A 144,179-nucleotide genomic window follows, 5' to 3' on the forward strand; every position below is an offset into this window, starting at 1 on the left:
TGATCTAGTACCCACTTATTTGTCTTTTGGCTGTCCACGGTATTTGCAAAACTCTCCTCCAGCACCACATTTCAAATGAAACAAGTTTCTTCCTGTCAGCTTTCTTCATCGTCCAACTTGCACATCCGTGTATAGTAACGGGGAATACCACAGTTGGGATTATTTTGATCTTGGTTCCCAGAGAGACATCTTTATCTTTAAGGATCTTTTCTATTTCCCTCAAAGCTGCTCTCCCAAGTCTCAATCTTCTTCTGAGATATGCATAGAGGTGAGAAATAATGAAAATTAGCATCTGTAATGGGATAAGAATCCTGTGTCCTTATATCAAATAGGCTAAATCATACACAAAAGAATAAATAGACATAAAATACAAAGCTCTTCACAGCCTTGGCCTGGCATACCTATGGGACCACCTCCTTCCCTATGTTCCTCCATGGCAGCTTTGCTCATCTGAACAGGGTCACTTGCAGGTGCCAGGCTGCACATGGGCGAAATCAACAGCAGCCTGTACATGGGCTTTCTCTGTGGTGGCCCCTTCCCTGTGGAAGCCTGCCTGAGGAGGTCAGGAGAGCCCCCACTCTCCTAGCTTTCCGCAAATGATGCAATAGTGAATTATTCAAAAAGGTAGAGAGGGGCTCTCAGATGCTTCTCTAATGAGTTAAGGACCATAGACTTCACCACTATGTTGCCTTACATACTACCTGCGACCTTAAATATGTGCTCCTATCAGCTACTTGTGCCTCATGTGGTCTAATATCAGCCCTAGAATTGCTTATGTTCTATTTCAGCATTTCTTCAGCTCTGCACTGGAGTCCTGCTAATGCTACATCTTTGTAAAATTGTGTTTATTTCCCCTATGGCATTGTTTATGAAATGTCCTTGAAGTTGACTGTACTAATCTCACACTGTGTGATCCGCCTTGAGTCTTAGTGAGAAAGGTAGACTATAAGTGACATAAATAAATAAAATAAACCTGACATTAAAAAATCACAGTACTGAGAACCCAGTGGGAGAACACTGTAATCCTCTGGGACATTCCAGGAAAAAAGGCAGTTCTCCTACAGAGAAGGAGACAGTTTTCTTACAGAGAAGCTTCAAAGGAAGGTTACAATGTGAGATTGTGGGACTAGAATTCATTAACAAAGGCAGGAGCCAGTTTGGTGCAATGGTTAAGAGCAGCGGGACTCTAATCTGGAGAACTGGGTTTGATTCCCCACTCCACCGCTTGAAGCCAGCTGGGTGACCTTGGGTCAGTCACAGCTTCTTTGAGCTCTCTCAGCCCCACCCACCTCACAGGGTGTTTGCTGTTGTGGGGATAATAATCTACTCCATACATAAATATTCAGACCGAATGCTCAATAGTCCAATATAACAGTTCCAATTCCTAAACGATGATAGGCAACAAGACATTAATGTCTGTATTGTAGGTGTTAAATGATGGCTTGATAAAGCGTAACAATGTGAAACGGGCTGTTACAATTGCTGGTGCTCCCGTTGACAACTTCCCAGGAGACCTATATTCTATCCTGTCTCCCGTGCAGATTTCTTTGTCATCCTCCATTGACGGCCTTTGCCTACAGAAGAAACTAGAGATTTCATATTGGACATTGCATCATATGAATTCAGTACTCTTGTTGCCTATCATCATTTAGGAATTGGAACTGTTATATTGGACTATTGAGCATTGGGTCTGAATATCTATGCATGGAGTAGATTATTAGTTATTGAAAAAAAATTCACTTTGCACTAGCACTTTGAACAATACAATTCTATATTGTTAGTGTGGTCTTCTGGGACCTGCAGTCCCCTTGTATTTTCAGATTGTTGAGACCAGTCCTTTTGATTGTTTTGTGGGGATAATAATGACATACTTTGTAAAGTGCTCTGAGTGGGTGTTAAGTCGTCCTGAAGGGCGGTATATAAATTGAATATTATTATTATTAAATGTGGCATGCTAAATATTCAAGTGGAATTGTTTCAAATAGAAGGATAACTCCTACCTGGAAATGGACAATTGGAAGTAAGGGAACAAAAGGGGTTAAGAAACAACCTAAAAGTGTGTGTATAATACTAAAAAGTATTTATTATAGATTCCCCCCCCCTTTTTTACTTCCTTGCATTTGGGAGTAAGGACACGTTTTTCTTTCCATATAGGAGCTTTCCTTCTGTTTAAAACCACTCCACTTGAATGTTTAGTATGTCAGACTTCTCCTTCTGCCCACTGATGTATATGGAAGGGAGGGGCGATGGAAGTTTCATGGAAATTTCCCTATCTGGGCAAATAACGGCTCTCCACTCTTTGAGGTCATGAAACCAGCATTGACCGGGAGCTCCCAGTACACATCTTCCCGACAGAACCTGAAATCAACTGGGGGAAGAACATATTGCACAGTTAGATCTTTAGCCATTATGGTGAAACAAGACACAGGTCACTTTGTTTTCCTGAAGCAGCAGATTTGAATCAGGCACGTCAGGCTATGGATGGCAGGATATGGTAGAGAGGTCTCTGGACCATTGCAACAAGAAATCCAAGCTCTTGGTTAAATGGTTTTATTCAGAAATCCAATCATTTCCATATATATGTGTCCACAGAATTACTCAGAGGCAAAAAAGCATCTCAGCAGTACGCGCTTCCTTGATAGGAATAGAAACTTGAGGAAAGTACAACTCTGAATACCCACTCATTTCCCCCCTCCCAGCTAGACCACAGATCCGAGCTAGGAAATGGTCTGGGAATGCATGAGAGTAGGCTATAACATTTCAGACAGTGCAAGGTCACTTCTGCGAGCTTCAAAGAAAGAGAAAGATAAGACAGCTGTGTTCCCAGGCTGCTGGAGAAACTAAAGCGATGGTTAGAGAATTTGCAAAATGAAATCAAGGCACAGCACTAGCAATGGTTCAACACAGAGATCAATGGAATGGATGTAGAGGTACAGACATGACAAGTATGTGGATTTCTAGTGCTTGCGTTCTGAACTGTTCAACTTCCTATAGCAATCTCTACGTGAAGCCCACCCTAATTTTGAACTTGAGACTCATCACAAAGAGTTCTGCTTATGAGAAGAAATCTCACGCTCACTGTTTGTTGTATTATCTTACAGGGGGGTGACTATGGGGATGGGGTGGGAGCGGGGAGAGAAGAGCGTTGCTTATTGAACTGTTCAGTTTCGAAACGTACCACTCCATCACAGCATGGCACCAGCAGGTTGGCTTTTTGGAGGAAGACTAAAGTTTTTACATTAGTGATACTGGAGTCAACTGTGTCCAAAGCCTTGAATAGGGCTCCTGAAATTGGCTGTGAATCGCTTCTGGTGTCTTGTGATTTTTATGTTTGTTCTGATTAATGGGATAATGCTTCTATTTTATCTTTGCTTCATATGGTATGATAACAGTTCATTGTGTCTCTTACTTTTCTACCAGTAATGGTGTTGTACGCACGCTAGTGCAAATTCTGCCTTTGAAGCACAGAGACTGTTCTATTTATATTTTGCACGAGTCAGAGGTCTTTGTGTTTCACGGCTGGGATGAGAGGCCATTTTTTTTAAACTTGCTTTTTCTAACCCTAACTATTTCACTTCACTTTATAAGCAACATGGGTGATGACTGTGAGATGGAAGGTATGATAGTCAAGGTGAATCCATTCGTGATGCAAAAGTGAAAGGTAAGGACAGCTTCTTCCAGTCAATATTTGAACGGCTCTTACGATGTCAGCTTTTAATACTGTTTGAATTGAAGCCTGAGATTTGAGATGATGAGGAATCTCTCAAGAAGGGGAGCCTACATTTCACTGAAATTTCTATCAGTACATGATCTTATGTTAAGGAAGGCAAGCTTGTCAGATGCACCTCCAGCATATCTGTCATGTGTTATGGATTCCTTGCTGCAATGTGTAGCGGACCTCTGAGAACATGCAGAGGGAAATCTGTTTTCCGGAATGGTTGCTAGCTGCTTATCTTGCAGGTGTTTTGGTTACAATTTCCTGGCAAGCCTGAGAACGCGGCCTTGAAGTTACAGCAAAGACTGCACCAAACTCCTAAGAGACTGAGCAGAGCTCATCCTTTCCCTCCTCCCCTCTTCCCAGGCTCAGCGAGCCAAAATCCTAACGGACTTTCTTTCCCACTGGGGGCGGGGGGGCGGGCAGGGACTTTGACCTATCATTAACCTTGCTTTGCTACCTTGAGCCACTTCAGCCAATGCTCGTCACAGCATCTTGATACTGGTATTCTTCTTTAATGAAACCAACTCTAACTCATTCACTCCCGTGATGCAGTGAAGTGTTTTGGGAAGTACCTGGCAAGATCTGTCAAAGCTTTTGAAAGCATTTATGGAAGAGAGAAGGTCCCTTACCAAAGATTCCTAAGGGAGCTTAGCAATCATAGGCTAAATGACAAGCTCCTCTGATGGATTAAAAATTGGTTAATTGACAAAAAGCAGAGTGTAGGAATAAATGGGCGGGGGGGGGGAAGAGCAATGAAGTCTCACAAGTACTGGTATTGGGACTGGTACTATTTAACAGCAGCAGCAGCAACCACAGCCACAACAACATTCCATTTATATACTGCCCTTCAGAATACCAACACCTACTCAGAGCTGTTAACTAAGTGTTATTACTATCCTCACAACAGTCACCCTGAGGTGGGCAGGGCTGAGAGAGCTCTGAGAGAGCTGTGACTGACTCAAGATCACCCAGCTGGCTTCAAGTGAAGGAGTGGGGAATCAAACCCAGTTCTCCAGATTAGAGTCCTGCTGCTTTTAACCACTACACCAAATTGGCACTCTTAATTTGATCCAGAGTACTGTAGTGGTTAGAATATCAGACTAGGCTCTGGGAGACCCAGGTTTAAATACTCACTCTGCCATGGAAGCTTGTTCCATGACACTTTCCGCCCAACCTACCTCACTTGATAGTTGTGAAGATAAAAAATGACCTGGTAAGGGGATTCTTACTTTCTCTATTCTTTCCTCACACCATTTCCTCTTTCTCTTCTCCTGGCAACTCCCATATACCTCTCTCTCATTCCCACCCACCAATCAACCTACCTGTTATCTGCCCCTCCATCTTCAGCTATATTATTTACTTAATTTATATCCTCCTTTCTCCACAACAGAGACCTAATTCACTTCTTATCATTCCTCCGTCCTCCATTTTATCCTCATAGGAATCCTGTGAGTTAATCAGCTCAAGGTTACCCTGTAAGCTTCCATAGCACGGTGGAGATTTGAACCGGGATTTCCCACATCCTAGTCTTGACACTAACCACTGCACACTACTTTTATGTAGTGGCTGCAGCAAACTATGGGATAGCAAATAACTGGATGGATAATAATAATTGTGCGTATATACTGCTCTTCTAGACAGATGAGTGCCCCATTCAGAACAGAGAACAAGGTCAGTGTTATTATTAGCCTCACAATACAGTTGGGAAACTGAGGCTGAGAGGAGTGACTTACCTAAGGCCACTTGCTGAGCTCATCATGGCACTAGTGGGATTCGAACCAGCCAAGTGTTCATTTGTATCCTAACCCCTTAACCACTATGTTACAGCAGCAGTATCATGCCTGGTCCCATTAAGTCCTCCCATAAAGGTCTCCCTTAAAACAGCCCTGCCCCTTTTACTGACAGAAACCAAGGATGAAAGATGGTAGTTGCCTTGTGATCGCCACGGAGAGTATTTATTTCTTAAAGCTACAGGTGCTGCCTCTATTATTGTGGGGTTTTTAACTCTCCACTCCATATATCTAAGATTTCAGATTTTCCTGCAAACCTGGGGTGTTTTTCAGGTTTGTAGAAAATTGCATCTTGTCTGTTCATGGCTAATTCTCTTGCATTTAAGTATCTAGACATGCAGCTGTGTGAAGAATTAGCTATACTGATATGTGTCTTAGTTTGGGTTTAAAATTGTTTTATGATGTGTTTTTATATTGCTGTTTTTCATTGTTAGTTGCCTTCACAGACCTGATTGGTCTGAACGGTGGGATGCAAATCTTGTAAATAAATAACATGCTTCTCTGTGAGCTGCTTTGGGTCCTTTTGGGGAGGAAAGCAGCATACAAATGCATGAAATAAATAACTCCCTCCATCTGAGGCTCAGTGATAACGTATGTTTGCTGGAGGTAGGAAAAGGGTGAGTAAACATAACTAATAGGGTGGAAGAACAAACTGAGCTGAGAAAAGTATACAGCCCATGGCTCTTTGCATCAAACCACATTATCTGATAGAGGGTCCTTGCTCTTGTATGCTTAAAGGAAATTTTGGAATTTAGGGAATAGGGGCGGGGGGGGGCAGCCATAACAATTTTTTTAAAAAACTTCCATGGGATGCCGGGCCAGTCACAAAAACGAGGACAGCTCCAAGCCAAATGTCTTTTTGCGATGGAGGCCGCTGCTTCTAAATGGGCACTCCCTGAAGTACTGGTCTCCAGTACACAGCACATCTCCCTATCAAAGGAGTTGTTTACATCCCCCCCTCTCCTCCTCCCTCCCCTCTCCTCCATATTTGACCAGTTTCCTTCTGCCCTCCATGCATCTGACGAAGAGAACGTGATTCTTGAAAGCTTTTGCTACAATAAAATTGGTTAGTCTTAAAGGTGCTACTGGACTCTTTTTTATTTTGCTACTACAGACTAACGCGGCTAACTCCTCTGGTCTCTTCTGAAACTCTTCCAGATCCACTTATGTGGAAACATGACAAAGAGAAGCACATGAGACGGCAGGAAACCTCGTTGGTAGGCACCAGGATTCCCCTTAGCATCATGTTGGGTGTATCACTGTAATGCTGCAGGGCATTTAGTTTTTAATCTTCACACACACACGCATGCACACCCCCCCCCCCGTTTGTTTAGCATCTTTATGGAGAAAGGTGTTGAGATGGCCTTATTTCAGTACTAGGAAGATAATGGCATAAAATGACCCTCTCTCGTAGGGTCATTCAAGCATTGCTACTAAGGCAATGAGTACTGTTGCGGGAAACACGACATACAATGTTTTCTTTTGGGAAGGAAAGTGGGAGAAGCAGAAATGTCTATGTGCTGGACAAATAGGTACAGGGGAAGAGAAGAAGAAAAACAGCAAGCTGTGGCAAGATTGCTTGGCACAGTCTACAATTTAGGAAAACTTCTTGGGTAAGAAATCACACCCAGGTATCTGTTTGGCCCTTTAATCAAATCACAATATCCATTAAACTGTGATCTTAAATTGCGCCTTGAATTAGTGTTAAATATCTGGCATTTGCTGAGTCCATCAGAATCTTAACAATATGTCGGCAAATATGGACAACAAAACAATGGCCCACAGACTGGGAACGCTCAGTCTACATTCCAATTCTGAAAAAAGGGGATGCCAAAGAGTGCATCAGGTTAATTTCCCACGCAAGCAATGTGATGCTCAAAATTCTACAGCAAAGACTCTTACCGTATATGGAATGAGAAATGCCAGATGTTCAAGCTGGATTCAGGAAAGGAAGAGGCACTAGAGATCACATTGCAAATTTACAAGGGCTAATGGAGCATACAAGGGAATTTCAGATGAAAACCAGCCTGTGTTTTATAGATTACAGCAAAGCTCCTGAATGTATGAATAATGAAAAACTATGGGTGGTGTTAAAAGAAATGGGTGTGCCACATCTGATTGTTTTGATGTGCAACCTGTACTCTGGACAAGAGGCTATTGTTAGGACAGAATATGGAGAAACAGAATGGTTTCCAATTGGCAAGGGTGTCAGACAAAGATGCGTATTATCTCCCCATCTGTTTGATCTATAAGTAGAACATATCATAAGAAAAGCTGGACTAGATTTAGAAGGTGGGGTAAAAACTGATGGATGGAACATTAACAGTTTGAAATATGCATCTGACACCATGTTACTGGCAGAAAATAGTGAAGACTTGAAACGACTACTGATGAAGGTTAAAGGAGAAAGTGCCAAAGCAAGATGACAGCTGCTACACATTTAATAACCTACGAAGGAAATCACTGTTACTAGAATAACTGTGTGATATTGTGGGACATAAACGTATGGCTGATCTTTACCTCATCTTCCTATTCTCTGGGAGGAAAGCGGCAGGCTAAGCTATGATTATGTCTAACCTTTCCACCCATCTATGCATGTTTGATCTTCTGTAAGGAGAGGATGTGGTGCTGCGTTGGACAATCCCTGTGCCTAGACTATATAACAGAGGTGGCCAAACTGTGGCTCCGGAGCCACATGCGGCTCTTCTAGATATATTGTGCGGCTCCCAGAGGTCTCAGAGTACATTTTAGTTTATTTCCCTCCCTTCTTTTCATGTCTTTCCCTCCCGTTTCCTTTTTCCTTCTTTCTTTCCATGACTTTCATATTTTCAATAAATGTTGGGGTTGCCAGGTCTGACTCAGAAAATACCTGGGGACTTTGGGGGTGAAGCCTAGCAAGGATGTGGCATCACTTTTGTGATGTCACTTCCAAGTCAAAGGTCAGGTGATGGCTCTTCCCAAGCTCCACCCCTTCCAATGATGTCCCATCCAGCACACTGCACCAAAACTCTACCCTTTCCTGTGACGTCACTTTCAGGACACTCATATATAGCCCCACTCCCATAATATCCAACAGGCCCCACCCAGGGTGGGGCTGGGTTTTCAGTCTTAATGGAGCGCAGTGGGATGAAAGCACAGGAAAAAAGTTCCCATTCTGCTGCTGAAATGCATAAAAGGCATCAAGTCATTAATGCAGATGAAAATTCCTACAACATTCATAATTATACACTAGAAGGGAAGGACAAAATCCCTTTATTCATGCCGATTGCTGTGGTTAGAATGGGTAGAAAGCACATGGATGGACGGGGAGAGGTCCAAAAGTTTGGGAGCATCCATATTTCCAGTATGCTGCTATTTCTATGCTATGATCCACAGCATTCATGCCCATATTGCTAGTCATTCTCAGCATAGGTGTTCTCACTCATTTTCATACACTGGCTTTTTTTTTTACCTTTCAGTAATCAGGAGTACATGAAAGTCTATGACTAAAAGGAGAGATCAAAAATTTGAGCCCATTCAACTTTAATTTACAATTATTTTATGTATTAGCATACGGCTTCCAGGCAGTTTACATACCACCACCACCTAATATAGTTGCTCACGTTGGCACATGAAAAATTCATGAAGCAAAACTGACTTAGAACAGTGGACAGAAGAAAAAACAGTCGCATTGCTAGCGGAGATCCCCACCTTAAAACAGTGAGCTTCCTGAGGGGAGGAGCACCCGAATCCTTCCAAACCTTTGGGGACCCAACGAAAAATGCCTTTCCCTTACACAGAGTTCTAAAAAGAGGACAGAACCGGGCCCTTCCTTCCCGTGTGAGACACATTCTTAGAGAATGGTGCACTATAAGATACGGGCTAAGAGCTGCGTAAGTGCACCTTCAAAATCAAAACACTACTGGAAAACTGGATCCATCTCGCCGACCCCCCAGCAGCTTCACAGGATGAGCAGCAGCCACGCTACGTGCAGGGCAGTGGAAGATCACAGCACTGCTTAGCAGAGCTCCGACTATTGCACCATGGGCCTTCACAGGGACGTTAACGTCCACCAAAGCACCAACAATTGCTAGGGTAAGAAGTTGGAGTCAAAAACCAGCAAGAGTTGTTGATGGGTCTGGCAGGATCAGAGGAACTTTCCCACCACCGCTTCTCACTGAATTCCAGATTAAGATCATCCACGAGAGAAACCCCTTCCACCGATCCCAAAAAACTAAATGATAGTCTTTCCAACCTTGCAACCTTTTAAAAACGGTAACCTTATGTGTTACGTGCCATCAAGTTGCCTCTGACTTATGGCAACCCTATGAATTAATGACCTCCAAAAGATCCTCTCTCTAACCACTTTGCTCAGGTCTTGCAACTGAAGGCCATGGCTTTCTTTATTGAGTCAAGCCATCTCATTTTGGGCTTTCCTCTTTTCCTAATGCCTTCGACTTTTCCTAGCACTATTGCCTTTTCCAGTGAATCCTGCCTTCTCATGATGTGACCAAAGTACGATAACCTTATAATAAAATGTTCTGAGCTACAACTGAGTCTGTAACTAAGAATACAACTCAGTTGCAACTAGAACTAAACCAAGAACTGGGTTTTAAAAAAAAACAGATCCTGAAGTTTAGGATCTAATGGCAGTTAGCCTACAAGAAACTGTATCTACAGGAAGAAATTTAAGTTAAATCTTGGTGGAAGTTACAGATGTAATTCCAACTGAGAAAACAGAGTTGCGCTTACCGTAACTACTGTTCATTGACGTCTTCTGTGCAGACACACATGGGACTGCGCCTGCGCAGGCCTGCCGACCGGATTTTTCTTTTCTAGCTAACGTCCACTAGGGGGCGCCCATACGCACCAATGCGCCTGCGCGGCTTTTCCTGCCCGAGCGACACTGGGCGACGTCGCCCCCTTCACCCTCAGTTTCTCCTTTGCCACCTAATGCCTTCTCATTATCGGGAAGAACACAGCGGGGTAGGAGGGAGGGTTTGTGTGTCTGCACAGAAGACGTCAATGAACAGTAGTTATGGTAAGCGCAACTCTGTTTTCACTGTCCGTCTTCTGTGCAGCCCCACATGGGAGACTCACAAGCCACTTACCCAGGAGGCGGGCATGTGTTCTCATTGAAAAAGAGACTGAAGCACTGCTTGACCAACAGCAGCCTCTTTCCTTTCCCACAAATCTAAAGCATAATGCTTAGCGAACGTGTCGAAAGACGACCACGTAGCAGCCCTGCAGATGTCTTGCAAGGGCACGCCCCTAAGGAAGGCCGCAGAGGCAGCTTGCGCTCTGGTGGAATGAGCTTTCACTTCCAAAGGACATGGTAATGTAGCATGTAAGTAGCAAGCCTTAACAGTCTGAGTAACCCAGCGAGAAACTGACTGAGCTGTAGCAGCTTTTCCCTTCCTGGGCCCATAGTAGCAAACGAATAGTTGTTTGGCACCTCTAAACTGCGAGGTACGTTGGAGGTAAAATAAAATAGCCCTTCTCACATCCAACGAATGTAAGGCCCTTTCAGAATTATTAGCAGGGTCAGGAAAAAAGATAGGCAGGTCAATGTCTTGCGAGGTATGAAACTGAGTAGAGACTTTGGGTCTAAAGCAAAGGTCAGGCAGAACTACCTTATTTTGATGGACCTTCAAAAAGGGAGGATCCGATCTTAAAGCTGCCAACTCGCTAACTCTGCGGGCAGATGTAATGGCGATCAAGAAAAACACTTTACAGAACAACCATTTTAATTCACAAGTAGCCAGAGGCTCAAAGGGTGATTTCATAAGCCCTGCCAACACTACCTGCAAAGACCATTGAGGAACAATTTCCTTGACTTGTGGGAACACGTTATACAACCCCTTTAAAAAGGATTTCGAAAGGCTGTGGGAGAAAACTGTCTTCCCATCTATCTTAGGGTGGAAGGCCGAAATGGCCGCTAGATAAACTTTAACAGAAGAATTAGAGAGTCCCCCATCTTTCAGAGACAGAAGGAACTCAAACACAGATGACAATTGGCAAACCCAAACATCCACTCCTTTGTCAGTAGCCCAGGCCTCAAAACGCTTCCATTTAGCAGAGTAAGACCTGCGAGTAGTGTCCCTACGTGCATTAAGCAAAATCTCAGCTACTCTGTCAGACATCCCTACCGACCCAGAATATGCCAAGCAGTGAGGCTCAGTTTGGGTGGGTCGTGATACCAAATCCCTTTGTCGGACAGAAGGTCCGGGTTCAGAGCGAACCGATAACACGACCCCTGTGAAAGCTGCATGACATGTTGGAACCAAGCTTGTCTGGGCCAAAAGGGCGCCATTAGAATTATGTGAGGCCCATCCCCCTGAATTTTGCTGACAATTCAAGACAACAGTGGGAACGGATGGAAGGCGTAAAATAGGTGCCCTGTCCAGCGCATTTGAAACGCGTCCCCTAGGGAATGGCGACCTAGGCGTCCCCTGGAGCAAAACTGTGGAGCCTTCTTGTTGTCCTCTGACGCAAAAAGGTCTATCTCTGGGAACCCCCAGTCCAAAAAGATGGCGTTCAGGTAGTTGTCTGCTATGGTCCATTCATAATCGTCGAACCACATACGACTCAGTTTGTCTGCAATCACATTTGTGGTGCCAGGAATGTGGACCGCATGAATAAACACGTTTCTGTCCATGGCCCATTCCCAAATCCGAATGGCCTCGTCGCAGAGCGCCTTGGGTGTAGTGCCCCCTTGCTTGTTCAGGTAGAACATCATGGTGCAATTGTCTGTGAGCACCTGAACGGATTTCTGCCGCAGCGTGTCTGCGAACGCGATAAGAGCATAACGGACCACTCTCAATTCTAACAGGTTAATGTGATCTTCCCTTTCCTGCTCCGACCAAACCCCATGTGCCCTAAGGGCCCCACATTGGGCTCCCCATCCTATAGTGGAGGCATCAGTCGAGATAGTGATCTCGGTTTGGACGGACCCAAATGAAATACCCTCAAGGAGATTAGCTTCACTAAGCCACCATCGTAAGGAACAAAGAATCCCTCTAGGGATGGAATATCTCTTGTTCTGAGATTCATGTTCAAAATCATGAACCGAGAGGAACCACAGCTGGAGAGGTCGCATATGAAACTGGGCCATAGGGGTAACTGCTGTAGAAGAGGCCATAAGGCCAAGCAGTCTCTGGATAGCAGTTACCGACTGAAATCTGCATCTTGAAAAGAGATTCACCATCCTGCCAATTTTTAATGCACGTTTCCGGGGCAGGAAACCTCTGTTCACCACACCATCCAGTTCCATACCGATGAACAGTATTCTCCTGGATGGGGTAAGATTAGACTTTTTGAGGTTAACCAACAGTCCTAACCGGGAGCAGGTAAGCATCACCGTATTAATTTGGACCAGAAGTGCATCAGCAGAGGGTGCTGCCAAAAGCCAATCATCAAGATAGGGATAGATTGTACAACCCTGTTCTCTCAACCATGCAACTACAACAGCCATACATTTAGAAAAAACTCAGGGGGCTGTTGACAGTCCAAAAGGGAGGACCTGATAATGGTAGGCCTTACTGTTACAAAGGAACCTAAGGTATTTCCTATGGTCAGGATGGATGGCAACATGGAAGTACGCGTCCTTGAGATCCAGGACGGCGAACCACGTGTCCTCGGGCATTAGCTGGAGGACCGTATTCAAGGTAAGCATTCTGAACCGCTTAACGAGAACAAACTTATTCAATTCCCTCAGTTCTAAAATGGGCCATACACCGCCATCCTTTTTGTCTACAAGGAACATCTTAGAGTAAAAACCCCAGGAGGGGTCTTGAGGGAGAACCTCCTGTACCGCTCCCTTCTGCAGAAGCGCTATAACCTCTGTCTGTAACTTATCAGAAGAGGATTGCACTGCATAATCAGGAAGAGACAACACCGGGTAAACATCAAACTGAATTTTATAACCAACTGTAACAATGTTGAGCACCCAACTATCACGGGTAATCTCTGCCCATGCAGAGGCAAACTGAGCCAATCTGTTTCCAAAAACGACAGATTGTTCAAATTCTAGTCAGAACTGTTTAGGTTGAGTTGCTGACTCTTTGGCATCAGGGCCTTGTTGATTGCGACGGGGGCGGTAACTAGGTCTCCTGCGCTGGAAGGAATTCGCAGGAGGCTGGAATTGCCTGTAGGAACCATAACGTGGATACGGTTGATATCTCTGCTGCCGACCACGATAGCTCTGAGACGAACGATATTGATACCGATTGTCGGTGAACTGCCTGGATGGGAGAATCCCGTAGGAGCGAGCCGTCAGTCGATCTTTACACTTTTGCGAGAGGTACTCATCCGTTCTGGTTGAGAATAGAGATTGATCCTCAAAGGGTAGATTCTCCACCTTGTTTCGTGTCTCGACAGGCAATGCAGTTGTGCGGAGCCACGAGTGTCTGCGAAGCACGATAGAAGATGCTAATGCCCTCGCAGAGGTGTCAACTGTGTCGCGACCCGCATTAATCTGTTGCCGTGAGAGTCGTAAGGCCTCATCGAGTATTACTTTAGCCAACACTTCCTGGTCAGCAGGAAGCTTCTCCATGAAGACCGCCATACGATTCCACAAAAAAATTTGATAGGCTCCCATGATAGCCGAGTAGTTGGATATTTTGAGCGTCAGGGCAGCAGATGAATATAACTTTTTGCCCAGCGAATCCAACTTCCTGCTTTCTTTGTCGATGGGTATGGCATGGGACCCTTGGCGTTGACGAGCCTGCATCTCTTCTGTAATGAGGGAAGAAGGCGGCAGATGTGCCTTCTTCTAGATGTGACAGATGTCATCTCTAGTTTTATATAGAGCTTCCAGTTTACGAGATGTCGGGTAAACTGATGCTGGCTTCTCACAGATCGTGGTAATGATTTCCACTAATCCCTCTGATCGGGAATGCAATGGTTGGAGGATTCCCAGATTGGACATACTGCAGAATTTTATCTTTCGGTTTCGGATCCACAGCCGAAATCTCAATGTCCAGGGAACGGGCCATTCAGACCATCTGCTCTGTGTAGAGCCGATAGTCCTCCGATGGAGAAACACGACCAGTCCCAATAATGGTGTCCTCAGGTGACGGGTCAGACGGAGGGCTAGGGCTTGGATCTTGGTAAGGCCCAGGCTGCTGGTAAGGAGAACCCCGTCCGGGAGAGCCATAGCGGGAGAACTCACTCCGAATGTCACCCCAATACCCTCTGCCCAGAGACGGGGAATAGGAGCGGTGAGACCTTGCATAAAGGGACCCCTCTCGTTCATAACGTCTCCTTGGAGAGCGATAAGGTAGATTGTCTCTACCAGCATAATCACCAGCAGACCATGCACGGGCCACAAGAGGTGGAGCGTCAGGCAGGTCACCGTCATCACCAGAGGAATGGCACGATGGAGAAGACAGGTGCGGAGAGGGAGTCTTGGGCTTCTCCCAGACACCTCGTCAGTTTGGACGGAAGTCAACTGTCCATGCTTCGACTTCTTTCTAGCCTTCTTCTCACCCTTGGAGGTTAAGGCACGGTCGGTGCTTCGGCTCTGGTCCACCGGATCCGGAGTTGCTAAGTCAGGCAACGGATCCGAAGCTATAGGTTCAGACCTGACACTAGTCTTCGAGCCAAGGGTATGGTGAGTCGCCTCCATAGGCTTCTGAACCGACGGCGTCGGGTCTGGTGTCAGATCCGAAGACTTCGGAACCGATCCGGTCGGGATGCTTGGATCCGACGAGGTCCTCTGCACCTTTGGAGCCAGTGTGGAGGGCGGTTCCGACCTTGTCAGACACTTGGAGCGGTATCGTCGCTTCCGAGTCGGATCCGACTTTGGAGGCTTTGTGCGATCTGAAGTGGAGCCCGAGGCGTCTTTCAGATCCGAAGTCAGAGTTTGTCGGAGCCGATCCGGGGAGCGGGACCGAGAGGTAGAAACGGAGCTACGAACAGACTTCTCAACCACTGAGGGAGGTTCAACTGTCCCACTAACTGGTGGCGGTCCCTGAGGGGCATACATGGCTCCTGAAGCCCGCATAGCCCTTCTCCAAAGTAGGGCATTCAATCTATTCGCCCTCTCAGCCCTGGCCTTAGGCGTGAAGCGTTGACAATGCTCACACTTTTCGACGATGTGTGTCCTTCACCCAAGCACTCGAGACAGACGGAATGGCCATCCGTTCTTGTCATCTTCGTCGAACAAGTCGAACAGCGCTTAAATAAAGCTTTCTCAGCCATCTCTGAAAAGACGAACCATCTCCTCACAAAATGGCGTTTTTTCTTCACAGCGGACAGCTAGATCTTCACCGGTCGGCGGCAAAGAAGAAACTGAGGGTGAAGGGGGCGATGTCGCCCAATGTCGCTCGGGCGGGAAAAGCCACACAGGCGCATTGGTGCCTACGGGCGCCCCCTAGTGGACGTTAGCTAGAAGAGAAAAATCCGGTCGGCAGGCCTGCGCAGGCGCAGTCCCATGTGGGGCTGCACAGAAGACGGACAGTGAACTAATGTTAGCAATTTAACTTTAACCTTTAGGTCTAACTAAGCAGTTAGACCTAACTAAGCTAAAACCAGGCTATGTAGTTAATTTTAATTTATTAGATTTCTTGCCTGCCCTCCCTGCTAGCAGGCTCAGGGCTGGTTACAACATTAAAAGTCAACTGGCAATCTGGCTCTATAAGACAAGTATCCTAACCTCTTCCCCTAGCACCATTTGTTGGTTGCTGAAAAGATGGCTTATTCCAACAACCACTTGGCAACTATATACTGTACACTTTTTAGCAGTGAAGTAGGTATGGACAAAATGTTTGGAGTGATGCTAGCAAGCACTTCCTAGTCCATCTTTCACAGGAATCTGCAGGTTTCAGGAAGAAATGTTATTGTGGGTCCTCACTTTGCTGAACACAGAAGCAATTCAGGCTCATTCTCCTTCCTGTTCTCCATTAGGGGAGGATTCTATGGCAAAATCCAGAACGGGTAGAGAAACCTGCACTACCCATTGCTTCGACACAACTGGCTTACTTTTTAGCATTAAGCCCCTTCCCCATTCCAGTTATTCTAGAGCATATCTGCTACAGACAACTATGTTCCAGACAGATTACTACCCTCATTAGCAATGCCACAAAAGAAGCAAGTTCTAGTGAAGACAAGCACCAGATCATGGTCAAAAAACATAAATGGACAATGCCCCTTGGTACCCTGAAGAGGTAGAGGTCCTGCAGCTCAAGGTAAACTTCACATTTTCTATCACTGGCTGTGTTGCGCCCGCCAGAGAAAGGCAGCAGGACTCGTCTCTCTCGCTCAGCTTCTTCCCCAAGAAAGGAAGATTTCACAGCTGGTTTCTGACCCCACCATCCCCGGCCCCTGCTGGTCAGAGGAGCACCCTCTTTCATATTGGGTCCATGTGAGAATAGAAAAGCACTCTGGCCTCCTTCCCCTGCAACTCCTTTCCTCTTCAGAACTCCCCATGGCCTGGAGGAAAACACTCAGTCTCTTCTCAGGGCTAGGTACAGAAGGAGGCAGAGATGTAAACTACGATCCAGGGGAAGAGGCCTGGAGTTGGGGCGGTCCTCTCATCAAAATTCAGGGCAAGACTCACTTCTTTAAATCTGATTTAAATATCCAGTTCCTCTTACCCAAAGAGCTAGCTGGGAAAAGAGAAGAAAGTGCTATGAAGTCACAGCTGACTTAGGGCAACCCTGCAAGGTATTCCAGGCTAGAGACATTCAGAGGTGGTTTGCCATTGGCTTTCTCCATGTCTCCCAACCAAGACCGACTGTGGCTAACCCTGCTTATCCCTCAAGCCCTGATGAATTCAGGCTAAGCTGGGCTATTCAAGCAGCTGCTGGGAAAAGAAGCTGTTACAAAACATCGCTGTGAGAACCAGAGGAGTTAACCGTGTTAGTCTGTATTTGCAAAATAGTAGAGAGTCCAGTAGCACCTTTAAGACTAACCAACTTTATTGTAGCACAAGGTTTCGAGAACCGCAGCTCTCTTCTACATCTGATGAAGAGAGCTGTGGTTCTCGAAAGCTTAGGCTACAATAAAGTTGGTTAGCTACTGGACTCTACTATTTTGTGAGAACTTGGAAATCCTGCAGTGGAAGTGCTGCAGTGGTAGATGATAGCAGCTGCCTTAGGGACCCTATTTGGGTGGAAAGGTGGCATAAAAATGTTAAAAACAGATGAGTGAAATAAACAGGATCCCCCTCAACAAATGAGCAATGCCTGCATCTAGACAGTGCTATAAATTGTTCGTCTAGAGAAATTCAATTTCCCATGTGGGCTTAAAAATGGATGGCTCTTTCAGCTTCTATCACATGCTCCAGCTGACACATATGGTTCTCTCCCTCTTTCATTCTGTCCTCCACAACACCCCTGTGAGGTAGGTTAGGCTGAGAAAAAGTAACTGACCCAAAGTCACCCAGAGAGCTTTAGGGCAGTGTGGGGACTTTTATTTATTTTTATTTAACTTGATTTCCTTTCTCCCCAATGGAAACCCAAAATGTCTTACATCATTCTCCATTTTATCCTCACAACTATCCTGTGAGGTGGGCGAAGCTCAGAGCACGTAAGTGGCCCAAGGTTACCCAGTGAGCTTCCACGGCACAGCAGGGAATTGAACCTGGGTCTCCCAGATTCCCGTCCATCACTCTAGCCACTACACCACGCTGCTGGGGATTTGAAGCCGATCTTCCAAGTCCTAGTCTGATACTCTAATACTGCTTTTCCTACTCACTTGGAAGCTGGAGAAAGGACATGTACCGCCAGGGGTCCATCGCCCCTTCCAAAACATCAGCTCTAAATAAATGCACTTAGGCATGATTATACTGGCAAGAGCATCATTTACTCAGTGACCCTGGAAACCAGCAACAATAAAGTCAAGAGGCTTCCCAATGAACCAGAGTTGCTGGAAGATACCAAAACCACCATGTTCAGCTCTCCAAATTAACATGATTTGCTGTGGATGCTTTAGGATTGACTTCTCCCATGCTTGCTCTCCTAGGCTGACAGCAGCAACCTGCGGCCAACAAATGGAAGCCACGTGAGCCAAAAGGTACCCCCGTCCATCCTTCTGAGCTCGCCAGCAGACAGGCAGCCTTCTGAAAGGAGTCTCAACAACAGCTCTCTGCAACTGGGTCCTCACCATTCCAAGAGAAGGAAGAGAGGCTGGGACTGGGGCAAAAGCCACAGGAATGCTTTGTGGAGGGAGGAGGTCTTGTACCTCACACATGCCCTTATTGTGAACCCTTATTGGGCCCTTGCTCTGCGGAGCCCACTGTACACACACATGGTTCCCATGTACATCGTTTTTAGCGGGAGGCACCTAGACATTTCCTGGGGAAGTAAGAATGCATTTAGAAAGGCTACAGCAAAACAAACATTTGGTCATTACGGTCTAGAGATTTCCTCACCAAGATCACTTCGGAGTCCGGTAGAACAATAAAATGCGTCCAAGGGGCTCAGCATCCAAACACACAAGAGAGAGATGGGCGGGCACAATTGTAACTGGGCAGCCACAGAAGGGAAGGGCACGACAAGGCCCACATCTATCTTCACTTCCAGCCAATCCAACAGAGTAGGAAGGAAAAGAAGAAATGATTGTCCCTCGGGATGAAGGGGTGGACCCTGCAGCGCATCTGAACTGATCACAAAGAGGGAATTTTGCCCTGAGGCCCCATTTCCAACACTCGCACAGCTACTCAGCCTCTGGACCTTTCAACTAATTGGTCCCAGGCACCAGGAGTTCTCTCATACACGTTTTGCTTCCTGAAAACAGCGATCAGTGCAAATGTAACTCAGCACTGAAAACCTTGCTTGTGAAGCACCAGGAGCAACCACTTGCCTCCTCGCTAAAGCACCCATGAGTACCGGAACATGCAGAGCATATACAGGCTAACCGTCAAGCTTTCTGGTAAACTGAGCCACAGAAATCATAAAGCCCAAACGGTAAGCCCACAGCTATTATTTAGGCATCCCAAATCCCAATCACTGCAAGATTTCTTTTTATAAACAAGGAAGGTCCACTTTGTTTCTTATTGCTGCATTCCGAGGTAGACAGCACTGTTGATGTAAAACAGTGTACAGAAGATAACTAAGTGCAATAGTGTGTGTTCATTAAATATGACGAATGTAATACAAAAAGCATTTGTCAGTTTAAAAGAGGAATCAAGAGGGACGGACTGTGCAACCCAAAAACATTATCAGGAAAATTCTGGTTTCAGTTTCCAGAGTCCTTCCCCACCAGAGCTCCTATGAAAAGTGCAAAGGTTTCTCAGGAGCTCTCGGAAGACACAAGACTGTTCCACAGACAGCCTGGATTCGAACTCTTGCAGTAGCTCCTGAGTGCTCGCCTGACCATCCACTTGGGCTTGGAAAGCTATGAAGTTTCGGATGTCTACAAGCAGCTCATCGTGTTCTGTTTCTGTGCGGGGCACAGCCCCCGATGCCTGCTGGAGACCCTCCTCTGCCTGACCGTCTCTTCTCTGGGGTACAACCAGATGGTTCCTTGCCCTCATTTTAGCCAGCAGCAACGAGGAGTCCAGGGCAGCCGGCAAGGATTCTGCTTCCATCTGGCCGTCAAAGTGAACGCTGGACACGGTTTTGTTTCTGTTCTCCTTCCTCAATCTTTCAGCGTCCTGCAGACAGAAAGGGGGGGGAATGTTGGAAGGAGTCCTCACAATCACAGAAGTCAGCCCTTTATGAAAGACGCCACACTTTACAGCTTGAATAGAAATAATCCGACTAGCTTAAGGGACTAGTGCGGAAATTGAGTGCTGTACTTCCCCAGGTTAAATCACATCTCAGCCTCAAACACAACTAGGCGCGCCACTAGAGTCAATCCTACTGTTTTCTACAAGGGCACAACAGGGATGAGGAATAGCCTTACTGACTGTCTGCTTCACTGCAACCCTAGTCTAGGCCCCCTTCTCTCTTTCACTCCCAACATACCTGGCATAGCCTTGGTGAGGGTTGAAAGGGCCCCTCCCCTCCTCCAAGCTGGTAGGATCCAACTCATCTTCTCCCAGGCACATTCCCCATTTGCAGTAAGGGGCTGTAATGCTGGAGTGCCTTTGCCGTAAGGATTACTGAGACTGAGCATGGGAAGCACATCGAATGCTTGAGAAACGCCGCTATAAAAGTCAGGCATTCATAATGACACATATTTAGGGCACGCTGGCTCTAGACTGTCAAACAGCTAAGAAACAAAGGATGCTCCTCTTTGCTGAGGGCACTCAATTTAGAGCAATGCTTCACACCTCTTATATTAAGCCATAACATGCTTATGTTTTCACCTTGCAAACATTTCCTGGAGATGGAGAAGACGATGACGGCCTCACCAAGGCGGGGTTCTTCTTCTGGCCAAACCTGATAGTGAAACATACCATAAAAACTAGAGAATAGCTCCTCCCATGCTCCTATTGCAACACAAGACAGATGCGTGACAAGGGTCAGTCAGGCTTCCAATAGCCCGACTGGAAGGACCACCTGAAGGTTTTATCTGCAGTACCTACTGAAGAACCTGAAGCATCCTCCTCCTCATTTACTCCCTGGCTTTCTCCCTAATGGGAGAAACCATAGCCTATGTCCCAATTGGGACCCAAAGCGACTTTCATCATTCTCCTCTCTTTCATTCTATCCTCACAACAACCACGCTGTGAAGGAGGTTAGGAGGGGAGTATTGACGGGCCCAAGGTCACCCAGCAAGCATTCAGGGCAGAGTTGGAATTCAAACCTGGTCTTCCCAGATCCTAGACCAGCAGTAACCACTACATCACAGGGTACACCAGAAGCACAGAAGTGCCCAAATACTTCGGAGCTGGGAGTCCTAGGCATCAAGCAAGCCAGTCTTCATCAACCCTGGCATAACGTTTATGAAACGTGAACTGTGATCACTTCTCCCGAGAATGTACAAAATGTTACCTGGCCTGAGTTCTGAAGTGGTTATACAATCAGAAATAACTACATAGCCAAGGGCACTAGAGCTTTGGTTCATTATCTCCTCCTGCAGCAGAGAACAGATTCGGCACACCTTGCAGATTTTCTATTTACATTTTGGCCTCGCTTAAGGATGTTCAGTGGGAGATTGTCAAGCTGAGGTGGGGAAACTGAAGGCAAAAACTTCTTGGACCTCTCTGAAGAGGTGCAAAATGCTACGGCGAGGAGCTTTTTTATCTTCCCAACAAGTTGCTATAACTGTTTTGGCTGCTTTACAGAACAGTGGCTCTCAGTGATAGAATTCCTAACAGATAAAGATTTATTGCACATATACACTTCAACTCAGGAATACTATGAGGCTGTGTTTTATTTATAAAAAATTTGACTCTTCTTCTCTACTTGTATTAGTCTGTATATAACTTGCACTTGTGCCTAGAGTATCTTTTGTTCTACGCCACTTTTGTGGCTAATCGTTCTTAATTGATGTTGTTGGGTTACTGTTCATTTTTAACCTTTGTTAAATTTCTAATGCAACCAAAGTTAAATAAAGTTCTTAAAAACTGAGCGGCGCAGAGGGCAATCTAAACTCCCCTCTGTCTGGAGATCAGGGGGCGGGGCCACCGGCCATGTGACCATTTTCAAGAGGTTCCGGAACTCCGTTCCACCGCGTTCCAGCTGAAAAAAAGCCCTGACAAGCGCACGCATGATGCTGCCTTAACACTGAATCAAACTATCAGTCCGTCAAGGTCTGTATTTTCTACTCAGACTGGCACCAGCTCTCCAGGGTCTAAAGTGTTGGTATTTCACATCACCCACTACTGATCCTTTTGGCTAGAGATTGAATCCGAGACCTTCTGCATGCAAAGTAGAAGTTCTACCACTGAGATGCAGCCCCCCCCCCCAATATATGAACCAACAAACTAATGAATACGGAAGAGGCACAATGGGCCTTACTTTACTCTTGCTGGCAAGCTAGACAGGCCATTGGTACCGGACCAAGTGGGCACACCAGAAGCAGCTGTCCGGCACCGCTGCCGAGAGATTTTCAGAGTTCTGAGAGCATCCTGGGCCACACGATTGGCTTCTGCTTCTATCAGCACATAATCTGGACTGGAAGCTTCCATGATGACATCATGTTTCATGACGCTATGTATGCCTGGAAGAAAAAAAGGAATATGTTTCACTTCAAGCACCTCAATTAAATTTTACAGGATTAAATGAAATTCTTAGTACTTTTTACAGCTAATCTCTAAGATTCCACAATGAACCCAATGTAGGAGATTACTTCACCTTCTCTGAGCAAGAAATAAGATCTTGGAGTTTTCTTGGATCTTCCTCCTCCCCCTCCCCTTTCTCTCTTCGACTCCCATCAAAAGCAGAGTTACCTGATTTTTTGAAAAGTTTCTCCAAAACATAATCATCATTTTTCATTGAATCTCTCTCTTCATTTTTGTCTTCCCTTTGGAACTTCCTCTTCTTCACTAGGTGAGGAATTCGCTTGCCCTCAAACTTGGCATCACGAGAGCTTTTGACCTTTCTAGGTTGGTCTTTATGGCCTTCATGGTCTGAATTACGATGTTTTAATTTTGAAGTGCGCTTGTTGTGACCGTTATCTGACCGCTCATTTCTGGAGCCTCCATCTTGTTCCTCACATTGACTGTTGCTCTCTACAAAATTATGTTGCCTCTCTTCATCTACACTCGATTCACCAACAGACAAGGAGCTTAAGTGTCCCATATTCTCAGACACCCCATTCTTTCCTAGCTGTACTCCGGACTGTGATCCTTCAGGTGTTTTGAAAGTTTTCTCTTCCACTATAGTGAAGGAATCTGTATTATTGGTAGTTATCTGGGCATCATCCTCTGGGAAATCGGCAGTCCACAGGAACTTTTCTGTGTTTTCCTTGATGTTTTTAACAGATTCCACAGTAGCAGTAGGTGAATGCTCACATTGCCTTGCTGAGAAGGAACTAGACTGTTTAATGTGTTTGGATGAACTGAGCTCAGAAAAAGGAGAATATTTTTTAGAAGCATCTGCGGGGGTCATACATTTGCGCTTTAATGCCCTCTTTGGTGTTGGAATGTCTGAACCAGTGCCTGAAATGCATCACAGAGGAAGTAATTAGTAGTGTTTGCCACCCTTTCTGCTATGCCAGTGCAACAGTCTCTCCTTTGACATACCTGCAAAAATAGCACTGGTTTCTGTCCCCTGAGTCCCATCTGGGTTGGTCAGCGTAAAGAGTTCGTAGAGATCGTTGGATTTGAAAAAGCGCTTTTGTTTGGGGTCTTTCAACACTCTGTTTGTTAAAAACTGCTTGAAGATTTGTCTGGAAGACATGGTATAGTGTGTTAAGACATGCGCAACTCTTGGTTGAAAGCAGCAAATGCAAGAAAAACTTTGTGATGTGAATTTTACTCGAGAGGACGATTGCGCTGAGTAACGAGTTCCCTGTTTCACATAGATATTCTGATTTATTTCAGTAACTTTTAAGCAATTCACCGACAGCTAACCATATGAGTTTACTGCATTTAACAATCCCAGAGTGCGCAAAGGAAATATCCTATCAGATGTCATTTGTCCCCAGTAGAAAATATTTCGTGACAACTCAAAGCAGCGCATTTTGTTTTACAACAAAAGGAGAAATCCCCATAAAGGAGGGATGGAAAGCATATCACATTACACAAGCCAAGATACTGTCATAGGCATCCAAAACAAAAAGCCATAATGAAATTCAGATCTGGGTCCAACAAGAAGAGACAAAAAGACAGACTCTCTGATGGAGTGAGAGGGTGTGCATCCCCCCCCCAAAAGGGGATGGGGAAATATAGATCCAAGGTTCAGGGATCCCTCCAAAATCTGGGATTCTTAAAATCTGAGACAGATTCTCTATGGTTAAAAAGATCAAAGAATCCCAGATCAATTCAGCCAGATATCTATGGGGAAAAACTATCTGGGAGACTGAGGGTGGCATTTTTCAAGCAAACTCCACAAATTTTCTGGGGATCTACTCCTATCCTCTTAAGACCCTCCCCCCCAACAAGTTTCAAGATTGGACCCTGGGATCCAATTCTATGGGACCCTGAAGAAGGTGCCCCCAACCACTCTTCATTGTTTCCTATGGGAGAAAATTCCAAGCCAGCTCTCAGGCAGAAACACACAGGGGCAAGACTGCCAGTGGCCAAAAGCACACTCCCAATTGCAATCTCAACCCAGAAAAAGTGGAATAGAACCAAACTGAAGTCCCCCCAAACCCAAGCACCCCCTGGACAGAATGCCCAGCCACTCCCCATTGTTTCCTATGGGGGAAACATTTCCAAGCAGGCTCTCCGGTTGAAGCACACAGGGGCAAGACTGCCGGTGAGCAAAGGCACACTCCCAAATGCAAGAGGAAGCCCAACAGAACCAAAGGGAATCAAGGGGACCAACCTCAAACCAGAGAATTCCACCCAAACCAAGCTGAAGCAAGGGACACTTGTTGCAACTTAGCCCAACTGAACCAGTGTCACTCTCAGAGGTCAGGCAGACAAGGAGAGCTCCTGAATGGACTGGCCACTCACTCCCATCTCCTTTCTCTCCCCTCTTGGAAAGAAGCAGAAGCCCAGGTAAGAGACAGTCAGTGGCTGAAGCCATGGTTCCCGGATTTACTCAGGGGTCTGGATCCAGGTTCCCAGTTCGGATCCCGGATTCTCCAATTTGATTAGGGAAAGCTGGATTTAGTCAGATTGACAGAAATAAAGCTGTTTCCCAGAATCCTGGATCTGGATTACACACCCCTAAGGACAGGTGAAGGTGAACAGCATAAATTCCATTTAGTCTAACAGTTAGAATCAGCTTCTCTGACTGGGGTTTCCAGACAAGCAGTTAACACTTTCTTGGTACAACTATATAACAAAAGAGCTGAGCGAACCCCAAGTTACGGAGGACAAACAAGTAGGAAATCTCACCAGCTCAGAGAATATCTGTATCATCAACGGGGAAGTATTATTGCTTCATTTCTATTCAATGAAAAACAATTTACCATTGCTTCGTTCAACGCTGCACTTGCCTGGCTAGTAGTTTAAATGCAGAACAATTATGCTGTAAGGACAGACTCAGAACTAGCAGACGGCAGAAGAGGGGAAGATTTAGGATGCCCGAAAAAGACAAACTAACAGGGAGCCCAGCTCACACAGACTGCCTTTCTCTAACCTTAACCTCCGCACCAAGCAAAGGAATAGCACGTCTCTCAAGTGACATCTCCAGTACGTGGCAAGGAAGCAGCGTGCATGCTTCATGTGCAAAAACACCCGCTTTAACCTCACAACAATACTGTGAAGATGGGTGAGACAGAGAGAGGGGGTGGCTTTGTTTCTCCAGGAGTTTCATGACTTTCATCTGGTCTCTGATGTCAAATACACAAGCTGCTGTCCTGGATGTCATCATGGCAGGACTTGCGCATAAACGCCAACTCCCTCTTCTATTTCCCAGTTCACAATAATCATAACATTTGCCATGATGTCTTAATCGAGTCACCAGAAACTATCATCTGCCGCCAGACTAAAAGCGAGCCATGGATTGAAGTAAGGCTTCTGATTTTGAATTTGGGAAGCACAAACTTGCGACCGCGTTTACAAGGATGACTGTGGCATCTGAACAAGGGCACTTCCCACCCCGAAAATAATCTTCTGCCTCATCAGAAAGGAAGCATCACAGAGAACAGGGAACAGAAGACGCTGGATCTGGGGTGGGGGGGTGGGTGGTCTGGGGTGGGGGGAGGTCAGTTAATGTGTACATCAGTACCCAGCAAGTAGGTTTAGGGCACCTTTGTCTTCAAAAATGATTTTTGACTGACCACCACTGAAACTAAGGAAGCTTACTTTAAAATGTACTTCTGTGACAGTGATCTAAATATTTTGAGATTCACAAGGATTTTAAAACTCTCCCTCAAGCAGCAGGGGGGGAAAAAAAACTCCTCGGCCACCTTCTGTCTTCAACCTGTCTTTATTCCAGATTGGATCTAGTGACTATGAGCCTGTTTGCAAACTTATTTTATGCTTTTAGCCACTCCCTTGTCACATTGCATCTGCTGCGTGTTCCTTCAAAACTGCGGGACTACAAGCAGGGGCCTGAGTTCTCGCAGAGAGCATTTCGATCTGCCATTCTGACCTTTCCGAACAAAAACAAAAACTCACAAGCACGAGAGATAAAAGCAGCATATAGGCTTTTTGCTTCTAGAACAGGGGAATAACTCCAACTTCTAAAAATACAGAAAAAAAATTTGCATTAAAGAGAACAAAGCAGATCCCACTGACATTGGAAGTAATTTCATTTCTATTTACAATATCTTGAATCTCGGGATTTACAGTTCTTGGGCCAAGCTAACAGAGTATCACCCGGGGGTACACAGCTGCCTGAGAGTACACAGTCTTAAGTTCTGTGAAAGAAAGGACGGATATAGCCCTTAAAAAAGAAACGCTGTTGCGTAGAAGGGGGCTACTGGCGCAAATCCATGCCCCGACAGTGTCCCACTGACCTGTGGTAAATCTTTTCTTCAATGGTCCCCGCAGTAAGGAGCCTGTAAATGGTCACCTCTTTTGTTTGACCTATTCGCCAGGCACGCTCTCGAGCCTAGAACACAAAGGTAAGTTTGGCAACAGGCATCTTCAGACACAATAGGGGGGAGAAGATGTCCTTGACATATAACACAACTGTAAGCTCTTCTTATATAGGACTAAAGCAATGTGAAGGTTAACCTTGAACCTCATAAGCCTCTGAATGTTTTCTCCTCCCTCTCTGTGCTTTGAGAAAAAGCTGGATATACATCAGCAAGATACGCTTTATAGTTAAAATACCTTAATTTGGGGTACATGCCTGGATTTCATTACTCATCAAGTCTATCCCAAACTAAAGCTTCTTTTTCCGAGGACCTACCTGGGTATCCGTGCTGGGATTCCAGTCAGGGTCGTAGATAATCACTCTGTCTGCACCTGTCAGGTTGACACCGAGCCCACCAACTCGGGTAGTAAGAAGGAATACAAATATGGATGCATCCTGCAAAAACGTTCAGCACAAAGAACACTCAGGAAAGCTTCAAATGGCCTGCATAGGATCTGCCAACTTTTTACTTGTACAGTGCCATCAGTGCGCCTGGCACAGAGTACGGGACAGCACCTAACAACTGACAGTGTTTCCTCCTCGGGCAGGGGAGTTTTAGGCTTGATAAGGATAGGGAAGACAGACTATGCAATCTTATGCAGAGTTATTCTCGACTAAGCCCACTGACTTTAATGGGCTTAGACGGGAGTAACTGTGCATAGGATTCAAGTGTAAGAGGCTGGGCCAAAAGTCTTCATGGAAAACATGGATTTGAAGGATCTGAGAGAGGTGTCGGAGAACAAACTAAACAAGCAAACATATTCTTGCTTCCTAAGGTTTCGATCCTAAGCATTTTTATACATGGGATCAAGTTACACTGAAGGTCACCCTGATTAGATAAATTTAAGACTGGAGTATGAGAAAAATGAGTGCTGTAACCGCACAGTGACGCCTAGCATGTGCTGTTTAAGTGCTGGGTTTCACAATTTTTCTTTGGAGCTGTAGTTTTAAAAGAGCGCTGGATCGCATTGCTGTGGAGAGAGAAGGATCCACTCTTTTTGTAAAACAAAGAGTTGGGAGGGAGGGGTGGAAAAGAAATGAAGCTTTTGGCTAGCTCCCTTAACTCCTTAGTTGCTCAACTGCACAATCTCCCCCGCCCCCTGCAGATTCCACGGGTGCGGGGAGGGGGGGGGACTGCGTAGTTCAGCAAGCCTTCTGGGTGGAATCTGTCAGATCTTAAAATAAAGAGGGTGGGGGAGACTGTGTAATTCAGCAACTAAGGGCACTAGCCAAAAGCTTCTTTTCTTTTTCACCCCTCCAACTCTGTTTTACAAAGAGTGCATCTTCTTTATCCAACACGGGAAACAGTGCAAGGGAGCAAAAGAGCAAGTGCAAGGGAGCAAGGGGAGCGCGCTTCCTCTTGCTGCTGCCAGTGGGCTCCCCTAAATGCACTCGGGAGCCGAGTGCGCTGGCAGCAGATAGAGGGAGCCGAGCAGACAAGATGAGACGCCTAGAGAAAGAATCTCTGCCAGGGAAACGGGGGATTCTCCCTCTTCTCCCCGACAGACATTCTTTCTCACTACATTTCCCATTGAACCTTGCAGGAAACTGACGAGTGTCCTCCATGCATCAGGAGTCTTGTCTGTTTTGGCTGTGAGAACAAGCCAAAGTAGCAAATGTAATACAAGTGTCCAGTGGCGTGCTTTAGAAGGGACCCCTGGCCAGTGTCATGAACATTTTAGTGTTGCATATATCAACACTGCAAAAACAGTTGCTCAGACTTGAAAGCCGTGGGGGATTAAGTTTTACTGAGCACTCAAAAGGATGATAGTTTTGCAGCATGGATATTTGGAACTAGATACACTAACAGTAAAGGTAAAGGTAAAGGCAGTCCCCTGTGCAAGCACCGAGTCATTACTGACCCATGGGGGGACGTTTTCTTGGCAGACTTTTTACGGGGTGGTTTGCCATTGCCTCCCCCAGTCATCTACACTTTACCCCCAGGAAACTGGGGACTCACTTTACCGACCTCGGAAGGATGGAAGGCTGAGTCAAACTTGAGCCGGCTGCATGAACCCAGCTTCCTCCAGGATTGAAATCAGGTCGTGAGCAGAGCTTGGGCTGCAGTACTGCAGTTTACCACTCTGTGCCAAGGGGCTCTTACACTAACTAACATTGTAATCCTGAAATGAGGTACTCCAGTCTAAATCCACTGATATCAACGGGCTTAGACTGGAGTAACTCTCCTTAGGATTGTGCTGTAAATTTGGGGGAAACAGGGAAGTGTAAAGGTTGTGGAGAAAAAGCATTTTGCACATTTTTGCTAGTATGCCTTCACTGCACTCACTGTTAGAGGTCATCAGCTCCCCTCCCTTCCAGCTTCCCACACTGGAGGGATAGCGAATCTGTTCATCATCTAAGGAAGGGGCTCCTTCTAAGGACCAGGGTGGCAGCAACCTTGCTGATGCTAAGCAGACCTGGATGAGAAATCACCTGGGAACCCCCTGGACGCAGCACCAAGTGCCATGTTAGGAAGGCAGGACTTAAACTGCTTAATCAGTTAACGTTCTTCCAAAAATTACCCAAACCAAAGCTACACTTCCAAACAGCTGTCTAAAGGAAGTCAGTCTTGCTACTCAATCCTGGGATTTTGTTCAACAAAATGTCAAGGCAAAGGCAAAGGCAACCCCACCAAACACTGGAGCAAACAAAAATGCCTGATCGTAGTGACAAAGAATACACATTCTGGACACATTTCTGATTTCAGTGATTCCTCTGAGGAAGGTCATCGGAATGGGGGAGGAGGGGAGAACCATCTATGACACTCTGAGGCCCACGGAGAAGAGGTCGGATAAAAACCGTGTGCAGTCACAGAAGTCTGCTGCCATTCCGCATAACAGCTGCAAATCCTGACCAGAACAAATCCACACCCTGCGAGTGGCGAACAGGCAGCAGCCTGGCCAGGCATTTCTCACCTCATTGTATCTTGCTATAAGTGGCTGCCTGGATCCAACTGCGGTGGTGCCGTCCATTTTCAAGTACGAATAGCTTCTCTGCCTCAGAAACGCTTCCAAGATGTGCAGCATCTGCAGCATTGAGGGGAATGTGTTTTGATGAGCACCAACCATGAGCCCCTACCCTTCTATTCCAGGACCCCCTGGCACAGGCGCCATTTAGGAGCCATTTTACATGCTACTCTTAGCAAATGCCCCTCTGCATACCATGCTTTGCCCTACGTGCATTTCTCCCCTGGGGAAAGTGAGCCACCCCTCCGCACATTCCGAATATGCAAAATGGCCCGGAAGAACAGCAGCCTCAGAAGACTTCCCATTGTTCCTTCGCTGCTTAGCAATAAACATCAAAACAAGAGAAGCTACCATGGACTAAGCACCAGAACAAAAGGGAACCCCCCCCCCCAGTATATAGTCAACACCAGTATCAAGTTTGAAAAACTTATTTCTTGAAGTGCAAAAGTGCAGAAGTGCTACAGGTATAGTCAGGGATCATGTCGTAGAAAAAGAGCTGGAGGAACTCATTAGCATAACTCATTAGCATATGCCATGCCCCTTGACAGCACAAGAAGTATCACTGGCATAACTGATTTGCATATGCCACACTCCCTGACATCACCTATCCTGGCTGTTTTGAACCTAATCTTGGCCTTTCAGGGCCGAAATTGGGCCCAAAATGGCAAAAAGAGGCTGAGAAAATGGCTGAAAAGGGGTCCAAAATGGTCAGGATCGGGTTGCTGCTGAGCGGGGGAGTGACCCACCACCCATCAGAGGCCCGATCCAGGCCGTTTTGGCCCCAGTCAAGGCCGAAATGGGCCCAAAATGGCTGAGTCAGGTGGGCGGGGCCACCTGTCATGTGACCTCTTTGTGGAACTGCCAGAACGGCATTCCTGCACGTTCCCCCTCAAAATGAGCCCTGGGTATAGTCAATAAATATCATTATCAAAAATATCATATGAACATAATAATAATTAGGTAACAAGAGTAAATGATGACCAAGATACAAAGTATAACAATAAAGAGGTTCCAGCTACAATCTCTGCTGGTTAGGTAGTGATCATACAGTGTAGCTGTTTCCTCTTACTTCAGTAAGAGCAATAAACTAGCAATAAACAACACACTCAAATTCACATTTATATAAAAAAAAGCAAAGGTGGTATTTGCAAACTGCACCTAAGAGTAAGGGAGCGCTCTTACTGGTGTAAAACGGCATTTTATGCATTCCAAGGCATTTATTTATTGGCTTTATTTATACCCACCTTTCTCCCCAACGGGGACCCAAAGCGGCTTACATCATTCTCCTCTCCGCTGCTGATCAGAACCAACCAGCAAGGAAGAGCCGAGATTCCATTTGCAGAGCTTTAAAGCATCGCGTTCCTTGGAGGATTCACTGAATGACTTTCTAGTCGGCAGCAACTGAGCTGTGCTGTTTGCTTCAGCCCAAGCAGCAACCAAGTCCGCGTGAGGATCGCCTACCTGCCGTGACTGAGTGAAGAACAGCACTCGGTGGCCTTGCTTGTGCCATATTTTCAGCAGAGACTCGACGACTATCATCTTCCCAGAACGTTTCCAGTAACCAAAATGATCCTCTTCGTTTAATTCTTCATTGGGAACACCCTTCAAAATCTTAGGGCCTCCAGAGAAGAGATCTGGGTGGTTGCAGATCTTTCTCAAGGCTACCAGTCCAGAGAAGATCTACACAGAACACAAAGCCCAAGGTTTTCAGTTCTCAGAATGTCCCTATCCTTCCATGCATTCTTTTTTAAGGTATCACCCAAACAGAACTGAATGAAAGCAAATAGCTATTTATTTCTTTTAAGTTTTTCAACGGCAGATCCTTCTTTCTATTGTAGTATAAATAGCAGTGTCGACAGAATAGTCAAGGTCTAGGAGCTGCTGTAGCACAGTGGTCAAGTGGTTCAGCTGTGAATCAGCACTCTACTGGTTCAAATCCCACTACTGCCATGAGCTCAGTAGATGGCCTTGGGGAAGCCACTCCTTTCACCCCCGGCTGCATTGTGGGGATAATAATAACACTACCTTGTTCACTGCTCTGGGTGGGGCACTAATCTGTCTAGAAGAGCGGTATGTAAGCATTATTATTATTTTTATTGTGACCTTAAAGTAGGGAGATCCCGGCTCAAACGCTCCTCAGCAACAAAGCCCACCAGATGACCTTAGTTCAGTCACTGACTCTGAGCGTAACCTACTGGTTGTGAGGATAAACAGGGATTACACGGCCCTGAATTCTTTGGGATAAAAGATATAGTAAAAACACAAGCAAACAAGGCCAAGTAAATGCTGCATCAAAGGATAGGCAGGCAATTCACTGAGCTTCTTTGCTCAAGCTTCACTGAAATGAATGGGAGGAGCAGAATACTCCCCAATTTTATATTAAATCCGCAATTTTTAATTTTTTTATACAGCATCTGAACTTGAAAGGCTCAAAGTAGCTTCACACACAGGTAGCATCTGACAGATGCCAATGGAATCATAAATTAGATCACAAATTATTGTGTTAAGACATATTATTCATGCCATTCTGAAGCTCTATGTCTGCTCTAACGTGCACATGGTGGCATCTCCCTCCAAAGTCAACATCGGAGGCAACCAGCCGCCCAGAAAACTTTCCTGTCTATCAAAGGCAACAAGGAAAACCCTGCTTACACAAGGGCTCCATGTATGTACTGAAGCTCTGACATGAGCCACGAGCCCCCGTGTTTGATCGAGCTAAACGCATTTAAAAGCTGGCACAGCACAGGATGAATCAGGAAGCAGACTGAGCCTTGCATCTTTCATGAACGCACATGGTGGCCTCAGGAAAGCCACCGCCTCTCAGTTGCAGGAGGAGGTCAAAAAGCCTTACAAAAGTTTTTTTATTCTAGGGAAGGCAAGATAAGATATGTTAAGAGCTTCCCGTACCCAAAAGTTCTACCCAAATGCTGTATTGAAATAGGTTATAAATGTCTTAATCACTGAACTGATTAAATTTCCCCCCAATCACAGATTTTTCCCACGGTCATCTCTTCCCTCCAGAATGTGTTACTGCCCTGGGGTCCTGGTTTCAATAAAAAGGTGACGCACAACATGTCCTATTTAAAGAAAGGGGAAATCTTGTTCAAATCTTCTCCCGCACAAAAGCTTCCTAAAAGTACGGAGGAGACGAATGAACTGGAAACTGCATTTCGTTATCTACACCTCCTGCTCCCGGCAGGCAAACCCAAGGCCCATCTTGTCCAGCATCCACACAGTGGCCAAATAGCTACTCTGGAGGGCCAACAACGGGGCACAGAGGACAAGGGCTCCCCCTGATGTTGCCACCTGGCATGTCGAAGTCCAAAACGGATCTTGGATTTACTTCCTACACTGGAGCAAATAAGCCAGAGATATGACATTTCTTCACCATTAAGTGCTTTTAAAAGTAATCAAAATGGTCAAATAAAGCATGAAGAGGAACATGTGATACAACAGTTTTAGTTGAGCCACTCTCCCTTCCTCTTCAAATGCTGGGATCAGCACGAGGAGGCGTGCTGTGACAACACAAAGCTGTTGTATGACTGAGTGTGACTCTCCAGGAACTTAGGTAGCCCAAGATCCTTTGACCGGAGACATGCTTTCCTGAGACAGATGGTTTTCCATATAAGGTATCTACGGCACAGGCTTGGAACCAAGCTACAAGTGACGCCTTACACCGGTTGGACACTTGTCAGCTTCCCTCAAGTTTTGATGGGAAATGTAGGCATCCTGGTCTTGCAGCTGTAATGGAGAGCCAAGCTGTAAAACCAGGACGCCTACATTTCCCATCAGAACTTGAGGGAAGCTGACAAGCGTCCAACAGGTGTAAGGCGTCACTTGTAGCTTGGCTCTTGGAAAGAAGGCTGGCCGCCCCTAATCATTTTCTCTTCCTACAGCTCTTGATCTCACAATGTCTTCTGCAGAACATACAAATCTAGCCCTCCAGATAGGAGAAAACGATTTAAAGGACTTGGATGCATACAAGCTAATTTTCATTCTATGTTGTCATTTCACCCGAGCAAGCGGCAGCGAGATTTGCAAACTAGTTTGGTGGTAAGTGGAGAAGACGGACATTTGTTTACTCTCAAACAACTTGGTGCTTCATTTCTTTGCACATTATTGTTAAGAGTTGCTAACAGGTCTGCAGAAAAGCGTCTTGTCCTTTTAGCAGAAGCTTAAATGTGTGGAAGTGAGTTGCTGAAGCTTTTTAGATAACATCACCTGAAAAATAAACTGCTACTAAAAGAAAAGGACAGTTTTTCTTCCACGTAGTTTGCAGCCCTAGCTACCGTGCAATTTTAGCTCCACTAACCTGCATATCTCCATTGAGAATCTGATACACTTCTTTGGAATCAATGAAGTTTTTGTAAACTTGATGCTGCTCTTCTGTTAAACGGCAAAATAGAACCTACACAAAAACAATGCAGAAAATCATATTTATGCATTGTTATCAGGGTAAAAGAGAGGCATAAAAAACAAATATATTCCCCTTCCCACAAGGAGCTTACAAACTAACAACTGGGCAGTTCGCCCGCCTTCTCCCTGCTCAGCTGAGCTCACTGCCCCGCCTTGCCTGTAGATCAGCTGGGCAGGGAGAAGGTGGGTTTGCCCACCTTCTCCCTGCTCAGCTGAGCAGCAGGTGGGCTCTGCAGCCCCCCTTGCCCTCAGATCAACTGGGCAGGGCAGGCATAGGTATGCTCGGCAGTCCCACCCTTTTCCAGCTGACTGGTTGGGGACAGCACGACTGCGCCTGCACCAAATTGGAGTTGTTGGGAACACAGTTACCCTTTTATACAGTAGGATTTAGGTATCTGTACAACGTGATCAAAATCACTGCACAACTTCAGTCCCCAAACAACACAACAATGGAAACAAGTTTGGACGCAATACAAATAATGTACGTTCTGGGGAGTAGTTCTGTCTCACAGTGGCGCGGCATGTAACAAATGCGGGGGAAAGCAGGCACCTGTCCAATTTACACTGCAATCTGGAAAGCCACCCTCTGACACAGCAGAAACGCAGTTCACAACTCTTTATATGCAGCACTCTGCTGTTATATTAAAACATCTCAATCTGCATACAATGTAAGTAAGATTCTTTCATGGTCCAAAACTAAAGCAGTAACCTACAACCCTGAGATCAAGGGACTGAATACTTTGTGCAGAATTTCTGCCAATGTTCTTGACCTGGTGGCACATACATATTTTGCACTCAATAAATTGCTTAAAAGAAGTCTCTGTCCATACCCTTTTCAGCTTTAAGCTGTATCTCTGGTTTCTGGACCAAAAGGGCCCGCACTAATTATTATTATTAATTTCATTTATAGTCCAATGAAATTTCTTCTATCCAATGCAGCTTCATAAGTTAAGAGAAAGCAAGAAGAGAGCAGGCACACATGAGCTGTATTGCTCCTTTTTGTGTTTCTAGGGTGCTATATAAAGGGGGGTGATGCCTACCTTGCCCCTCACTGCATTTCCTTCAAAGTAAGCAGAGCCACTCTGAGAAACATATCAAGTCTGATAAATTATACAATTGAACCATACCTGTTCATTTTTATCTGGCAGAGAGAGGGTCATTTTAACATCTGACTTCATTCTCCGCAGCAGGTAAGGATTAATGGTATCCCTTAAAACACAAGCACACTTGTAGGCAGTTTTCACCTTTGGAAGAAGAAAATAGTAAAGTTTTTATCCCACGCTTCCTATTAAAAGCTGTGTGGGTGAAAGTTACCCCATTTTACCCTCACAACAATCCTGTGATGCAGATGAGGGTGACATAGAAACGGCTTTGGGTCACTCAGCGAACTTCATGGCTGAACAAAGATTTGGACTCAAATTTCCGAAAGTCTGACATGTCAACCACAGTACATCAACATTGTAACGTACCTAAAAATTATGCCATTAAGCTAGAATATTCTGCAAACTTTACAAATGGACAGGTGCCCATACTGATATTTTCTAGAGGTACTTGCTTTTTTATCTTACAATGAAAATCAAATTTGCAAGAAAACTCGTATTATATTAAAAAGCGACGGTGTCTAAAGACACTATTTAAATAATCAGTATCTCTCAGAACAGATACTGTCCATTTGTTCTGTAATTTGGTGGCATTTGTTTCATTTATAGGATTCTCCCTATTTACATGCAAACAAATAATCAAATGGAATTATAGAAGGCATGTCTTGAGTACTTGCCAATTAACATGGGTATCAGTGCTCAAACATACAGATAAATCCCACACAACATTGTGGACAGGAACTGAAGACTGCAGACCTCCAGATGTTACTAGGCAATGAAGCAGGTGGGCCACCTGTGAAACTGCCATACAGGAATTCCTTCTGAGACTGCAAACTAATGGTCACTCTGGCCAAAAATGGATTTCACAGTTAAGTAACGATCTGGAGAGGCAATGCTAATGTATACAAAACATGTATTTTTCTTCAGGCAAAACACAATTACTGGTCTATACTGACCTACCTAAAATGGTAAAAATTGCCACAGGATGTTAAAGAAAGAACGTTCCAAAGTGAACACAGACTGACAGTTTCTGTTGAATTTCATGAATGTCTATAAGTTGTGTGCCCTGGCCTGGATAGCCGAAGTGAGCCTGATCTCATCAGATCTCAGAAGCTAAGCAGGGTCGGCCTTGGTTAGTAACTAGATGGGAGACTGCCAAGGAAAAACAGGGTTGAAGAGGCAGGCAATGGGCAAACCACCTCTGTTAGTCTCTTGCCATGAAAACCCCACCAGGGTCACCATAAGTCAGCTATGACTTGACAGCACTTTCTACCAGCACTATAGTTGTGTATTTCTCCACTCTCTGGCAACACAGGCAGGGGACGGTCAACAGTTACCAAAGTATCTGAGTTTGAGATGGCTGACACGTACTACGCTTTGACCACTGAATAACACATCATGTTACACATGCAAGAGAAAGTACCAGGTGTTTAAAAAAACCCATTTCTTTTAACAGACCCAACAAACTGCTTTTGGAAAGTTCTTTGGTTTCAAGAGAGGCTTGCCTTGTGATGGGGGGGAGGCTGCTCTTCAAGGACATAAATCCAAAGCACCCTGCAGTTACAGATATCACGGAGCTTAAGGCACACAGGGATGGCTTCGACCATTTCTATAAACCTAGGTGCGATCATCTGTCATGACCACTGCATTTCTCAGGATACTAAGTGCTTCACTGGTATTTACATCACATGACCTTTAGCCATCCTGCAGTTAATTAAGACTCCCAGATCCCTTTCTGCCTAAGTCTTTCCTGGCTAAGGAGTTGCTATGCAGGATAATGTACTAGAACGTGCACATTCAACCTACGATTGAGCTTTCAATCGTACCTGCATAAGATACACTGGCTGTAGAATGCACTATATTAATTTTACCTGAACTGGAGATGCGTTTGCATATCCCCCCATGGTTATTGGAACGGAAAATTGCTCCATGAAGACGGGAAGCGTTCCAAGTTTCCCAGGAAATACAAAGTCAATGAGAGACCAGAGCTCCTTTAGGTTGTTTTGCATTGGACAGCCAGACAAGATGATTCGATGTGGAGTGCAGAACTACAGGAGGAGTTAATAATGCATTTTACAAGTACAGAAAAATATGCCAATTGTCAATGAATTGTTGTATTTTACCTGTACACAGCATACATTTCTCTGAAATAAAGCCCTTTCTTGTTGGAAAAAAAATAATAGTAAGAGGGAATACAGAAAGAAAAAAAAAGGATGGTATAACAGGTGCGGGCAGCAGTGAGGAGGGGGAAAGGGAAAGATGGTACTGCCTCCTTTGCTGTCAGCAGAGCTTCCATTGGGGCAAAAAGCTTCACTTGGGAGCTGGGGAGGAAACAAAGATTTCGCCCAATTCTCCATCCTTGCTGCAGCCCTCTGTGCTGCACGGCTTTTTGTCCATTGGGGAGTTTGACTCCCATCACTGAGATAATGGGGAACTGCTGGGAGAAGGGGAGACGCAGGGAAGAGCCACTGCACCAAGTGCCTTGCACTTGTGGTTTGTAATATCCAACCCACAATAATTAAATAGGGTATCTGCACCATGGCTTCTCCAAGCTATATGCTGTCTTCACACCGAAACGGAGTGTGAAATCCCCGATACTTACATTTCACATAATCGTGGTTACCTCTTATAATTATATGTAAGGTCCAAAATACATGCAATAAACACCTTTATTATTAAGCTTATTTTATACTAAAAAATGCAGGGAAGCTGAATAAAGTCGGCATGTTATATACTATGAAATTAGGTCAGTCTCAAGGATGGGATCTGGAGCAAATGACCCACCGAACCTGACTGTGCCTTATTACTGTGCAAGAGAGTTCACTTAAAACCTCCAAAATGCTTACTGTCTGACTTCCAGGCCTGTACCTGTTTGCAAGCAACTGTAACCGCAGCATTCGGGTTCCGAATTTTATGCCCCTCGTCTAGAATCACATAGTGCCAGTCGTAACCGTGGATGTTATCTTGCAGCAAGCGAATATACGAGTAGGAGGTGATCAGAATACCATTACAAGCCGCAATTTCTCGAATCAATTTCACCTACAAAGAGAAAGATACGTTGCCAGTTATTATCAGAGCGAGAAGTTGAACACATGAAGCTGCTTCATACTGACTCGGACTCTTGGTCCATCAGGGTCAGTATTTTCTACGCAAAAAGAGGACACCACTTTACAGAGTATTTCCAGACTGGGTTGTAAGAACACCTTATCCTTGAACCGTATCAGAAGAGGTGGGTCTGCCTTGAGTGCTCACTGAGCATCGAGGCGGCAGCCAGAAAGAAGGTTGTCTTGACCAGGAGAAGCTTCAGGGGACATATTATAAGAAGGTCTAGACAGGATAAGAGGCCAGCTCCATTGTGGGACTGGGTGTGTAGGCAGGGTGTGTGAGCACACACGTGCATGCCACAGACCCCTCTAAGAAAGGGTGTAGATTCTTTTTGTGCAAAACTGAATTGACCTCTAACAGGGTTGTGAGAAGCTGTTACAGCCCCAAGATGGACCGTCAGAGGAGACTGTGACAATTCACAGATGCAAGGATCACTATTCTTTCCTGCATTCCCCTCCCCTGACCAAAGTCAGGCAGGAAGGATAAACTTGCCCCCTTCTCTCTGCACAATGCACCCCTCACCCCCAATCTATGTGTCTGTTAATCTACATAAAGAGTATAACCATCGGCATTAATTTTCCTACAGTCTGAAAGGACTGTTGGAGGGAGAACACCACATGAAATACATGCAACCACCAGGCCCTTCAATCAGAAGACGGCAAGACATTAACAGGAAGTACAACACAGGAGCTCCTACACTGACCCACAGTTTGGGGTGCAAGTGCCATACGTCATGCTTCCTTTGACTAGTTCACGCCTCCTCTGTACAATACTGTTCTTAGGTAGCAATCATAACTGTAGTTCGAGAATTTCCAATACATTGATAGTTTTGTTTAAAAATTTGAAGCTTTGTTCTTTAATAGGTTTTCACATAATTCTGTAGGAGAGTCACTTAATGCTACTAAATTCCATATGATTTTGATTTTCTAAGACTGGGAGGTATTTCTCGACGAGAGATACCAAACTATTTTTTTTTTAAGTATTAATTAAAGGAGAAAATCTTATTGTGAATGTAATTGATATAGACTGGTGCTTAACAATAATCATAATTCTCTAATTTTCAAAACTGGCTGTAAAAATCTGAGCTCTCTTGCTCCCATAAGCAAAACCTGTAATTTTAGAAAGCCAGCCTGCATGAAAGAAGTGATAATCATTCCGGGAGAGCGAGGCACATATTTTCTGAATACAGATTTATTGTCCTTATTTCCGAGCAATGTCTATTGAAAAATAATATAGGCATCTCTACTCAAACACTTAAGACAAATCATCTCAGGCGATTTCAAATTAAAAGCTTGTAAAATATGTAACCTCTCCTAGATTTTGCAATTAATAGGGTACGTCTGCAATTAGCCTGACTTACAGAAGGCGGCTACAATGTTGTCATTAAAAGATGTTTTGTGAAAGTGCTGCTGTTATTATGGAGGCTCAGGAGACCAATCCCTCCTAGAGGGCAAACAGTGTAGTGGTGGAAAACAACAGTCATAAATCACAATGTCAGCCAGCGGAGAGAAGAGTAGTACAAACGCAGGCACACGAAGGCCATTCTCTGTACACACAACACAGCAGAGCTCTACTCAGGATTTACTGAACCTGTAATTAATTAAAATTTCCTTCAAGCCAAATCTTTATTAAACAAGGATTTGTGCTGACAATGAAGGAACACAGATGCAACAGAGGTTTTTTTTTTAAAAAAAAACATGCATTCATCACCAACCATTTCTCTGGTCCAGAGTAAGGTAAGGTTTGCTACAGGTATCCAATTCAGTTAAGGGAAGGAGATTTGCAAGAGCTCCCCCCCCCGCCCCCCAGTGCTAACCACTATTTTGTAAGCATATCCATTCCCTGTCCAGGAACTAATTCTTGAACCTACCCCACCCTCACTTCTCCCTCCCAGAATTGCAGGCCAGAGTTTCTAACTTCTTCTTTTACTGAAAGTTTGGATTTCTGATAACTGTACCCTGCTTAGCATGTAGGGGAAGAAAGCACAAGTTGATGAGAGGACTGTGAAGAAGCTAGGGTCTGGGGCAGAAGACTGTTAGCAGAGGAAAACTGGAAATATCACTAGATACAGCGGCAAAAAAAATCAAAAAGGGAAAAACGGTTCCAAGAGATAAAAGGGTAGTGGTGGAAAGGGAAGGATGACAACAAAGAAAATGCTAGATTTTAATGCAGATCAATTCTGCAACAGCTTAAACTCTGGGGGAAGAGCAGGAAGGGGACCGAGTTGCAGATGACTGGATTTTTCAGGATGATGATAACCAGGATGATGATAAGTGATTGGCAAAAAGCTCTGAAAGGACCTCTGGGTAACAACACAGTAAGTATAAAGCAATTAGGGCCAAAAAAGCCACACTTCATTTATACATTCATGGAGCCTAAAAGGGCAAGGACTGACTAGGAAAGAGCTCTTGGGGTCATGGTGGATACCCTCCATGAAATGCCAAGTTGGTACATGTTTTGATGAAAGAGCAAATCGGATGCTATGGATTATAAGGCAAGGGAACGAAAACAAGATGGCAAACCTGGGTAGATCTAGGAATGCAGGCTTGCCCTTGAACTGCGCCAACCTAGTACGTTAACCCTCACCACTCCATCTGCTCTCTTTGTCTTTGCCCAAAGAGGAAAGCGTATCATCTGTTCCCCCATAATGTATTCAGCAAAGACTAAGAGAATTCAGAACAATTTCTTAGCCCCTTAACTATCATAGCGGCATTTACAGCTTTCCCTCCATCTAACCAGAACTGTGGCCCCCTCATAGCCTTCTCTCTTCCATTTTAACAGACTTCTGGGTCCTTTGCGGGGAAAAAGTGGAGGGGGGCTGTCCCTTAATGGTAGAACATCTGCTTGGCTTTCAGAAGGCCCCAAGTTCAATCCCCAGCTTCTCCAGTTAAAAGGATCAGGTGGTTGGTGATGTAAAAGTCCTCTCTCCAGAGGACTCCAAAGAGCCACTGCTGGTCTGAGAAGGCAGTACTGACTGGACAGACCAGTGGTTTGATTCATTATAAAGGCAGCTTCGTGTGTTCCAAAGATGTGCTGCACAAAAAACAAGGAATATGGTTACTTAGTAATAAATTCATCCTTTTCCTAATGGAAGTCTGGCATGTTGCTTCCTCCAGGTAGCAGGAAAACAACAATCCCCCATCCAGGAGGAGGGGATGTCTATTTACCAGAAAGTGCTAGATCACTTCCATAAGTAGAACCCCCTCCCTCATATAGAAGCGTAACTATACCTAAGAAAGGTTACACAGAAATTGTACAGAAGAGAGGAGGATCCCCGAGAGACTCTGTTTCAATCAGTCTGTGTATATAACATCAAAGCTATTAAGGGGTGGATAAGACAGCCTTGCTTTCATGTATAAGAAGAAGCGACACCCCCCATCTCCCCTGTTCAGTGCAAGTAGAGCAATCTGTCAACCGGGGTAAACAACAGCAGTACGGTCCCTACGGGACCGGGCTAGCCCCCTCTCCGTTCATCAACACAGTGATGACAAGCAAAGGTTCGGGCAGAAGACCAGGCAGTGGTCCTTCAAATTTTCCTTAGCTCAGAATGAGGACAATAAAGATGCTGAACCCCACATGGGATGTGCAGCAACAGCCAAAGGACTCTCTCTGTGCAACCCCAGTGCGATGTTCATTGTATTACTGGCAATCATTAATCATACAACAAGCGAGGCCTGATTCAGACAAACCTGCAGTCTGAAGTGTCCATGGCGGATGTTTATTCCCCTCTGTGCTTTACACAAAAATATAAACCATCGTATCTCTCACTACAGAATAATCTAGCTCATAAAGTTAATTTCATCAATAAAAAATAATTTTACATACATGCACAAAAATAAGAACAAAAGGAGTTGAAATTGAAAATGAGGTACAAACAGGAGAGAAATCACTTGCATCCTACAATGGAAACGATGACTGGTGTTCGAAGGGAAAACACTGCTACGCTGACTTGGCTCGTTCTCCCCCCGTCTTGTTTTTCTCCCCCTTTTCAGAGAGAGGATTTTTTAAAAAAAACCATTTTATCCCCTCAGCAGTCTCTACCCTTAGAACGAGGAGTCTGCTGGAACGGGGCCTTCACAATGAGGCCTTGAGAAAACTGAACGTCACGGACAAAGACTCCCATTGTTGGGTGGTTAGAGTCCTTCCCAACTGAAAATTGAGGAACCTCCTAACAATTATGAGCCCCTCTTCCCCACGCTGGCTAAAAGACAAAACGGTAGATCAGCTTCTTCTCCCATGGAAAAGAGAATATAACGCTTGGAATATAAGCAAGACCAGGAGGAAGGACCACCTCGTCTTTGGCAAAGACTAAAGTTCTTATCAACTGGAAGAGCTCTAGATCTGAAAATGCAGTGAGCATGGGTAATTAATCACTACTAGATGACTAGAATTGGGCTCATCACCAACTGCAATTTTTAATTTAGGGTACAACTACAGAACCCTCAGAAGTGTGCATACTGGCAGGTATTTATAAAGGCCCTGTGGCTTCTCTCTACACAGTGCAAGGCATGCTGTGGAGCCCAGAGGTTTCTTACTCAAACCCTGAGAATCCCCCGTTTCCATACTTCAGTTGCTTTCCAGCCAAAATACAAAAATGCACCGCTTGAAGCTTTGGTAATTTTTACTTCGCATAAATAGCTATTTTACCATGGATGATGACTAGCATCACTTCCATGCACTTACCTAAGTTTTGGATAAGTCGTAAGAGATCAAAAATAAGCAAAAAAGAGTGTCACATTAACATGTGGTTGACTGAGTAAGGTGCATAAGCAAATTAAAAAGTCTTATGTTCGTTTGTAACTTCCAGAAACACACTTCAGTGGATGGTCTGCAATTTAACTTACTGCAGTACTTCTGAACAAGTTCCTGGCAGGTGGGGACTCCAACTTAACTGAACTCCAGGAAAAGACTAATATGATTCCCCCTACTGCTTCAATCACATATAATAACCCATCATAAGACACAATGGAGCGTGGCGATTAAAGTGATGAACTAGGGCTGGGTCTCCCCCACAAAAGGTCACTACTTGGTCCAGTCACAGTTGCTCAACCCAACCTCAAAGGGCTACTGAGGTCATAAAATGGGTAGAAGCAAACTCTATGCATGTCTCCCTGAGTTTCTTGGTAGAAGAGTGAGCATTAAAATAAACATCTGATTTTCAGCATTTAAAAGCCAATTTTTAAAAATGCACCTCATCATAACATTGACTATTCGTAATATGTTTAATCCAGTGCAATTGTGCTTCACGCCAGTTGAATATTATAATAAACTAAATATTTAAAGGGATATTTTACTGTATTGTGAAAAGTCATTTAGCCCTGGTAAGAGCTAAACAGCTCTCATCTTGTTCTCAAAATTATCTCAGTGGAATGTTCATATAATTTTACATTTCACAGGTTGATGAAATCAGTTATAACAAAGCAACAATTTCAGAAGAACTCAGTGACTTGGGGGGGAGACTAATTTTAATGGCATTTTACTGGCAGAGCTCTTCCTTAGGTAAATTCTTTTCAAACTGGACACAATGGTTTGAATCATATGTCCAGCCCAGGTGTTAAGATTCTCTTCACAAGTTCTGCTCTCTCTTGCTCTTGCCTGCAGAAGAAAGCCAAGTGGCAGAGATAGAACTTTCAAAGATGGCACCTTTCCTTTGGACAACCTTGAGGCTCACCCAACACCTATCTTACTGCTCTTACAGTTGCTATGCCAAAACATTTTACCCAACATTTTAATTGATGGGTTCTTTTTTTTTTAATCAGCTGTTTTTATGGTCTGGTTCTAGTCTGAGGACTGTTTTATGGGTATCATTTTTGCTGCTTAATGTTGTTTTATCCTGTTTATGTCCCCTGGTGGGTCTCAGTACTGATTATACTTACATTATTGTTTTAATGATTTAATTGTACTGTTTTTTACTTTGTGATATGCCTGAAGCAGGTCTCTGGGAAGGTGGAGATTTAATTCTCTAAACAAAAATAAAGATGGTGCATGCACAAAAAGGACCCTTGGAACCCATCTCTTTCCTGCCCTCCCATTCCAACCCTAGCCTCCAAGACCTCCAAAGGGCTGATGCTGGAAACTGCAGAATAGTAAAGAGTCCAGTAGCACCTTTAAGACTAACCAACTTTATTGTAGCATAACCTTTCGCGAACCACAACTCTCTTCATCAGATGCATCTGCTTCTACTATGGGGATGCATCTGATGAAGACAGCTGTGGTTCTTGAAAGCTTGTGCTACAATAAAGTTGGTTAGTCTTAAAGGTGCTACTGGAATCTTTACTATTTTGCAACTACAGACTAACACGGCTAACTCCTCTGGAAGCTGCAGGTCTCTTATGGACAAAAATCCATCAGCGGGGGTGGAGGCTGCCCTGTTCCTGTACCAGTGGAAGGGAAGGGCAGTATTCTAATGGTGGAAAGGAAGGACAGTATTGTCTCTCCCCCCCCTCACTTCAACCCCCCTCACCCCTACCCCTTTAGAGAAGGGGTAGGGGTGAAAGAACGACAGATTAATGCAACCACTACACAGGATTCATACCCAGGACTCTTACAGTTAGGGAGGAAGAAATGATTGTATAACCCCTTGCTTATCTGGAATCATATGGCCCATTAGAACAGAAAGTCAGGACTCTTTTCTAACCAGAAGGCACATGAGAGGGCAGTTCAGAATGCAAAGAAAAGCAGGCTGTTTGACTGGAAATAAATATGTTTAACACTGCAAGCTGTGTTTGTCTTTAACTTCTCAGGGGGAGAAGATCAAAACCACAGAGTCTGCTAGCTAGATTTTAGTGGTGCTGAGTATCTCCAACTCACTACAATATTGTTTAATGCCAAAAAAAGCAAATACTGCAAAGATAAAGAGGAGACAGGCTATCACCTAATCAGAAGGCAGTGGTTTGAGAGAGAAAACAATGCTATGACACCAGCTAACAACAAAGTAATTTTTATTTAATATTCGTTATGAGGCTCTCAATAGCTATGCTTAATAAAGCATTCATATAGTAAAGCACAAAGCTTGAAGTTTCTAATGTATAACGCTTGGAATGAACAGGTACCTTTTTGTTTGTGTAAGAGCCTGTCTCATGCAGAATTGCCACCCGAAATGGAGGCCACCAAGTATGGAACTCTTTCACCCACTGATGCATCACAGTGGTTGGACACACAATCACGGTTGGACCCAGACCTCTGAACCTGCAATAAGTAGATCGCCAGATAAAAACACCATGAAAGCACCAGCGTTATGTGAAGAAACTGTCAATTGCACAAGGAGCGAAGTGGACCCCTGCTTTGTCAAAACGTCTTCTCTACAAGGTGCTTAAGGCAGCTTACGTGGTCTCTGCACTTTATCCTCCCCACTCTGCACTTTATCCTCAGCATCCTGTGAGACCGGAGAGGGTGAACATCTGGCCCAAGGCTACTCCGTGATCTGCTCAGCAAAGTTAGCATTTGAACCTTTGACCTAGTCCAACCTCTACATTACAGAGGACAACATTTCAGGAAAGAAAACTACTTGGGACAAGGAGCTCAAGAAAATGGACACATGGTTAACCTACTTTGTTTTCACAAAAACCCCAAGAGGTAGATTAGGCTGGGAGTTTGTGATTTCCTAAGCTTTGCAAGGATCCAACCCAAATGCCCTTAGTACAAGGTCAGCGTGCTATCCACTATTCAGATGTTCTCCTAGGCACGAATGCATTAATCTTCACCTGGTAAGGACTCACAATCAGAGCATATATTGTCTAACAGTCACATTAGTGGCAACAGTGTCATGCTTTTATTTAGGAGTTTTTGGTAACAAGAATGAGGGGGGGAGAAAGGGAGTATGATGAATGAATTTATTTACATAATGTATATAGGCTGCGGAATAAAGGCGCAGTCTTGGAGGGAGAAGGGAGCACAGACCAGTACGTAGTGTGAAGAGGAGGTTATCCTCATAATATCAATCCAAAGTGAAAGAAAGAAGTTTGCCATCTTTTCCCCAGACGGAACTGAACGTCTCTGATGCAACATGGTAAAGCAAACCACCTAGCACTCAAATAGTAATTGTCAAATACAAGCAGATACACTCCAGCGGCCATAGATGTGTTTTTTGTTCGTACCATCTCAAGAGCACATGAAGCTGCCCTCTACTGAACCAGACCATCCGTCCATCAAGGTCGGCATTGTCCACCCCGACGGGCAGCAGCTTTCCAGGCTCTTTGGATGAAGTCTTTCACACCACCTACTACCCGATTCTTTTAACTGGAGTTGCTGGGGAACCTTCCACAAGCTATATCACTGAGCCACCTTCTATTACAGACAGACAGACAGATCCATAGGCCATAACATCCCCACGTATACCTTTTATTATGGATGTTCACATAACACCGCCCTCCCTTCATGTACTACTCTCTCAGGAGGACTATTCACACCTTTCAGCATCCCTAAGAAAGCGTCCTCTCTCTCGACTGAATATTCGTAAACATTCCAGAACACCTTTGAAACCAAGCCAATAACCAAGGTCTCATTTCAGAGTTCTGAAACGAGAACTTGGGAGCTTCAGTCTTCAAAAAATGCAACCCATTTGCACTCCTCACCCCTTCTGCAATCTTTTTTAGCACCAATATTGGCAAGCCCATTATTTTTCTACCAACTGGTATGTTATGTTACTTAATATTATACTGCATCAATCTCTCTGTTGCCACAGTTAAGTACTCCAACAGTTTCCACATGAAACTGACCAGGTGACTAAGGCTTTCCCACCTAAGGACAAGAAAGACTCAAAATGGGGGGGGGGGGGGAGAAACAATCGATCCAAGCTGTTGGACCACAGCAAGGAAAGGACCCTCCCTTGTCTGCACTTTGCCCTAGGGATTAGGCAGGATGTTCCCTGGGGGCGCTCTCATTCGTAAGTGATTTAGTTCTTAGGTTAATATATCCGGTACTTTTTTTAACTGAAGCATTACCTTCACAATACTATATTAATAATAAGATCTGGGCTGTAATCCAAAGCATGATGGTTAATTGACCTACCCTACTGGTTTCTATATCAGTAGCAGTTGTGATGGGGGGGGGGGGGAAGCGATGCTACCAAGGAAGAAAAGATGCAGTTTGCGCCTAAATCAAAGATGTGTTGCCTTAGTCTTAAAGCAAGTCAATCAAAAAAGAGAAAGGAGGAAGGTGTGTGATTTTTTAAAAAAATCCAGCTATGCTGTAATGTGTCCATTATTGCAATAATTACATTTTATGTGCTATGGCCCGCAGTTGTCAGGTGCTCAGTTATCAAAAGCTGTGTACGTTTTCAAATCGGGAGTACTGCCGTTTCATTCTACACCAGCATTCATGACTGGAATCACGGTCTTAAGGTTGGAATTCTGAAACAATTCACCTTCTTTCTCACCTGGCTGACCAGGTTCCAACTCAAAAGACACAGCCGCTCCTATTTGTCTGAGAGAGAAAATATGATGCAAAATGTGACCCACACGTCTCTTCATGCTTAAGCCTCAAGTTGTTCCCATTCATCAAATGTGGCATCAAGGCTGTGTGCGTGTTTTAATTCAAAGGAGCAGCGTTTCCCACAATACCTATAGCCACGGCTGCCTTAGCAAGTCTTGGGATCAAACCCCTTGAGCTACCTAAAAATAAAATAAAAGTGTGATATCACAGTAAGCTACTTTAGAGGGGGGAGATGGGAGGCTACAAAAGCAATGGAACCAATCACTTCACTTGCTGTCTGCTCTGTTACTTGTTCGACAAGCGCCCATACCAACATTCAAAAAGAAAGCCGTTGCATTTTGGGGCAGCTCTCCAAAATTTATGCTAGTAACTATTCCTCATGGTGAGGATGCAGGAACCCACCCTGTCACAATGCTTCAGAAGGAACACAAATCCAGATTGTGGGTTAAATTCAGGGAACCAAGCTGTTTGCAGCTTTAAATGAAGCTTAAAACCTGCAAGATTTAAAAAACAAACAAAACTGGAGCAGGATGTAGCAAATAAAATTACTAACAATACATATCGACACAAAGAGGCGTGGATCCAGTGTACAGTGCATGCAGCTTGCATGCATATTTCATTTTTCATTCACTTTATTTTATTTATACCCCACTTGTCTCCCTAAGGGGGACTCAAGATAGCTTACATAATTCTCCTCTCCTTCAATTTTATCTTTATAATAACCCTGTGATGTAGGCTAGGCTGAGAGGGTGTGATTGGCACAAGGTCACCCAGAGATCTTCCACTGCAAAGTGGGGATTTGAACCTGGATCTCCCAGATACTAGTCTGACACTCTAACCACTATATATCACTCTCTCTCTAATAGAGAGAGAATGGAGGGATCTCCAACAGTGTCAAATGTGCCCTCACTGTCTCAGGGAGTTGAGTAACATACGTGAGCTCATGTCCCTTAATCAGGAGAACGGGTGGATTCCTCCTTCCTGTTTCTTGCAAAGGAATGGGTACAGTGCCTACAGCAAGCAGCCCCTGAACACAGGCACCATATCCTGGATAGGGGAAAGGAAAGGGAAGGTCTGAGTTCAAATCCCTCCCTCCACCAGGACCAGCAGTATACCACTGGAAGAGTCATAACTTCTCAGTCTAATTTCACACAGTTGCTGTGAGGATAAGATGTGGGGCGGGCGGGGGGGGGGGAGAGGGTGAACCATGTTCCCTTGGAAGGAGAACATAAACTTCAATAAATAATAATGAACTGGATCTAGTCTCCTGTAGCATTCTAAAGCCAAAACATCCACAGACAAATGCATCAGTATCACTTTGGTTATGTGTGTCACAGGAAAGCTAAAGGGTGCCTCGAGCACAGATAAAAGTCCTCTGAATGAAGAGGAACTTTGCCTGCCTATTTCCCTTGAAATTAATAGCAGCTGTGTCACAGCACGGATGTACTTTTTAACAAATCTCATAAAGTACAGGGGATTCATGTGAGAAAATCTTACAGTCACCTATGTCTGTAATCTATAGATACTTAGAAGAAATATATAGAAAAGGAGGGGAAATGATGACTGGTGGAGGTAAGTAAGATTTTGGAAGAGATTGTAATACGCAGAATTATGCTAAGCAATGTCTTCTTAGGAACTGAATTATGCTAAAGAACAGAACAGGTCTCCAGGAAAACACGTCACGTTCTATACGAAAGATCATTAATTGTATTTGAAGCATACGGCTCTGTCAACAGCATCTATGCTGTACTGTTAACGTAATAAATGACTATAATCCCTTAATCTGAGCATCAGAGGTGAAGGTCCTGGCTTGGAAATTGCAAGCTTTGTGATCATTCCTACATTTAATATAAAGTTGGAATACTAAATCTGAAAGCATGCATGCGTTCAATCAAAGAGCTCCAGTCTCAAATATGACATGCTTGGGCCTCTTCAGGCAGAAGAGCACAATTACACAACTATTATTCACTGGGTTTTCTAGGAGTTTCAAGACGTTTTACTGACTCCTCTGGACTGAGAGCCACCAATAACTTCATACTTGAGGTTATAGGGAGGGGTGAGGGAAGGGGAGGAGGAATAAGGAGCAAACACGAAGGAAGTTGACTCTCACGTTCACAACCACACAGGATTCTCATGTTCGTAACATGTGACTTCCTGAAAAGTAGTCAGCTTCTATCTTGCCACGGCAAATATTGTACCGTAAAACATAACATGTTCGCCTAAAGCTTTTGCATCTAATTGAAAATTCTATACTGTGTAAACTATTGATATTAACATAATTGAATTTGTAAGCAATCCATTTGCGCTAGCTAACCTTAGACACAATATTGACCCAAAATATCTGGTGAGGCTCATCTGCAAAATGAACTATCAATGCCTGGAATTCATTAAGAGTGTTACATGTTTAATTTTTCCTGCCCTCCAGCTCCATTGTCTCGTAAAATTTTTCCTTTGATGTCCCCCACTAAAAGAATTAAAGGAATACTGTAATTGAAATGTCGTTAATAATTCACAGGGCCCTCCTCCACAGCAATACATCCAATGAAATATTAATTGAGCTCCACAGACTGATCGTCTGCAGAAGAGCACTTGCCTGTAATTTGAACCACGAGTCCTGATCTTGCTGTAGCTCAGACCTGCCAAGAAGGCAATTATCTGGATGGTCTTGCCCAATCCCATCTCGTCTCCCAGAATTCCTCCCGCCTGCTGGCAGTGCAATTCCCAGAGCCACCTAACACCTGTCTGCTGGTACCTACAAATAAGAAAGCAAAATAAGATGGCAAATAGCAGTCGTAACAGAAAGTACTCATGAATTAGTCATTCAACAAGGTTCAAAAGCTAGTTACCGTAACATGCTGCATGTGTGTTTTACATGAGCTCTGTATTTACAACATCATGCATTTTTTATGTTGTCAGATATTAGATGCGATCAACTCATCCTTCATGCAACGTTCAACTATTTCTAATTAAGCCAAGACACGATAATTAGAGGGCATTTTACTTTGTGTATGTTTGTAAGTGGGACTAGAGCAGCCTCCGATATTTCTTTCCACACCAAAATACAACAGTTTTGCCAGTCCATTATAAAGGAAGGTTGTTAAAATGTAATGAAGCATGACAGAGGGGAGGCTCGGTTACCAAACAGCTGGTGCTGAAAGACACACATCGTAAGCGATGAAAAAAGAGGAGTTTTTTTAGGTGCGGCACTGTCTAAATGTGTGATTTAGCAGGAGTAAGAAATCAAAAGTTCTAATCTTTGTACCCTGTAATTTGGAGAAGGGGCAAGGGTCATATACTAGGCACAGTTCAGTTCATGAGCAGATTCTGTTTGTGTGCAAAGCAGGAACAGTTATCTGTCCAGGTTAAGCCATAGTTAATCAAGAGAAGGGGAGGACTTCAACATAAATAAGGAGCTAGCATAAAAAGAAGAAAACAAAAATAAGCCCAATAAGTTGTTTAGACTGGAGGATAGTGTGTGGTTTCCAACAAGCAGGGATGTAAAATGCTAGCAGACTTTTCCTAGGAAGAAAGAATTTCATTAGCTTCAAGGAATAACTGGATACACCTAACAAAGGACATTTTGCAAAGCCATAACCTCAGACTGCAATTGGCAGCAAAGACATTTTCTACTAGGGTAGATTGTCCAGGAACCTCTAAGACTTTCCTGCCTTCTTCCTTAGTTTGTAGATTGGCTCGATGCCATTCACACTTAATAACAATATTTATTTAGGTGGAGGTATCACTATTTCTAGGGCACTGAACTGGTTACATGGTTTTGACCCAGAGGCCCTTTAAATGAGAATGACCCACCATCAACCCTTAACAAGTGGCTCATGCGCCCGCTACTTGCGAAGTGGTTCACATGCTGCAACACCCCCTTCCTCTTTCTGCCATTTGCTACCCCCAAGCCTGCCTTTGTGATCTACAACAGCACAAGGCTTAGGGAGCAGGAAAGCTCGTTTTGCAGCACTGGCTTCTCTAGCGGAGGCTGCAGGAGACACGTGAAAGTTTTCCTTCCCTATCCCGACCCACACACCACCCAACGACTCGCAGTTTTCATTTGTTCCCACGCCCGTATCAATTAGAGAGTACTTGCTGGAAGCACAGAGTCCGTCCTTATTACTCTGAAATCACACAAAGCAGGTTATGACAACACTCTCCAAAGGGGCTGAGACATGAAATTCTACAAAGCCAATTCGGTAAATTGGAAGAGTCTGATTTTAAATGTTATGAGTTCTATGTAAATTTTATCTAAGAGTTTTGATGTTTTATTGGTTTATGAAACTGCAGGAGTATCAACCCATTTAGCTGTAGATGTTGCCGGGTTGCCTGGACAATGTATGCGTACGAGCTTTTGTGTAATGCTATCTTTACCGCTAACGTGATAATTTTGTATATAGTACTTACAAAAATGCAAACAATGACTTTAAAATCAATGGTAAAATAATAATGAAAATATGCTAAGTACAGGTGAAACAAACATTATTAAAGGCATGACTTCCGAAGGGAGTCGTACTCCTCCATTTTTATGGATTCTAGACTGAAGCAGACAGCAGTTTTTTAGGTCAAGGATAATACAGGTGGTTACCTAAACTGACCTGCTGTCCCTGGAAATTTCAACATTCCTCCTTCTAAACAAACATGCTCATCTTCTGATCAGATAAGATCAATTCTGATGAAGCTATATATGTGGTTTATCAACCTAGTTTTAAAAAACATATATACTTGAAATGAAGAAATATTTCTCATTATGGGAACACTAGTTTCTAGAACACAACAATTATGAAACCAGAATGCACACGTCTATAGAACTCAGAAGCTAAATGGGAACAAAGAGCGAAGTGTTCAATGGCTGCAGAGAAAAGCATGAAAATGGATTGACAAAAATGTCCAGAATCCATGGGTTCTTGTGCCTCTTCTGTTCTCCTCAGTATTATTCCACTCCTCTTCAACCTAACTGCTGCCTTTGAGACAGTAGACCATGCCATCTTGCTGAGGTGCTTGGAGGAAGAAGTGGGTATCAAAGGACCTGCATTAAGACTGGTTTAAATCCTTTTTCTTGGAATGGACTAAAAGGGTAGCTGTTGGGGACCAACTATCTACAGAATAAACATTATCTTGCAGAGTTCCACAGGGCGCAATCCCATGTTGTTCAACCTTTATGTAAAGTCTTTAGGAGAATTCATTCGCAGCTACGGAATTAGATGCCATCAATATGCAGAAAACACCCAGCTCTATATTTCAGTTGCCAAATCATCACAGGACGCAGCAGAGATAGATCGTTGTTTGACGGTTGTGGTCAAATGGCTGAAAGAAACTGAAACTGAACCCAGGCAAGATGGAAGTGATGCTGGTCAGGAAGGCAGGGAACCTAGGGGTTATACTGGATCCAGCACTACTGCTAGAAAAGCATATTAAGGGGGCTGCAAAAAATGCTTTCCACAAACTCAGTCTAGCCTGGAAGATGGCCCCCTACCTAGACACAGCCAATCTAGCCAAATGGATCCATGTCATGGTAACATTGAGACTTGACTACTGCTATGCACTTTACATTAGTCTCTCCTCTCAGTTAACTCAGAGACTCCAGTTGGAGCAGAATGCTGCAACTTGGCTATTATCAGGAGCTAGGAGAACCATGAATATTATACCCATTCTACAGTCACTCCATTGGCTTCCTACTGAGCCCAATTCAAGTTATTAGCTATTACAAAACTCTCCACAGCCTTGGTCCACCGTATCTATGGGACCGTATCTATGGGACCGCCTCTCCCCCTATACTCCACCATGGCAACTTCACTCATCTGAACAGGGCCTTCTGCAGGTATCAACCTTCACATGGGCAAAATCATTAACTGTCCAAACACGGGCATTCTCTGTGGTGGCACCACTTTACAGAATGGCCTACCTGAGGAGGTTAGGAAAGCTCCCACTCTCCTGGCCTTCTGTAAACAAAGCAAAACTGAACTATGGTTGTTGGGGGTTTTCCGGGCTGTATTGCCGTGGTCTTGGCATTGTAGTTCCTGACGTTTCGCCAGCAGCTGTGGCTGGCATCAAAACATACATACATCAATACATCAAAACTGAACTGTTCAAGGGGGCTTTTTGCTCAGATGGGAGGGCTGTTCTATAAGGAAATGGTCTCAACAGATCCATCAGTAAAGGGATAGTGAACCCATCAGTAAAGAGATAAGGAAGGAACACAAACTTAACTACTATTACTGTAAATGGTGATGGACCACAGACTTCACTACTATTGCTATAAGTATGATACTACTGGATCCTATGTTGTTTAATATATATCAGTCGTTGAATTTGCCTACGCAACATTGCTAAATTTTCAAACCTTTCTTTTCATTCTTTTCTCTCTTTCTCTTTAAATCTAGCAAATTGCATGCATATACCCATTATATGCATATTGAAATGTCTTGATATTGATTGGACTGGACCACACTATGTAATCCGCCTTGAGTCTCAGTGAGAAAGGCGAACTATTAATGACGTAAACAAAGCAAGCAGCCTTAAGGGGGATGTTCACTGCATGCAACTAGCTTAATTTTAATACATATTTTCAGGTACACAGAGGACAGGAAACTGTTGGCGGTGGATCTATTTATTGTACTTGCTCTGGCTATTTATGGACTGGAACCCCAGAGAGCTAAAAAAGATAATGAATGGGAATCTTTATCGCTAAAGTTTTCTCAGGGATCAGGAAATGCAAAAACAGGCCTTTTGAAACATAAAGGCAGAGTCTTTTTTCAACCAGGACTACACGCCTGCCCTTATTCAACAATGGAAATACAAAATCCAAGGCAAGAATCTGGGCTTGAACGTTGGCATGAAAAAAATAAAAACACGGGGGAAACCTGTTGCCGATGACAGCCAGCTGCCTCAGGACACTCCTGCCATTTTCATACTCCAGTGTGGTCAGGGCAAGCTCTTAATGCCTACTGACTGCATGCTTTCTTTTCTGCTGCAGAGATCTCCGCTGTTAAACTGCTTTGCAAGTCAGACAAATCATTCAGCTCCATTGATCTTTTCAACCACTCAGGAAGTTTTGCCAGCTGACGTGTGTGTGTGTACGGGGATACCCTTCATCAGAGAAGCTCATCTTGCCAAGATTCACGTTTAGTTGCCTCTCTCGGCTGAATTCCCTTTGGAGTACCTCGACAATAGAACCGGTTTTTGAATGATGGCTCCAATACACTACCAAGTCCTTGCCGCAGTTGCAGAGGATCCGGTCAACCAAGCTGAGTTCCAGTGATGCACCAAACTCTGCTGAAAATGCTACGATCAACCGATGATGCCATCAAGCCATAGGAAATGTGATAAGTAGGCAACTTACCAACTTTCCTGTTTGAACTGCTTACTCAAACTGACTGAATGGGCTAAAACGGTCCCTCTGTGCTTCATGATGATGGCCGTGTGGGATGAGAAAAACTCCGACTAGCCAGTTGAAAAGCAGAGAGCAAAAGGCTAGTTTTTCAATCAGCTGCAGAATGTCAGCACAGACTTTGTGCTTACTTTTTTTCTTTTCTCACTTATAGTAGCAAAACTTCCTAAAAATTCTTTCCCAGTTGCTGCCAAATGTGATACATACTTGAAAAGCTTCTTGAAGAGAAAACCTGGCACTCGGAAGCCCTCGTCAAATTCAGCATCACTTTCGTCCGACTCTTCCCCTGCCATCAGTCGTTCCTGGCGGTCTTTCAGCCGTTGTTTACGCCACCTCCTGCAATTACAGTAAGATTCACCACTAGCCTTGTTCATGTTAGCAGACAACACACACTACGCAGTTTAAGCAACTAGCAGAGAGCAGCAGCTAAATCAGAACTAAAAGAACCACTGTTGACCAGAAGAGAGTAGGTTGGAGTTTGACACAAGAAGTTGGGCTCAGAAATCGGGGTAAGCCACTTAATCTCTGGTAAGCCACATTAAAATGGATAACAGGAGGGCTCTACTTCACAGGGCTGCTATGAAGACAAGTGTTGGAAGATAGGGAGATGTGCCAGAGATCAGGAGTCAAGCAAACCAGAACCCCCCCCCTTCCACACCACACACATTTATGATCTCTGGTGCTACCATGACATTCATTTCCCAAAAACACTAAACCCCACAAAGTTGTCTTGAAGTAAACCTTGATGTGGAACTTTTCACCAGCCTTCTTCTGTGCATTCTACTCCACAGTCTTATTCCTGTAAAATAAGCCACTCTATGGTTTTTCACAAAAGGGTAATTTAATGTGACCTGACAGAAGTTTCTAGACAGACAATATACACATCCAATCAGATGTAGAATAGATATACAAACTGGGGGTGGGGGGGGCACTGATTTCAATTGGAAGAGATCACTTAACAGAAACTCCCATCTCAATTAAGCTGGAAACAGAGAAGAGATTAGGAAATTAACTTTTTAAAGTATAAAAGTGAGGTTTTGTTTCTCATGGGTGTATGTATACACACACACACTTCTTCAATCTCATTTTCACTTCTGGCCAACCTGGTCAAAAACCACAGTGCCATTTTACCCAGACAAGAGCAAGAAAGGTGTCCACATCATGAGCAGCAGGCCCTCTTTTCAAAAAAAAATCCCAGCTCTGAAAAAAGTAACTGCTGTATGCCCCCCGTCGCCAAAACTTACGATGAGCTTGCTAAAGCAGACTGAAACAGCAGCACCATTTTTAAATGCTTGGCAGATGTTCCAGCACGTGCCAGAAGAGACCAAGTTCAGAGCACGTCGAATTATTTAATCGCTAGCCAGTTAAATAGGTCTAAGAAAATATTCCAAGGAATAAACTAGTTTTGTTCAAATATTCACACAGTTGCCCCAAAGTGTTCTGCCAAAGGAGAACAGATGATCCGTCCTGGTGACTGAAATTAATCTGACATAAATGAATAGGTTTGTGTGACAGCAGGTTGAATTTCTAATTTTATTAGTAACATAAGAATGACATCTCTTGAATAAGTTTCTTTCTTTTAGAGAAGGAGGAAACAGGGCGCCCTCTGGTGCACAAGAAGAAAATTCCTCTAGTTCGACAGATTCAGCATTGCGCATAGAAAATTTTCACAGCGCCTGTTAAAACACGGATGCAGAGAAGAAGCACGACCGTCTCAACACAAATGATGTCATGCGTCAGGCATTCCAGCACACAACTCTCTGTTATTTAACAATTCCTCCCAGATTGTTTGCGCATTATTTGTAGATGTGATTACCAATTCACTTAACGCATCGTTCCTGCAGCCAGGGCCCACTTAGCACCCCAAAAAGTTCAGCGCAATGCCATAAATCTAGACCAACTCTCGGTCAACCATCAGAATAAAAAAACAGAGGTGGTGAAGCTTCATCTTGCGGACAGTAGCCAAATGCTATGTAGATATTATAGCAATAGGACATTACAAACCGGAGGGGCCCTGCGTGCCCTACGGCGTCAGCACAAACACCACCACCACCACCCCAGAGTGGGATGAGAAAAAGGATTAGGACTGGGTCCTTTTCAGTGAGTTAGTCAAGTTGAATAAAGTGGCAGAGGAGCAGGGCGCAATCTTAGGTGGTTGAGTCAAGCAGAGCTCAGTGCTCCAAAATCTGGCTAAGCGAGGTTGAGAGAGACGCAAGGAGCAGGGCCAGCGTTGCCAAACAGCCAAGGACCTGCCCCCCAACGAAAGGCAACAGAAGGGCGGGCAGGAGAAGGAATGGGAGTCTGTGAGCTTCCCAGGTCCTTCTTACTACAACTTCTACCACTCACCCTGAAGAGCTACTTGGGTCCAAGGAGGCCTGAAGAGAGGCAAATGGTTCTGGGAACATGCCTCCCGCCCTGCTTCCATTAGCCCGGGAGACGAGTCGACACATGGCTCACTCCTCCATTCTAGCAAAGTATCTCTCTACCTGATGCATAACCAGACTTGCTGATTTCAAAGAAAAAAATGTTCTGCTCTTAAGCTAACCGATTGAACAATCTTGAGGCTACTTTACCAGGCAGGCTTCTTCGTCCTTCTGAAGCCAGCATAGCACAGCGGATGGAGAGAGCGCTGGCCTTTCACCAGGGCAGACCATTTCAAACCCCTGCTCTGCTAGGAAGCTGACTTGTGGGCAGTCACTGTCTTCTAGCTGAGCATTTCACAGGGTGGGGATGCGAAGGCAGTATACAAATAATGAAAAGATCTGCCACGGGCAGCACTTTCCGTCGACAGGTAACAGGATACACCTGCGCAGTAAACTCTTTCACAATCACAGATTTAAAGAGGGGAAAATTCAAATTACACAGCTGTAATAAGAAGAAACCTCTAAGGGTTCACATGAAATTCTATGCAATCAGACTGGTAACGTTTTACAAACTTATCCGCTTGTAGGTGACTGGAGGGGGGGGGGGGTCCTATCTTGTAACAAGAAAAACACTATCATAGAATTTGAACACAAACTTGGTAACTTTTTTAATATATTTGGAAAAAAACAATGGATCACATACTGATGCCAACAGAAAGCCTACTTCATTGATATTATTCAACTTGGTATAGGTTAAAGGTTAGAAGTAAGAATAATTCTCAATAAGGCAGTATACAAATAATTTCATTACTTTGGGGTCACTCTTTGCACTGACTATATCAGAAGATCCAGAGGAGTTAGCCATGTTGGTCTGGAGTTGCAAGATAGCAGAGTCCAGTAGCACCTTTAAGGCTACCCAACTTTATTGTAGCATAAGCTTTCGAGAACCACAGCTCTCTTTGTCAGATGCCTCTGACGAGAGCAGTGGTACTCAAAAGCTTATGCTACAATAACGCTGAGTAGTCTTAAAGGTACTACTGGACTCTTTACTATATCAGAAGAAAATCCCTCGCCTACTCTTAAGACCTTTCTTCTTAAGATCAGGGCTCCTGTGTCCCCGGCTCCCTCAAAACAATGTGGTGCAGAAAAAGGAGAAGTCAGCACTAGCGCACAGAGTTGCCCTTCTTTGCCAGTCCCACTCCCCCCCCGCCACCACCATCACAACTTTTAATTGGTCTCCTGCTTCAGATGTTCAGAGGAGAATCACAGCTGGCTCACTGTCAAGCTTTAACGGCACAATATTTCCACCTTGATACAGTACCATTTCCCCAGTAACAATCTTGAAAGCTTCATTGTGAAAAAAGAAAACTAATTTTCTCTCTTTTGAAGTAACTGGGACTCCCCGCACAGCAAAGCGCACAACAGAGCAATCCGACAGGACTGCCTTTTCTCACTTGGGGATGAGACTTACCATACTCCCATCCAGTTGTTTTCATCAACAACTAAAAATCTGACAATGAATGAGATGGAAATGGGAGCAAATGACATTTATATAGCAAATTCACTCCATTTTATCTCCTAGCAGCATTTCCCACGGTACAGATTACCTGGGGAGTGTTAGTATAAAAACGTCAATGTGGACAGCTGCAGTTTAACAGCCACAATAACTGGAGCTATGAAATTTTAGGAGATGTAATGTTTTGGTGGCAATTACAGTTATTGATATTTCTGAAATTCATTTAGGCTTTTATTGTAACTTTAGCAACTAAAGGAAATGTATGACTTGAGGAAGGATAAATTGTTACAATCTTAATGTTATTAAAAAAAACTTGTCTGAAAGGATTTAAACTGTGAATCATATTAAAACTTTCAATCAAAATAAATTACTCTTGATGAAAACACTGAATTAAAAATGATTTAATATTGAGCTAAATCAATGGAAAAAGTACAGCTTCATTCAATAAAAAAGGAAATATTTTACAGATTAATACCTTTATTAATTATTTAGTATATCCCTCAGAAAGGCTTTATTTCTTTAGCCAGAGGTATCATTCAGGTTCATTTCCACAGGGGACCCTTTAGGAAAAATCTTGTGAGTTTTTTTATGGGGGAATCATTTACCATATTTCAAATAAATTTCATAGATAACATAATCCTGCCTAGCAACAGCATAACATTAGAATGCTACAGGACAATTACAAACAAACACTGCTAGTACCTGTTCGATCACAAAACACACCTCCAGGATACATAAACAATGTTTTTTTAAATAAGTCTTTTAAAATTTAGAGCTCATCTGTATTAAACGTGGCTTTAAAAAGACTGTTTTAAATAAGATGTAAACAGGATAGCCTTCTCTGATATTCAACAAAACCAACTTCCTCTCATTCCCTCTGAGCTCTGCTCCCATCTTCACCCATCAGAACTACAGCTTTTCCTTTTCAGGCAGAACCCGTAATATCAGGGGATGGAATTATTTATACTTCTTATGTGCTGTACCGTTGATGTAATTTACAGGTATCTAAAAACAGATATAAAGCAGTTAGGTGCAAAAATGATGGAAACCTCTGGGACAGCTGACAGTATCTCCTCTTTAGACGACAGCCTAAGACAAGAAGATGATCAAGGTAACACGAGTTATGCATTCACAGTTCGTGTATCTCAAAGCCTGAATAAACCAGTTTGTACCACAACTGCTAAACCCTGTACCATCACCACCTCCCCAGAACAAGAACTTTACAAGATAAGCTACTGGCTTTTAGAAGGCCTGCCGGAAGGCAAAATATCCACATTACAAGGATGATGAGAAAGAAAAAGACCTGGGGTGATGCATAGGCTTTCTAAAAAGGAGCCATTATCACTATCTGAAGACTACAAACTATGCCTTGGAAACACCACAGATATCCAAGAGGATCTCTCCCCCACCCTAATAATCCACTGCAAGTTTTCATTGTTAGATTCCTCTGATAGACCGAAGATGACATTATGACTAGAGAGCTGAGTCAAGATCAAAACACTGGACTTGTCACGAGAGTTTCTTCTCATCAGTAGAATGGAAGAGATCCTGAAATGGGTTACGCTTCCTACTTGCTCTGCATAGTAGGACTATGCAAAATTATCTTTGCAGTGCTTCCACTTCCAGATAGGAGGCAAGCCCCAGTCCATGTGTGCCGAGCTTCAAGTCAAGACAAATCCCCTGGTATTTATGAGGAAACCACCGTCCCTTGAAAAGTCTGTAGTTCATCTCTCAGAATTCTTGCTTCCCTGCAAGAGGGAAGAGAGACCTTATATTCCAGTGAGGAGAAGAAATCCTCGCAGTAAGTCTCATGTTTTGTTCCCCATCAGTGGAGGAAGGCATGCTGAAAGGGGATGCTGAAAAGCTGTCATCCCACCAGGTGGGTAGCTTACTGAATGCAAATGAATTACTGGGGGGGCCACCCACTGAATCTCCGGCTGAAGCCCTGCAGGTCTTCAGTTTATAGTGCTGGACAAAAACTGAGGCTGAAGTCCAGGTTGCTGCCCAGATTTTTGTAATAGAAGCACTGATGAAAATGGCCACTGAGGTGGCATCTGCCCTGGTGGAGTGCGTTGAGACACCCGTGGGAAAAGGTAAGTGCTGGACCCTTGTAGGCCAAGATGATACAGGCATCCACCATGCAATAGTGGACTTGGATACCTTAGTCTCCACGGAAGGTGAGTTGACAGAGAAACTCTGTGTGTTTTACGTCAGTCCTTAGTGCCCTTCTTACATCTAGTTCGTGCTATTCCTTTTCCTTGGGTAGTCCCAGCTGGGGACAGATGGATGGTAGGTGGAAGGATGGTAGGTAGGTGGAAGGATGGTAGGTAGATCTCCTGGTCCTTTGATATGAAAGTATGATCTGTCCAGAAGATCACCAAGTCCTTTTGTAAGGAACAAAACTCATGCCTTACAGAGAGCGCAGAAAGTTATGAGACTTACCTTGCTGATGTGATGGCCGCCAGGAAGACTACCTTGACTGATAGTATATGGAGAGGTACTGATTTGAGAGGTTCAAACGGGACACGGTACGATTCTCAAAGGGCTTTGTGTCAGTCCCAAGAGGAAAAAAAGCGTCACGGGAAGAGGGAGGAGAGCCACCTCTCGTAGAAATCATTTGATATAACAGTATGATGAAAGAGGCCAAAGTCCCCGAGACAGGCATTTGTGGAGGAATCGGAGCAGCTCCCTGATTCTAGCTGATGAGGAGCTGACTTGCTTCCTGCCTGCTGAACGCTTTCTATGCTGCTTCATAGATCCTGTTGCCTAAAGGTTTCCTGGATGACAGCTATAGCTGCAGAAGGGTATTCATGCTGTCTCAGGGCTTGCCTTTTTATCTGCAGGTGGAGAGATGGAGCCAGATTGAAAAGGGCCCTGCAGTAGAATGTTGTGAGCTGGAGGGATGATCCAGAGAGATCTGGTTTCCATCATGACAAGCTCTGAGAACCACAGTTGTCTTGGCCAGCATGCAGCCATGAAAATTACTTTCTTCCCTTCACAGCTACTGGGACATCCACTAAGAGAACCTATGAAATCTTGACTGTTGAAGTAGGGGGGAGTAAAGGCTCTTTACCACCAAGTGCAGGCTCTTGCCTCGTCTGGGCACTGCCCCTCGCTCTTCAGGGTTTCTTCAAATGAGTCTGGAAAGGGCAAAATCGATGGAGTCTGAGTAGGAGGACAAAATACCCTGGAATCTCCCTCATTTGAGGCCGTCTGTGAGGTTTGGGGTGGCATCTCAAGATAATTTTAGCCCTGCTGTGACCTTACCTAGGACTTAAGAGAAATTGTTTTGTTGGCAGAGGCTGGCGCCGTATCACAGACTTCTTTGCCCAACCATTCCCCTTCCTATCAGACTACACAGAATTTGACTATGAGTGATGAGAATCCAAATGGCCAGAGGGGGAAGTGTGGAGCTACCCATGAACCATGAAGGAGGAGGTTGGATTTCACACTTTTTGGAAGAGCTTCTAGAGTCTATGCCCCTGGAAGTGTGTCAAGGGTCAGGAGAATAGGAGTCTGTCTCATCAGAGGAATGCCTACGATGGGCCCTAGAGCTTCTTCTGAATCTTTTGAAGCAGGGAAAGGAGGGAGATGAAGATGGTGAGAGGCCAAAGCCCCTATATCTGGACTTTAGTTTTTCCCTTGTGATTTTTAAAGCCCCTCTTGCATGCCCTTAATGAACTTGTTGCTGATTCAAGATGAAATATCAGGGTGCAGGGACACCCCATCGGAGACCCTCAGTGGGGAGGATAAAAGGGAGCCCGATTCCTGGGAACACTGATTGTCCCTGTGGTCTCTTAGCTGGTTACTCACGGCAAGAGAAGACGTGTTGCCTCCAGTGATTATGATCTCTGAAGCCCAAGTTTCTCTAGCCTGCTTGAGTTGTTCTGACATATCATTCTTTACTTCTTCCTTTGCCTGTACAAATCTGAGAGGTGTGGAAGCTCAAGGCAGGGCACAAACTGGAGCTGGCCCCCGAGCCAGATGCGGAAGCACTGCAGATTTGCGAAGCCCTGCCCATGGAGACAGTAGGGGGCATAACCCATTTCAGGATACCCTCCTTCACTAAGGGAGAACAATTGCTTTAGGATCTTCAAACTAGTAAGATACGAACAGCCTCATGAGCTAACAGGTGCTTTCTTCATTTCTCAGCCTTTTCCTGCTTACAAACTTAAAATGAACTGGAATGCTTCCTCAATGGCAATAAATGTTTAAAGACAAAGTGCTATCTTCTATTAAGTGGCAGAATGGCAGGTTTGGAAAAACTTGTACGGATCCCTGACACCTTCATACAAGGTGTCTCTGTTCCCACTGCATTTACTGTATTGACACCCTGATAGAGAGAGGGTAAAGTTTTGTACCTAGGTAGTAACTGAGATCCCTGACATGAATAGACCAAGTGAGCCTGACCTCATCAGATCTCAGAAGTTAAGCAGGATCAGCCTTGGTTAGTAATTGGATGGGAGACCTCCTATGAAGGCCAGGGTTGCAGAGGCAGACAATGGTAAACCACCTCTGTTGGTGTTTTGCCGTGAAAACCCAATCAGGGCTCGCCATAAGACAACTGTGACTTGAGGGCAGGATTTCATTTTTTTCCAGGAAATACACATTTGGGCCAGCTGCTTATTTAATTTCAGCCAAGCCCGCTATAATTTGGATTTGGAGACCTTATCTGAAGACTACTAACTCTTCCATATCATTAGTTCATGAACGAGGAAGAAACAAATTTAAAACGGCTTGTTGATTGTGAATCAGAATCCACAAAGTCAGTAACTATACTAAAAGAGTATGCATTCGATCAAGTGTTGTTCCATCGTTCGGCACTATAAGCATCCCTCACCCTCCCTGTCATGCAAACCTAGCCATGGTGCATCTGCCTTCAAAGGAGCAGGCGGTTTACAAAAGTAGTCAAGCTTTATGAGCGCTTAAAAAAATCAAACCCATTTTTGAATGATATAACTGAACTACATCTACCTGTGCAGCCACTGGGATTCTCTCCCATTCATTCTGTTCTCACTTCCCCTGTGCAGTATCCTCCTTGCCTTTTTTCATGTTTTCTTTTATATGCATCAATGAGATCTACTGTACTGTTACAAGAACATAAGAGAAGCCATGCTGGACCAGGCCAATGGCCCATCCAGTCCAACATTCTGTGTCACACAGTGGCCAAAAACCAGGTGTCCTCAGATCTGCCAGTGGGGAAGGGACACTAGAGGCCCTCCCACTGATTGCCCCCCCCAACCCCAAGAATACCGAGCATCACTGGCCTAGACAGAGAGTCCCATCTATACCTTGTGGCTAATAGCCACTGATGGACCTCTGCTCCATATGTTTATCCAATCCCCTCTTGAAGCTGTCTATGCTTGAAGCTGCCACCACCTCCTGTGGCAGTGAATTCCATGTGTGTGAAGAAGTACTTCCTTTTATCCATTCTAACCCAACTGCTCAGCAATTTCATTGAGTGCCCACGAGTTCTTGTATTGTGAGAAAGGGAGAAAAATACTTCTCTCTCTACCTTCTCTATCCCATGCATAATCTTGTAAACCTCTATTCATGTCACCCCTCAGTTGTAGTTCCAAACTAAAGAGCCCCAAGCGCTTTAACCTTTCTTCATAGGGGAAGAGTTCCATCCATTTAATTATTCCAGTTGCCCTTTTCTACACTTTTTCCAGTGCTATAATATCTTTTTTGAGGTGTGGTGACCAGAATTGTACACAGTATTCCAAATGAGGCTGTACCATTGATTTATACAGGGGCATATTGTATGATGTTTTATCTGTTTTTATTTATGTAAATTGAAATGTTGTACTCCTCCCTGAGCCCGCCTGGCGGGGAGTGTGGACTAAAAATCTAATTAAATAAATAAATAATTAAGTTGTGATACCAGCTGATTTGTTTTCAATTCCCTTCCTAATAATCCCCAGCATAGCGTTGGCCCTTTTTATTGCCGTCGTACACTGTATCAACATTTTCAGTGAGTTATCCACCACGACTCCAAGGCTTATATTAAAAAGATAGCTAAAGAGAAATTACTTGGACATTTAAACGTTTGCTAGACATGGGATAGGTAATTTTGTAACAAGCAGAAGGGAAGTTGTTAACGAAACACTGCAATTCTAGGCACTTCATTAACATACTGCCACAATAGAAAGACTCGCTTTATTTTCATTTCACTTAAAACATGTCTATGCCACTTTTCCACCCAAATAGGGCCCCCCCGGAGACACTCACCTCAGCCTCTGTTTATAATAATCTTCATCGCCATCATCTCGGCATCTCTTTATTCTGCGTTTTCCAACCATATCTTCTTCATCATCGGAGCTTGGGAAAAAGTCATCCTCCTCAGCTTCTTCCTGAAACTCTTTCATCAAGGAATCCTTCCTTCTCCGTGGCAGAGGTTTTATTTGATAATCCTCAATACCATCACTGTCATGAGACAACTCATCCTCTGGAGTGGAAACTTCTTCATCCAGGACGCAGTCAGACTCTTTGCCATCCTCTAGCGGATCGCCTCCCTGTACCTGCTGGGACTTCAGAATTCTACCCTTTGACTGAACGTGGTTCTGAAGCTTTCTCATGTGCTTCTCCAGACAACGGTCTGTTTTTGACATCCCCTTACCCTTGCCCTCTTTGCCACGGCATATTGGAGGTTTGGCCGGGCTGATCTCCGAAAATGTTTCCCGCCTGGCTCCCTTATGAACGGACAGCCTCTTCCTTTCAAACGAGAGCTGTGCCTGATCTGCCAAATACTTTTCAAAATCAGATGATTCATTGAGCATTACCCGGCGGGGTTTCTTCTCCTCCTTCGGGAGTATTTTTGTTCCAAAAGGAGTCATCTGACCGGTGCGGATGAGCGTCTCCCATTCAGTTTCCTGCGCTGGTATAAGCATACTGCCAAGGGATGAGGGACCAGGTTCTGGCAAAAAAAAAGAGAGAGAGAGAGAGAGAGAGGGAGAGAAAGAGAGAGAACAGATTTAGCCTTCATCACAAAGGATTTAAAGATAGAGAAAATCAATTAAGAAAAGGCACGGACACTATTATTTTATTTTCATGTAGGAAAAGTGTTGTATATGACATTTTGAAGCTTCCTGCAGTACCAATAAACAGCTTTAAAAAAACTTTATTGTGCAAATGTTTAAAAGTGTGCATAAAATGGTAGGGAACTGATGCAAGAGGAAAACAGGATAGAGTAACAGAAAATGAAGAGAAAAGCAAAGTGTGAGAAAGAGAAAGGCAAGGGGGTAGGGACTACAGCAGCAAGACCAAAACTGGCAACGACTGAGTTAACATGGTAAAACCAAGAGGTGAAAAGCAATGCCTCCAGAATAAGGAGGCGTGGGTTTTAAGAGCTGCCCCCATCATCTACTACTACTCTTTCGCCTGAAACTGTAAGCAAACACAAGCTTATGACTACACACATAAAAGAGAAAAATGGTGTTCAGGGAAGAAGGTAGCAGCAAATGAAGTAACAGCTCATTTCACCTGGCCATGGGATCAAACCTTAAATCCTCCCAATCAAGAGAGAAAGCTCTAAGCATGACAATGCAACGTCAGATAGGGAAAAAGCACTTAGTAAAACCCCATCTATCCTCCAGGATGCTTGGCTCATATGGGTGCTTCTTCCCTGCTCTCCACCCCATCCCCACTGCACGGTCCCTGTTCACACTGCCAGTTTGGAAGACACCAGAAGCTACAGCTGAGGAGGCTTTGATCCCTGGGACCACCGTCATATCGCTCCAGATGGTAGCAATGGAGAGGGCTTTCAGTAAGAAAGCAGGGAGCAGCTGCAAATCAGAGAGGATGGGTCTGTGCCTTCATTTCACATGCGTTTCCTGCAGTGGCTCCTACCTTACAGAATGACCTGCCCGAGGAGTTGCCTGCCCCATCATACCTCTATCATTCTGCAGAATGTGCAAAACGGTAATGTTCGAGATGGCATTTTTGCAAAATAGTAAAGAGTCCAGTAGCACCTTTAAGACTAACCACCTTTACTGTAGCATAAGCTTTCGAGTGCCGCAATAAAGTTGGTTAGTCTTAAAGGTGCTACTAGACACTTTACTATTCTGCAACTACAGACTAACACGGCTAACTCCTCTGGATCTATGACCATTTTTGTAAAGGAGTTAGATCTGCAGTATAATGGAACAGCAACAGCTCTCTTTGTAAGGGAAAAGTTTGTAGTCTACCACAATGTTTTCTGTATATAGCACCTTACAGCATTGTCTTCTGCCTCTGTAATCCACTTTTTTGTTCACACTTTTTGTTGTCCTATGAGGTAATTCTAGCCCCACTGCACTGTTAATTGGAATTCCTTTGCTGTCTAATTGTTTTGTATTCTGCAATCTGCCCTGAATCTCAGTGAGAAAGGCAGGCAACAATGAATTAAAATAAAATGGCCTTTGGTAGCCAACTGGGGGGTTCACCTCCCTGACTGTACTGGGGGAAAGGGAAGCAGCATCGCAGAGAGCTATCTACAGCACGCTGCTGTTTTTGTGTGTACGGCACAGAAACATTTTTAGAATTTTCTTTTTACATTTTCAAAAACCGAAACTGTTGAATGATAGCATTTCACTCCAAGATGTAATTCAATCATGGTGTTTGTCAATGTAAACTTTTTTTGCGGCTAATTTGATTAACACTTCCAATTTATTAAGAACAATGCTCTAGTGATTCTAGAAAACATCAGTCATCCCACTGGAACTGAGCAGAGATTTATTTTCCTTCTTGAAGATTCCCACATGGGTACTCCGATAAGCAATGCCACAGGTGCACAAGATTAAAGCAATCCTAAATTTCTCTGTAAAAAACAGCCCACTGAAATTCATTAATTCATGTTCACTTGAAAAAAGCACTCAGCTATTACACTGATATCATTCTAAAATGGTTAGAATAAACTATTTTCTCATTCCTCACCTTCAATTTCCTCAAACCCAGCATCATTTGATCCATCAGGAGTCTTTTTACCAAGAATTACTTCAAGGTGCCTTTGTTTAGCTTTGATTTTTTTCAGCTGTTGCTCCTGGAATGATGAGAATACACAATATTAAACATGAGCACAAAACTTTTTATGCTCCAAAACCAAAATGGGACATAATGGGAAGATGGGCAGTTTGGTAAGGACTTGAGATTTTGCTAATCTCATGCAACAGTACTTGCAATAGTTTATATGTAGTGAAATGACACCCCATTCTACAGGTAGCTTCGTGTAAAATCGACATACTTGGACTGTTTAATTTGCACAAAGAATTCCAGAAAAGGCCAAACTTTGGAAAAGATGGATTCAAGAATGTGGCCTAAGAAGTACAATACTGAACTCTTATTTATTTATTCATAGTATTTATATACCTGCTTTTCTTTTGAACATCTCTATTAAACAATCTGCTACATAGCTGTTTAAAAAGCCAGTTCAGTAAGCGCCTTAACTGAGCAAACATACCATTCCTTCAAGATGGGGACATCATATAAATATTAAGGATCTGGCCATTAGAACAGCATGTTAAGCATCACTTCAAAGGGGGAGGGGAATAATTGGAGAGTTTCCTGCTAGCATCTCCCGTGACCCAGCCCAGGGACCCTCAGCACCTACTTTCAGCTTTGCACACAACCCCGGAACTGCAAAGTGTGAAAACACACATGGATCCTGGGGAAATGGTTTCTTCTTTTGGGAAGAAAACATCTGCAGAAACGCTTTCTGACTGGTCAAAGATGAACCCCTTCATTCTCATGGGATCCCTGAAATTTGGACCAACAGGGAGACTGCCATCAGCTCCCGTCTGCCAGTTATAAAATGTTGAAGTTCACGGGGTTTGCCCATTCTCGTAAGGGAGCCTTAACCACTCGATACGCCCTGTAAGATTGAGCTGGCCTACAGCAGACCATTGGCACCTCAAAGGGTAGTCCAGGCACTGGCAGAGTACCCAGGAAATAGCAGGATCTAGAAGTGCTTCAACCACATGTCCTAATACAGCATCCAGCAGTATAAGATGGAAACTGAAATCAGGCCACCTTATGATTGTTCTGCCTACCTCTTAATTCTCTATCGGAGTTCACTACAAAAAGTAATCATTCCTTTCTAGAGGTTTATGTGCACCGTCCAAGGTTGCCCTATTTTGCAAATTCATCAATAGAACTGAACGATCCACACCCGCTTTTGAGCTGCTCATTTATTCTTTGACTGGATCCTGTTTTTAAATTAGTTCTGCAATGTAATGCCTTCTGAGAAACTGGGTCTTCTGTTATCTCCTTGTAATCACCCCCAAATGCATACTAAATGTAGCTTTGCATAGAAATTTCTCTGCCCACTGAATGTTAACACCATGCATATGACAATATAGGCTCTGACGCATGAAAACTTATGCTTCAGTGATATGAATTGTTTGGACAAATATGAATCAAAGCTTTCCAGAAAAATTTCCAGTGCCTTGAAGAGAGCCTGATTTGATTTAGCATATTTATATTTTGAATTATATTTAATAAACATATCTCATATTAACTTTGTGTTCTGATAGCAACAAATATTTGAACAGAAATATGTGATTAGAAAAAAAAAAAGGAATCAAGGTGTGTTTTAAATGTTATATTCCAGGTTTCATATCGACAATAAATTTTATCACATTTCTAGACAACATGTGCTTCCCCTTACACAGTATGGATTAAAAAAGTAAGGCTCCGAAAACTGTTGACGCACTAATTTCAGCTCACCCAAAGAACCATGCATGACATGCCAGGGACATGCTCGTCCACTCATCTATTTCCACAGGGGAGTGTATTCTCATCCATGGATGATACTGGGGCACTATCACTCTCCAAAGCATCACGTGTATACTTTGTTAAAGCCATATTAGATTGGGGATTTAAATACTCCTTTCCTCCTATCTTTTAGCTTTTGTTCTTATTTGACAGTACTTTAATAGGATTGTTATATGTATTTGTGGTTTTATCCTCCCACCCACTTACAAATCAAAGCATACAGGTACTGTCACACAATTGCCAGGGATAATCAACTTTAAAAAGTTACGATTTGAAACTGTCACATTGGCCTAATATTGTACGGGCAATGGCATCCATTCATTGTTAACTTTATGCAACAATGAATGCTGAGAAATAGAAAACTCATACACAGAGACTGTGATAGAACACAGAGGTGGAGACAATCTCTCAGAGATGTTGAATTCTAGCAAAGGCCATCACAAAGACCAAAGGAAGCAGAACACCATCAGTGTTGTGAATCCTAATTCTACTCTCTTCCCCCCACCAAACATAAAACATGTGCAAGATCAGCTTCTCCTCAATAGTTCACTTGGCCTGGATTTAATCTCAATCATCTTAACCACGCTCAACTCCCAACCTCTGCTAAACACTCAGTAAAGGATCAAGGGGTCCCATGCAAAAGAGAGATTTAGAAGCACTTTCACTGCACTGAAGGCAAACTGTGATCAACATCTTGGGGTCTCAGTGAACAGAAGGTGAAATACTATAGCGCCCTTCTGAGAAGGACGAAAAAGGAAACCAAGATGTGACTGAAGAAATGAGCAGATGCATTTAGGAGTAGGCCTCTAAAAATCTGGCATACCACAGTCAAAACAAGTAATTAGCATTATGTGATCAATACCATGGTGGATTTGATTGAAATCAAATGGATTTAAATCATGATTTAAATCACTAGTCAGTAAGACTTGATTTAAATCATGGTTTTCTACATAAAGACTCATTCTTTCTGGCATAATCTTAATATCTACAACCAGATGAAGGTTTCATTTTCAGAATAACAACTTTTCAAATTAGTTTTACAGTTATATCAAAAATTACTGATTTGTAGGGTTGCCAGCTCCAAGAAGGGAAATTCCTGGAGATCTGGGGGGTGAAACCTAGAGAAACCTGGAGAAAGTGGGGTTTGGGGAGGCAAAGGACCTTGGCATGGCATAATTCCATAGAGTTCACCCCCAAAAGTAGCCATTTTCTCCAGGTGAACTGACCTCTGAGGCCAGGAGACCAATTGTAATTCCAGGAGATCGCCAGCCACTACCTGGAGACTGGCAACCCTACTGATTTGGTTATACAGGGAAAGAATATGATAAACCTCAGGCTATACACACAAAGATCCAAAGACTTGTGGAGTATTCTGCTCAAAAGGGTTCACTGTATGTAGATTTGCAAAGGAACAATGGAATTAAGGTCTTTTTCTCAACTCTGTATGTTTATTTTATAACTTCTTACTGTGAAGAAGAGGTATGTGATCTCTGTAGACACAAATTCAGTTTTGAAAAGTGTAAAACCAAGCATCTGTGATAATATCTTCTAGACAGAAAAACTGCCCAATAATCTTACAGAAACCTCTGGAAGAGATGGCATTGTGGGCATTGTGAATGGATTAACGGAATTCATTCCCCCCCCCCCAAAATGAAACGTATGAATATACAGCCTCATGCTACATAATTAAAAATTAATCCTTATTTCATGATGAATAACCTTTGGACTATAATGGATCTTAAATTTTTCCTCAAAAAACATTTTATTAAAAAAATCCAATTTAAAAAATCCGATTTAAATTTTAAAAATCCATTTTTTTAATTTTTTTTAAAAAATCATTGATTTTAATCTACCCTGATCAATACCATCAAAGGGCACAGAAACAGCTGCATAATCAATAGGGTGGCAAGTATCCTTTTCAATTTTAGTGTAAGATCACTGATTGAAGATACCAAGCAGAGTCACAGTGAAATAGCTAGGAAAAGGGGGGGGGGGAAGCAGCTTAAAGAGGGCCTAGAAGTTCAATTCTACACAGGCTCCTAGAACTGGAGTGTCAAAACATATTCAGTCATTTTCTCTAGAATGAACAGCTGTGACGAAAGTGACAGCCTCCCAAGAATTCAGATTCATGGTTGGATTTGAGTTAAGGGCAAACCAATAGCAGTTTAAGGCTGTCTAGAACCCGAACTTCCTGTCCTACCTAGCAAAGGACCTAACCACTTTTTATTGGCTTCTACCATCCATGACAGACCATAGCTGGAACTTTCGTACCACAGGCAATGTAGAGAGACATAAAGCATCTTCTGGACCTCATTCTATGACAGGGCCCCCCAATCTTGCTGAGCTGGGGACTTTTTAAAGAAAAGGTAATAGGGGCCACCATAAAACAGCTACTATGGAGGGGCCTAATCTTCTGCTAGCTATATTATTTTAAACAAGTTCCAATTGACTTGAATGTAATGGGGAGGGGGGGATTTCAGTTTCTGTAGGTGGCCAAGAAAACTTGGAGGTAATAGTGTAACTGTCCAACTTACTATTCAACTAAAATAAAGTTCGGTGATCGGCAGAGGCCAAGAGTGAACCGACTACGTTTGGTGTGTTTATGCATGAAGGCATTCAGGATGTCGCAGGCGAAGCTGGGATAGATTTCCTCACTGAGACTAGGCCACTCTCCTTTATCTTTGCCATCTCTTCTGCTTTTTAGCCTTCACTTCTTGTAGTGAGGGGTCCCCTTCCAACCCTCCCTTCTGCTGATAGCAGGGCAGTCGTAGCAACTCGCTGCCACAACAAAGCTATGATATCAGGTTCCCATCAGCTGTAGCTACTGTCCAGAGTATTCTGGAGACAGCAGGAACTTGTCTTGCCCTCCATGCCTGCGACGCCATCCCAGCACCAACGAGGCAAACCCTCTGGCCTCCCTTCCCTTTCGGTACACCTTGAAGCTGGGTGGAGAATGAGAATGGAGGAGGAATGAAGGAGAAAGATACTCAAAATAAAGGAGAAGGAAGGAAATATGAATGCTGACAAAGGGAGGTATAGAAAGTGGGGGGATGTAAACAGGGACAAGGACAAAAAGAATATCTTCAAAAGAGATGAGGGAATGCAAAAGGAGTCAACTCAGGACACGAGGCAGTAAGCAGGTGCGCAGCAAACACATTGGGGTGATCTGCCACCCCATTGCAGATCACTGCACTATGACTTTGTGCTCTTATGCTGTGACTCCCAAACTACCCTATGTGGATTGCAAACCTGGGAGAAAGCAGATAAATCCCTTTGACTGAAATAGCATGGGATATGGATAAGCTGATACCTTCAGCTAGCGATCAATAATTTATGTGAAATATTGATAGAACCCTGGCTTTCTCCTGACAGTTAACATTTTATGACCATCATCTCCACAGTCCCTCAGCACAGTAAATTGTTTTTAAAAACCATTTATAACCAAAGCCCTCTCTTCCTATGCAAATACTTTAATAAAGCATCTTCAAAGAACCACTTAAGAGAAACATCACAGATTAGAGTCCAACCAGTGATGCTTTGAACTAGAAAATTCAGTATTCATTTGGACTGGAAAGGGATGAAGCTTCCCAAGAGCATTTCAAGTGAATATGCTGGTCTGGCACGGGTGTCCAAGGCCCAAGAGCCAGGGTAGTGCAGCAATGGAAGTGTCGGAGTAGGAGCTGGGAGAACTAGGTTCGAATCCCCACTCTGCCATGCAAGCTTGCTGGGTAACCTTTGGCCAGTCACATCTCAGCCTAACCTACCTCACAGGGTTGCTGTGGGGATAAAACAGAGGACAGAATAATGTAAACCACCTTGGCTCCCCACTGGAGAGAAGGTGGGGTATAAATAAATAAAGAGGCAACATGTTGGCTTTCCTTTCTTTTTGATGGCTTTCCTTTCTTTTTGCACTTAAAACATTTTTATCCATTTCTTTCATTACTACTTCTTTTAGACAGAAAAGGAAATAGCACAATATCCAATTGCAAATTTTTCACATTTTCACCGGCAACGTTTTATATATTCTGCCTTGAAATTGTATCTGCCCTCATCTTGTTACTGACTTTCCCTTCTCTTGGCCTCTTCTTACAATGGGTTCATTCATTCAGTTTATGTTATGGGCACCGTGGCATTCGCCAATTTCCCTGGGGCCCACCAAGTGTTCTTAGAAAGTGAGTGGGGACAGGTACAGCTTTTGCCCAGCAGGGCTTCTGACTGGTCACTGGCGAGCCAACTGGCTGTGCAGATTAACGTTGTTTTAGTGGCAGCTGCCACCACAATGTTGGTCTTAGTCTCTCATACACCTCTTTCCCTGTGTATTTTTAAATGTATCCCTCTTCTCTGCACTTCAGCTTCCTTGGTTTGTAGTTGTGCCGCTCACTACCCTGTATCAGAATTCCTAAAGCGCCCACAAGTTCAAAAAAGTTGGGCCCCCCAGTTCCAGTTGAATATTTGAGTCTTAGGTATTACATCTTATGATGAGGTTCATTCACTTCCCTCCAGCTGTAAAATTACATGTTGGGATTCTAATCTCAGAATTATGATAATTGTGTCATCCCATTTCTTGTAAATAATGTGGTACTAACACAATCACACAACTCCCCATCCCCACGAGTAATTAATTCTCCACCTCCCAATTGATGCTCTTAGGGCACAATGGCTGAGTGTGGCAATCAGAGTCCTTGCTGCATTTTTTAAAGCGAACAATGGAATTCCAACAACTGAAGAGAGAGCAAAACACCCACTAGTGTGACCTCATTTCTAGGTAAATTTGTTAGGAAAGGGAAAATGTGTAGAAAGCAGACTTTCTTCAAAGTTTAAAGAGCCAGTTTGGTGTAGTGGTTAAGAGCGTGGGACTCTAATCTGGAGAGCCGGGTTTGATTCGCCACGCCTCCACTTGAAGCCAGCTGGGTGACCTTGGGCTAGTCACAGCTCTCCGGAGCTCTCTCAGCCCCACCCACCTCACAGGGTGTTTTGTTGTGGGGATAATAATGGCATACTTTGTAAACCGCTCTGAGTGAGCATTCAGTTGTCCTGAAGGGCGGTATATAAATCGAACGTTGTTGTTGTTATTATTATTATTATTATTAAAGTAAGAATACAAACACTGGTATGAGGAAGGTATGTAACTCAGAACTGACATAGGAGCTTTGACGCTGGGAAACTCATACCCTGATTGACTGATTAGATTTTTAGCCCTCCCTCCCCGCAAGCAGGCTCAGGGCGGGTTACAGTCATAAATAAATTACAACACATAAAAACAATAAAATGACATCTCAGTACAAACATAAATTTCAGTATGCCAAATGAGGCACCCTTCCCCCTTTCCCTGCCACCATACACAAGGGAAGAAAAGGGAGGAGGTGTGGGTTGGTGAAACTCTAACTCCTCAAACTGTAACTCCTGGAAATCTAGTTGGTCTCTAAGGTGCTACTGGACCCAAATCTTGCTCTTCTACTACAGACCAACATAGCTACCCACCTGAAACTCAGAACAATGTCTCATAACTTTGAAGCGGCCTCAAACACTGGCTGTTTCCAGAAGGGAGCGGAAAAAGGCACCTGTGGAAGCAGCAACAGCAAGCAGGGTGGAGGTGGGCAGGGATGGCCTCCACACACAGACTGCCCCCACGCTGCTTGGCCACAATCCTCTCCCCCTTCACAGCACAGCAGTGGCACCACCACCACTCAGCTGGGGAGGAACACCCTTTAAAGAGTTTAAAGTGTGGGGAGAACAGTAGACCGTAGCGTTGCCCCTTCTTCCTGGAGGCTCTACCCACAGCCACCCCATGCTTTCTCCTTCAAACTGGAGCAATGGAGGTTTTTCTTTTGCTCTGGGTTAAAATAGAACGTGCCAGGTGCAACATGTGTACTCAGAGTGAGGGTGACATTCATGCAGAAACACGTCCCAAAAGCTGGGATATCTAGCCGGCCACACAAGGCAAAATTCCCATGTGGAAACAGCCACTGGCTACTTTTCCTTGAGATGTATGCTAATCTCCTGATATTACTTTTTACAGATCTTCATCTGATGTACCTGACCAAGAGAGCTGTGGTTCTTGAAAGCTTATGCTGCAATAAAGTTGGTTAGTCTTAAAGGTGCTATTGGACTTTTTAACTAGATGGTTCAGTTTGTAAACCATGCACAAGTTAAGCAGCACAGTCAAACGTTTGGCAAATGGTTTGTTTACATTTTCAACTGCATGCACACATTCTCACACGCTTTCCCCTATCTGCCACCATCCCCTTGCTATCGTTTCTACTGTTGGCCTCATTCTTTAACTACATAAAGAGTATAAAGCAATGTGAATTAAATAAGTCAAAATAATTCAGGTCCGGAATCACTGGGGCACACATGTTCTTGCAGTACTTCAAGGGCTAAGAAAGTCAGGTTTACGTAGCTTCCGCATGGATGGTGCATGATGCCAGTTCAGAGGTGCCTTGGGACAGGACTTTAGTTTAATGTAATATACTATGCATGGACACGCAAGGAAAGGCAACAACTTCCGGTTACCTTGTTATATTTTTGCCGCTTCACAGAATCTAGTTTTCTGTTAACATCTTTGCTGGTAGCAGCATGAGGAGTCAGCTGTTCAATAATTGCACCAATTTGTTTCAGGGATGTTGTACATGATCTGAAACATAAATTCAGTCATTATATACCGAGCGTCAACGAGAACACTTAAAGAGTTAGTTAAGAGTTTAATTCAAGTACTACATAATGTTTTGAACTGAAAACACAGTATTTTATTTTTAAGCTAGAAGCTGGTTTCCAAATGTTTGGAAAACCAGGGGTTTATGAAACAACTATTCTGTGGACATAATCAAACAGGAATGAAAACTAGAACTTTTTTATTACATAAAGAAAAACTACTAGAATTCTTATTCAAATCTCAATTCTAAATTATTTAATTTACACTGACTTACTCAAATACTTTGTATTAGAACACATAAAGTGCCGTCAAGTTGCAGCTGATTTACGGAAACCCTGCAGGGTCTGCAAAGCAAGAAACCGACGAAGGTGGTTTGCCATCACCTGCCTCTGCATAGTGACCCTGGTTTTCTGCTGGGGAAATTCTTAAATTCCTCAGCGTACCAATTTGAGGTTCTCCTCTTTCTTAGTCCGAGTAATTAATCAAAACTTCAAAATGAATGATCTCAGAAGTTTATTTTCCAATAAACCCGATGCACATAGCAAACTGCGTACCAGAGTTTGGTAGTATCCACGTTTATACTTTTCAGAAGATGATACAAGTAAACAATTTTGTTTACAGAACCAGAAATGATTGCATATATAAACCATTCAATATATAAACAATTCAAGTGAAAGTTAAATGATGTTCAAACATGATGGATTGACAGGTCGAGTTCATATCTGCTCTGAGTCAAATATTATAAATTAACTCTTAAGGCTCCAGTGATATCTAAACATGACTGGAATTGGATATACCCAAGGCTGACAGAGGGAGACAGGAAACTTCACTCAAGGAGACAAGGCTTGTTATGCTTGCCATGTTTAACTTGGCCTTCAGTTTGTACTGACCAAGTAGGTAAAGCTAAAGGTAGCCCCTGTGCAAGCACCGAGTCATTATTGAACCATGGGGGGACGTCGCATTACGACGTTTTCTTGGCAGACTTCTGTTACGGGTTGGTTTGCCACTCCCTTCCCCAGTCATCTAGACTTTACCCCCAGGAAACTGGGTACTCATTTTACCAACCTCAGAAGGATGGAAGGCTGAGTCAACCTTGAGCCAGCTACCTGAACCCAGCTTCCGCCGGGATCGAACTCAGGTCGTGAGCAGAGCTTGGGCTGCAGTACTGCAGCTTACCACTCTGCACCACGGGGCTCTTACCGACCAAGTACAGGAATGATAAGTACAGTGTGTATGAGTGTATGTCAATTAGAGACACTTTAGTTAATACAGAGCATATCAAAAGTGGGTGATATTAAGAATAGGGTACCCCCAAAATTCCCTTGTTGGTCTCCCACCCAAATTTTAACCCAAGCCAACCCCCATTTAGCTTCCAGGATTTGAAAAGACTGGGCTAGCCTGGATACCAACGGATAATTTGGGGTATTATTTAGGATTGCCCACTTAGTAATTTATAGTGTGCAATAATATATGGATTTGTCAGGGTTAAGACCAATCAATATCTAAGTTTGTACTCAAGTGAAGTCCACTACCTCAATGACCCCAGAAAAAAAAAAGGTATGGAGCTAAACATTAGCATGTAATGACCCAAATGAGGCAGTGATCCAGCAGCAGATGGAAAGTTTAAAGAAAAAAAGACAGTTGAGAAGGTTATGATTAGATTAAATGTGTACTTAACCATCTGTTATCCTAGGCAGAGTGATTTAGACTGAAGACCGTCAGCCTCTCATGCTCCTTTTATATATAAATACTGGAGAGATCTGCACCAATACTCATGACAAACTCCTATTTATTTCATTAGGACCACAGCCTAAAATTCTCCACCAGCAACATCATGAATACTCCACTGGTGGTGGTTATGCAGGGTAGTGTGAGAAATGCAAGCTGAATCTTCCTTTATGCGGAGACGCAACATTTAGACAATGTTAGCTACGGCACCTTTATCAGCAGAGCTAGCTATTTATCTGCGGGGTCCAATCTACCAATATTATAACTATCCCGGAGTAGCGCCACAGGCTTCACTGAGACGTTCCCAGCATGCGCTACATGGATTTCATCTTGTGATTACCAAACGTGAGACCAGTTGATGAGTATGCTGGAGTTCTGAGCACCTACATAAATAACACAAGCGACACTGGCATTGTTTGAAATTGATACTGGAATGCATCAGCAAAAGTTGAGCTCATACTTCATACCTACCCCCACCAAGGACTTGCTCCCATCTAAAGGCAAATATTCCCTCTCTAACTCTCCACCTGCAACATATACAGCTTCTAGATGCTTCTGAGTTTAACATGTAAATAAAAAGTTACGGTTCACCCAAACTCACCTGAAGTCCTCCTGTACGGACTGGTAATCCTTTTCTGCTTCAGCAACACGAACTGCCTTGTTTGCTTCATTTATTGCACAGTCCACCTGCTTGAGGACACCTTGCTCCAATACTTCCTGGTCGTACACGTCAACCCCAAGGCCTCTGAGTTCCTCTGCCTGAGCACTGTGTACAACAGGCTGGATTTGCTGCCTGTCAATAAGCAGTGCTGGTGCTTTCCTCAATGCTCCGGAAGGAACTCCCGCAGACGACGTAGACGGCTTGTTCTCGAAGGCAAGGGCATTCCAAGGGTCCCCAGCACAACCCTCACCGGGAAGCAAATCACTTCCTTGACCAGCATCTGTTGCTTCTTCGGGACTAGGGTCACTCCCGTCATCTCCAGAAGCCTGCCCTTGAGGGCTGCCCTCAGACAAGGGCTTCTCGGAGGGCATCTCCTGTTCAAAAACAAGGAAGGGTTGCAAAATGCTCACTTTGCAACTATGGCATAAGAGCTCTGACAGATCTAGTCCAGTATCCCATCTCACACAACAGCCAACCAGATTCTCTGGAGGGTCAACAAATGGGATAGAGGCCCAGGTCCTGATATTGCCTCCTACCTCTTAATAGTTGCTACTGCACTCTTGCTCTTTTCTACTGCTACAGACAGTCTAACACAGCTACCCATCTTGATCCTTTTACAGTGCAAAAGAGCAAGAGTCCAGTAGCACCTACAAGACTAACAAAATTAGTGGTAGGGTGTGAGTTTTTGTGAGCCACAGCACACTTCTTCAGATACCTTATAGATGTGACTGGACTCTTGCTCTTTTCCACTGGTACAGACAAACACGGCTACCCATCTTGATCCTTTTACAGATCTAAACAGATCCAGAGGAGTCCGCCGTGTTAGTCTGTAGTCACAAAATAATAAAGAGTCCAGTAGCCCTTTTAAGACTAACCAACTTTATTGTAGCCTAAGCTTTCGAGAACCACAGCTCTCTTGTGGTTGCATGTGACGAAGAGAGCTGTGGTTCTCGAAAGCTTATGCTACATTAAAGTTGGTTAGACTTAAAGGGGCTATTGGAGTCGTTGCTGTCCTAAGCAGAGTTACTCCAGTCTGAGCCCACTGATTTCAATGGGCTTAGACTGGAGTAACTCTGTTTAGGATTTGGGTCCCAGCGGAGGAGAACCTGCCGGGCGCCGGCCGAGGCCTCTTCAGCGAGGGGCCCTCCTAGCGGCCGCAGCCTTCTGAGGCACCTGGAGGGAGCCCGAGAGAGGCGGCCCTGGGCCAAATCCTGCGCGGCTGGAGGGCTCGCCGGGCTGGAAGAGGACGGCTCCCTCAGAGCGGATTCCCCCCGAGCTCGGGCGGCCTCCCGGTGCCGACAAGGCCTCCCCTCTTTCGCCCTCGCAGCGGGGGAAGGAAGGGGCTTCGACTTACCGTCATTTCCCGAAGGCTGCGCGACGCGCAGGCCGCCGCCACAGACCGGCTCTCGCCTCACGAAATGGTTGCCCGCCGCCGCGGGTGGAACACCACTGCGCCTGCGCTGCCGCTCTGGCTCCCTCTTCTCTATGGCCACGCGGCGGCCGCAATCGACCGCCCCTCTGGAACTGTCACGGAGCCGCCTTTGGCGCCCTCTAGAGTGGGGGACTCTCAAACGCAGTCCGAGACGCTGGACCCGCGGGAATGAAGTGGGTTGCCAACCTCCAGGCTGGGCCAGGCGTTCTCCTGGAATGACAGCTGAGCTCCAGGCTGCAAAGATCAGCTCCACTGGAGGAAATGCCTGCTGTCGAAGATGGGTAATATCGTAGGGTTGCCAGCTCCAGGTTGACAAATTCCTGGAGATTTGGGACATGAAGCCTGGAGAGAGGGGAGGGACCTAAGCAGGGTGTAATGCTGTAGAGTCCACTCTCCACAACAGCCATTATCTCCAGAGGAACTGATTTCTGTGGCCTGGAGACCAGTTGTAATTCCGGGAGATCTCCAGCCACTGCCTGGAGGCTAGCAAACCTATGGCATTTTACCTCGCTGAGGTCTCTCCTATCTCCAAATCAAGCCCTCCTCAGTCGCTGCCACCAAATCTCCAGGAATTTCCCTAACCCAGAGTTGGCCACTGTAGTCAAAACTGATCATGTGGTTGGACTGCTGGATCCTGGGCTTCTCTCCTTGAATTTTGGCAAGTTAAGAGCTGTGCTTTGTGCAAAACTCATTCAGGAGAGAAGTCCTTACTGGAACCTCCCTTCAAAACCCCTCCGCTGAATTGGTGCAAACTCAGCTCATGCCCAGAGAACCTGGCATGTCCCTTCACTGGTTCCGGAGTCTTTCTGTACTGTGTCCATCAAGGCAGGCAGTAGCATACTGAGGGTCTTTAGCATCTATTGGTGTGGTGAACGGGGCTTTGGCTGACTTCGTTGGGACGGTCCCGTGATAGGGGATGAAGGGACAGAGTTGGCACCAGAGTTGGCACCAGGTGTGTAGCTGCTTTAGTGGGGGATGAGTATCTGTAAGCAAGGGCAGGCCTATGGCCCGAGACCTAAGAGAAGATAGCATCATGATCATGATGTGATCCCAGAGGATCTCTTTGGAGCGATAGATGACATCTTGAAAGTGACTCAGGATTGCCAGATTCCCTTACCCTCCCAGAGAGAGAGGTGGCCCTGGCACTTACCCTGGTTGATCTCTCGCATGTACGCAAAGCGTGTGCGCTCCCAGCAGGCGCGATAAATGTCATTTCCAGGAGAAAAACAGTGAAGAGTCCAGTAGCACCTTTAAGACTAACCAACTTTATTGTAGCATAAGCTTTTGAGAGCCACAGCTCTCTTCATCAGGTGCATCATCAGAAGAGAGCTGTGGTTCTCGAAAGCTTATGCTACAATAAAGTTGGTTAGTCTTAAAAGTGCTACTGGACTCTTTGCTGTTTTGCTACTACAGACTAACTGTACGGCTAACTCCTGTACGGCTAACTCCTCTGGATCTACTTCCGGGAGAAGAACCGAAAAGTCTGGTATTTCTTAATATGCCATCTGGCAACTCTAACTGCAACAACAATTTTTAGTCAAGCTGTTGCAGGTTGAAAATGAAAACAAGATTGCAACGGCGGAAGAGTACAGCTAAAGACTTTTTCAGGAGTTACCCCTAAACCTATTGGAGAAATAGATTGTTCTGTGTGGAGAATACATACAAGAAAGACCGTCAAAGATGAAAACATTCCTGCAAATGTAAAAAGGAGGAAAACTATAGATCGTTTACTTCTACGTGCATTGCCAGAGCAATCCTAAGCAGAGTTACACTGGTCTAAGCCCATTGAAATGAATGGGCTTAGACTGGTGTAACTCTGCTTAGGATTGTACTGTGCATGTAGGAAAAAAAGCTACTGCTGAATAATGTTTTGCAGTCTTAGAAACTGCGTCCATGTTTCTGAACTGAAAGCCAAGTTTTATGAGACATCAGCATACTAAACAAGCCCCTTCAGAGTGTCTAAACCATTTGCTCCCGCCCTTTGTGTTATGAGGTTCCATAGGATTTCCTTATGCTATTTAATACATTTATGAAATTGCTAGAGAATGTCATTCACAGATTGAGAGCCAAACGCCCTCGGTATGCTAATAACACTGAGCTTGACTTCTCTTTTTCATAAAATTCAAGCGAGGTGGATATTGTGTATAGGACCCAGAGTGGGCAGTAGGAACGCTGGGAAAGTCAATAAATTAAACCTTTGTTCAAATGAGGTACTGGTAGCTTAGGGTTGCCAGCCTCCAGGTAGTGGCTGGAGATCTCCCAGAATTACAACTGGTCTCCAGGCCACAGAGATCAGTTCACCTGGAGAAAATGGCTACTTTGGGGGGGGGGGTGAACTTGATGGAATTATGCCATTCCAAGGTCCTTTCCCTCCCCAAACCCCACTTTCTCCAGGTTTCTCCAGTTTTCACCCCCTCAGATCTCCAGGAATTTCCCAACTTGGAGCTGACAATCCTATGGTAGCTGGTGACGTAGCTATCCCAATTTGGCCTGTTCTAGGCAGTGTTGCACTCTCATAAACTGGATTACGATTGCAGGTTGCAGACGCTATTAGATGCTTCCCTGCATATGGACAGCCAAGCACCATCTGTGGCATGAGGCATCTTTAATCAACTTTGGCTGCTGTACCTGGGAAAGTAGCTCAGCTCTAAGCCGTTTTTCTCTCTCGTCCTCCAAGAAGTTCAAGGTAGCAGACATGGTGCTTTCTTCCTTCCATTTTACCATCATAACAAGGCAAGGTAGGCAGAGAGAGAGTAACTACTCCAAGCTTGGTCAAGTTGAATCCAAGTTTCCTAGTCTGACCCTCTGACCACTAGATAAGTGCTGTCAAGTCACAACTGACGTACGGCAGCCCCAGGTTTCAAGGCACGTGAAAGGCAGAGGTAGGTTGCCATTGCCGTCCTGTGGAGATAGAAATGAAAATGCAGTTTTCACATTTTCTACTCTAAAAGATAAAGGTAGTCCCCTGTGCAAGCGCCGAGTCATTACTGACCCATGGCGGGGACGTCTCATCACGACGTTTTCTTGGCAGACTTTTTGTTATGGGGTGGTTTGCTATTGCCTTCCCTAGTCATCTACACTTTAGCCCCCGGAAACTGGGTACTCATTTTACCAACCTCGGAAGGATGGAAGGCTGAGTCAACCTTGAGCCAGCTACCTGAACCCAGCTTCCGCCGGGATCGAACTCAGGTTGTGAGCAGAGCTTGGGCTGCAATACTGCAGCTTACCACTCTGCGCCACGGGGCTCTCTCCAGAGCTGTCATTTTCCAGATGTGGAAGGTCCACTGAGAAATACACAATTGCTACCTACTTGGGTTCTGGATCCTTACCATTCACAATCTGGATCACTGCTACCCTGTTCGAGGGGGATATGTGTGGGACGCTCTGAGCCGTCTTTCGTTTCTTGAGTAGAAGACATTTTATTGTTTGGATTAATTTTCTTTTCTGACTGTATATGAAGTCTCCAGTTAATTTGGTCAGATCTTTGAAGCATTTGTTGTGAGTCACACAGCCGAAAGAATGTCACTGTTGATCTGCTCCTGTCCAGCGAAGATCTGTAACGTGTTGCACTGGCTGCAGAGAATCCTTGCCTCTGGCACTGCATGTGTGATGGTGCCTCAGCAATGGATGTGCTTATGACCCTTGCCTTAGTAGCGCTACTACTAAGGGTGGGCGTGTACAGACGCTCCAGTTGGTGCTGACTTCAGGTATGTGGTGGCAGTACAGAATGGAGTAGCCTGTCTTTGGACACAGTCACCAACGAGTGCCTCTATCCAATCTGCTAGGGTTGCCATCCCCCCACCCGGGTGGGAGATCCCCCGATCCCCCCTTTCCCCCCCGCGCGCCATGAGAGCGGGCGGCAGTGGCAAGAGCAGGCTGTTCTCATCACCGCAGCTGCTGCAACCCGCTCCCTCGCTGCGACCACAGCCACCGCTGCCCCTGTGCAGCCCGTGCCAGCAGGACAAGGGGTGCGGCAGCAGTGAGCTGCAGCAGCCGTGGCCCGCTCTCTCGCTGTGGCCACTGCTGCCCCTGTGCAGCCCGTGCTGGCAGGGACAAGGGGCGTGGTGGCGGTAAGAGAGCAAGCTGCCTGCTCTCTCTGTCCCTTCCCGGCATGCGTGACGTCATCACGCAGGGCACCCTTTGACCCTGCGTGATGATGTCACTCCCAGAAGTGACATCATCATGCACGCCGGAAGCATGCGCATGCAAAACATGCACACGAATAGACCCTCTGGAGCAGCCACAGAGTAAGAGCTAGCGTCCCAGTCTCCCACCAGGAGACTTGAGGGACCTGGCAACCCTACAATCTGCTCTCAGCTACTGTAACTGTTGGATGGGTGAGCATGGAGAAATGCTGAGGGGGCACTGATAAATAAATCGTTATGTAGGCCCCAGAAACCTAATTAAAGGATTCCATGTTTTGGCCATTAGCAGAGTCTATTATTTGGCATAGGAAGCATGATTATAGGTGATTATGAGCTTGTTCTGCTGGCTGGTGTGTGCGCAGGATAGAAAATAATAAATCATACACATGCTTTATATTTAGAAAAGAAATAAGAGTTCTTTATTGTAAGAACTCCATACTCTGATAGGAAAGGAGGAGAGACAGAGCCTAACTACCTATCTAGTCTAAGGATGGACATGGATGGCAGGATAAGGCTTGCATCCATGCTGCCGAGATGGAGGGAGGAGGAGGAGAGAGGTGTTGCCTGGAACAAAGCCAGGAAGAGGAGGAGTGAGAGGGAGGAAGTTGGGAGGAAAGAAATCCTGAGAATAGCAATCTACATATCAGTCAGAGCAGGAAACAGAGTGCCCTGACCTCTCTATCTTTCGTAACTCTTTGGTTTGTCCCCCTGAAACCTGAGGAAAGAGACAGCGCTGAACCCTCCTCTTCCAACAGTCACACCATCTCTTCATGAGAACAGAGTCTTATCTTCTTTGCCAAGAGAAGCAACCAGATGCCCCTTCATAGCAACTGCTTGCAGTCATGTCTGCTCCAGTTTTAACCACTGAGTTCAGCATGGCTTACTCCCAAGTACTCGGTGGAGGATTCTCTCCCTCTAGCAATGCTGCTGGAGAACTGGGCTGGAACAGAAGAAACAGTTTCCTATGCTGCTGAAGTGGACCCTCAAGAGAAATTTGATAGGGTAGAGGACTTTGGACCAAACAGACGTGCTGCCGCTGAAAGGGACTGAATTTTACATATTGAATGGCGTTTACTACCAAACATTTGGCTGGAGGCCTCTGGTTTAACTATATACTTCCCTCGTCATCTAAGGTTCCTTATTATAACGGTCATTAATAAAAACCATATGGTCTGATGGCTTGACTGTGTTTCATCCCAAATATTAAATTACACATTCCACTCCAGATTAATTTGGAGTGTTTAAAATCATTGTACGTTTTGTGGTGCCAGATGCCTCAGAACGACGCAATTTGGACCGCTTTTACTGTAAACAATCTCTTGCTTCTAATGGGCAGTCGAACAAGGACTCTTTGGGGGCTTCGCGACTCGCTGCACCGTTCCAATCTCTTTCTACATCACGTGATTTTGCTCAGGGTAGATTGCAGTTCCACAACAGCTTCTTGCACAAAAGGAGGGCCCGAAGATGAATTTTGTAGAAGTTTTGTGGCTCCCTGCATCTGTCCTGCCCGGTCCTTTGTGACGCATCGTTCGGTTGGTTTAGCTGCATTCTGGTCTGATCTTTTGAGGCCCTGATTGGAAGGGGGTGTGGACCTAAACTGACCTAAACTGAAATAATCCAGTGAGATTTTGAGAACCTGGGACGTGTTCTGGTATTTTTGGAAAAAAGTTGGCAGCTGGTTTTCTTCTTACCTCTCAGTTTGTCCTGAGCTTTGTGGGGAGATACTCAGGGCTTTTTTTTAGCTGGAACGCGGGGAACAGAGTTCCGGAACCTCTTGAAAATGGTCACATGGCTGGTGGCCCCGCCCCCTGATCTCCAGACAGAGGGGAGTTGAGATTGCCCTCCGCACCACCGAGTGGCACGGAGGGCAATCTAAACTGCCCTCTGTCTGGAGATCAGGGGGCGGGGCCACCAGCCATGTGACCGTTTTCTCCGAGGGCAACCCACTGAGTTCCACCACCTCTTTCCCCAGAAAAAAGCCCTGGAGATACTGATTGATCACCATTCCCACCACCCCCATCTCATCAGCTGTGCCCGCTGACCTTGTGCCACCTGGACCATTGGTCACTGCTGAGGTGGCACAGAAGCAGGGCTTGGAAAGTCCATTCTGAGACAGATGAAAATACCTTTGTCCACTACAAGGACATCATTCAACTACCTCTGCCAAAGTTTACCTGACCCAGGGTTGCCAACAGGCCTGGAGAAAAAGCTCCTGCCCCTTGAACAGGAACTGATTGCATGGACATAAGCAGTCGGTTTATTTCATGATATGGAGGTAGATGTCATCACCTGGGAAATAATATCTCATTAAGCCTCTCTTGCAGGGGTCAGCCTTCCACCAGGACACCGCCATGCTTGACCTTCCTCCCCCTGGCACAGGCTTCGCGGAGGCGGTCTGGCCCCACCTCAGCTGGGACGCAGCTGGCTGGGGCACCTGTGTGCCAGGTAAGAGATTCTGGCCAGCTGCCATCAGGCTAGGCGCCGGCATTGGGTCTGTGGCTGGAGGGGGGGTAACATCACCCTCCCTCCCTCTTGTCCACTCCTCTGCCTTACTAGACAAAGCGAAAAGACCAAACCTAGGGGATATACAATCAACTGAGGATAATAGAGTCCCCTCTACAAAATTAACCAGTCAACTGGGAATTATTCAAATTCAAGGTGCATGAAATGCATAAATCTTGTCCCTGTTTCAGAATTTCACTCTGCATATGCTCAGAGGCAAGCAATGTCTCACACACATGAGGCTGCCTTATACCGAATCAGACCGTTGGTCATCAGGGTCAGTGTTGTCTACTCAGACTGGCAAAGCTTTCCAGGGTCTCAGGCAGAGGTCTTTCAATCATCTACCGTGTGATCCTTTTCGCTGGCGGTGCCAGGGACCGAACCTTGTACCTTCTGCATGCCAAACAGAGGCCATTCCACTGATGCATAGTCTCTCCCCAAATGTCAGCCTAAGCTTTCCTATCATCCTAGTAGAGCACCACATTGCAGTGTGTAACATCAAGGAAATTCTACAAGGGCTGGAGTTAATAGAGCACTACCAAACTGTCACAGAAGCAATCTCTGTATTTAAAGAAGTGAATTTTGGAAAGATAACAACAACAACAACAACAATAGTAATAACATTCGATTTATCTACTGCCCTTCAGGACAACATAATGCCCACTCAGAGCGGTTTACAAAGTATGTCATTATTATCCCCACAACAAAACACCCCGTGAGGTGGGTGGGGCTGACAGAACTCCTAGAAGCTGTGACTGACCCAAGGTCACCCAGCTGGCTTCAAGTGGAGGAGCGGGGAATCAAACCCGATTCTCCGGATTAGAGTCCTGCCGCTCTTAACCACTACACCAAACTGGCTCTCCAGATTCCACTCCCCATAACAACGCTTGCACGGAAGTGAGACACAGCTCTGCCATTTCTACAGCCTTCTCCGAATCTGCTATAAATCCATGTTTTCCACATTACATTTTTAGTACTCCTGTGATTTAAAAGTAGAATGGAAAAGATCAAGTATTTTTTACTCTCAAATCCATGCTGACAAGTCCATTTACTTTTCAAGAGGGCCTCCGATTCTTGGGGAGTTCTGTTCTCAGGATTAATAAAACTTCTTAATCTTCTTGAGCCAGAAAGCCAAAAAGGCAGTATCTCTCCGAGGGTATAATGAAGTATATCAATCAAGGCGACAACTCCAGGAAAACAATTGGTATGATCGAAATGTGACAGCTGCTTTGACATTAGATGCTGTTAGGAAGACAACTTTTTATGCAAAGTAGTTAAGGATAAATTAAGTCCGCTTCAGTTCTGGCACGGCAACCTCTTACTGCTTGGTGGTATGTGACTGTAGAAGATAAAACAGGGTTCCCCAAAATTTTTGAGTCTGTGAGCACCTTTGGAATTCTGATACAGGGCGGTGGGCACAACCAGAAAATGGCTGCCAAATAGGGTTGCCACATCCCTCTATCCTCCTGCCAGGAGAGTAGAGTTCCTGGCACTTGTGCCAGGCCCAAGGCCCTTCCAGGACTGATGGGATGAAATCACTTCCAGAAATGACATCGCCGGGCCAGCTGCTCAAGCGCTCCTGTGCGCCACACGGGGCCGATTCAGCTTATTTGGGGCCCAGATCAGCCCCAAATAAAGCTCGAGAACTCTCCCGCAGCCGGTGCAACGACATCACTTCCAAAAGTGACATTGCTGTGCCTCTGAGAGCACGTGCGCAGCACATGTTCCTGAGGTGCCTGCCTCCAGGAGCTTGACACCTCCCACTGATCACTGGGCAATTGGCGGATGAGGGGGCAAATCCCCAGGAGTTTGCCCACCACTGGCAGGCACCTGGGAACCCTACGAAGGTTGCCAGCTCCAGGTTGATAAATTCCTGGAGATTTTGTGGGTGGAGCCTGGAGAGGGTGGGATTTGGGAAGGGGCGGGACTTCAGCAGGATATAATGTCATAAAATCCACCGTCCAAAGCTGTTATTTTCTCCAGGGGAACTGATTTCCATGGTCTGGAGATCAGTCATAATTCCGTGAGATCTCCAGCCATCACCTGGAGGCTAAATCACACAGGGCAAGTAGTATGTGTGTTGGCTGATCTGGGTGACATGAAACAAGCAAACTTCAGCCTGGCCGCTTGTCAGATTCTCAGAAGGATTGAGTCCTGACACCTCTGGATCCATGTACGGAAGGAAAAAGATTCAGTGGAAGTTCAGTTTGGTCTTTGGTCTTTGACCTGTCCCTCACTTACCTGTTGGACTTTTACTTGGAGCACCACGGATCCACACATCTACAAGAGAACATAACACAACCCATGGTGGTGTTGGACTTTTGGTTATCTCTTGCCTGGCCGTTGCCAATAGTGGAACAGAGTACTATTTGTAGCTAAAAGCATTTGTGTATGAATGTATTTTTGTATAGTAGTTGGAATAAGATATTAATATTGTTTATATTGATTCTGCACTTGTACACTTTACACTAAAATATTTGATAGAAGGTATTAATTAATTTGTTAACTTTCAGTGAGTATTCTATTCCCTGGATTGTGATTTTCCACTTTTTGTTTCACCACCTGGAGGTTGGCAACCCTATTGGGGACCCCTGACGTAAAGCTTGGGCAAAGCCAGCCTAGGCTTCTGCTGTGCCAACAACCTGTTATGGCTAGAATAAGACAGGATAGTACAGTATTCCTAGCCAGGTAACTGAAAAGGAACTCGTCAAACCACAGATCACATACCAATGCCGCCTAAGGCCGCAGCAATATCACCAGCATGTTAAAGATGCCTATATTTCAGTCATGCATAACCCAGACATCTCCTTCTCTTGTCATTTTCCACCAGTGGGCGAAGACTTTTGTTTTATATAGCATTCCCATCCCTCCTTGCCTCCCAATATTTTTTTGTTTTTATGTTTTTGTATGTATTTTAATTGTTTTAATGATGTGTTTCTTGTTGGTATTAACGGTTTTTAAGATGTGGGTTTATTATGTATGTTTTAATTTATTAGCCTCCTTTTTTGTTGATTCTGACATTTACAACATATCATATTGACCTTTCATTTGAATTACTACATATCTGAGAACAAAACACAGAGAATAGATTATATTATCAGAGCCAATTAAACATATCAAGTTTAAGCTAGCACAACAAGTTGCAAATGAGAGAGATATGAGCAGTAACATTTATTAATGATATCAGTATGTACTTCACGGCTTAACATTGCACACAACAGAGAGTACACGTAGATAATTTATACTATTACGATGGTTACATTTTATAAATATAAGAGTTGCAAATAGACTGGACTTTGGAGTTGGATATCCTCTTTGGAAATGTGCTCAAGAAAAGGGAGCCATTTCTCAATGAACCCAGTTGTTTTTGCTGCCGCTAAGAGGCATATGTTAGCCTCCTTAACCCTTAATGAGGGCAGAAGAACGAGAAATAAATTTTATAAAATAAATAAAACTCCACACTAATAAAAGTGGCAGTGGCACAAACCTCAAGGCAGAGTAAAGCAAAGCCAGTAAAAGTACAATGAGTATTGTAATAGAACATTTTACAAACCTTCTTTACAGGGGTCATTTCGTAGAAAAAGAGCTGGAGGAACTTTAGCATAACTCATTAGCATAACTCATTAGCATGCGCCACACCCCTTGACATCGCTGGAAGTGTGTCACTGGCATAACTGATTTGCATATGTCACACCCCCTGACATCACCTATCCTAGCTGTTTTGGACCCAATCTTGGCCATTTAGGGCCAAAATTGGGCCCAAAATGGCCAAAAAGGGTCTGAAAATGGCTGAAAAGGGGCCCAAAATGGTCAGGATCCAGCTGCTGCTGAGCGGGAGAGTGATCCAGCACCTGTCAGAGGCCCTATCCAGGCCGTTTCAGCCCCAATCCAGGCCGAAACGGGTCCAAAATGGCCGAGAACCAGGTGGGCGGGGCCACCTGACATGTCATCTCTTTGGGGAACTGCCAGAACTGCATTCCTGTGCATTCCCCCTTGAAATGAGCCCTGCTTCTTTAGGGGAATGAAGAGATAACTTTATTATGAGCAAAACTGCATCAGAAATCATGTAAAAATCATATTCATACAACTCATGTATTACACATTCACAATCATTGTAAAAGGCCTCTTCAAAAGCACACATTAGGCAAACCCCTTAATACCTTCCATATATATCTTTAAAATTCAATATCATTGGCTTAGAATATACACATCTCTAAAATTCATGCATAAAGACAATATACATGACATATTGTTATAAAGTTAATTAGAACTGGCAACAAACTTATCTGATTTTAAAAAGAAAATTATTGAGATTGACAGAAAAAAAAGAGATGTACAAATATATCTTTTAAGGCCGAACCAAAAAGAAAAGATGTGTTCATTCTACCGCTAAACAACAGAACGGCTTAAGAGCTACATTTCACATTGCAGGATGAATGGGACGTCCTTTTTGAGATCCAGACGACTGCCCCCACTTTGCCTAGGGTGTTTCTTCGTACAGCCTGAAATATAAACTCTGCAGGTTTTTTTTATTGTTATCAGAAAAAATAGTTTGACTAACATTTCCTCCACTTGGCATTCATGTTGTATTCCCCCACTTTGTTTTTGTAAATCCTTGATGGTTTCCCAGTACATAATTTCCCAAAATTTAATGATGTATGCCACTTGATTGCAGCGACATGTGATGAAATCCTTTTGTTCATATTGTCTATTTATCCACAGGGTCCGCAATGGATTTCATTTTGCATGTGAGACCGTAAGAAGTACACTTTCCACGAGGCAAAGGGCCCCAAGGAAGTCCCATGTCTGGTGAGCCCTGCAGTTTTTTTTACCATGTCTAGTGGATTCATTGTACCAGTTGCTCTTAAAATTGTGGGTCTCTTAAAAGCGATGACAATTTTAATACCGCACAAAGATATATTGCCCAATAAATGCCAATATATCCTTCCATATTGCAACACAAATGTTACAAGTCAGACTATAAACAATCTTTTTATTCTTAACTCTGTGTTTACTCCTGAGTAAACTCTTTCTGTTGCATCCTTAGTCTGGTGCTTATAGAACATGGCCGATTCCAGATGACTAACCTTAAGTCGCTTCATGCCGCCCTCTTCTGGATCGCGACGGGGAAAATGCGAAATATCGCGTTTCCTCGCGCGAGTTTTGCGCGTCGTCGCGCAAAACTCGCGCGAGGAAACGCGATATTTCGCATTTTCCCCATCGCGATCCGGAAGAGGGCGGCATGAAGCGACTTAAGGTTAGTCATCTGGAATCGGCCCTTGATGGTTAATATCTAGAAGACACAATATAGACAAGGTTCCTTTTTCAATTTCTCCTATGTTATGAAGGTAAGTTGTTTCTAATACCTTTAGGACGATGACTATTAGTCTAAAACAAGAAGCTCCAAGCGGTAGGTTTTTTTGTATAAAGCCAAGGCTTTTTTTCAGCTGAAACGTGGTGGAACAGAGTTCCGGCACCTCTTGAAAATGGTCACATTTTCAAGAGCTAGAGACCCCTTGGCCGTCTTCGGGGCCAATATTTGATCATTTCAGCCCACTCTTTGGGGAGGAGATTGACAGGACCCTGCGATCAGTTAGGTCCACCACATGTCTCTTGGACCCATGCCCATCGTGGCTGGTAAAGGCCAGTGCCGAGGGGCTGCGGTTCTCGTTGGAGGCCATTGTTAACCTATCCTTAGGCTCCAGGGTTTTTTCTTGGGCCATTAAAGGAAGCTGCGGTGAGGCCTCTTTTAAAGAAACCATCGCTGGACCCCACTGACCTGGTCAATTACCGCCCGGTTTCGAACCTCCCGTTTCTGGGAAAGGTGATTGAACAGGCGATTCAGAAATCGCGCTTGAAAGACGCTATACTTCCAGGTGTTTCGCGGACATTTAGTGCAACACCGGGACGCGCGGAGGTAATGTGGATTCGGCCCAGGTTCCGTCCAGGACATGAGACGGAGACATTGCTGGTCGCCCTCACAGACGATCTTCGTAGACATCTGGATTGAGGCAGTTCGGTGGTGCTGATATTATTGGATCTGTCGGCAGCATTCGATACAGTCAATTATGATCTTCTGACTCACTTCCTCGCCAACGTGGGGATACAAGGGACTCTCTTGCAGTGGCTTGTCTCTTTTCTCCACGGTTGGGGACAGAGGGTGGTGCTTGGGGAGAAATTGTCATCCCGCCACCCTTTGGTGTGTGGGGTCCCACAGGGAGCAATACTCTCCCCATTATTGTTTAACATCTATATGTGCCCAGTTGGTATGAAATTTCGGACTTGGGTGTCATCAATATGCAGATGACATCCAGTTGTATCTAATGATGGACGGCCGGCCCGGCTCAGCCCCAGATGTCCTGGAACATGCGTTTGCAGCCGTGACTGATTGGTTGAAACAGAGTCGGCTGAAACTGAACTCGACAAAGATGGAGGTCCTGTACTTGAGCCATGGGGGATTAGGTTCGGGACTCTGGCTCCTGGCCCTCGATGGGGCACCATTAGTGCCAGTTCTGAGGGTTAAGAGCCTGGGGGTGATCTTGGATGCCTTCCTGAAAATGGAGGCACAGGTCACAGTGGTTGTCTGTCAGGTCCTCTTTTTTTCCATCTGCGGCAGACCAGGCAACTTGTCCCTTACCTTTCAACCCGTGACTTAACTACAGTGATCCAAGCAACGGTCATCTCTAGGCTAGATTATTGTAACTCGCTCTATACGGGGCTGCCCTTGAGCCTGACTCGGAGATTACAGCTGGTACAAAATGCAGCAGCACGTGTTATTAGAAGAGTGCCAAATAAGGCACACATAACACCTTTCTTATGCAAGCTGCATTGGTTGCCAGTGGAATACAGGATTAGAGTCAAGGTTCTGGTATTGACCTATAAGGCCCTGTGCAGACTGGGACCAGCATATCTATGGGACCGTCTCTCCCCATATATTCCCCGGAGGACACTCCGATCAGGGAACAAACAGCTGTTGGTGGTCCCTGGCCCCAAGGAGGCCCACCTAGCCTCGACTAGAGCCAGGGCCTTTTGGATCCTGGCTCCCACCTGGTGGAACGCTCTGTCTGCTTAAATCAGGGCCCAGCCAGACCTACTATCCAATAACAATTCAAATACCTTTAATGGCATACAGACCTACTATCCTTCCGCTGGGCCTGCAAAACAAAGTTGTTCTGCCAGACATATGGCTGAGGCTGGGCCTCTGCCGGCCTGAAGAGAAGGGGGGAAAAGGGTGTATAAAATCTTAACCCTCCCTGTGAAGGCTGTCCACCATCCTATTTTAAATGTGTATGGATTTTATTGTATTTTAATGTTGTTTTTATTGTATTTTGTATTTTAATATGTTGTTATCCACCCTGAGCCTGCTTGTGGGGAGGGCAGTATAGAAATTTGAAATAAATAAATAAATAAAATTAAATAAATCACTCTTGGCGAAAATGGTCACATGGTCGGTGGCCCCGCCCCCTGATCTCCAGCCAAAGGGGAGTTTAGATGCCCTCCGTGCCACTAGAGCAGTGCGGAGGGCAATCTACACTCCCCTCTGGCTGGAGATCAGGGGGTGGGGCCACCGACCATGTGACCATTTTCACCAAGAGTGATTTAAACTTTAAAAAAACTCCCTCCTTGTTCCAGCTGACCCAAAGTCACGTCATTGTGCGGTCCTGAGTTCCATCACTGAGTTCCACCACCTCTTTTCCCAGAAAAAAAGCCCTGTATAAACCTGTGGTTTTAAAAAATAAAAGGAATCTTGTAGTTGTTGGAGTAGAGGCAATTCAGCACACTCGGACACTGGAGGGTGTAGTGCCATCAGAATGTGTGTGTTATTATCTCCTTTTTGAAGAGGGTGCAAAGGTGTTTGTCTGAAAGTAACCTGAGAGTTCCTTTACACTCTGACCTCTCCTCTCTTCCTGTATCGTTGCTCTCTCTCTCTCCTTGGCTCATTCCAAGGATCAAGATGTCCCCATGGTCCTCTCCTGAGATACCATCCCCTGTACATGCCTGGGGAGTGCATAAGCATTCACCCATCTGGCAATGGGGGATGTTTGTAGTGGGGAAATGTGTATTAGTGAGGGATAACTTGATGGATAACAAGCCCCGTGGCGCAGAGTGGTAAGCTGCAGTACTGCAGTCCAAGCTCTGCTCACGACCTGAGTTCGAGCCCGGCAGAAGCTGGGTTCAGGTAGCTGGCTCAAGGTTGACTCAGCCTTCCATCCTTCCAAGGTCAGTAAAATGAGTACCCAGTTTCCTGGGGGTAAAGTCTAGATGATTGGGGAAGGCAATGACAAACCACCCCGTAACAAAAAGTCTTCCAAGAAAACGTCATGATGCAACATCCCCCCATGGGTCAGTAATGACTCAGTGCTTGCTCAGGGGACTCCCTTTACCTTTAACTTGATGGATGGGAATGTACTTCAGCATCTGAAGAAGAGAGCTCTGACTCTCAAAGCCTTATAAAAACAACATTCGATTTATATATCGCCCTTCAGGACAACTTAACACCCACTCAGAGCGGTTTACGAAGTATGTTATTAGTATCTTCACGACAATCACCCTGTGAGGTAGGTGGGGCTGAGAGAGCTCTGAGAGAGCTCTGACTGACCCAAGGTCACCTAGCTGGCTTTAAGTGGCGGAGTGGGGAATCAAACCCGGTTCTCCATATTAGAGTCTCACTGCTCTTAACCACTCGTATACCCTGAAAATCTTGCTAGTCTCTTAAGGTGCCACTGGACTCAAATCTTACTGTTCTACTGCAGACCAAAATGCATAAACACCTAAAACTACTTCAATATTGTACGTTTTTACTCCCCGCTCATATATTTTTCTCACATATGTTTGTTGTGCATATTCCCCACACTGTACTGCTGTGTAATTTTGCTTAATATAAACTATATAGTGGTTAAGTGGTTGGACTGCTAATCAGTACTGGTTCAAATTCCGTGACTTCCATAAGTTCAATAGGCGGCCTTGGGTGAACCACTCCTCTCAGCCTAGCTCCCCAGCTATATTGAGGGGAAATGAGAACACTGACTTTGTTCCCCAATCTGAGGGGGACACCAGTCTGTCTAGAAAAGCAGTGTTGTTGTTGTTGTTGTTACTATTATTATTAAAATGCCCGAGGGTAGCACCCTTAAAGGCAAACAGATGAGTCATGTGATTTCATATGCTAGAGCTAGGGTTGCCAGCTCCAGGTTGGGAAATTCCTGGACATTTGGGGGTGGAGCCTGGAAAGGATGGGGTTTGGAGAGGGGAGGGGCTTCAGCAAGGTATAATGCCATGGAGTTTGCCTATCAGAGCCGCCATTTTCTCCAGGGGAACTGATCTCTGCGGCCTGGAGATCAGTTGTAATTCTGTGAGATCTCCAGCCACCACCTGAAGGCTGGCAACCTAGCTAGAGCCCACTTCGTCAGACTCACGAAGGGGTCATATCTTATCAACTAGCCCCTAAAAGGGCATGTTTGCCTTTAAGGCACTCTTATTTTTTTGCTGCATCATGAAAACTGCTGCTCCCGTTGAAAAGTATGGATTTCTCTTTTGGCTACTATCAAAACGTAGATCAGTCTTCCTATTGTCTCTGCTGGCCCGATCTCATGAGGCCTAGAATCTAATCAGGGCTGGCCCTTGTTAGTTGTTGTATGGGAGACCACTCAAAAAGCCCCGGGTCACCCTGGAAAATGCAGAAATGGACAAACTAACTTCACTAATGAAAGGACAAACGGAAGAAGATTTTGCCCCTTTTAACAACTGGATGAAAAACAAGTATAAAGACCTGAATGTAGTAACCATAGGAAGGCAGTATTGCAATTTGTTACTAGTAACCACAGTCGAACGATTGGTAGCGTGAAATGATATGATATGTAGATGAGTAGAATGCAGACTTTATGACTTTTCTATTATTTCCCCTTCTCCTACCCCCCTTTCCCCTATTCCTATTGTTATGAGAAAACTAATAAAATATCTAATAAAAAAAAAAGTCCAGCGTCGCAATGCCGAGGCAAGCAATGGCAAACCACCTCTCAACATCTCTTGCCCTGAAAACCTTATGGAGCCACCTTGAGTCTTCTTCCGATTTGATAGACTTCACACACACAACCCAAATATCAAAAGTTGACAATAGAGTAACATCAAGCTCCCCACCCTGATTGAAAACACATTGTCAATGTGCAGCCACCAACTGACAATATTAGCAAATATAGGGTTATCTTTTCAATTGATATATTTTTTACAAATTCACTCGTACCGATTAACTGTTGCTGGGAGTCACGGCAAAGTCCTTTATGTGCCAATATAGTTTGTCATCAGATGAGAAGTAATTATTTCAGGAGTATGGGTAACATTTTATCTTATGTGATACATGTTGCATTTTCCAGTATTCTTAATATTATGATTCAATTGCATATTGGGCTGCACATATCTTTCTAGCGACTGCAGAAGATCTGCAAAATATGCTGTTGCTGTACAATGTTCAGTTAAATTGCTGTTATATTTTATTGGTTTTGCCAGTAGCATTTTACTTCATCTTAGTATCAGAGAAAACTTGGGCAAGTCTGCCCATCATTCCTACCAAATAATTTCTTAGAAGAGAGAAGAGCAGATGACTATAAGTGATTGCGATGTACACTTATAACACCTTCTAATTGTATTTAATGTACTATGAATAAATAACCTTTCAGGTTTAGAATGCCTTATTTATTAGGGTTGTGCAGTCGGAAATCAAGATTCCATCCAAAACAATGCCCATTTGTAAATATCACAAATGCTGCAAATCTGAACAATATCACCATTGAAAATAAGAGTGTGTGAAAGCTTCCTAATCTGACCATTATTCTGGTGCCTTGCTGTCTGGTTTTGATTTCTCAGGGGGCAAGAAGTAGGAGGGGTTAATAAAGTAAACGGAGAGAATGACTGCATCAGCAACGCTGGTATGATCGAGTTATTGGTAAAGGGTCATCCCAACTGTGTGTGTGCACGTATGTGTGTTTGTGTTCAGTGCTTTCACTTTTCACCCATCATTGCACCATCTCACTGGATTTGGGATGGTTTTGTGATTCTGCACAACCTAGAGCTGTTCAATGACCTGTTAGTTGTTTGTGTCCTCCTCACAAGTCACAATAAGGGTGCTGAATTGTTTGCCAAGGTGTTTGAATTTGTCCAAACTAATTTAGATGTTTGTTTGCACGATTACAGTTTGCTTTATTACAGCGACTGACCTCTATCTGTAGCCACTGCCACTTCCAATTGTTAAAAGGCTTATCATTCAATGCAAAAAAAAATCTATTTGAGTTGAGATTTACTACTTCGGTGCCTCTGTTCCTCCAGTATCCACCCATGTTTAAAGGCAGCTTAAGGATCGTTCTTGGGATCGCTGCAGGACAGATGCCAGTAATTGTGCAGACACAAAAAGCAGGCTGGGAGAAAAAAGGCTGAAAGAAAAAGGCAACTGTAAGATGCTGCATGGGATAGAAGAGTTTACCCTCCCATACCTGTGTGTTCCATTTTTATTTAAAACTATGTGTATTACCTGGATGCTTAAAGCGCTTGGGATAGGAGGGGAAAGATCACTCCCATGCTAGTTTCTGCCTGCCTGTGCCAGCTCTCAAATGAGAATGCTTATTGCCTGCAGAATGGTGATGCTGTCACCAGTCTGCTTGAAATTTGGAAGATTTCTTTGATGCGACCTCTACAAATCTAATACCAGACCGGGGTGGGGGGTTACACCTGAAAATAGGAGGCTGAAGTTGTCTCCCAGTTCCTAATTATTCGCACAACCTCCTCTTGGAAATACATTTCCCATTGAATGAAAACCATTGAATGATTATTGGCAGGGCTTTTTTTCAGCTGGAACGTGGTGGAACGGAGTTCCAGCACCTCTTGAAAATGGTCACATGGCTGGTGGCCCCGCCCCCTGATCTCCAGACAGAGGGGAGTTGAGATTGCCCTCCGCACTGCTGCGGGCAATCTCAACTCCCCTCTGTCTGGAGATCAGGGGGCGGGGCCACCAGCCATGTGACCATTTTTACCGCGGGCAACCCACTGAGTTCTACCACCTCTTTTCGCAGAAAACAAGCCCTGATTATTGGGCTTCACTTTGGACAGTTTTTTAAAAGCCTTGATTTAGATACTTTAAATGACATCCGAGCTTTTCCGTTTTTTTGTGCTCCCTTTGTATTTTTGGATTTAAGTTGTTTTTTCGCCCCCGAAACAGTTAAAATAAACTTGCCAATGTGATCTCCTGATTGCTGCCCACAGAATGCGGCTGTTCTTTGCCTTATTACAAAAGACTTCACCGTCGAGCGAGGAAGATTTCTCAAGATGCTATTTAAGGCATCCCGGTTTGTGCTGGCAAATTGTTAATCAGTCTGTGACAGCATAAATAAAATTAAAGGGTTTAATTAAAACTAATGAATGAGTGAATAGAGGATAGACAGCAGATTCCCAGGCAAGAACCCTGATGCTCTCAATAATTAAAATGTCACCAGGTAGGAGATGTCATAGAAGTGACAGACCTGAAAAAAAGAGAGTGAACTGCAAACAGCATGAACAGCTGGGGAGCGGGTTGCTTGTAAATACGCCAGCAAGCACAACCATTCGCAGAGAATAGCTCTTCTGCAAACGACCTGGGAATGAAAATGAATGTTCTGTTGTTCCCAATCAATTTATTTTCATTAGGTTTGTGGAGGAAATATTCCTGATGGGTGCCTCTCATAAGTATTGAGGCAAAGAGTCTTGCATTTTTGAGGAGCGCTTCTTCTAACTGCAGCCCCTTGTGCTGCACCAAAGGTCCCACATGGAGGCGAGCACAAACCGAAGTTTGTCACTAACCAGACCGGGGCCGTTTCCACACGGCTTACCGCTGCTCGTAACAACCTGGAAGACCGCGCAAAAAACGTGGAAGATCGCGTTTTCTCATGCGAGATTTGCGTGACATCATGTGATATCACACAAATCTCGTGCGAGAAAATGCGATCTTCTGCGTTTTTTGCGCTATCTTCCCGGTTGTTACGAGCAGCGGTAAGCCGTGTGGAAACGGCCCGGTTCGTGGTGCACGAATCAGTGGTTTGTGGGAGCTCATTTCTCACAGACCATGATGAATTTTAGCCTGGTTTGTTTTGTTCATATTTTGATTTGTCACTGCAGACAGTCTGGTGCCAATAATTTAGTTTCCTAGGTAACAGGAAACTTCAGCAGTCCTTCTGCTGACTCAGAAGTGACAGCATCACAGAGCTGGGCCATATAGACCTTCTAGTCCAACCCCCTGCCCAATGCAGGATGAGCCTAATGCAGTTTTCATGACTGAACAAACTGCTTTGCAAACCGGAACAAGTTCATGAAAGTTCGTGCTTCGTGCTTCGTGAAATGTGATGAACCACGAACAACACAGGTTAGAATTTTCCTGGTTCATGCCCATCTCTAGTCCCACATGTAGGCTCTGGTATATTTTAGGAATGATCTTAACTCTGATTAAGGAGTGAATGAAGAAAGTTTATTCAGGAACTACAGTTTTGACAGAAAGCAGAGAAATAGAATAGGTACTAACTACCTTACTAAATTGGGAGAGAGGGTCTTCTGGGAAGAAGCAGGAAGTAGCCTAAGAATACCAATCTGGAGACATGCAAGAAGGACACAAGAGAGGAGGAAAGAAGGATCATATTTTGCTATCTTATCTAACTGTCAGATTTGCTGCCCCCTGCAGGCAGGGCTCATTTCGAGGGGGAACACACAGGAACGCAGTTCCAGCAGTTCCCCAAAGAGGTCACATGGCAGGTGGCCCCGCCCACCTGACTCTCAGCCATTTTGGGCCCGTTTCGGCCTGGATTGGGGCCGAAACGGCCTGGATAGGGCCTCTGACGGGTGGTGGATCACTCTCCCGCTCATCAGTGGCCCGATCCTGACCATTTTGGGCCCCTTTTCAGCCATGTTCAGCCCCTTTTTGCCATTTTGGGCCCAATTCCGGCCCTGAATGGCCAGGATTGTGTCCAAAACAGCCAGGATAGGTGATGTCAGGGGATGTGACATATGCAAATCAGTTATACCAATGACACACTTCCAGTGATGGCAAGAGGCATGGCATATGCTAATGAGTTATGCTAATGAGTTCCGCAAATGGGTTCCTCCAGCTCTTTTTCTACAAAATGACCCCTGCCTGCAGGTATTCTACGTCTTCTGCCTTCTCTGTACACAAGACATTGTATTTCCAACACCCCTTCTCAAAGTCTAGTGTACAAAGTCCACAAGGTTTAACTTCTTGCGTAGATTTTCAAACTTGTCATTAGGGAGTGGATTAATTTTCTGGTGGTTCTTCAGCCACTGCAGACCCAGACCATGTCAAGCCGTAAAGGTCATAACCAGCGCTTTGAGTTAAGCCTACAAGCATAGTGTAATATTGAGGGAAAGAGTCTTGCCAGTGTAAATCCTTCAACACAGGTGGAATACATGCTCTGTAAGTTATACTAGAGAATAATAATGCAGATGCATTTCCAAGGAGTTAAAGCTTCTGAAGTGTCTCAAAGGCAGTCACACCCAGAACACAAAGTCTTGTTTTGATATAATTGTAACATGGACAATTATGGCTTCCTATTCATGCATGTTAAGTATATACCAGTCCCATGTCTTTATTTATTTGAAAAGTTTATGTTGACATGCATCCATTCTTGGAAGATGCTTCTGGGGGAACTAAATAAACTCTCCAGATTCTTGCTGAAAAACGATTCTCATTGATTGCCTCAAAACCAGAGCAGAAAAAACTGCTGCTCTACTGAGGACACCACCACCGAAAAGGCCCCACAGCCTCCTGTCCTGCTGTCAAAGCTGGGCCGGCTCCAGTGTTGCTGGCACCTGAGGCAGCTTAAGGCTGCCTGACTGTGTGATGACATCACTGCATGTGATGTCATCATGCAGGGTTGGCACGTGCACCGGGGGCCTTCCAGCCCTCCCGTTCAGTTGCTATACAGGCCAGGCACAGCTGGCCTCCCTCTCAGTCTCTCCTCTTCTAGTCTGATCACCAAGATGTAGAGATGTAGGAGATAGAGAGCTATTCTTTCTTTTCTAACCAATGTACCCTTTCCGCTGATATGTAGTAAAAGTGTTTTTCTAGAGCTAAACCACAGAAGTCTTACTTCAAGGCCGTTTTCATACTGCTTACCCTCCCTCGCAACGACCCGGAACATCATGCAAAAAACGCGATGTTCCGGGTCGTTGCAAGGGAAGGTAAGCAGTGTGAAAACAGCCCTACTCCACTAATATTAAACTCTGCAACCATTAAACCACCCAACAGGAAACCTGTAGGGTTTTCAAGGCAGGAGACAATCACAGCCTAGCAACGTTGGTCTTCCACGTTGGTCTCCCATCCAAGTACTAACTAGGGCCATCCCTGCTTTGCTTCCAAGATCTAATAAGATCCAGTTACCCTGAGCCATCCAGGTCAGGGTGATTGGGGACCTACCCTAATGCAGACAGAGTACATTTGCATCCGCTTCACCATGAGTGCCCTCTCCTCCCCTCCCTAAGTTCTACCCCAGAATCTCCAGGTATTTCCCAGCCTGGCAAACTGAGCTGCTGGCTTCCGGTTAGCTTCTTGGGTTCACTTTTGCTTGTGCGGAGATTGAAAGGCCACTACAAATGCACCTCCCAGCCAGGGCTGTGCTCCAAGTACTCTTTGACACAGGGCCGGCCTGCCCATTGAGGACAGGCTGGCAGCTGCCTTGGGCGTGGGGGCACTAGTGCAGGGGCGGGAGCGTGCGCCACTGAGTGGGCAGCCTCCCAGCCCTCCTGCCCAGTTGCTCTGTGCTGCCACCGCTGCCGGTGGCACACAGCTGCGGGCCAGGCATAGCAGGCGGCCAGGGCGGCGCATGGAGCATCTGAGCCAGAGGGCTGGGAGGATGCACGCCACCACACCGCTGCACGCTGCCTGCTGCACCTGGCTCGCAGCTGCTGTGCCCGGCCAGGAGTGTGTGCTGGTGGTCGCAGTGTGGGGCAGCTGAGCGGGCAGCCTCCCATTCAGTTGTTCTGCGGGCCAGACAATCTAAACCCCCCTCTGTCTGGAGATCAGGGGGCGGGGCCACTGGCCATGTGGCCATTTTCACCGAGGGTGATTTAAACTTTTAAAAAGAGAAGTGAGGGGCAGGCGATCATTTTAACTAGTTTCAGGGCTTTCTTTCAGTTGGAACGCAGTGGAACAGAGTTCCGGCACCTCTTGAAAATGGTCACATGGCCGGTGGCCCCGCCCCCTGATCTCCAGACAGAGGGGAGTTTAGGTTGCCCTCTGTGCTGCTGATGCAGAGGGCAATCTCAACTCCCCTCTGTCTGAAGATCAGGGGGCGGGGCCACCGGCCATGTGACTATTTTCTCCAAGGGCAACCCACTGAGTTCCACCACCTCTTTTCCCAGAAAAAAAGCTCTGGCTAGATTGATACCTGGGAAAAGATTAAATCAGCTTCTCCTTCTTCTCCTCTCCGCTCCTTACCCACCCCCACCCAACACATAAGAGGTTTGTATATATCACCGATACAATTTACTGGCTGCGGAAACAGAAACCTCAGCAAGAATGTCCAGGAAAAAAAAGCCATTTTAAGTGATCCGAGTTGAAGCAATTCCCTCCACAACAGGTATAAACAAACCCAAACTGATGCTTTCTACACAAATGATTATAAATAAAAGCCAAAATTTTGTCAAAGTGATAGTGTAAGTGTAACAGATTGTTCCCTTGGTATCGTTTGAAGGAAATTAATGTGGAGGGCCAAAGAGATGGCGTCTGCAATACGGAATGCTCCAGAGGCCGGCCTGGGATTTTGTTCCTAGTGTAGCAGAAATAAATGCTCTTGGCAAACCTTTGGGGGGAAATAAGACATATACGCAAGTAAGATTAATCTGTAAAGCTGGCATCTACCATGAGTCATCTTTTACATCATAAAACCTGGGGAAAAAACCCACAAATGGCTGCAGCTCTGATTTGTGTTTCTCCCCCCGCAAACATCTGAACGGTACAAAAGCAGAGGACAGGGCTGTGCTTCCGCGATCTCTTTTTGTACTGCATTAAAAAACTGGACGGCTTCATTATAGTTGGTGCGCATTTGTCTGGACCCAACCTTCTCCCCACAGTTGCCAACTCCAGGTTGGGAAATTCCTGGAGATTTGGAGGTGGAACTGGGGAAGATGGGATTTGTGAAGGGGAAGGAACTCAGCAGAGTATAAGATCATAGAGTCCACCCTCCAATGCAGCCATTTTCTCCAAGGGGACTCATCTCTCTTGTCTGGAGGTTGATTGTAATTCCAGGAATTCCCTAAGGCGGTTGGAAACCCTAACCCATAATATATCGGCACACAGTACCAATGTGCATTGAAAAAAGACTGGAAGCAAGGTGTCTCTGCCTGCTGCTTGAGCCTGCTAGCCTCACCCTTTCTTACACACATGCGCCACATGCGAGCACAGCGCCTCAGTGCGTAGCAGTGCCCTGTGAATCCATATTCTTAGTCATAATGAAATGCACGGTTTGCATGGAAGGGACATGCAAAGCCCATAGAGGGACAAACGCATAGAGCAGGGAGCACAGCAAACACCCTCCGCCTCTCATATGGGCACATGAAGCTGCCTTCTACTGACTCAGACCATCGGTCCGTAAGGTCAGTCTTGTCTTCTCAGACTGGCAGAGGCTTTCCAGGGTCTCAGGCAGAGGTCTTTCACGTTGCCTACTGCCTAGTTCTTTTAACTGGAGATGCCAAGGATTGAACCTGGGACCTTCTGCATGCCACTGAGCCCCAGGTAGGGTTGCTAGGTCCTTCCATCCCCCGGGCGGGAGGCTTGAGGCCTGGCACCTACCTTGCCTTCTCCTCTGTGCATGTGTGTGCAGTGCGCACACACTCCCAGAATGCGCAATGATGTCACTTCCTGGAAGTCACACTATCATGCAGGCTGCAGGCTGCCCTGGGAGTGGACTTGCATGCCGCAGGGGGCCGATTTGGGCCTGATTCAGGCCTGATACGGGGTGCAGGAGCGCTGCTGTGCTCTGCAGCAGCCTGATTTGTATTTGGGCCCAATCAGGGCCTATTTGGGCCTGATTCAGGCCACATTGGACTGGATTGGGCCACTGCAGAGTGCAGGAACAGTGTTACGCTCTGCAGCAGCCTCATTCGGGCCTGATCTGGGCCTGGTCCAGGCAGTTGTGACACGCAGGAGAGCACCCAGAGGCATATTCCCCTGCCATTTCCTCCCGCTGGCCCGGTAGGTGGGGACGGGGGGTAGAAGGCAGGAACGGAGGATCCCCCACCCTCAGTGGGGCACTGGCAACTGTAGCCACAGGCCCTTCCCCATCATATGTATTGCTCTGTTCCTAATACATTGCATGTGCTTCATCCAGCAACCTCATCACAGAGACCTCATTTGAGAAGATGTTGGAGTTCAAAGTTACAAGCAAAGCAGGAAGAGGTTGATCCTGCTCTCTATTCAGCTGGAAGGCATCCAGTTAAGAGCAGGGGAGGGGACGCACTGAGGTCTGACCTGTGCCCTGCCTAGGGGCACTTCTCCTAGTGGTGCGCACGGCTACACCAGAGCACTACTCAAGATCAAGAGTCGATAGCAATGCACAAGCTGATGAGAGTTGGTACAATACTGAAGTGAAGTGGATGCTGAGAAGTTCATATGAAGGAAAGCACCAGTCAAAAACTTATCTTGATCAGACTCTTTGTTGAGCTGCAAGACGAGCTCCCTCGCCAGATTTCCAGTTTAGCTTGAAGCTGCTTTGCATCTTCACCTGTTTGTGCGTAGAGGGTTATGCCTGCGCCATGCCTTGGGTGTTAGCAGATCAGCTTAGCCAGCGCAGCTAAGTGTGTGAAACTTACATGGGGTCTGCTTTACTTTAGAAAAGAAAATAAGAGTAATTTTATTTTAGGAATACCATTTAGGATAGGAAAGAGAAGAGATAGGGTCTAGCCTATCTCGGCTAGGGTGCCGGGGAAGTATATTGAAATGCTGGGGATATTTTTGTTACATTGATTCCTTTGGTTTTTGTAACTGCCGAGAAGAAGGATACGAGAAACGAGACATGAACGGCAGTTACGGAGCGGAACAAGTTGGAGAAGTATCCCCATTGGACTCACATCTGAATGAACAAAAATTGTTGGCATACATATGAGTTTTGTACAACATAGGTCTTTGGCCGTTTTCACAGTGCTTACCGGCCACGGAACATTGCGCCAAGCTCCTGGAACGACAGCATCAGGAAGACGCTGTCATTCCGGGAGCTTGGCGCGATGTTCCGTGGCCGGTAAGCAGTGTGAAAACGGCCTTTGTAACTGGGTATTCTAATATTTCCACAAGGCATTGTCACTTTAAGTGAACACTGGTCACTTTCATTAGTTTTGAAATGTTAAATGTGAAGATTTAAAATGGTTTCATAAGCTCTTAGCACTTTATTGTAGTTGGACGACTACTTTAGCAGGTTATATACAGCAGCAGCACAAGGATTTTCAGCACCCACAGCAGCTGGTGGGCCGGGCGCCCCCGCGCGCGCACACGCACTGGCCTGCGTGATGACGTCACGTGTGACGTCATCACGGATGTGTGCGCATGCGCCCCAGCCTGATCACTGCAGTGGGTGGCTGGGACAGCGCACGGGTGGCCTCCGAGCTCTCCCGCTCGGTTGCCCTGCGCCGCTGCAGACGCCTGCCTGCGGCTGCTGCGCCCGGCCGGGGGCGTGTGATGGCAGCGGCGGCAACACGGGGCGGGAGGGCTGGGAGGCTGCAGCTCCGTGGCACGCGCTCCTGCCCCCCACGCCTCCTCCAGTGCCCCCTCCAGCACCCCACGCCCTGATGCCACTGCCTACCACGCCTCAATGGGCGCCCCGGCCCTGGTATATCTTGTGACCTAATTTGCTGCTCTTTATTGATTGATTGTACCTTGATTGCCTCGCAGATATCGATAGGAAAATGCCGATATTGGCATACTTTGTCTTTAAAATTTGTGACTTTATGAAGATTGTTAATGAAAGTACTACTAAATAAGATAGTTTTCAATATACTCTGTTGTGTACAAAACGTTTTTCTTAGTTAGTTGGTCATGGTGCTGCACGCTTATTTACCCTCTCTTTTTGTTTAGGATGCCAGTGGAGGCAGGAAGCACGTCCCACCTTCATGGTTGCAAGATGGGGAAGAAGTGATTGCAAGCAAGGCAGAAAGGGAAAGGATGGAAATCCCTAAGAATAGCAGTCTACATATCACAGGGATATCTCCAGTAGAAAGGTGGGATGCGCAGGCCCTGACCTCTTTACCTCCCTACCTCCATTGCACATCTCCCTCTGTAACCTGAGACAAGGGTCAGTGCAAAGTCCTTCACTTCCTACATCCAGCAGGGGCTGTGGCTCAGTGGAAAAGCCTCTGCTTGGCATGCAGAAAGTCCCAGGTTCAATCCCCGGCATCTCCAGCTAAAAGGACCAGGCAGTAGGTGATGTGAAAGACCTCCTCCTGAGAGGAAGGTGTTGTGCGCTTGTGATACTTCAGCAAAAAAGAGAATGAAATCCTGCCCTCAAGTCATGGTGGCCCCTGGTAGGGTTTTCATAGCAAGAGGTGGTTTGCCATTGCCTGCCTCTGCAGCCCTGATCTTCGTTGGAGGTCTCCCATCCAATGCAAAAAGGGCTAAAATCATTGGTAATCATTGGTAGTAGTAATATTTGAAGAAGTGAGCTGTGACTCACAAAAGCTCACACCCTACCACAAATGTTGTTAGTCTTATAGGTGCTACTGGACTCTTGCTCTTTTCTACTGGTAATGGTCAAGAACTTCACATCCAGTCAAGCTAAACTCATTAATGAAAATGCATAAATCATGGGTATGTATCCATATCAGTCAGAGCAGAGGTATCTTTTACATTAAAATGAAAACTGTATTTTAGGCCTCAAATGCTTTACATGCTGTCCACAAACCACAATATAGATTGTACAGTGTGTGGCTGCTTTTGCATTTACACAGTCATTGGACAGGACATTTACAAATGGCAGTGAAGGCACATATTCCCCCCTCCCATCATCGTTGGTTTATGAAAGTGATCAACTTGTCGAGAAAAGAATTACTCACAGCCTGCCCCTGAGCAAGCAGACGCATAGCTCAAATGATCTATTATGGATATATTGCCCGTGAGAATGTGCGTGCATGACCTTATCTGTTGAGGGACAGTTCAGCTGTATTTCTTTTTAGTTATCTATGAGGATGATGTGTGCTTGTAATACTTCAGCAAAAATGAAAATCAAATCCTGCCCTCAAGTCAGAATTGACTTAGGGTGACCCCTGGTGAGGTTTTCATGGCAAGAGACTAACAGAGGTGGTTTGCCATTGCCTGACTCTACAACCCTGGTCTTCGTTGGAGGTCTCCCCTCCAATTACTAACCAAGGCCGACCCTTCTTAGCTTTTGAGAACTGACAAGATCAGGCTATCCTAGCCCTCTCTTTTTATTAGTTTAAAAGTCTGAAAAACAAGATTTTTTTTTCCTGCACATGCATGCGCATGGTGTTAAAAATTGTAATTCTCATGCAGCAGCTCAAGAATGCTTATGCATAAATTCATTCAGATCTGGACACCTCAGAAGCCATTAAAAACACTGAGGGCCAAGCTACACGTGACAAATGACACTTGAACGGCAAGTGAACAGACTCATGTGTATTCCTCCCTGTTCACTTACGCTCCACTTGCACTCCACAGTGGAGTGCAAGTGAAGCACAAGTGTCAGACTATGGATGTCAGGTTATGGCAGATAGATCCCTGGATCACTTCAGCATGACACATGTCCTTGGCTAAATGATATTTACTCAGGAATTCGATCTTGTACGTATACACAGGTCCATAGGAGTACATGAAGTAAAAGACAGATGAGCCTGGTAGCTTCTCATTGAAAGGAATAAAGCTTCAGGCTGTTACAGGACAATATAATCAACCAACCTCCTCCCCCATAGATCGCAAGTACAGAATTAGTCTGGGAAACATTTCTGAAGTTCCCACACTAGACAGACAAGATACCGAGTAATGCAACACTTCAGACACTCAAGGTCAGTCTAAACAATATCAATAGAAGAGGTTGTCTGCAGCTGCCGGCTATGCTGTGGGACTGAGAAAACGAAAGTGATTATTGCAAGTTAAGGAAAGTACTTATCAGTTACGACATAATATCAGGTACAACACCAATGCAACTTTGGACCATACACTTAATATTGGCATAGATGAATGGGCACAGTCAAACATGACAGCAAGTGGAGTGCACGTGAACAGGGAGGAATACACGTGAGAGCCAAGCTACAAGTGACGCCTTACACAGGTTGGACACTTGTCAGCTTACCTCAAGTTTTGATGGGAAATGTAGGCATCCTCGTTTTACAGCTTGGCTCTCCATTACAGCTGCAAGACCAGGATGCCTACATTTCCCATCAAAACTTGAGGGAAGCTGACAAGTGTCCAGCCTGTGTCAGGCGTCACTTGTAGCTTGGCTCTTTGTCTGTTCACTTGCCGTTCAAGTGTCATTCGTCACGTGTAGCTTGGCACAGAATATTAGTACCACAGGGAAACAGAGAGATACTTAACTAGTAAGTTTTATCTCAAAACAGGATTTTAAAAAAATCATGAACTTGGAGTGAGGAGGGAGGTAGCTGCAGCAGAGTAGCATGTAGTTAGATGTTTATATTTTTCATATTCAGACACGTTTGTGGTGTTTGGACACAGATGAACAATGCATTTAACATTCAGATCAGGGACTGTAACTTGCAAGCAAGCCGTTAGATGAACCATGTGGGTGACAGAGCAACTTTAGTATAGCTGATGAACTTGAAAATCCCTCACTGACATCTCAGCTCTGTCAGGAGTGGGCCGTCGTTATATGTGGGAAGAACGGTGACCTGCTTTGCATTTCACTCATAAAATTCATCACATTTTAAACTCTGCTAGGGAACAACAGCAGCTGTATAATGCAAAATAAAAGACAGGAAAGTAGATTATTGTAACAACACAGATTTACCAGCAGGTAGAAGCATAAAACAGCTCAGTCAGTAGCTATACAAAGAATTTTGAGGACGTGGAATTGTGCTCATGGATGCAATACTTACATTCGAAATCAAGCCTATAGCCCCATCTTCTTTATGAAAGCGGCAGAAGTGAGACAATTTATCATCGTGACTTCTGGACAGAAAGTAGTTGTACGTTTATTTAATTCATATCCCCTGTCTTTAAGGCTCAGTCTTGATAATATCTGAAATCAGGTAGTAATTGGGCTGTCAACTCTTGGCAGGTATACATCTGGAAAGGGCTAGGGAACCTGGCCCAGGGCCTGCCCAGGGCAAAAGTAGTAGGTGAAGGGGCAGAGTTCACGTGCCCATGGACAGAGGGGTTAAAGGGACAGAGGGGTTAAAAGGCAGGGACAGTAGAAGATACTGATTTCTGTCTGGAACTTTTTCTCTCTCTCTCCCTATGCTTCTCTCTCCTCTCCCTCACCCTTTCTTTCTACCTATCTGACTGAGAGCCTCGCTACAAGTGACATCTTACACATGAACGACACTTGATCATTTTCGCAAGTCTTTCTGGGAATTGAAGTCCCTCTCCCCCACCCCTTTTCTTTCTGTTCCTTCCCCTCTCTGTTAGAATGCCTGCCTGAAGAGACGGAGAAAGCCTACGATAGCAGCTTTTGCAAATCGTCTTGCTGGGGGGTGGGGGATGCTCTGGAGAAAGCTGACATGTCGGTGAAGTCCTAGTGTCCTTTCAGTGATCTTTGGGGGCGGGCAGCTGCAACTTTGCTAATCGTCTTGCTGGGGGGGGAGATGCTCTGGAGAAAGCTGAGAAAGTCGCAGCTGCCCACCCCCAAAGATCATGGAGAGCAGGCTTGTGACTGGAGGAGCGATTTGCAAAAGCAGGCTTTCTCCGTCTCTTCAGGCAGCCAGTCTAACAGAGAGGGGAAGGAACAGAAAGAAAAGGGTTGGGGGAGAGGGACTTCAATTCCCAGAAAGACTTGCGAAAATGATAAAGCGCCGTTCGCGTGTAAGATGTCACTTGTAGCGAGGCTCTGAGAGCCAAGCTACAAGTGGCTGTTTTCACTTGGTCAACACTTGATCGTTTTCGCAAGTTTTCCTGGGAACTGAAGTCCCAGTGTCCTTCCCCCTTCCCTTGCTCCTGAGCTCCTGGAGAAAAACTGGAATGAGGGCATGTTAGAGCAGCAGCAGATTCTTCCGCTGTCGCTGCGGCTGGAGCTTCACTGACACTGCGGCCTTCTCCAGAGCAGCTCCCCGGGAGCAGGATGCCCAGGGAGAAAGTAGCAGCTGCCCGCCCCCAAACGATCATTGAGAGCAGGCTTGTGGCTGGAGGAATGACTTGCAAAAGCTGCCGCCGCCACCGGCTTTCTCTGGCTCTTCAGGCAGTGATTCTAACAGAGAGGGGAAGGACACGGAGATTTCAGTTCCCAGGAAAACTTGCGAAAGCGGTCAAGTGTTCTACGCATGAAAAAAGTCACTTGTAGCTTGGCTCTGAGGGGACTTCAGAAAAGAAAAGCAAGCCAGAAGGTCAGCCTAACACAGCAGATGTATTTAGAGAAGCTGCTTTTGAGGCACAGAACAGCTTCTACTGAAACTGGATGTAAAAACCAGATGCTACAAGCCCAGCATCAGGGTGAACTGCAGAAAATTCCTTTGCCCTAAAAGGTGCCAAACTGCTAAAAAACCAGACCCACTCCTATCCCTTTCACTATAAGAAAAACTCATCATCTGGCAAGCAGCTAGGAGGGCGACAACCAGGGGAATAATTCTGCTATCAGATATCAAATAAAAGATCATTGTTGCAGAACAGTCATAATATATGGCACTAATTAGTGTGGATGAAAGAGAATCTTGGCCTGACTGAGAAAAGTTGCGTACACCAACACCATTAAAAATATGAAGGAATAAAAGTTTACATATCAGAACTCCTATAAAATACACACAAAGTTGAAAATTCCATATAAATTGATGGAGAATCCAATGACCATACACATACATCAAACAAATACTATATCATGAAGAATACAGTATCTAAAAATAAACTGACCAGACACGTTTCGGCCTGTATCGGCCTTCCTCAGCGGTCATTAAAATTCTATGTAAAGCCACACACATCCAGGAATTAATTATTCCAATAGTAATTAAAGTTGAATTAAAAACCAGGTGTTGGTATTGAAAAAGCTTTCCTAATGTGTAATTATGAAGTTTTAAACATATTACCATGGAAAAACTCTCACGGTTGTTTCACTACACATCTGACCGTGCCTTCAATATTATTCTGGTACAAAATGATACCTATCACTGGAGGTGTGAAGTCTCCATCGAAGACTGAGAAAAGGTCAAGCGGCCCGCAATCATCACCGGGCTCAAGAAGATGCTGGGATGTGAATGCCTTAAACATGGCCAACTGGGTGAGGGTAGTATAGTCCTCAAAGCTCTGATCAGGACATCACTACAAATCCCAGAGGTGGTGGGCAGTGACGACGGCAGAATGTTCCACAAGGACTGTTTCGCTTCCAAGTCCTACATCATCTTAGTCAAGTATGCTCATAACCAGGGCTTTTTTTCTGGGAAAAGAGGTGGTGGAACTCTCTCTCTCTCTCTCTTTTTAATTTTTATTGGGTGAGTAATAAAGCATAATATTACAAATTTTCAATTAATCCCCTCATTTTCTTATTCCCCCACCCTTTCCCCTCCCACCTTATTGTAATTATATATTATAATCAGGGATTAGAACCTGAGAGCGGGACCACAAGTGACGCCTGACACAGGTTGGACACTAGTCAGCTTCCCTCAAGTTTTGATGGGGAATGTAGGCATCCTGGTCTTGCAGCTTGGCTCTCCGACTGCTGTCCCATGGACTTTTCGACTGTCACTTGTCCAACATTCCGCCAAGCGGCCTACATTTCCCATCAAAACTTGAGGGAAGCTGGCAAGTGTCCAACCTGTGTCAGGCGTCACTTGTGGTCCCGCTCTTAGACTTCCAACAGTTTTCCAACCCGCTGTCTACTTCTACTTCTTATATCTCTAATTAACTTACTTAATTAATTCATATACCCTTAATTACCTTCTTTAAATACTTTCTTGAATAAAATACATTTCTCAACTATAGATTACATTTCTAACTTATCTATATTTCTTGTAAAGATCAACATCTCCTCTTTTATTGCCCAATTAATAATTATCAAACATCCATAACTCTCCCTTCATGTTCCATTTCCTTTCTAAGTATTGTTTCAATTTCCCCCAGTCATTAAAAAATTCTTCTGAATTCTGTTCTCTTAATTTCCTCGATAATTTATCCATTTCCGCCATGTGCAGCAACTTTTGTATCCAGTTTTCTATAGATGGTACTTCTTGCGTCTTCCAAACCTGAGCGTATAAAATCCTTGCCGCTGTTGTCATATAAAATATTAATGTCCTGTCTTGTATAGGAATTCCTTCTAAATTCAGATTTAGTAATAGCAATTCTGGGTTTTTATTTATTTGCTTTTGTAATATTTCTGACATCACTTCTACAATATTCCCCCAGAACTGCTTTGCTATTTCACAGGTCCACCACATGTGATAAAAAGAACCTTCCTGTTTCTTGCATTTCCAACATTTATCTGACATTTGGTTATTCCCATTTGCTATCTTCTTTGGCGTCATGTACCATCTATACATCATCTTATAAGAGGTGGTGGAACTCTCAAGAGGGAAATGAAGGAGAAACACATGGGATTCTTTGAAATAATATGATCCGATATCCATAATGATTTCAACCGATGCGATCTTTCTGTGAAGAACTTCATATGTGCTCTGCTATTTACAGTTGGACTATTGGTTCTCCCACAGCATGTTAGGCAATCTGGTAGCAGAAGGAATGCAGGCACTGCATTTGCATTTGGAACCCCATGCACCGCTGCAGCTGCTAGTTGCTAGGGAAAGACTCTGCCCCCAGCACCAGCAATGGGGACACATGCGCAAATCACTGCCTAGAATTCCCCGTTGGCTTCTGGGATTTGTAGTTTACACCTAGCAAACAGGGCAAGGGGATCTCTTGTCACACCTCCCCCATGTTTGACACAGTAACACAGATTTTGCTGGGGGAGGGAGAGGAAAGAGGTTCTGGAACTCCCTTCCACTGCATTCCTGCTGAAAAAAAGCCCTGCTCATAACTCTTCGCTTGCTTGTCCATTTAAAGTTTCTATAGTCTGGTCACCAGGACTGCATTTGCTATAAGTCCTTGGGAAGCAGGACAAAAACGCTGGCAAAATGGAGGAGAGAGAAGGGCAAAGTACACTTGCTTCAAGTGTACTCCTTGCAAGGGGCCAGACCCCAAGTGGCTTACCCTCTCTGCTACCCCGAGGGTTGCCAGCTCCTGGTTGGGAAATTCTGGGAGATTTGGGGGGGGGGTGGAGACTGGAAAGGGTGGGGTTTGGAGAGGAGAGAGGCTTTAGTGGGGTACAATGCCATAGAGCCCACCCTTCAAAGGAGCCATTTTCTCCAGGGGAACTGATCTTTGTCACCTGGGCAGATCACTAGTAATTCCAGAAGATCTCCAGCCACCACCTGGAGACTGAAATAGATAACAGCAAGGAGCAACCCTCTATATGTACATGAAGTATAGATTGTATGTGGAGGCAATATTAATGCTTACATCAGTACAATAATTTTTTTAAGTATATTTCTATACAGTATCAAGGACATTTCCATAAACAATGCCATAGGGTAAATAGATACCCTAGTTTAAAAAGAGCATTAGCAAGGATCCAATACAAAGTAGAAGAAATACTGAAACAGAACATAATCAGTTCTAGGACTGACATTAGACAACATAAAGCAAACATAAAGCGCAGGTAATAAAGCAATAAACATACATAAAGCAAGTGTAATCTCTTCTGTCATGAAAGAGTTAAACTGATGTTCGTGTTTAGCTAGTGATAGCTAGTTTGCATAAGGCCAATTAAGTGTAGAGTAGTTCCTTCCAGCCAGAAAGGGTGGTTGTAGTGTTATTAATGAGGTGACCCTAAGATTGACTATTGGCTGATCAATTTTATTGGGGGGCAATTAGCATTCCTTCCCATAGGCAGGGATCAATTACAGTGTTCAGTTGCAGTTTGAATTACAGAGATGTAATAGCAGAGAGAACAAAGGAACAAAAATAGAGCTTAGATCGGCAATTCGTTATTTTACTATCCCCATGTACGCCTTTACCCTAAAGTTTGTGGTAAACTCTTTATAGAAACTTTAAAAAAAAATAAAGAGCAAGGAGCAACCTTCTGAAAATCAAACCAACACAGCAAACTAGCAGATGGAAACCACAATAACAGGACTAATCAATTATATAACAAGAGTGTATTCAAAATTTCTTGTAAAGTGCACAGTGCTACAAAGCTATTAAAGAGACAGACATCTAGAATACCAGCAATAAGGAAAGATCTCATTGAAACTCTGCTAGTGGCTGCTAAGAGTACAATTGCTGGACTTTGGAAGTCAAACACCAACCCTTCAATCAATAGTTGGTATATGAAAATCTGGGATCACTTAATTTCAGAGAAATTACATGACAAAATCCTTCAGATGGAACACTTCCCAAGAACCACCAATTTTTTAGAAAAGTGTCTTCCCTTCCTTGATTATCTTGAAATTAATAGACCCCATCCAGGCTTAAAACAGTTTTATTTACATACATATGTGTAAATTACTTTTATGTTTCTTTACTAATGTTAAGTGTTTTTATGCATGTTGGTGTGTATCATAGAATTCATTCGCCTTTTGACACAAGCAATTGTTATAATTTATTACTTGTTATTGTACAGTATTTTAATCTAGAATTTTCTGTAAATGACAAACTACAATCTTTATCTTCTGTATTTGAATTCACTAAAAACCTTTTTTTAAAAAAGAGACAGACATCAACATGAAGTATAAAGTCTGAACAATATCTAATATCAAACGGTCAGCAGAAACAATTAATAAAGCAGCCGTCATCTAATAATATTTCTATGACAATTACAAAAAGAGGAGTAAAGCAGCGTCAGCGTTTCGGCGTGTCCATGTTTCGGCATATACAACATTCCAGCAACAGAGATGAGTATGCAGAAGAAAGGAAGTAACCTCTAGTAAATATTTCTTTCTCTTATCTTCAGGTGTCGTTAAAGGGAACGAATACCCGCGACTCGACAAGATAAGGAGCCAGCAAATTACTTGTTTCGTTAATTTACTTCCTCAGGAGTCGCTTAACATTAACACCCAAGTCCAAAAGACCACCATGGAGCTCTCTGGCGGTACATCATAAGCTGCAATAAATCGGCTGCTGACTTGGCCAATGCCAAGTACAAGGGAGGGAAGAAGCAAAGGAGGGCCGCTACACCTGCCCACTTGCTAGGCCTCCCATTTATATGTTCTGGGTGGGGAATTACCCCACCTCAGCCTCAATTTCTTGCCTCTGATGAGTGGGAGGAAAAACAACCTCCACAGAGAGGGAAACTACACGAAATGCCTGGGTACGTGTCAGGTCCCGCAAGGTTCCCTGGGTAGTGTAGTCTTACAAAGAACAGCCGCTCCATGCAATTCTTGGGCAGGGGAAGAGCAATGGGGGTGATTCTCTCACTGTCTCTTGCAAAAAGCCTCAGTTCAAGTTTTCTTCTGGGAGCTTGTGGCTGGGGGTGGGTGGGGTGGACGTATCAGGAGGCAGGAAAACCAGGGCAGCTTTTTGTAAGAGAGAAATCCACAATGTGATTCTCCACTGAGGAGAAGAGCAGTGTGTGTGTGTGTGGGGGGGAATCCCCCCCCCCTCTCTCTCTCTCTCTCTCTCTCTCTCTGTCTGAGATTTGAGGATGGAGGAGTTTTGGGAAAGATGGACCTCAGCTGGGTGTAAAGCCATAGAGTTCGTTTTCTCCAGGGGAACTGGCCTCTGTAGTATGGAACGCAGTTGAAATTCTGGGAGCTATCCAGGCCTCATCTGGAGGCCATCAACCCTTGCTCTAGGGCCTTAGCACCACTAAGGCTGCCCTTGCTTGACAAGGAGCCTAGAGAATCAGAGACACTCATACAGATGCTCTGGTACATTCAGGGAAACTTGGCCACTTCTGTCTAGGGGCTGGTACTGTTTAATGTGAGGAACCTTTAAGGGTGACTGCCTTTTGTGACTGCCTTTCAGGGGAAAGAAAGAGGAAGGTGGAGAGTATGGCAGAGAAATGGCCAGCTGATCCTTCACGTACTTGCCCAGAGCAGAGCCCGGTAGAAAATAACATCATCAGAAAAGCTGTCTTTAAGTCAACATATCCTCACTAATGTCTGTGGATCGCTCAAAATGGCTGCTTCTCTTACCTTTTCCCTCTCCCGCCCGTGGTATTGATTAGCTTTGCAGCCAATCACAGCACATGATCTACTATATGTAAAACTCAGACAGGGAACCCACATATCAGATGACAGGATGTGTGGCTGTTTATCACGGGGAGGGGGGTGCATGTGGGAATTTGGCGGACGGGAAAGGGCCCTTTGCATGAATTACAGAAACTCTTCTTTAATAACAGCCACAGGAAGAGCCTCTTGCAAGTACCTGTCTTCTCAGTACCCTTATTGGAGCCTTGCCTGAGGACTCAGCCACACAGGGAGTCATTGGGGAGGAAAAGCAGCTGCAGTCTCTAAGGATTAAACACTCCTAACCTAGAGATCGGCACGAACCGGGGGGAAAACAAACCATGTGGTTCATGGTTCGTTAAATTTCACGAACCATGAACTTTCATGAACCTGCCCCTGGTTTGCAAACTGGTTCGTTTGGTTCATGAAAACGTCACACCCATGTCAGAAAATCATCACTTCCGGGTCAGCAGAATGTCACTTCCGGGCCAGTAGAAGGTCACTTCCAGGTCAGCAGAAGGTCCTGTTGCCTAGGAAACTGATTGGCACCAGGCTGTCTGCAGTGACAAACCAAAAAATGAACCAAACGAACCAGCCTAAAAGTTCGTGGTGGTTCGTCAGAAATGGGATCTGATGAACTGCGGTTCGCAAACCATGAACCAGCCTGGTTCGTGCTTAATTTTGGTTCGTATTTTGGTTCATGCCCATCTTTTCTCCTAACCTAGAGATAGGCATTTAGATCGCACCCTGGAGAGCACTTAGATCAGTGGGTAAACATCTACTGGTGGTCCCTGGCCCCAGGGAGGCTCGGGTGGCCTCGACCAGGGCCGGGGTGTCTTCGGCCCTGGCCCCAATCTGCTGGAACTCTCTATCGTAGGATACTCAGGCCGACCAAGATCTTTTATCCTTTTGGTGGGCCTGCAAGACAGAGATGTTTCACCAGGCATAGCTGAGTTCAGAATCAGGTCCATCAAATGAGCTTCCCTGCCGGTCTCCTGCCGGGGCGGGGGGGGGGCAGCTGTATAGTTGTCTATATAGTGATCTGCCCCCCATGTATGTGATGTCACAGAGATATATCAACTCCCCCCTTTCTATGTCTAGTGGTCAAGTTGCCAGGTCAAGGTTTGGAAATTCCTGGAGATTTTGGGGGTGGAGCCTGAAAATGGCAGGGTTTGGGGAGGGGAAGGGCTCAGAATGCTATAATGCCATAGAGTCCACCCTCCAAAGCAGCCATTTTCTCCACGGGAACTGATCTCTGCCACCTGGAGATCAGTTGTAATTCCGGGAGATCTCCAGCCACCCCCTGGAGACCGGCAACTCTAGGGTCTATTCCGGGACGCTGGAATCTATATTGTTGAGATCTTTAATTCTGAAAGTTATGCTCTTTACTGATTTGTCATTTTGTTGTTTTATTACTTGTATTTCTATTATGTTTGTAACCTGCCCTTTGCCCACTTGCAGGGTGGGCAGGCTAAAAATCAACTAAACTAAACTGAAGCTTCAAAGGAACAGCATGATATCGGGAGTCACCTGCCATTTAAGTCTGGCGGCAACTTTTATGTTGCTCATTGCCAAATCACTGGCACAGGGATGGCGAGATGCAAATGTGAAGAACAGGAGAGAATCTTAAATCCCTAATTTGGGGGCACCTAGACGGAAAGGGCTCGACGCTGATCAAATGCCTGCGGTATGGATTCAGCTGCTTCACAGCCCCAAGTTCTCTCCCCAGGATTGTGCAGCTGACTTGCCCCACAAAGCAGTTGTGTTCAAGGGAAACGGCCAGAGGGCCTGTTTGATAGCAATGCACCCTCCCCCTCCACAAAGCTCTGCATTGTCTCATAACACAGACATCCTCCACTCTGCAGCTGTCATAACACTTGGCAACTTCCTTTTCTTCCCAGACATAATTCTGTGTAACTAAAGCCACAGAGGCATGGGACTCTCCTGCTGCACTGAACGAGGCTCATCTGTCTCCCAAATCCTCCCCCCTTCTCCCTCCTTTCCTCATTTGTTTTCAAGACTTGCTGGCGGGAAACACGGGAGAGCAGGCACCATCCTTGGGGGACAGGCAGAGTGTCTCCCTCAAATTCCTTCCATCGCCTTTTGGGTTTTAAAAGGCAGGATGATTTATTCCTCCCCTAATTGGACTGGAGTATTTGCCAGTTCCGTTCGTGTCCTGTTTGATTCCTTCCCTCTTTTCCTTTCCACAGCACAGATGCACAGTGACAGCACTTGAGAGTGATTGATTAGGCGGTGTCACTTACAGATGCTCCATGGAAGGAAGGAAGGGTGAAGGTAGAATTCCACCACATGTGCATAGGCGGGCGTGTAACAAACACTTGCGCTTGCAGCCACCCTGGGCGAGAAGAGTTTGATGGGCAAGCTGGAGTGAGGACAAAGTTCGCCGCCCCTCATGATATCTGCACTCCAAATCCTCTTCTTGGAGCCAGGAAATGCAGCCACCTGGGTTTTGCACATTTGCAGTTTGCAAATACTTTTATCCAGGGTTCATTTTGTAGAAAAAGAGCTGGAGGAACTCATTAGCATAACTCATTAGTATATGCCACGCCCCTTGACATCACCGGAAGTGTGTCATTAGCATAACTAATTTGTATATGCCACACCCCCTAACATCACCTATCCTGGCTGTTTTGGACCCAATCCTGGCCATTCGGGGCTGAAATTGGGCCCAAAATGGCATAAGGGGCTGAAAATGGTTGAAAAGGGGCCCAAAATGGTCAGGATCGGGCCACTGCTGAGTGGGAGAGTGATCCACCACCCATCAGAGGCCCAATCCGGGCCATTTTGGCCCCAATCCAGGCCGAAACGGGCCCCAAATGGCTGAGAGTCAGGTGGGCGGGGCCACCTGTCATGTGACCTCTTTGGGGAACTACCGGAACTGTGTTTCTGTGTGTCCCCCCTCAAAATGAGCCCTGCTTTTATCTGGTTGACAGAACTTTGCTTACAACAATTGCTGAAACAGAGATGTCCTCCCACTACCACCCTCTGAGAAAGAGCCCCTCCCTACAAATGTCTGTGACACGGGGGATATGTTCTGGTATGGAACCCATAGGAGTATCAGTTTCTCAGAGTTCAACACAACCGTTTCATGATTATCTATAAAAATTATAGTACTTCCTCTGCACGTTCTACTTGTATGACAAATGTGCTGTGTTGTCTACTTTCCTACATGTTTTGAAGACCACAATGGGTATGTCAGTGATATCCTCAAGGATAATACAAGCCCATAAGAAGTTCTGTGTATTTCTTGTGAGGGTCCACATGAACATCTAATGTCTCCACAATTGTGAGTTCTGCATAATTTCTATATCTTGCTTGGAGGGACCTTAACATTTCTCTCAAGTTTTTCAGTGCCAACATCCTAACGGCATGCTGAAAATATAAACACATTTGGTTTAGTCTCCTGTGCCCAGCTTCACAATTAGTGTATATATTTTCATTCCTAAAAGTTATAAAACATAAGTAACATAAGTAATAATAATCTATTATCTTTTATTAAATTACAAAGTATATTCCCCCACAATTGCAACAATAACCTCGTCCAACCATTCTTCTAAATTGCAGTATTAGCTTTCTAACCCTTTCTTTTCTCTTATTGTTATTCCAATACATGGTAAAGGGCTGCCAAATTTTAATAATTTTCTCTTGTACCATTTGTATCTATATGCAGTTACTGTGTTTATTAGCATTTTTTAAAAAAATAGTAAACCCTTCAAACAAATAGAGAAAACAAAAGTACAAAAGGGTGCAACATATAGGTGAAAAAGATGTACAATAAAACCCATCTTGAACCCATTGATTGAAAATGATAAATATGTTCAAATATGTACAATAGCAATTATCATAGTCAATTATTATTATGTATTGTCGAAGGCTTTCATGGCCGGAGAACGATGGTTGTTGTGGGTTTTCCGGGCTGTATAGCCATGGTCTTGGCATTGTAGTTCCTGACGTTTCGCCAGCAGCTGTGGCTGGCATCTTCAGAGGTGTAGCACCAAAAGACAGAGAATCTCTCAGTGTCACAGTGTGGAAAAGAGAAGAGATGTAGGTCATTTGTATCTACTCAGGAGGGGTGGGGTTGAGCTGAGTCATCCTGTAAGAGTTTCCCAGGGTGTGGAATGCTAATGGCGGGAGGCTTCACTGTATCCTGAGGAGGTTCTTTTGCATATGGATTGGTACTTGATGTGCTAATCTTCTCTGCAGGGCTATTGTCAGGGATAGAATGTTTTGTTAGCCTGGTGTTTTTCAGAACTGGCAACCATGCTCGGTTCATTCTTAAGGTTTCTTCTTTCCTGTTGAAGTTTTGCTTATGCTTGTGAATTTCAATGGCTTCCCTGTGCAGTCTGACAAAGTAGTTGGAAGTGTTGTCCAGTATTTTGGTGTCCTGGAATAAGATACTGTGCCCTGTTTGAGTTAGGCTATGTTCAGCCACTGCTGATTTTTCAGGTTGTCCAAGTCTGCAGTGTCTTTCATGTTCTTTTATTCTTGTCTGGATGCTACGCTTTGTGGTCCCGATGTAAACTTGTCCACAGCTGCAGGGTATACGGTATACTCCTGCAGAGGTTAGGGGGTCTCTACTGTCTTTTGCTGATCGTAGCATCTGTTGTATTTTTCGGGTGGGTCTGAATACTGCTTGAAGGTTATGCTTTTTCATAAGCTTTCCCATCTGATCAGTAATTCCTTTGATATATGGCAAAAACACTTTTCCTGTGGGAGACTGTTTTTCTTTGGCCTACATCTCTTCTCTTTTCCACACTGTGACACTGAGAGATCTCTGTCTTTTGGTGCTACACCTCTGAAGATGCCAGCCACAGCTGCTGGCGAAACGTCAGGAACTACAATGCCAAGACCACGGCAATACAGCCCAGAAAACCCACAACAACCATCAATTATTATTATTTTAACAGTACCTTAATTAGTATAAAAGAAGCATACAACGATGATTAAATAACAGTTGAAAAGTCATTCAAATAAAACTCCCCCAGACAATCAGAGGGGCAACATTCCAAACAAAACAGTATAAAAGGTTGCATGAAGATATGCTAGCAATTCTGTTTTAACTGTTCTCCTACAGATACACAAATGAATCCTTTTAAAACACCCTATTTACGAACAAAGTACACAGCAATGAATCACAACCTTTTTCTCATACCAAAAGACAACTCTAATTTGCAGTTCTAAATTGCAGCTTTAAGGGTATGTTTTTTCACCTCGATGTATGTATCCTATTCACCCTTTTATACTTTTGTTTTATCTGACGTTAGGACATTAAAACATACCATACACATTCAGACAGTTAAACAGGGTAATTTATCATGTTTCCAGCGTTGTGCTAAAAACATGTGCAGCTTAAGTAAGTTGGATCTTAAATGCTTGGATCTGGATTCTAAATGGTTAGGTAAGAGTCCCAAAAGGACAATTTTGGGATGATGTTGTAAGAGGTCAGAACCGCCCCCATGATATTAGAAGGCATATGGTTATGGATATGCCGTGAACCGCTTCTCTAAATATGCTTCCAGCAGTAAAACTACTGCTCAAGCCGACAGAAAACATGGAAGCTGTTGCCCAAGCAGAAAGCCAGATCCTGCCTGAGAGATGGAACGTGCAAACATAGGGAGAAACGGGTAAGGCCAGCTTGACCCCCTCCCATGCTTTGGAGGCGCTCTAAGGACCTGATACAATAGAGCCTTCCTGGAGTTTCTGAATTAATCAACGCATTGCACCCTATTGCTCTCACCTCAAGCGCTTTCCTATTCTTAAGCAGTTCAGAGAACTGATAGCCTCACTCATCCACCTCCCAGGTTGTCAATCATAGTTTGATAACTTTCGTTCTGCCCGAGAAGACTCAGTTAAAGCTTCCTAATTCTTTGTTACACCTCAGAGACAGTTTACCAGCTTATTGTCCCACTGTGCGAACAGTTTGCCAGCTATTTGTCTCGTCCCAGAGACAACTTTGCAATCCTTTGTTCCACCCCAGGAACAACCAATCAAGTCTGTGTTTTGGGGGTCGAAGATGCAATCTTGCCCCTGGGTAGGATCCATGGTATAAAGTAGGCTGCCTCTCAGACTCAAACTGTGTACATGCTTGGATCCAGCATTTCACCCTCGAACTCTGTACCTGCCCTCCTGTATGGAAGTACTAGCCGTTCATCGCTCATCGCTCCTCCTCTCTCTCGGATGTCTGGATGGTAACTATCCCCTGACTTTTACTCCCTTTCCTAGTTAGCATTGAATGTGTGTAGCGTGAATGTGTCATGTGCTTCTGATTTTTGTTATTTTTTAATAAAGATTCCTTATTTGTTTGAAATATCTGTCTGTTTATTGAAAGGAGTTCTCAAGCTGGGACAATCCTTGGATACAAAGAATAAAAGATCTCTAAGTTACTTCTCCTCTCGCAAGCTTCTCCTTGTTGCTAATTCCCCCCAACTTGCAAGGAGACCTCATTTGGGTAACAACATGGTATCTTTTGTTATTTCTTCCCTGATTTTGAATATATTAAAACAATATAACTCTGCTATTGAACACTGTCACCAAATATGAAATTCTGATTCTATTTATCCATATATCTCCAACACCCTTTGAAGGCTGAAGTCCCAATTTTGGCCATTTTTCCCGTGTCATATACCATCTGTACATTATTTTTAATACATTTTTTCCTCATATTTATGTTTAGTGCTGACTTCACAATATGTATATTCAGGGCTTTTTTCTGGGGAAAGAGGTGGTGGAACTCAGCGGGTTGCCAGTACAGGGGGCAATGCTTGGCGGGAGGTGGTGCCCCTGGTACCACATGTGCACGTGCAAAGTGCACGCATGCTCCCAGGGCCAATGATGTCACTTTGGGTAAGCTGGAACAAGGGGGGAGTTTTTTAAAGTTTAAATTGCCCTCAGCGAAATTGGTCACATGGCTGGTGGCCCTGCCCCCCGATCTCCAGACAGAGAGGAGTTTAGATTGCCCTCTGCATTGCTGGAGTGGCACGGAGGGCAATCTCAACTCCCCTCTGTCTAGAGATCAGGGGGCGGGGCCACCAGTCATGTGACCATTTCCCAGAGGTTCCGGAACTCCGTTCCACTGCATTCCAGCTGAAAAAAAGCCCTGTGAATATTTTAGTTTTCCCACTTGTTGTCTGAAATGTAAGTAAGCATTTCTTTTCCAAATCTTATAAAATTATAAAAAAATATAGAAAAATTATTTCAAAAGTTAGCTCCATATTTCCAGAACTGAATCCTATTGTTAATTGCTCTTTGAGGTCTCTATAAGGGTTTTTCTTGATAATTTTACTCACTGGTTGTCAACAATACAGGCATTTTCTTGCTTCTGTACTAGATAACAACAACAACAACAACAACAACAACAACAACATTAGATTTATATACCGCCCTTCAGGATGACGTAACCCATTCAGAGCGGTTTACAAAGTATGTTATTGTTATCTCCACAACAATCACCCTGTGAGGTGGATGGGGCTGAGAGAGCTCTGAGAGAGCTGTGCTTGACCCAAGGTCACCCAGCTGGCTTCAGGTGGAGGAGTGGGGAATCAAATCTGGCTCTCTAGATTAGAGTCCTGCTGCTCATAACCACTACATCAAACTGGTTCTATTCACCTAGCACCACAACTGGAATAATACTGCTGCTAGAAAACATGTTTTTTCCTCTTTGGCTACCATATCTAACATCCCTCCAGGTATGGTGCATGACCATTCCAGACACCTCATCAAAGTCCTATCACTGCAGGGTCACCCAGATGTGCAGCACATCACACCTCCTCGTACAGGAATACTGAATATCCATGTTGTGGCTTTTTATGGTTTTTTAATGTAACGATCCTCCTCTGCATCAGTAAAGAATGGAACATGAGAGTGCTCAAGTCGCTGATCCGAAAAAGAGAAAAGAAAAATAAGCAGGCAACATGACGTCAACTCGTATTCTAAAAAAGAATTATAATTCTTCAAATTCCTTCTTTTCAGTACTGGTGGGCAGCACAATGTTCTTTCCATGCCCTGGTACAAGGCTGCCCATTTAGCAACAAAATGGAAGGCAGAAGTCTGTCCAGATTTGACAGAACTGACGAATAAATTATATGAATATGTGTCAATGGCAAAATTAACATCTTATATGCACAATAGACCAATCCTAGAATTTCAGAAAAAAATTGAAAGCCTTTTTAGATTATGTAGCTGAAAACAAAGAAAAAATAAGAACAAGTATCAATAAAATGGATTAATTATTAAATTAATTACTAATCAATCAATCAATTGTTAATTTTTTCAAAATAGATTGATCCCATTATCAGAAGTCACTGATTGCATCTACTCCCCCCTCCCCTCTCCACCTATATATCTGACCAGTTTCTTCTTACCCTCCACGCATCTGACGAAGAGATCTGTGATTCTCAAAAGCTTATGCTACAGTAAAGTTGGTTAGTCTTAAAGGTGCTCCTGGACTCTTTTCTATTTTATTAAATTTGTCATCTAAAATGTTGAATCGAAATTGCTGAATATTCCTCCTAAACATCTACAATTTCTCACTTTAATTTAATAAGATATAATGATAACGTAATTCCCTCTGTTTACTTAGCTTTTTGTAATTCTTGTTATGTGATTGTTTAACATACACCTGATAATGTTGTAAACGTTTAAACAAATTTTATAGTCCTTACTGTAATTTATAATCTCTATTTTATAATTATCTTCAATATTGTTGTACTGTTATTGTTGAAATGAATTTAAAAATGTTGAATATAATATGTTTTAATATAAGTAAGTAAGACAATAGATGGGAGAAATGTTTTGAAGTTTATATATTCTGTTACTTAGTTATTTTTTATTTATATAACTATCTTATAGAATATTGTTTTTTATCACTGTTTTCTCGTTATTTTTTAATTAAATTTATTTAAGCAATTAACAATAAACATAAAAGATAAGAAAAAAACAATCATCTAAGAAACAAGCCAAACTAACAATACATATAAACATGAATTTCAGGCCATGGTGATTTTGTTACTAATGCGTGGTTTACACAGGGAACTTGCACAGAGCACATGTTCTTTTCATTGATTCCAGCTCATCAGCAGGGTTAGCAAGGCATGTAGTCATATTTCCAATTATAACAAATGGAGTAGCAAAGAATCTATAATTATTAAAGGTCCTATTACTACCATTTTTTTTAAAAAAAACTGCTACATGACATAACCCCTTTGAAGTATCATGACTAGATATATATGAACACTGCCACATCCTTCCATGTAAGAGTAGATTATATACAACTTCACCCTTTTCACGTTTCTTAAATTACCATAAGATTTATTTTAGTTCCCCATTTGTATTTTGACAAAGTCAATGCTTATTGGTAATTTAGACCTTAGATATGCTGCCGAATTCTGCTAAAAAAGCTTTTCCAAAACAAATGGCCGGGGAACGTCAGTCTAAACATATGCGTGTTTCCTAGGGTTGCTGCTGCCCACTGCCACTCAGTTAGCCAGCAGGAGAAAAATAAATTTAAAAATGACTGCCTGCCATAGAGTTTCCAGTAGTTCCTAGAGTGGCATGATATCATTTCTGGATTTGCCGCAGAAGTGATGTAATGCTGTTGCACTAACAGCGTCCCCCAATGTCTGACAGTTGCCCTTCCCAAATGCCTATCAGTTGCCAGTGTCAGTTCTACTCTGGATTTAACGTGGCTTACAGAATCCTGACCTGGAGAGTCCAGGCAAGCCAGATCTCACCAGACCTTGGAAGCTAAACAGGGTCGGCCTTGGTTAGTAATTGGATGGGAGATCTTCAACAAAGAGTTGCAGATGCAGATAATAGCAAACCGCCTCTATTAGTCTCTTGCCAGGAAAACCCCGTTAGGGGTTGCCGTAAGCCAGCTATGACTTGAGGGCACTCTCCACCGCCACTCCTCATGGGGGCTTACTCCCTTTTGGATGCACACCTTAATGTGGTAAGGGTGTTTGAGTGTGTTAGTACTGCACAGAAGAATGCAATGGTAATCCACTTCTCATTATCTCTTACCTCGAAAACCCTATCGTGAGACAATCAAACTGAGAGATGATCCATTTCTGGAAGCCACAGCCTCCAGTTTGCAAGATCTTTTTTTAAAAAAAATTATTTTTATTGTGGAAAAGTTAAAAGATAGAGCAAAAGAAAGAAAGTAAAACGTAACAAAAAGACAACTACAAAGTGCCAAGAATGGCCTACAAATCAGTCTACAAAGTAAAAACAGTAAAAAACATAATAGGCATATTATCAACCCATTAGAGTTTTTCGCCTACAATATTTCCTCCTTTATTATCAGTCAGCTTGCGGTCTCATTAATATCTTTTTTCTGTGTCTCATCTTGATATCACAGAACCTTATTCTTAAAAATCAAAACCATAAATCATTCATTCATTTTTCTTTGTCTCTCACAGATAGTCCATAAAGGGCTTCCAATTTGCCATGAACATAGAGAGCGTTTTGTCTCTAATTGCCGCTGTAAGTTTGGCCGTCTTAGCTAAGTCCATCATCTTTCCAGTCCAATTTTCCAATGAAGGTAGATCCTTGCAATTCCATTTTTCAGCATATAAAAGCTATGCTGCTGTTACCGTATATAAAATTAAAATACCATGCTCTTTTTCCAATTTGTTGTCCATAATTCCCAACAAATAGGTTTAAACTGTAAATTAACCTATAAGATTCTCTCAGTTTGCAAGATCTGAGCAAGGCTGTTAACGATAAGATGTTTTGGAGGTGGTTAAGTCATACGTGCAGAAACTCGTCAGAAACTTGTGGGAGGATGGGAACGGGAAATCCCAGGGGTCCCCACTTGCTCCTTCAGCTTCTTTCTTGCTGCTGCCTCGCTATGGGCTTGTCGCATCTGCTTGCTGCTGCCGCCCCACTTCCCAGGCCCTTCTGCCACCATCACCTCTTTCCCAAACAACCTAGCAGTAAAAAGAGAAGAGCGCTCTATACGGAAAGCTCTGCTTGGCACCCCTGCCCATTGCCAGTTGCTTGCCACACACAGCAGATCATCAAAGCCTGATCTACCTACCTGTGCAGCTGACTTGTGATAACAAGAACAGGGGGGTTGTTGAACGCCTGACAAACCACACTGCATGGCTGGGTTAAGTCATAGGATCGGCATAAGCCGGGAGTAGGGTTACCAGGTGCCCGCGGGAGGGGGCAAACTCCCAGAGCATGCCCGCCACTGGCATGCACCTCAGGAGCGCATTGGCTGCGTGAGCATCCCTGTGCTCCTATTTGGCCGGCGCGATGACATCACTTACCGAAGTGACTTGCCACGCACTTGGCGTGGTGACGTCACTTCCAGAAATGACATCATCATGCTGCCACTGGAGAGCGCACGTGCTGATGCGCACGCGCAAGGGTAACTTCCAGGCCCCTATCCTCCTGATGAGAGGATAGAGGGACCTAGCAACCCTAGCCAGGAGCGATACGAGGACACATAACACACCCACACTCCTACACGACTGCACAGGACTGCAGTTGTGAACCTGTGAGGCTGCCCTCAAGAGGAAAGGTCCAGCTTCTTGGGGAAGAAGTTGCTAGGCCTTGGGCCTGTAGCCTGAGGAGCCAGGCTGGGAGTAGTTGCACTGCTGAGCAAAAAGGGCCCTCAAGCATATCCAGTCACAGTTCAGAAAGGTGTAAAACATAGGACCCCTGCCCCCAAGCTTCTTCTAGGTGCTTGGAGTTCATCTGCTCTGCCATTCAAAGGTTGTGCCGGATCCCGCCCGACAGCAGGTGAATTGGCCAGTCGTTAGGCCCCGAACCTCTCTGCTCAGCCATGAAGATCGCTGGGTGAGTTTGGACCAGCCAAGCTTAACCCACCTCACACGATCGTTGTGAGAATCAGGGAGGGGGAATGCAAGTCTAGAGCTCCTTGGAGGGATGTAATAAAACTTTTTTTAAAAAATTGGAGGCAGGTTCCAAAAGGTGTTTTAAAGTATAGTACGCAAAAATGCCTTTTAGTAGTGTATCTTTCAAGATCTCATGCATGCAGCAGAGTGAGTACCAGAATATTTCAGAATATTTCAGGTCGTACCATTTATTTAGGGCTCAGAACCTACATTAAATGAGTTCTTCTTTACATGTTCTAGAAACAAGATTTTTATTTGAAATAATTAATGTAGTTAGAAGATTTTTTCTCTTTTATTTGAATATCTTTCTTAAGTTTAGCTTGCTTATTTATTTATTATATTTACTTCATTTATGCACAGTTCCAAAGAACCTATGGTTGATAATGAGAAGTGGGGTTTTTTTGCACTATATCCAATTATCCAATTCAATGTGCTCTATGTAAATCATAAATTAAATTAAATTCTATTATTTAATAATCCTGCCTCCATTTCTTTTAATGTTTCTTTCTTAATTTTTCTTACTGAACAATTATTATTCATGGTGACAGCAAGCTTAACCAAGTGATTTTAACAACAACAACAACAACAACAACAACAACAACAACAACAACATTGTATTGTCGAAGGCTTTCACGGCCGGAGAACGATGGTTGTTGTGGGTTTTCCGGGCTGTATTGCCGTGGTCTTGGCATTGTAGTTCCTGACGTTTCTGTAGTTCCTGTTGAAGTTTTGCTTATGCTTGTGAATTTCAATGGCTTCCCTGTGCAGTCTGACAACAGTAGAGACCCCCTCACCTCTGCAGGAGTATACCGTATACCCTGCAGCTGTGGACAAGTTTACATCGGGACCACAAAGCGTAGCATCCAGACAAGAATAAAAGAACATGAAAGACACTGCAGACTTGGACAACCTGAAAAATCAGCAGTGGCTGAACATAGCCTAACTCAAACAGGGCACAGTATCTTATTCCAGGACACCAAAATACTGGACAACACTTCCAACTACTTTGTCAGACTGCACAGGGAAGCCATTGAAATTCACAAGCATAAGCAAAACTTCAACAGGAAAGAAGAAACCTTAAGAATGAACAGAGCATGGTTTCCAGTTCTGAAAAACACCAGGCTAACAAAACACTCTATACCCGACAATAGCCCTGCAGAGAAGATTGGCACATCAAGCACCAATCCATATGCAAAAGAACCTCCTCAGGATACAGTGAAGCCTCCCGCCATTAGCATTCCACACCCTGGGAAACTCTTACAGGATGACTCAGCTCAATCCCACCCCTCCTGAGTAGATATAATTGACCTGCCAACATCTTTTCCACACTGTGACACTGAGAGATCTCTGTCTTTTGGTGCTACACCTCTGAAGATGCCAGCCACAGCTGCTGGCGAAACGTCAGGAACTACAATGCCAAGACCACGGCAATACAGCCCGGAAAACCCACAACAACCAACAACAACATTCAATTTGTATACTGCCCTTCAGGATAACTTAATGCCCACTCAGAGTGGTTTACAAAGTGTGTTGCTATTGTCCTCATGACAAACACCCTGTCAGGTGGGTGGGGCTGAGAAAGCTCTGAGAGAGCTGTGCCTGGCCCGAAGTCACCAAGCTGGCTTCAAGCGGAGGAGTGGGGAATCAAACCCAATTCTCCAGATGAGAGTCCTGCTGCTCTTAACCGCTACACCAAATTGGTATTTGGATTAAGGTCATATTGGATGGGGGTGCTGATGGAAGGTAACTCTTGGCAGCTGTATCTGCAGGGGGAGAGATAAATTACCCTCCTTCTCTGTTGCAACTTGCACGCCAGATTAGAGCTTCCAAGAAGAAGAAGAAGAAGAAGAAGAAGAAGAAGAAGAAGAAGAAGAAGAAGAAGAAGAAGAAGAAGAAGAAGAGCCACCACTAAGGCCCTGGGGAGAACAATTGTATAATCCAGCATTATATATAGACTCTGAATCTAATTTAAAGGGCATTAAACAGACTCCACTAAATGAGCTAGACTTCCACAGCTTTCTCTGCCCACTAGGGGGCGGTCTCCCCTAAGTGATGAACCAGGCACCTAATAACTGTTGAGAAAGAGGTTTTAGCTTATTTTCCAACCAAAAGATCATTCAGCCAGCCTCCTGAACAAATAGATGGTATTGCAGGAAGGGTGGGTGGCTAAAGCCCTTTTGGCAATTTGGATGCCATTCGTCAGGGAGGTGTCCCACAAGCCTGCTGAAAAGAAAGGGAGAATAGGAAGGTCACTAGGTGGGCCATTTTTGCGTGTGCGTCTCTTTTACAACCACTGGCATGTGCACAATAAACCTCCAGGTGAAAAGGTTCTTTTCAACACTCACCTGCCTAGAGACTCTTCACTGACTGAGGCTAGGGTTGCCAAGTTCAGGTTGGGAAATTCCAGGAGATTTGGGGATGGTGGGGTTCGGAGAAGGATCTCAGCAGGGTATAAGGCCAGAGAGTCCACCCTCCAAAGCATCCCGTTCCTCCAGGGGAATGGATCCCTGTAGTCCCAGTTGTAATTCTGGGAGGTCTCTAGGCCTCACCTAGAGGCTGGCACCCCTTAGAAGCTTGCTTTATTTGCAATTAAACAACATTGCAGAATAAAATGCCCGCCCCCATCCTAGAGGGAGTGTACACAAATGGCTCTTTGTCCAAAGACTGCAAATATGGAAACCATGTCTAAATGACTATCTTTAAGGCCTCATATTAAAATCTTATCTTGGAACATAACAGGCTGGAATAACAGGCTAAGGGATTTTGAGGTCAGATCTTATTTAGCAGATTTTCATATTATCTTGATCCAGGAAACCTGGGCTAGGGAAACTAACACCTTACCAGGATATGTTGTTTTTGCTGTAAATGCCCATTCTACTTCCATCAAGGGCCGGCTAAAGTCAGGACTAGCGTGTCTAGTATCCTCAGCACTAAATTGCACTAATATGTTTTTGACTGTGTCATTTCAGTCTGCAATTACATTGCCCTTACAGTTTCCAGTGTTTTCCTTTATAATGATCACAATTTATTTGCCTCCACTAACATTGCAGAAGGATGTTGTAGCACTTTAGAACAAGACGGGGTCTCTTCTGGATATGATTACAGAACAATACTCTGGAGTCCCATTATTGTTAGCAGAAGGGCTTTTTTTCTGGGAAAAGAGGTGGTGGAACTCAGGGCCAAGCTACACATGACGAATGACACTTGAACAGGCAAGTGGATTGAGTGGAGGGCAAGCGAACAGGGAGAAATACACTTGCTGTTCAAGTGTCATTCGTCATGTGTAGCTTGGCCCTCAGTGGTGGAACTCAGGACTGCACAATGATGTCACTTTGGGTCAGCTGGAACAAGGGGGGAGTTTTTAAAAGTTTAAATCACCCTCCGCGAAAATGGTCACATGGCCGGTGGCCCTGCCCCCTGATCTCCAGACAGAGGGGAGTTTAGATTGCCCTCCACACCGGCGGCACAGAGGGTAATCTAAACTCTCCTCTGTCTGGAGATCAAGGGGTGGGGCCACCGGCCATGTGACCATTTTCAAGAGGTCACATTCTACCACATTCCTGCTGAAAAAAAGCCCTGGTTAGCAGGTGATTTGAATGTGTGCATAGGTCAGAATGATGATGCCTTTTTAAAATCTGGGAATATGGGATCTCTAGATGAACTTTTACATCCATATCTATACGAGCAAGCATCTAGGAACCATAAGATTAACTTTTCTGGGTAACAGTTATTCAACTGTATATTAAACCATGGTTTGGTGATCTTAAATGGATATAGTGAATTGGATCCTATAGCTGATTACACATGCTTAAAAGGTAAAAAAAGGTAAAGGTAGTCCCCCTGTGCAAGCACCGAGTCATTACTGACCCATGGGGAGGGGGGGCGTTGCATCTTGACATTTTCTTGGCCGACTTTTTATGGGGTGGTTTGCCATTGCTTTCCCCAGTCATCTACACTTTACCCCCAGGAAACTGGGTACTCATTTTACTGACTTCGGAAGGATGAAAAGCTGAGTCAACCTTTAGCCGGCTACATGAACCCGGCTTCCACCAGGATCGAACTCAGGTCATGAGCAGAGCTTGGGCTGCAGTACTGCCGCTTACCATTCTGCACCATGGGGCTCTTGAATTAAATTTTAAAAATTAAATTTAAAAAACCACACACACACAAATGGCGCCTGCCGCAGGCATTTATAAACAACCCCAGTGCTGTCCAGGACACTGAAGCAAGAGACATATGTCCCCTTCCCTTGACCCTCAGGTCACAGCTAAACACTTACAACGATCTCGCCCAAAGCTCCAATGACACCCACACTGGTATGATAAACATGTATGTGTGACCTTATTAAAATCAGTGGAAGAACCAGCCAGTTCACACACAACACAGTCTTGGGTGTCCTACAGTTACACTCATGGCCCTCTGCTTTGAGGTAGCACAGAATGCCTTCTCCTGGGACAGCAGGGTCAGAAAATACCAAGCCAGAAGAAGGGCTGCACATTGCACATGGGCGCACAGAAGGAAGGAGAAGTCTGGTGAGCAGCTTATGTGGTATGCCTGCAGAAGGTGTAAAGTATAATGAAGTTTTGTTTATTTAACCTTTTTTTTTACTTGTGTTTCTCTTAGTTGAGGGGTCATATAATAACGACACTCGATGCGTGGTAAGATGGGTGATGCTAGAGTTTCGGGGATGCATCATTCCAAAAGGCAGATCAGACAAAACTGCTCAAACACCTGCAAAAAGAGGTCAGGGACAGTCCAACATCCCTCTCTGTGGATACTGAACCTGTTCTGGTGACCGACTATCAATGCACAAACAAATAGAGACACTGCAAGCTGTTCGAAATGCAACCGTCCACGACCAGTGACTCTCTGTTGCTTGGTTGTCACAGCTGGAGGATTAGTCGCAGGGTGGCCAAACATGTCTTGTAAGGCCCATGCAATAGAGAGCTGCTGGTTGTGGAAATCCCTTTCTCAAGCTCCAGAGATGATCACAAACAGCTATTTTTTGTTATTTATTTACTTGTGACCTTTGTAAGATGCTTTTCTCCCTGAAGGGACCCAAAGCAACTCACAGAAAATTGACTAATGTTATTTTATTGCATTATTTTCGATGTTTATTCCTCTCTCCCCTCACAAGCAGGCCCAGGGTCGCACAAGAATGGGTGCAAGTAAGTCCGGATAATCTGGCGCTTTCCTGGCACTCGGCTGTGTCCGGCTGCCACTTGAGAGTAGCTACGTGTCAGCTTAGTTTTTGATGGCAAGGTCTGTTTCGCCCCTGATGAAGCAAGCTCCTCGGAAATAAGCGTCTTGATGACCGGTTCCTTGTTGGGTCTACAGCCCTTGGAAGAGAAAATAAAAATTTCTATTAATATTGTACCATTTCAGACTTGATTGTATTTCTGGTTACCTTGTTGGATTATCTGGACTTACTCGCACCCATTCCTGTGAATGTATTACTATGATTATTGTATTTTCTATGCTTGGCCGCTTGCCGTCACTGTTTAAGGTTTATCAATGTACTGTAAGAGAATCTGAATTCATTGTTCTTTGCTGCTTTGCACTTAGTCACTTTAAAAGGTTGTTTATTGATTATAGTAATGACTTCTGACTAATTGTATAAATTGGATAATTGCCTTCTTATCCCTTGGCTGTGTTTTCACTCTTTTCTGTACCTCAATACCAAGGGCGCTTTGTTTTTGCTTATACTTATATCACCACAAGCGTGACATCACTTCCAGGAAAAACTCGGAAGTGAAGTTGGGTAGCTCTACAAAGAGCAGGAAACTCTGGGTTAAAATCATAGAGTTTTTGGCAATTCCTAGAGCTACCTGACACCACTTTCCGGTTTCCCCAAGAAGTGATATTACACACACACCCACGTCCCATCCACAACCCTCCCACCAGGCCTGGCAACCCTAATTTGACCACAGAACGGAGACAGAGAGTGTTTCCGCACACGTTGGATAATGCACTTCCAATCCTCTTTATAGATCATTTGGAATGGATTTTTTTGTGTGCAGAACAAAAAATCCACCTCAAACGATCGATAAAGTGCATTGAAAGTGCATTATCCAACGTGTGTGGAATCAGCCAAAGTCTCATCTAGATGTTACACAGCTGGTAAGAAACAAGATGGGCAGGAAAACTTGGAAAGTACCTTGAGGCATCTACTAATGAAAGGAGTTTGCTTAAGTCAACTGCTTATCAACCATCCAGTAAGAGAGATACAGGGAGGATGGTGCTGGGCTGCTTTCAGGGGATATTGGTGGGACTCAGCAGCTCTTGGAGCAATTCAGTGCAGGAAATAAATGAATAATTTATTTATTTTATTTATTTATCTATCTTCAATTTCTATTTTACCCTCCCTGCACCAGCCGGCTCAGGGCAGATTACATTCATAAAACTTTAAAAATTACATTCCACAATTTAAAACCACTATAAACACAATATAAATATTTAAAACACTGGTTGAGACGGGACCTTCTCCCGGGCTTACCCAGGCTGCAGCAGACGGCTGTGACCCCAGCCTAGATCTGTGGCCTGCCAACTGCTGCTGTGACTGCTGGTTCAGGCAAGGCACAGCTCCTATACATCACTGAGTGGCTCATTTAAAGAGCTGCCAGCGATCAAGCAAATGGGGAACGGGTGTGGGAGGTCAGGGAAGGCTGTTGGGCATGTGCAAGTAAGGTTGCCTCCACCAGACTGGATATTTGGGAGCGGACCCTGGGGAGGTGGAGTTTTAGGAGAGGAGGGACCTTCGCCGAGTTTAATGCCATGGAGTCCACCCCTCCAAAGTAGCCGTTTTCTCCAGGGGAACTGATCTCTGTGGTCTGGAGATCAGTTATAATTCTGGGAGATCTCCAGGCCCTATCGAGAGGTTGGCAACTCTAAGCCAAGTTCATAAAAGGGGCCACATAGCAGGCCAGGAGGAGGCTCTAGGCCTTCTTCAGGCTATGGAGGAGGAACTGGGAAGAGAGGAGGAGGAGGAACTAGGCGTAGTTAAACCTCGCCCCCTGCCCCAGTCTCTGCATCTGACACCTTTGCCAGCTTTGGGGTCTCCACAGAGGCAGACAGGGAAGACCTCCTTGATGCCCACAAGTGCCAAAAATGTTGCCCTTCAAAAAAGAAAAAAAATCTCCCTCCTGTTGGCAGCGTTCAAATAAAGCAGAGAAGTTACGCTGTGCTGATTAAAGAGGCTAAAAAAGTTTATTTAGGAAATACATACTTGAGAATGAAGAAGAAAGATAGGGATAAGGTCCTACATCTTGGAGAAAAGTGATAAGGCAGGAGAGAGAGGAAGCAGGATATTGCCCTGTTTAGCCCAATAGGAGACAAGACAAGGAAATGACCCCCAGGACACAAGAGAGGTGCTGCTCTCACTGTCCTAACTAAGTGATCCTTGCTGCCCCCTGCATGGGAGGCTCTTCTTCCCTTCTTGCGGCTGCAGTACACCAGACATCGCAATTTCCAACACCCCCAAAGTTCCTCCATCTGCTGTCGGGAGTTTTAGGCTACTTTTGAGAAAATTTGTCAATAGTATGTGGAACAGAACTCGTATCATTTTTCACATCCAGTTTCAACCTTTGCTCTTGTGCGAGGGCTTAAGTTACCACCCATCACATTGGTTTGTGACAGGCTCGGTGTATGTTGCTCATTGAAATCCTTGATTGCTTCCAGGCCTTTTCCCTCCACGTACAATGCCCCAGAAATGGTGCTACCAATTCAAACCCTTTGGGGATTATTTATTTTTTCCTGCTTACCCCTTGCGCAAAAACGATTGTTCTCTCTCAGGATTTCCTTTTACAAAGTGTGAAATAGTAGTCTTTGTTCATCCATCTAAAGGTGTGAGGCAGTGGTTATGAGGTAAGCCTGCGCCAGCAAGATCGGAGTTCAGTGGCAACTTAGGGCCAAACTACAAGTGACGCCTGACACAGGTTGGACCCTTGTCAGCTTCCCTCAAGTTTTGGCGGGAAATGTAGGCAGCTTGGCGGAATGTTGGACAAGTGACAGTTGAAAAGTCCATTGGACAGCAGTCGGAGAGCCAAGCTGCAAGACCAGGATGCCTATATTTCCCAGCAAAACTTGAGGGAAGCAGACAAGTGTCCAACCTGTGTCATTCATCACTTGTAGCTTGGCCCTTAGAGTCTCTCTGCCTGAGATGCCTGGGTGCATGTTTATCAGGTGTCAGGAGACACAATGTTAGCCAGGAAGCGTAGTTTTGAAAGACAGAGCTGGCGGAGATCGCTTCGTTCAGCAGATAAGAACTTGCTAAATACCAAATAAAGTAAAGTAAGTAAAACAGAGGGGACAGATTCTCTCACAGCACTCCGCCACCTCTGGCGTGCCAGATTGTTTCTCCTTCCGGAGCCCTTACCCTGCCACCCTTGCTGCTTAAAACTTTGAATTAACCAAACCTCGACAGGGCAAAGCTCTGGAAGGGGAGTCACCAGAGGTGGTGGAGGGCTGTGAGAGAATCTGTTCCCTCCAGAGCAATCTCTGCCGGCTCTGGCTTTCAAAACTACGCTTCCTGGCTAACATTGCATCTCCTGACACATGAAGAACAGGGGTCAGATATCTTGTGTAGAGAGACTCTCAGAGATCAACAGAGGAGTTAGCCATGTTAGTCTGTAGTAGCAAAATAGTAAAGAGTCCAGTAGCACCTTTAAGACTAACCAACTTTATCAAAGCATAAGCTTCCGAGAGCCACAGCTCTCTTCGTCAGATGAGAGCTTATCAGAGACCAACAAGATTTTCAGAAGGAGAAGAAGGGAGCTTTGACTCTCAGAAGCCATGCGCTCTGAAAATCTTGTTGGTCTCTGAGATGCCACTGGACTCAGACCTGCTGTTTTACTGCAGTCCAACATGGCTACCCACCTAAACAAACCTTCACCAGGGTCCTTCTTATATGGCTGATGCTAGGCGGTGCCCCCTCCGAGTCGGGGGGAATAAAGTATATGCCCTCCCGTCCAATGAACACCTTCCATCTTCCACATATTTTTCTGGTAAAAACGCTTTGGAGACGGTGAAAAGGTGATCGCCTAGATTATGTGCTGCTATGCTTCTTGTTTCTATATTTATATAGATGTGGTATTTTAAACTGTGGTATGTAGTATTTTATGTTTTTAATGGCAATAATGGTTTGAACTGTGTAATGTGTTTTAAGCCTTGTTGCGATCCGTCCTGAGCCTGCTGGTGTGGGGACGGCGGAGTATAAATTGAATAAATTACATTAAAATTAAATTAGGACATACCTGCTGTTTGCACCACACTGCTGGTGGAGTCAGTAGTCAGTAGTCAGCTCCCCCCTTCCAAATACTCACTGTGTGAAGCGTCCGGTTTACTCATATCTAAAATGGCTCCACCCTGACCTGTATACCCCAGGTGAGCCTGATCTTGTCAGATCTCAGAAGCTAAGCAGGGTCGGCCTTGGTTAGTAATCGGATGGGAGACCTCCAAGGAAGACCAGGGCTGCAGAGGCAGGAAATGGCAAGCCACCTCTGTTAGTCTCTTGCCATGAAAACCTCATCAGGGGTCGCCATAAGTCAGCTATGACTTGAGGGCACTCTCCACCACTGAGTGGCTTCAGTGTGCCACTACGGTCTTTTCCAGACAGATGCAGTCCTCCCACAGAAGTGAAGAAGAGTTCTTTGGAATCGGCAACCTAACGCTTTCTCCATGAGTTAGCACCCCAGCTTGTCATGTGTGCTCATGAATGCATGGGCTCGTGGAAGAGCTCCAGCCCGCCCCTGAAAGCAGTGAGTTGGAGGCCTTCCCAGCCAGCACTTTTGCGCCCAAAGACGCTCCTGCAACAGCCTTTGGCAGCTCAGCCAGCTGGGAAAGGCTCCAGCCACTCGTTTGGAGCAGCAGAACAGAAGCTTTTTTCAGCTAAAGGAGGGCTTTGTGAACAAACACCCCTGGCTGCCCTAGTGCAGAAATCACAAATAATTATTCTGTATACCCACAACTGCCCTGACCTAGAAAGCCCAGGAGAGCCTGATCTCATCAGATCTCAGAAGCTGAGCAGGGTCGGCCTTGGTTAGTGATTGGATGGGAGACCTCCAACGAAGACGAGGGTTGCAGAGGCAGGCAATGGCAAACCACCTCTGTTAGTCTCTTGCCCTGAAAACCCCACCTGGGGTTGTTATAAGTCAGCTATGACTTGAGGACACCACACACACACACACAAACATACTCACAACTACTAGCCCAAGAACATAGAGAAGAGGAGGAGACATAAGCAGGGAAGGGTTAAAGCAGTAGAGAATCTCCTATGCTCCTAACAGGATGCAAATGTTGGTTTAATGACAACTCTTAGCATTAGTGTTCAAAGCTTACTGTACAGCAATCCACAATCCTTACGGCAACCCTGTTAGGCAGATCATACCCGTAATCAGGGCTTTTTTTCAGCCGGAATACGGTGGAACGGAGTTCCAGAACCTCTTGAAAATGGTCCCATGGCCGGTGGCCCCGCCCCCTGATCTCCAGACAGAGGGGAGTTTAGATTGCCCTCCACGCCACTCAGCGGCGCGGAGGGCAATCTAAACTCCCCTCTGTCTGGAGATCAGGGGGCGGGGCCACCGGCCATGGGACCATTTTCACTGAGGGCAATTTAAACTTTAAAAAATCCCCCCTTTGTTTCAGCTGACCCAAAGTGACATCATTGCACGGTCCCAGGAACATGTGTGCACTTTGTGCGTGCGCATGTGGTACCGGGGCACCACTTCCTGCCAGGAGTTGCCCCCTGTGCTGGCAACTCACGGAGTTCCACCACCTCTTTTCCCAGAAAAGAAGCCCTGCCCGTAATAATGCAGATTAGGAGCTGTGGATCAGAGTGAACAGGGTACCCAAGGCGACCCAGTGCATGCATGATGGGATCTGATGTGGAGGTAGGGTTGCCAGCTCTGAGTTTGGAAATTCCTGGAGATTTGGGGGTGGAGCCTGCGGAGGGCCGGGTTCAGGGAGGGGAGGGACCTCAGAGGGGCCCCATGCCACAGAGTCCACCCTCCAGGTGGATCAGGGGAGCTGATCTCTGTTTGCTCGAGATGAATTGTACTTCCAGGTGTTCTCCAGGCCTAAGTGGGGGCTAACTGATTCTTAGCTCAATCTCTAAACAATGGCACAACATCAGCTGCCTAATCTGTGGGTGCTGCAAAATCATACCTACCTGCTGGGCTTAGAGCTTACCAAGGCGATATACCTGCCTCTGTGCTGCACTACTTCAGGTGGAGGTTGACATGGGAGAATGCTACTCATTTACCCCCCTCCCAATCCTGCTTAAAGAAAATAAGCATGTTGTAGAACAGCTGCCCTGACCTGGATGGTGTCAGGTCCTGATCGTGTTTAGCCAAAGAGACTCCATTTTAACTTTGTCAGTGGATCAAGTGTGCTTTTTGCAGGTGGGAAGACTGCTGCTGGAAGCCTTGCAGAGAGAGAGGGATTGTTATGTCTACAGACCTCCACCTTTCTGCCGCCCTTGAGAAACTTTCCTTTTCTCACCCTCGGGCCGTTTGTTTTGAGAACTGTGGGGGAGGATGGGGCCTGAGGGGAACTGCTTATTCTGTACCTAAACTTTTCCTTGGCATTCGTAACAATTTTACTGTTCAGCTAAGATCCGTGTATCTTGGAATGTGTACTCTAAGGGTTGACTATCTTCAGTAAAGCCTTTTGAAATCAATGGACTTTTGTCTTATTGCAAGAGGTGGCAACTTTTAGCAAGCCACAGTCTGACAGATGGTCCAAGCAGCTCAGTCTCTTCAAAGTCCCCTTTCCAACTTCACCAGCCCAAGTGCAGGGTCATTAGAGACCTCCAGGTAAGAAATTCAGTTTGGGCCTCCAGGTAAGACCTCCAGGTAAGAAATTCAGACAGAGGAGCTCCTTGCCACCACAACTTTGGAATTCCCATTCAAAGGGAAGTCCATTTGCCCCTCTTAATTGCACTCCACTGAATGGCACCTGTAAGTAATTGTAGCTGAAGAGCAGGGACCTGGCTGCCACTGAAAACTGCTTATGCTTTTGGCTGATTGCGTTTTTAATAGTATTAATGATTTTTCTTAAAAAAATTGAATTTGGCATAACTGGCTGCTTTGTTTGGCTGGTTACATTTTTACATTGTACGTTGATACTGTTTTTTTAATCGATTGTAATTGACCCCGGGGAGCTGTATTAGCGCGGATAGGGGAATAGAAATGTTTTGCATTCATAAATAAATGTAAGATTGGCTGGCTCTGATTGCAACAGCAAGGGGTTTTTTTTACCCACATGCTCTGCATTTTTACTTCTGCAGCTTTCCAGACTGCAAACCGTCCTGTGCACCAAGCACCGAAGGTGACCAAACATACAGCATGGTTTTTTATTTTTCTTTGGCTTTTAATTTAAAATTGATTTGTGGGAGGAAAAGCTAAATTAAATCAAGTTGCTGAAAAGCCATAGGGGAGATCTAAATATCCCTTCATATCTGAGCCTTTCTCCCTTTGGTCCCCGTTTCCATGTATCTTGTGAGTCTTTAATGTTTATTGCTGTTTATTTTTCATAGCCATGGCTTTATGTGGTTTTAATTATTAACTTTTTTTTGAGGAGTCAAAAAGTGCCTTGCTGGCTTCCCGGCTGGCTGCTGGGAACTGCAAGCCGATTGGCCAGACCTGGCTATTGTGCCTCCCGTCCCAGTCGTCTGCAATCGACATGTGAGGCTTCCAGCCTCGCCGACAAGGCCATCTGCAAAAGACAGGCTGAAATTAATAAAATGTGTTTCACAAAAGCCATTTCCTTGAGGCCATCTATGACCCCTTCCCCAACTTTTATTTCAACTTTTGTCCTACCAAAAAATTAATTCTTTCAAATGCCTGTTTCATGATGCAGCTTGAAAGAGAGGGGAGCTGAAATCCGAGAGGTGACGGGATTGGAAAGCCTGTCGGCGGCAGAGCCGTTGATGTGATCGCCAAGGCAACTCGGAGAAGAGAAGACCAGAGGACCAGGATTCTTAGCCAACATAAATCTGTAGGGTGATTGCCAAAGACTGGGCCATGACATTTACAAACAGGAAATGTCTAATTGCCTGTCCTTACGAGCTGCAGCACCGGAGAAGAAGTGCAAAGGAACGAAGTTGCAAGCCAATTATGTCCACCACCACAAAATGTTGTGCAATGCCAGAACTACAACATGCATCAAGGCAGGGCGATAGAGGACATTGCCATCGCCATTGCCAAATAAGGCACAGGTGTGCCCTGCAAAGCTAAGATGCAGTACAGAGATAGACCCAGTTGGGACGAATACTGGTCTAGGCAGGGGTTGGATAGATGGACGCTCACTAGCGTTTCACAAACAAGGAGACTTGCAGTATGTTGTTTCCAAGTCACCTAAAGTCTGTAGTAAGCAAGGCTTTTTTTCAGGGGGAACGCGGGGGAACGGAGTTCCGGAACCTCTTGAAAATGGTCACATGGCTGGTGGCCCCGCCCCCTGACCTCCAGACAGAGGGGAGTTTAGATTGCCCTCCGCGCCGTCAAACAGATTTTCGCCATTTTCACCAAGTTAAACTTTAAAAAACTCCCCCCTTGTTCCAGTTGAACCAAAGTGACATCATTGTGTGGTCCTGAGTTCCACCACTGAGTTCCACTACCTCTTTTCCCAGAAAAAAAGCCCTGGTAGTAAGGATTTGGGAATTCTGTAAAAAAACTACTTTTTCCAGGATCCCCTGGCACTTCGGGAATGATGATTGTAGCACTCCATGCAACAAGAGGCACGGAGACCTCCATGTCTATGGCCAAGGGACATGAATTCATCGAGAGGGGTGTGGTTAGGGGATAATCAGGGAAGCTTGCTAAATGACCCTCCCTTTGGAAAACAATTTGATTTGATGAGTCCTGTTCCCATCCCACCTGTTAGAGATGTAAAGTTGCTTATCACAAACACAGACCCCCATGCCTTTCCATGCTCTCGCAAGTTGCATCCAAAGGAAATGAAACCCTGTAGCTCCGCCCTAATCCTTTTTCAGCCCAGCAAGTAGCACCCAATCAGTAAAAAAAACACACAAGCTCATACATTTGCCGGAATCAAACTGAGTAGTTTATGAAGATGCCGCACAAATAACAGATGGATGAAATAGCTAAGCGAATATAGGAAACGTATTAGAAACATAAAACACAAAAGGAGACCCACAAGAACACACAATGGAGGGCAAATACCACCCCCGTACCCTCTTGATCTGCCTAATCACCTAGTTCCCAGTTACACCTCCCAACTCTCCCAATCACCCACTTTCTTCACTTTGCCCATGTTCCTCTCAGTCAATTCCTACTTTTTCGTTTACGTTTTTGTGCAAATTATAATAATATAATAACATTCGATTTATACACCGCCCTTCAGGACAACTTAATGCCCACTCAGAGCAGTTTACAATGTCATTATTATCCCCATGACAAAACACCCTGTGAGGTGGGTGGGACTGAGAGAGCTCTGAGAGAGCTGTGACTAGCCTAAGGTCACCCCGCTGGCTTCAAGTGGAAGAGTGGGGAATCAAACCTGGCTCTCCAGATTAGAGTCCTGCGCTCTTAACCACTACACCAAACTGTCTCTCATCAGTTAATTAGGGGGAGGGTTAATGTGACATCTACACATGCACAGATATTTCGGGTTACTTTTGGGGGAGGTTTACTCATATATATTTATTGTAATGGTTTAAATTTTTCTGCAAATTCTGGGGTTTCTCAAAGTTCACAGACACGTGCCTAGACCTGGATGTTGTTGTTTTTTTTAATCTTCATGGAAGGGCTATCCATTTGCTATGAG

General features: G+C 44.7%; 1 protein-coding gene across 1 annotated transcript; it reads right to left on the reverse strand.

Annotated features, from left to right (window-relative positions):
• Nucleotides 1–17,514: 17,514 nt before the first annotated feature.
• Nucleotides 17,515–80,527, reverse strand: ERCC6 (ERCC excision repair 6, chromatin remodeling factor). Its single transcript, XM_054983985.1, has 21 exons — nucleotides 80,453–80,527; nucleotides 79,039–79,472; nucleotides 76,571–76,691; nucleotides 68,222–68,327; nucleotides 65,540–66,224; nucleotides 55,637–55,765; nucleotides 50,633–50,791; nucleotides 45,660–45,795; nucleotides 38,371–38,541; nucleotides 37,374–37,550; nucleotides 35,530–35,646; nucleotides 34,299–34,394; nucleotides 31,448–31,666; nucleotides 29,936–30,046; nucleotides 27,297–27,416; nucleotides 26,899–26,993; nucleotides 23,567–23,712; nucleotides 22,772–23,482; nucleotides 22,341–22,542; nucleotides 20,744–20,816; nucleotides 17,515–20,086 (listed from the first exon to the last, which is right to left on the reverse strand). The coding sequence occupies exons 1-21, from the start codon at nucleotides 80,456–80,458 to the stop codon at nucleotides 19,652–19,654; spliced, it is 4,449 nt and encodes a 1,482-aa protein (XP_054839960.1). The 5' UTR covers nucleotides 80,459–80,527; the 3' UTR covers nucleotides 17,515–19,651.
• Nucleotides 80,528–144,179: the final 63,652 nt, after the last annotated feature.

This window comes from Eublepharis macularius, chromosome 6 (genome assembly GCF_028583425.1).
Source record: "Eublepharis macularius isolate TG4126 chromosome 6, MPM_Emac_v1.0, whole genome shotgun sequence".
Taxonomy (NCBI): Eukaryota; Metazoa; Chordata; class Lepidosauria; order Squamata; family Eublepharidae; genus Eublepharis; species Eublepharis macularius.

Coding starts and splice junctions, on each gene's coding strand:
- ERCC6 (XM_054983985.1), bottom strand. Junction 68,328..76,570: donor AGCGGCAAAAATATAACAAG/GTAACCGGAAGT, acceptor TCATCATTCCAG/GAGCAACAGCTGAAAAAAAT. Junction 38,542..45,659: donor GCTCTTACACAAACAAAAAG/GTACCTGTTCAT, acceptor TTCTCTTTGTAG/GTGAAATTGATTCGAGAAAT.